Here is a 101,388-nt window from a genome sequence, read left to right on the forward strand (position 1 = left end):
AACAAACTGCAGAGCCCAGAATTCTTTGAGAGAAAGAATGGGCTGTATATGCAGCCTAAGTCCTACTCAGAATAGTACACCCACTGAAACCAATAGACAAATCAGATAAAAGTGTAGTTGTCCACCACAAGGAGTTATGGGTGATATTCACTTATAGTCATCTCAGAAATCAGCGGACTGAAATTAATGGACTCTAGTCTCTGAACAAGACTAAGATTGAATATCACCCCTAATTCTTTGTAGTGAACAACTGCATTATTATATTTTTTAAAGGATTATAGTTAAAGTTAATTAGTTATACACCACTTTTTCCCCTCACGGGAATCAATGTAGTTTACAGCTAAAAATAGGAACTGCTAAAAATATAGAAGAAACAACCATTTAAAAACAATATAGAAGAAACAACCATTTAAAAACAATGTTTCCTACTTGGCAGGGGGTTGGACTCGATGGCCCTTGTGGTCTCTTCCAACTCTATGATTCTCTGATTCTAAACACTGATAACTTATATATATAGCCTATTAAAACCATACCAGTAATTTCAATAAAAACACCACAGTCAGATGGGCAGATTATCTGACCATCTGAATGGAGTGTTGTTGTTGTTAATATTAATAAAGCGAAAGGTACCCCTGCCTGTACAGGCCAGTCGTGTCCGACTCTAGGGTTGCATGCTCATCTCGCTCTAGAGGCCGTGAGCCGGCGCCGTCCGAAGACACTTCCGGGTCACGTGGCCAGCGTGACGAAGCTGCTCTGGCGAGCCAGCACCAGCGCAGCACACGGAAACGCCGTTTACCTTCCCGCTATAAAGCGGTACCTATTTATCTACTTGCACTTAGGGGTGCTTTCGAACTGCTAGGTGGGCAGGAGCTGGGACCGAAAGACGGGAGCTCACCCTGCCGTGGGGATTCGAACCGCCAACCATACGATCAGCAAGTCCTAGGCACTGAGGTTTTACCCACAGCGCCACCTGCGTCCCACGTTAATATTAATATTTATTACTATATTTGCTGCTGTTGTTGTCACTGCTTTTTTCTGGGGGCATACAGGGGTATGCATACCCCTAAACATTTTGTGAATCAGTATTTCAATATGAGTAGGAAAACGAGAGTACCCTTAAACATTTTTTTTTAGAAAAAAAGCACTGGTAGTTGTTATTTTAAGGTGCCCATCTTCTGGGGCTCGGTCTGAAACAGGTTCGACATATCTTAACCTCTCACAACCTGTCTTTGGTGCTTTTCTTTCCTCCGGATCTCAGCCTCTGGGAGTTACAGTACTGTGCTGTGTACGTACTGGGAAAAGAAAACCACGAGCCTCTTTGTTCCGGCACCAGGGGGCGCTGTTTTATCACATGTGCAGGAAGCAGGTTTTCTTTTGCGCAATCCCCATAGAAATGAATGAGCCGGTGCTCCAGAATGCAGAGCCGATGCAATCTCCTGTTCCTTTTAGAAGGGCTTGCGCAAAAATAGGCCCAGTGGTAGATTGTGCTAATTCTTTCTCGTTCTTATCTGTTCAGCCTCATCTCTGCTGCTGGGCACCTCTTGGGTACTTGGTGAGAGGGACTGACTCTCTGGAATGGTTTGGGTGGGAGGGTGGGGTCTTCTACTTTTATAGCTATTTATATGTTTCTTTATTTAAACATTTATATCCTGCCTTTCTAAAACAAGCACACACAACAGACACAATGGTTCTTATCTAGCTGGCAATCTTTCCAAAACCAGAGCCGATTCAAAGAGACGCATTCAAAGCCGTTGTGCTAGCTTCCCAATATGTTATCAGCGCTGCAGAAGAGATTTCAGCTGGTTTGACTGTTCAGTGGTACCTCGGGTTACATACGCTTCTGGTTACATACGCTTCAGGTTACATACGCTTCAGGTTACAGACTCCGCTAACCCAGAAATAGTGCTTCAGGTTAAGAACTTTGCTTCAGGATGAGAACAGAAATCGTGCTCCGGCGGCACAGCGGCAGCAGGAGGCCCCAGTAGCTAAAGTGGTGCTTCAGGTTAAGAACAGTTTCAGGTTAAGAACAGACCTCTGGAATGAATTAAGTACTTAACCTGAGGTATCACTGTATGCTGATTCATAGTCAATCCGCATGATGTTTGGGGCCATGGTTCATATGTGCACATGCCATATATCACTTTGTAATTGAACTGCAAGTCCCAGGTGGCTGTGATTACACTACGTGGTCAAATACAAAGGCCCTTTGCAGTTTGTCCACCTGATTTAATTGCTAGATGATGATGATGATTTATTTATTTATACCCCACCCCTCTGACTGGGTTTCCCCAGCCACTCTGGGTGGCTTCCGACAAAAGATTAAAAATACATGAAAACATCAGTCATTAAAAACTAGGGCTGACTTCAGATGTCTTCTAAACGTCAGATAGTTGTTTATTTCTTTGGCATCTGATGGGAGGGCGTTCCACAGGGTGGGTGCCACTACCAAGAAGGCCCTCTGCCTGGTTCCCTGTAACCTCACTTCTCACAGGGAGGGAACCGCCACAAGGCCCTCGGAGCTGGACCTCAGTGTCCGGGCTGAACGATGGGGGTGGAGATGCTCCTTCAGGTATACTGGGCTGAGGCCGTTTAGGGCTTTAAAGGTCAGCACCAAGACTTTGAATTGTGCTCGGAAATGTACTGGGAGCCAATGTAGGTCTTTCAAGATCGGCGTTATGTGGTCTTGGCAGCCGCTGCCAGTCACCAGTCTAGCTGCCGCATTCTGGATGAAGAATTCTTTGTAACTTCCAGCTGACAGTGAACTGCTCCACAAACATTTTTTCTTTTTAAGAAGAATTTTATTATAAGTTTTAAAACTACATTAACCAGTAAAATTCAAACTCATTTATAAGAAAAGACAAACCACAACTACACAGAAAAGAGAAAAAAATGATAGCGAAAGGATAACTAAGAAGACCCTTTATCACATTTATATTGCGTGTAACGTATCATTTATCCACACACAGAAAGCCAGACTCCATCAGCTCCACCAATAATTCTGTGTGACATAAAAAAAGTGGCATGCTTCTATCTAGAGTAGCAGGTCTTGGGCATTTTTAAAAGCTGCGTCTCACCATCTTTCTTAAGCCATGCTGAGCACATGCACCTATTTGGGTTCTGATGAAGTTTCCGCTTTCCATTTTTTGCTCATGAGCTTTGCAGGTGGCAAGAATCTGCCTTGAGCGTCACACAGATAAATATAGCGTCGCACACGTTTAAGTGCATCATCGCTCTGGATGGAGGACTTTGTTGAGTCACTTCTACCTCTAAAAGTAGTCCGGGGAACCTTTCCTTTAGGCCCTGCCCCAGATAACCTCATTTACTGTGGTTCCCTTCGCTGCCTCCCGTGGAGTTTTTGCTGTGTCACACTGGCAACCTGACCCAGGCCTAGAAATCAGAAGTGGAGCAACGCACCTTTACCCCACAAGGGGGCAGAGTAGCTTTGGCAAGATAGATCGCTGCAATATCTGTGGGCTTCTATAATCACAGCGCTGTGTAGAAAGCTGAAAGTTGGACTCCTTTATTGGCTCCATCTAGCTCATTACAGTGTGTGGTACCTCAGGTTAAGTACTTAATTTGTTCTGGAGGTCCGTACTTAACCTGAAACTGTTCTTAACCTGAAGCACCACTTTAGCTAATGGGGCCTCCCGCTGCTGCTGCTGCTGCTCCTGTGCCGCCAACGCACGATTTCTGTTCTCATCCTGAAGCAAAGTTCTTAACCTGAGGTACTATTTCTGGGTTAATGGAGTCTGTAACCTGAAACGTATGTAACCTGAAGCGTATGTAACCTGAGGTACCACTGTATTGTCTACAGTGATGGACAGCAGCTCTCCAAAGTTTCAGAGAGGGGACAATCATAACCTTACCTGGAGATGCGTGGTATTGATCATGGGACCTCCTGAATGCAAATTAGATGCTCTACCCCTGAGCTACAACATACCCTCCAACATCTCTCCAGTGAAAGTAGGTAAAGGGACCCCTGACCATTAGGTCCAGTCGCGGACGACTCTGGGGTTCAGGCGCTCATCTCGCTTTACTGGCTGAGGGAGCCAGTGTTTGTTCACAGACAGCTTCCGGGTCTTGTGGCCAGCATGACTAAGCCACTTCTGGCGAACCAGAGCAGTACACGGAAACGCCGTTCACCTTCTCGCCGGAGTGGTACCTATTTATCTACTTGCACTTTGATGTGCTTTCGAACTGCTAGGTTGGCAGGAGCTCACCCTGTCGCGGGGATTCGAACCGCCGACCTTCTGATCAGCAAGCCCTAGGCTCTGCGGTTTAGACCACAGCGCCACCCGCGTCCCCAATGAAAATAGGGACATCCTATTTCATGGATATGCAGACTAAGGCACGGGGGCCAAATCTGGCCCAATTGCCTTCTAAATCTGGCCCACGGACGGTCCAGGAATCAGCGTGTTTTTACATGAGTAGAATGTGTGCTTTGATTTGAAATGCATCTCTGGGTTATTTGTGGGGCATAGGAATTCGTTCATGATTTCCCCCCAAAATATAGTCCAGCCCCCCACAAGGTCTGAGGGACAGTGGACCGGCCCGTTGAAAAAGTTTGCTGACACCTGTGACCTATTCCATAACAAATTGTTATTATATTTATACCCTGCCCACCTGACTAGGTTGCCCCAGCCACTCTGAGCGGCTTCCAATATATAAAAACGTAATAAAACATTTAAGAACTTCCCTATACTGGGCTGCCTTCAGATGTCTTCTAAAGGTTGTATAGTTACTTATCTCCTTGGCTCATAACTCTACACCCTCTGACGTTTCTCTGACGAAAACAGGGACATCCGAAGGAGAATTAGGACATTCCAGGATCGAATCAGAAACTGGGAAGGCTTCTGTAAATCCAGGACTGGAAAATAAGGACACTTGGAGGGTCTGCTACAACGGTCTTTCCCTGCAAACTGGATTAAGTGTGAGGAGGCCTGTTCACACTGCCATTTTTGCAGTGCATGATGTCCTCAGCAAATTTCTCTCAAACGGATGCGCACTGTAGTGTGCTGAAAGTGGGATCCTACATGTGCTGGCAGATGTGGCTATGCGCTCCCCTGGTTATTTGAATTAAGCTCTGAGCAAGGGCTTAATGCAGCAAAATCTCATGGATCAGAGTTGCTGAGGATATATTTCAGTGCCGGATTGAAATGGGCCCAGCTTTGTCCAGACTTCGTTACACTTCAAAATGCACCAGTGCCCAGAAGTAATGTGCACTGGCATGAATGGGACATACTCCCAGCAACCTGTGTGTAGGATTGTTGCTGGGGAACAGAGCAATCCCAAGCCCTGACTGGGAACTGCAACACAACAACTGCTGCCATCAAAAGTCTTGCCTGCGCAGGCTGACCAGGAAACAAAAAGGGGTGTTGCGGTTTTCTAATTTTTTGCTATGCCAGCTCCAAGCTAGAAGAAGCTGAGAGGTCTGAGATGGGCCCCTCTCCAGGGATGAAGCACCTTAAGATCCAGCGGATACATGGCTGGCTATGCTCTACCCCATAACATCTAGTTTCACAGCCTTCCACTGGCCAACACCAGTGGGAATGTCGGCGCTGGTAGTGTTCAGCCTGCAGCGCTGCTGGTGCCACTCAGTGGAGGGGCTCCCTGACCATAGCTGTCAACTTTCAGATTTGAAAATAAGGGATCAGCAGCCTCGAATATAAGGGATCAGCAGCCTCACCTGTCCCGGAGACAGTCTACGGAATATCTAACAATATGGGATAGCAGCGGGAAGCAGTGGGAAACGGTGCTGGAATAAGGGAATTTCCTGCCAAAAAAGGGAAGGTTGACAGCTATGTCCCTAACCCTGGCCCACAGAGGCTGATACAGCTCAGAGCATGGGCGTATCTGTTACATCCTAAATCCACCCAACAGCAAGGATCAGGGTGTTAAATTTGCATCTTAAACTCTACTTATTACTGGAATTTGGTTTCCAAACCGCCCTTTGCCCAGTGGTTTCCAGGGCAGTATACGAAAAGCTTAAAAAAGGGGGATTCATATAAAATTCAATTAAAGAACATTCTTCAGAACTAAGAGGCAGCAAAAGCTATAAATATGTTTATTATATATTTATTATTTAGCACAGTAATTATGAGGACCAAAAAGAAAAACAACACAGCCTACTTTAATCATCATCAGCTAAGATAATTGTGCTAAGCGCAGAAACAAGTTAGTTCACTGTTAACTGTCAGACAGCGAAATTAACTTTAATCCTTTAAACGTTTCAGCAATGTCAGGGAAAGTTTCTGTAAACGCAAACTATTCGTGGAACTACTGTTCTTTGTCACATTTGTACTGAAACACCAGGATCAGTCTATAATTTTGTGAAACATGTGAAATTGTAACAGAAATCAAGCAAGGTAAGAAGCAGCAACTATGAAAAAAGGCAGTTGCACACCATTCTTTAAGTATCATCACTTCATGTGATACTGGGCTGTGGTAATTTCCAGACGGCCGGTTTTTCCACGTTCATCTTAATTTGGACAATTTGCAGAGATTTTGTTCCCTTAAACGTTGATAGAATTAAAACGACATACATACATACATAAGCACGAACACAATATTAAATCCATCCAGACATGCATCGGGCACCCCTTCTGCAGAGAGACACTTACAGGAAGCCCTTAAGCATTATCACTAATTTATTATTTGGCAGCGCAAGTTTTCTGAGTACAGAGTTTGGGAGTCCCTAGTTTTGCGGGTGAAGGAGAGGAACTGCAGAGGAGAAAATGCGTGACCCTTGGGGGGGGAGAGGTTTGGGGGGAAGGCTGGGGGGTCCTAGCTTCTGACGTAATCCCAATCCCCCTCCCAGCAGACAATAGACCCCATTCATCCTTCTTCCTCGCCCCCCGCCCCTCACGATCTGTTCACACACAAAGAAACCCATTCAGCGCCCAAGAGGGCCCAGCCGCTCTCCTGCCTCTGGTTGGTGGATTCCCCCGTCACTCATTCCATTCCCCCACCCGAATGGGGGTGTGTCGCTGCCCCCTTTCAGCCTATCTTTGTCTCGCTGTCAGATTTCCCCCCCTCCCCGCCACCACCAGCGGCCCCGCTGCCACTCCCTCTTTTTTGCGATTGGCCGCGGTGGGCGTGGCCACGGCGCCGGGACTCCGCCCACCCTCCCGTGGCTGCTCAGTTGCGGTTGGGCCTTGGAGGTGTCAACATCTCTCTCTCGCTCCTATCTGCTAAGGTACAGTGCAGCCTTGTCCAGGGCCCTCTTCTTCCCTCTGCGCTGCCCTTCTCTCCTTGGTCGAGTCTCTCTGTCTCATTGACGGCGGCTGGCAAGGGGCTCTGCCAAGGTCTGGAGGGTGGGAGGGGCAAGGGGGTCCGCGTGCCTGTGCATTTTTTGCCTTAATCATAGTAGCGTGCTCGAAATTGTTGATCCGGTTCCTTAGAGGGGTTGATCCTTTGTGGGGTGATCTTGACAGAAAATGTTGCACTTAGCATTGCATGATGGGGAGGGGGGTGGGGATTTGTTTAGATTTGTCTTCTGCTCATCCCCAGATGATAAATCAAGTTTCCCCCGCCCCCGTCCACCCCACCCCCCGATCTTTCTGCCTCGGCTTCTGCTGCTTCTGATCATGTTTTCTCTGCGGATCTGTGCACCGGTGTTGCTTCCTGCCCCCTTTCTATGTGTCCAGCGCGAGAGCGATGCGTGGCTTTCCATTCCTCAATCTGTTCTCTTCATTCCCTTCCCTATGTCTCTCTTATACATGACTCCATCTGCCTGCCTGCCTGCCCGTCCCTCCATCCATCTAGCCCTTCATTGGTGGCCAGCCAGAGAATGTCAGCTGCTGAATTTCTGCAGGGTTCCTTCTGATGCTCTCCTCCCTCCTCCATTCCCGCCCACACCCTATTCTGGGCTTTGCTCAGGTAGGAATATGCAGTCCTTTCTTGCCTTTGAGCCTGTGACCCGGTAGCATTAAATTAAAAAAAAAACCTCACCCCAAACCTACTGAGGATGTAAATGGGATGGAGGCAACTATTCCTGCCAAGGAGAAATACCCACAGCACTGTACTGCAAAGGCCTCTGGTAAGGTGTTTTTGCCGAGGCTTGGTGAGTGGAAACAGAACTATTAACGTAAAGAGAAATGGTAGGTTGTAAAGGGGACTTAATCTGAAGAGGTTTGGAATGACAATGGAAGATAGCACTGCAGAAGGATGTGGAATCCATAGTACACCTGGATTTACTGGCAAGAATAGGCCTGTCTTCTGTCTCCCAAGGTGGCTTGGCAATGCAGGCTTCCCACTGCAAAGAGTTCTCTGCAAGAAGTGAAATTCTCAAGGATAATGTGATTCTGTGTGGCCTCTACATTTCTATATACTGTATCTGCCATGCTCTAGTAGCGGGGAGACCGTTGGGTGGTTTCAGCGGCTGAATGTGTCACCCAGTGAACCGAAAGCATGATTGGATGCCTGCATTCATTGCACATTGGGATAAAGGTGCTGGAATCTCTGAGTATTATGCCCAAAATAATATAAAGCATTTCAGGAATGCAGCGGAGTGTTTTCATGCTGAAAAAGTGAGGTATTTGTAGTTTGGGGTTTTGTTTTGTGGTGGGTTTTTTTTGGTGATTTTCTTTTGCATGTGTCTAACCTCTAATTCAAGACAGCTGAAAGCGCCATCTGAATTTAATCAAGCCAATTACAGAGTTTTATCTAAAAGTCCACCAAAATGCTCAGATTTGATCTGCAAATCCGAGGAATGCTTAGCATTTGGAACTTGCTGTGTCAACAGAATGGTGAATTCCAGAGGGGTGTGTGTGGCTGTGTTAGTCTGTTGTAATGAAAACAGCAAAGAGTCATGTGGCTAATGATTTTTAATTTTTTTTTTTTTGGTGGCATAAGCTTTTGTGGACTAGAACCTAATTCATTAAATGAATTGGCAAAATTAGTTGCAACCCTTCCATTGGCTCAGTTTGCATGTAACACTAAGCTAAACCATAGCTTAGTGTGTGTGATCAAATCTTGCAAGAGCCTGGAGAGGAGATACTTGCCCAACCTCTCCTGTTGTTTCGCTGCTGTGCTAAGCCAAGGCATGATTTAGCTCAGTGTGTCATTCAGGTCCAAGCTCATAGTTTAGCTGTTCCAAGCAAACCATAAGCAATAACCAAGGTTTGTCCTAAAGTCTGCAGCCAATGGTTTGCCTAGGAGAGTTAAACCAGGAGCCTGGACTTAGGCAACACAATAAACCATAGCTTAGCTCAAGTGGATATGACCTCGTCTTTCAAGATCCTGTACACTTGATCATTTGCCCTAAACCATGGTTTGGCTTAGTGTAGTGTGTGAATGAGGGCATTGTGTGCTGTGTGTGTTCTAGTGTCCCTCACTCCCTTTAAATGTCTGAAGGGTTTCTTTTGACAGATGATTTGGTTTCTGGATTCTTTGACCCTCAACACCCACCCACCGGGCCTTTCATAAAGTCACATTCATCTGTTCTTAAAACTGAGACATGCAAGTGGGAAAGGCAGACTTACTGAACTAATGAAAAGTTGAGGATGCCTGTTAGGTTGTGGTTTAGTACAGAAAGTTAATATATTTGAGTCTTAAGAACCATCTTTCTTTTATCATGCCTGCCACTCAACAAAATGTGGGATGCGTCGCTCAAAAGGCATTTGCTGGCCATTAGTTAGCAGCCAGGAAGTGCTTTGTGTCCAAAGAGGCTGTCTGTCTGATTTCATAACCCAGGAGAGGTGAATATTTTCAGCTGAAGTGGGCCAGTGGAAATGGTGGCGGCGGTGGGTTTATTTCCTGATCCTTGATGTCACATGTGTTTTTCATATTTCTGTGAACTGTGGCCAGAGATTTAAGGCAGACTTTTTTATGGGGAAGGTGGTAGAAGAGGAGTAGTTTGAGGAGACACATGGCAATTGATGTTGGGATGTTCAGCAGTGGGCCGGACGGTGAGCATTTCATTCCAAATTCTTGAAGGAGAGAGGGCTGCAGGGGTGGATGCGGTGCTGTACGTAATGCTAGACATTACACAAATCAAAGAGGTGTTTTTGCTTTTTTTATTAAAAAAAAAAGAAGTTAATTCCAAGTAATCGTGGTTTCATGTTGAGCTGGGGCTAGAACTGAGAGAGATCTAGTTAATTTCCTTTGCCCTCCCCACACAGCCATGTCTCCTCTGGACTTGAGCACCAAACAGTTATGTTGTCGGCAACCCGGTATTTATAGCTGCAACGGGCGCCTTTACACCGTGGAGGCAGCCTGCTCCCTGCCCCCACCTCCCAACCCTCCCAGCTCAGTCCTAAACTTGGAACAGGGATTTTGGCAGAAAGGTCTGGATACGTTGGGAGTCATATGAGCCGGCCGGCAAAACAATTAGCAGGCGTGTCGTGAGCTCTGCAGAAAGGGGTGGAGGGGGGGGGTTATGTGGGAAGACGCAAAAGTGGCACACACGCCACACATATGTGGGGAGTGACACACATTCAAGTCAGGTTTGTTATTTCACTCTGTGACTGTGATAGTTATAAAGATAGTGGCCGTCACCCCAGAGAGGCCCAGGGTTCTTGGGAGTCCTGGCTCCCAGCCACTTGGCTAGAACCCACATAGCTCCCCATCCTGTTTCCAGATGAATCCAGGAGAGTCCTTTCTCCCTGTCCTCTTGCTCTGATGCAGGCTTCCCCAACCTGGTGCCCTCCGGATATATTGGACGCATCAGCAAGGCAGACAGCTCTGATGCATCTGGTGCCATCTTTCCTGTCACATAGCTCAGGACTAATTTCTACAAACTCTTCTGTGTTCCTTTCCTTACTTGCCTCTTGGACAGGTATGGAGACCCTGCAGCCTTTCAGGTGCTACTGAACTACAACTCCCATCATCCCTAGCTACTGGTGACACTTGCAGGGCTGATGGGAGTTGTAAGTTAGCCGCATCTCAGAGGGGCAAAGGCTCCCCACGCCTCCTCTTGGGGAATCCAGGATGCTGGTCTCCTGATATCTCTTATAGCCTTCCCTCAAGAAAGCCAACTATTCTGACTCCCAGATTCCTCCTGCCTTTAAATCTTGGCTAGCCAAATAATGAATTGAGGTTCATTTTGGAAATTTGGTGGGTGGGGGAAGAAGGTGGAGAAGGGGCTGCTCCTGTACCCCATAAGGAAAAGGGTACAGAATTCCCCAGGGGCCCATATGGTGGAGACCTAGAAGAGGAACTGGTGACCCATCTGCACTACACATTTAAGGCGGTATTATACCACTTTAAGCAGTCATGCTCCCCTAAAGAATCCTGGGTAATTTGTCAAGGCTGCTGAGAGTTGTTAGGAAACTCTATTCCACTCACAGAGCCACAGTTCTCAGAGTCTTTTAACGCTCAATCCCTCTTTCCAGGGAACTCTGGGAATTGTAGTTCTCTGGAGGAGATGGGATCTCCTAATAACTCTCAACACCTCTTAACAAAGTACAGTTCTCGGGATTCTTTTAGGGAATTAGTGACTGTTTAAAGTGGTATAATACCGTTTAAAATTAATAGATCAGATGGAGCCTGGTCAGATGGGGACGCGGGTGGCGCAGTGGTCTAAACCACCGAGTCTCTTCTAGGGCTTGCTGATCGGAAGGTCGGTGGTTGGAATCCGCCCGATGCGGTGAGCTCCCGTTGCTCTTTCCCAGCTTCTGCCAACCTGGCAGTTCGTAAGCACACAAGTGCAAGTAGATAAATAGGTACCGCTGCGGTGGGGAGGTAAACGGTGTTTACACGAGCTCTGGCTTCTGTCACGGTGTCCCGTTGCTCCAGAAGCGGTTTAGTCATGCTGGCCACATGACCCAGAAAGCTGTCTGTGGTCAGACGCCAGCTCCCTCTGCCTGAAGCGAGATGAGCGCCGCACCTCAAAGTCGCCTTTGATTGGACTTAACTGTCCAGGGGTCATTTACCTTTTCTTTTTCTTTTTTAACCTTTATACACTTGAAATGTCATGAGGCCTACCTGGATGTGAAGTGAAATAGCATTTATATAGTATTCATTGACCTTATAGTGGGGGGACGGGGGTCCTTTGGCCCTGCAGATGTTGGACTCTTAAACTCCCATCATCCCTGACCATTAGCTACACTGGGGAGGCCTGATGGGAGGTGGGAATCCAACAACAACAACAGGCCCACAGATTCCCCACCCCTGGTTTAGGTTTTACATAAACCACCCTGCAATCTCAATATATTCAGTTAAACAGAGCAAAAAAAGATAATGTGGAGATGTGTTCCCTGAAAGGGTTGTAGTTAAATGTATGTATTTGAACCAAGTATGTCAGTTTTGCAGATAATTATTGAATGGATGGCCCCCACTTCCTGTTCTGACCAGCTGTTCCTCTTCCCCTCCCTGCAGAGGCAGCTGCCATAGTATTTTACCTCAGAAACACAGCACTGGGGGTAACATGGCTGCTTTCACGGCCTACTCTCCCTCCCTCCGTGCCCATAATCCCTAAAGCAGTCATGGAGCTTTGGGGTGCAGCCACCGTTGCGCAGCCTGAAAGTGCCATGCTATGTCTCTTGTCTCTCTGCTCTTGGTCTTCTAAGTTAGAAAAGCAGAGAGAGGAGGGATCAGCTTGCAGGTTCAACAGAAGCTGCAGTGAGGAATTGGTCCCTGTGTTCCTCTCCCTTCCACACCAAGAGATACCATGGCAGGAATATCTGCTAGGACTCAGCCAAGTACAAGAAGGATTTGCTTTGTTTGCTGTCACTGTTTCCCTTGGGCCCCGAGAGCAGTTGCGGTGACTACGGCTGTGCTGCTGAGTTTGTGTTGCCTCAAAGAGCCTGAGATCCTTGTGGCAGAGGGCAGATGGAGAGAGAGCGTTAGCAGTGCTGAGACAGCTCTCCATAGACGCATCTTCCCTCCTCCTTTTGGTAGCCTTGAAAAGCTAAAACCACTGAGATAGGTGTGGCATACTTTTGTCTGTGGCTCTTCCTTTCCTAGGAGAGTCAGTGAGGTATACTGGTTAGAGTTTTGGACTAAGACTTGAGAGATCGGGGTTCAACTCCCCCTACCCACACACCCCAGCCATCAATCTCACTCGGTGATCTCAGGCTGGTCACAGAGAGGCGGAGATTCATGTATGCCACCTTGAGCTCCTTGGAGAAAAGGAGGGCTACAAATGTAGTGAACAAATAAAAGCAATTTATTTTTTTGTTGCTTGGTTTGTTGGTCGGTTATTCCGCTGCATTATGTGGACGGTGTTAGAAATTAGCCAGGTGCGTTTTACGACTGATGTGGGTCCAGTTGTGACCATGCAGGGATCTCATGGTGCCAAGTTAGTGACTGGGGAAAGCAAAATGTCACTTAGAGAAGGATCTGAAATGTTTTCCTTGAAGCTTGAATTTGTGTTATTCTCGATTGTCTTATACAATATTTTAATATGTTGTAAACCACTTGGATATTTTAAAATATAAAGTGGTATAGAAATGAAATTACAGTGGTATCTCGGGTTAAGAACTTAATTCGTTCTGGAGGTCCGTTCTTAACCTGAAACTGTTCTTAACCTGAGGTACCACTTTAGCTAATAGGGCCTCCCACTGCCATCGCACTGCTGGAGCACGATTTCTGTTCTCATCCTGAAGCAAAGTTCTTAACCTGAGGTACTATTTCTGGGTTAGTGGAGTCTGTAACCCAAGATACCATGATGATTATTATTATTATTAGCAAAAAATGGCACCTAGGTATTCCATTGCGGCAACTGTAACCTAGGTTTAAGGTGCCATTTGGCCATAAGATTATATATCTGCATTTCTAACACTGCATGTGGAATAGAAAACGTTCGCTTGGCTTGTTTTCAGCCAAACGCTGGTCAACTTTGTTTGCTGAACACAAAACTAGTAAGGCCTCTGTGTGTGTGTTTGTGTTTGAGGCGTCTTGGAATTGTAGAGGGTTCCTCACTAGTCAATGCTGGTAACGGGAAACAGGCCTCCTTGGTTTCTTGGGAGGTGGGCTATGATGTTGTGCTAGGAGGAGGTGGGCAGATAGTTCCCATCACTGCTGCCTTTGCTTTTTGGGTTGTTGCCACAACAAGGAAGTTTGACAGGTGAGAAGCAGAAGGTGATGACTCCCAACACAAATAGGTTCGAGCGGGTGGCTGAGAATCAAGCAGAGCGTGCAAGTCAGGCACCGCCTTCTGGGGGTTTAAGGAGCCTCCGAAATTGGGGAAGCAGCCACACCAAAAATATTCCGGCCATCCCAAGCAAAACAAACTCCTGTGGCTATCTTAACTAACAATTATAGGACGATTTCATCCCACGGGATGCTGCTTCCCGCTCTTAACCCACTGGAGCCCGTTTCCCTCTCTCCGCTTTCTGCCCAGGGTTCCTCCCCTGCCCTCCATCTCTGTCTCAGGAGGAGCCCTCCCGGCCTCGAGTGCCCAGGAATCCTGGCTCCCAGCCTCTCCCTCCTGGAGCAGTAGGCATCAACCACTCCCTTCTCGCTTCTCATCTTCAACCAGCTTTGAAGATGAGATACTTCAACTGGCACCTCTGCACAGATCTGCGTTTTCTGCCTCTTTAGCCATGCCGCGCCCCAGAGGGAGACGCATTTGGAACCAATTACCTCTGGGCATGGTGCCACTCAGTGCGGCTTCCTTTTGGAATACCCGGGCCAGATCAAAAACCCACAGGGCCTAAAAGCCCTGCATGTCCCCCTCCGCCCTGAGATTTTTCAGTATGGTGCAAATGTCTAACCCAAATGTCTCTCTATATTTCTTCCATGCATCTCTCTCTCTCTCTCCCTCCCTCTCTCTCTCTGCCTCTCCTAACCCACAGTGCCCGCCCATCAACATTTCTCTCATTGTCCGTTTGGTGCCGGAAAGGCGAGGGCTCGAAGTTGTCCCTGCTCTTCAGGTTGCCGTGCTTGCCAATACCAGCTGGGCTGTGGGTTTTCAAGGGCATTCTTGCGATTCCATTGCGGGTGCTGCCAATCTCAAACCAACAGGCAAGCGCCAGGGGGCATTTGCAGGGCAACCTCCATAAAGCAGAGGGGAGGGAGGAACTTTACCTCCTTTGACCACCCCCCCCCGCCAAAAAAAACCACAACACAAATTTTGGGTCATATCGTCCTTTCCTTGTTTCAGCCCACTGTGTTCCCCCAGTTCCCCCATCTCTGTGGAGGCTTCTTTTACTGTCCCGTTCTTTCTGGCACATCCCTGGGACACAGGACGCAGAAACACCCTTCTATCGTTGCGACTCCTTTCTTCTACACCTCCCTTCAGCAAAGATTGCGTCCCCTTCCTGGGAAAGATGTTGTATTAGCTCACTTGCAAATGTGTTCCCTCACATGGGTTTTAAATAAATAATCTGCTTGCTGCAATCCATGAGGTGTACCATGAAATAAATAAATGATTCACCTACTATTTAAAATGAGTCTTGTGATGATCATAGCTACATTTGGCTCTCTGGAGAATCCAGGCATGTAGGGGTCACAGCAAGACCTCCTGAGCCTTCTCTGCCAGATCCCGCTTCCTTCCCAGAAAACCTCGTGTGTTCAGGTTCCCAGATCTCACTTGCCAACTCCAGAACGGGGTCTCCGCAGTTGTCCTTTTACCATCAGGATAATGTGAAGGCAGCAAAGTCCAGCTCTTTGCCTTGAAAAGTTCCACCTGTTGATTTGTGCATTGCACACCTCTGTTAAGGAACTGGCTGCGTGTGTGCTTTGTTTCTTCGGGGTCTTTGGGCAACCCTAACATCCCCTACTACTCCCTAGTTTGAGTTCTGTTCCACAATAAGGCTCCAACCTCTTTTCTTCTTCCCTGGCCTTCAAATTCATCAAACGACATTTTCCCCATGTTGGGGAAAACCTGGTTAATTTCTGTCTGTCTCAGGCAACTTCTAAAAAGCATAAGAGCTCCACTAAGGGGGGGGGGCGGGGAGAGACAATTATAGCTTGTGTGCTGGAGCTTGAATGAAAAATGCCTCAGTAAGTTCCAAACTTCTCTCTCCCTCCCCTCTTTGACCAGCTTCTTCTTTTTGGAGGGTTTGGAGCCTGTGGGAGATTCTAGGACCAGAGACCGTCATAGGAATCTTTTTGCTCTGTCAAGGCCCCGAGGGGCCTGAGGCAATTGTTTGCCACCACCCTAATGGCCTCACCCTGGGATTGCTCAGCAAATTAATTAGCTAACGAGGGCGCAGCTGGCTCGTTAGTGCCACTTGGCTGGGCACTGTTTGGCAGGACTCGATGTTGCTTGACGCTGCTCTTGCCTCAGACTTGCCTGGTTCGGGTGTTGTCCAATCCCCTCCAGTGGGGTGGGAGTGGGGCCTGGTGGGAGACAGACAGCACGGGATGTGCTGGAAAGCCGGGGCGATGTTCTGCCAGAAATGAAGAGAAAAGAAAAAGTTGCCCGGGGCAGGCGAGGGCTGGAGCCAAGACTCCTGGGTTCCTTTTAGGCAAGGACTGCAGCTCAGTGGTATAGAACAGTGGAACAGTGAGCCCGGACTCCTGGGTTCTTTGGGCATATAGTCGGGTCTAGTGCTGTGGTTGCCTTTCCCTCTGTAGACAGTAGGTGTGGTACTTCGAGGGCTGGGCCTGTGCTGATAATTGTTTCCACGCCTTATTGGTAAACGGGCCTATAAAACAGCCAAAGCTGGGGGTTCCCAAAGTGTATGTTTCAGTAAAGGAGTCAGTAGAGCCAGAAGTCCTCTGGTTATTTTGCAAAGGGGCAGTGGGGCTGGTTACTTTAGTCTGGAGATAGCATGTTTAAGGAAAAATGGCAGTGTAAGAGTAAGAGAGAGAGAAAGATCTGGTTAGCTTAGAAGAGGAGTGATCACCCAGGGCGTTTTAATTTATGTCAGTGTTTAGAATATGGCACCACTGTTGGTTCGAAATTAATTCAGAGTAAACAGGAGTGAGCTTGTTTATGCCTTGTAAAATGTACTAGACATGGATAAATAAGGTATTTCAGGGTTCTCTAGAAGGAGGAGAGAGGGAACATCAGCATTAAAAAGGAAAGGGAAAAAGGAGCAACCTGGGATGTATGGTTTTCTCTGGTGCCAGCGCATTAGTGCTCCTGGGTTCTTGGGCAGGGGTGCGGCAGCTTCGGCAGGTGGTTGCCAGGCACAGGTACACTCAGCAGGCTGCACCTGCCTTGGTTGGCAGCCAAAGGGCGTCACCTACCACCCTTGCTCTTTGTGGGAATATGTGGAGCCGCTTTCCCTCCCCCATCGTAGCACCACACAGACTTTTTTCTCTTTTTCTTTCCCTCTCTTCTGTCCCCCCTCACTTTCCTGCATATCTCTACATCAGAGAGCAAGGTGCCCAACCAACAACCCTTGCCCACCTTTCCTGTTGCACCAAGCCTCTCTCAGTTGCACCCCCCCTTCCTGAAATAATTGAGTTCCTAGCAACTGACAGATCAGAGCGGAGGCAGATCAAAGACCAGGTTGATTTGTGTGTTTATATCCTGCTTTTCTTCTGCCTTGGAACGCCAAGGCCGGGGCTGGTTCCAGGTCTGAGGGGGCTGTCAGGAGTGCCTCTCCCGCTGGGTTATTCTCTCCTACGTTGGTAGGTCTCTCTTGGGCATAAGTGGTAGTGGGCACTCTCATTGGCCCCCTGTGACTCTTGATGGAGGTCCTGGAAGCTGCCATTTTGATTTCCCACAATGCTCAGTGGGCTGCACCTGCTTTTTTGGTCATTCAGAGACCACCCTTTGCTCTGCATGTGAATGGCACCATGTGGTGGGGATGCTATATCAGGAGCATTGTGGGAAATTTCAATGGTAGCTTATAGACCCAGCCACCCAGGGCACAAGGGTCATTAGTGGTCTCTGCCAGGCCGCATATTTCTCCCAGGCCTGCTCAAGACATCATACATAGGGTCTCTCAGCCTGGCACCGACCAGAACCTGAACTCAGGTTACTTAAATTGTGCTGCGCCTCATTTAGAACTAAGTGCTGTGATGTTGACATCCTGAGTGTTTGTTCTGACCTAACGTGAGAGGAAAACGCCGAAGAGCGGAGTTGCTTTGAACATATGCAGAGTGCTCCCCCATTTTTTAATTTTTTTATTTGCAGAGTCAGCACAGAAAGCTCCCGCAAGCCTGGGGTTTGGGCTCTGGGTATGCCGGTCTGAGCACGTGACACCAGACAAGTTTTGGCTCCTTGGATGCTCTGTTTCCATGTACCCAAATCAGGGTTCAGGGAAACCACTGGAGGCCAAGATGAGCAGGGGAAAGGTGATGTAGAGAGTACGGGCGCAAGATGCCAGGACAAGCTCCTTTGAAAGAATAGCAGCGACAGAGCGGTCCTCTAGCGCAGTCTCATTCATGCAAAGCAATGGGCAAAGCCTCTTGTCAGAGAGGAGACCCCGGCGGCCGGCTGTGCGCCTGGAACAAGGACGCGAGTGTCTGGCTCCAGCAGCCCAAGCAAGCGAGGCTGCAGCTTACGCCAGCGAGCCCAGCAGGGGGCTGGTGGGGGTGGGTGGGAGAGAGCTGGAAAATCTAGCTCACCAGCCAGGCGGCTGACTGGGGTCGCTAGGCCGGGAATGAGGGAAGAGAGGCTGGGGGCCTAGATTTTCCAGGAGGAGAAGTTAAACTTGCTTGATGATAGCGGATTGTAGGCAGCCAGGGTTCCTGAGGGGGTTTCCCCCACCTTTGTGACACAATTGAGTTGTTCGGCCACATTTTTGGCTCTGTTTTTCTAGCGTTTTCTCCCCGTGTCTGTTCCTGGCTTCCTTGTTAAGTCCCTTGACTGAGAGCAGCTCTGCTTACTGTGTCTAGAAGGTAACGTCTGTGAGTCCACCGCCATGCAGTTTTTGTAAGTTCATACTAGAAAAGTGTGTGTGAGAGAGAGAGAAGAGAGAAGAGGCAGACAGACAGAGAGGATTGCATACAATGACAGGTTCTGGCAAACCCTGAGTTTTAAAATATTTTCATCCTGATTCATAATATCTTTCATTAATTCATCTGCCAATAATTATAGTTTTATTGTGTATGGGTAAATAGGAATCTATTAGACTCTTCCACACCAACTTCGGAGTACAGGCCTATTTGACGACATATGGTTGTGGGTTTTTTTGTTTTGTTTTGGAAGGGGTTTCCCTAGATTTTGCAACATTTTGTGCATGTATCGAAATGGTGGTTTGGGTTGTATATTGCTTCCCAATCCCATTTTTTTCTCTTTCACATGCCAATCAGATGCCTCGGATCTTGCAAACTGTGCACAGAATCTTTCTTCAGTAAGATTCTATACAAGAGTAATGAAATACGTTAAGTATCTTAGAGAATTCCAACTTTGTAAGGCTTGCATTTTGTGGAAAGTGAGGTGGGCGTGAATGTGTTTGGGTGTGTCAGGCCAGTGATGATGATGATGATGATGGGACCTTACAAAAACCTTTTTTAAACATGGCTATGTCCTCTCGGTCTTAAGGAAAAATCTGAACACATGGTGGGAGGTGGAAAATACATATGAATAAGAATATACTAGAAGGCCAGCCTTTACGTAGCAACTACAGACAGTCCTCGACCCAACTCAACGGCTCTCTTTTTCTCTTGGCTCATTAAAACCACAGTATTCTGGCTGGGGACCCCAGAGTCCTGGTTCCAGTTACTGGTTCCAGTTACTTTTTGCTTTCCCACAATTGACTCCACCCTTGCCAAAACCCAGGCCTTATTTCCCAGTGATTACTTTGTAAACATGAACTGCTCTTTTATTGGCGTGATAATGTTTGTTTAAGACGTTCCAGAGTTCAACGGATTTGGTCAGGTTTTGTATTTGATAGTCAAGTCAATGCTTCAAATATTTCCTTTCCCTGCTCATCCTGCTCCTCAAAGATTCATGCTTGTTTTGTGTTTTCCATTCGAAGAAGTGGGGAATTTCACACTACTTTGTGTGCCCTGAAATTTGCCGCATCTCTGGTTTCTGGAGTGGAGGGAGGAGATAAGAGAAGCAAATGTGTGCAGAAATTCACAGGAGCAGTGAAAAATGTTTAATACCCCACTGGCCTTATCTGAGCATCTTCCAGTCATATGGTACAAAAAGTCACAGGCACCTGGAAGAACTGGGGGGGGGGGCACCAGGGGCAATTATGATTTCCTGGGCATTGGAATTCTGTGCACCCAAAGCTCAGGACTGGGGTGTTCCCTGTCTGATCTTTTCTGGTTTTTCTTCTCTCCTTGCCCGCAGCCATGGCTGTCCGAGCCCCTGCTCCGCGGGGCGACGCCAGCGCTGAGAGATACCTGTTTGTGGATCGGAACCAGGTGGGCAACCCAGCCTCCCAGGCTGACTGGACGGCCAAGCGGCTGGTGTGGGTCCCATCGGAGCGCCATGGCTTTGAGGCGGCCGGTCTGCGCGAAGAGCGGGGGGACGAGGTGCTGGTGGAGCTTGCTGAGAACGGGCGTCAGGTGCTGGTCGCCAAAGATGACATCCAGAAGATGAACCCGCCCAAGTTCACCAAGGTGGAGGACATGGCGGAGCTGACCTGCCTCAACGAAGCCTCTGTGTTGCACAACCTCAAGGACCGCTATTACTCAGGCCTCATCTATGTGAGTTGGCTTGCCGGGGGGGGGGGCGTGTTTGGGAGTCCTGCTTCTCGGCTTCCCCTTTCCCTACCAATTTCAACTTTCCCCAGAGGCCTGGCTGCACCTTCCTGCCCACCCTCCACTTGGTCCCACGTGGGGAGCCATTAGTCCCTTGGGGACCAAGGTCCCATTTCCTGGCACTCCTTGCTGTGAGTAGCCCCTTCCCCTCCACGAGAACCCAGGCACTCCTGGCTTCCAGGCCTGCCTTTCTCAAACCCAGTGCTTCCCAAACTTGGGTCTCCAGCTGTTTTGGATCACAACTCCTATCATCTCTGACCACTGGCCCTGCCGGCTAGGGATGATGGGAGTTGTAGTCCCAAAACAGCCGAAGACCCAAGTTTGGGCCTCTAGACTTGCCACCTTCTTGACTGAACCCAAGAGTTCTGGCTTCCACCACCCCATTCTCTCATCCACCAAAAATACACCTCGGCTGGGAAATCCGAATGATGCAGCTCATACCGTTATTGCCATCATAAAGAGAGAAAATGTGTAGAGTGGCACAGAGCCTGAATTTCTGGCGGGGGGTGGGGATGGCGGTGGCGGTGGTGGAAAAATGTCATTGGGTGCAATTCTTACTGGTGCAGAGAACTGCCACTCTAGGCCTTGTGTTCTCTTTGGAGAAAGCACCAGAAACTTGATATTGGAAATCAGAATGGAAAACAGGCACTTTCTAGATTTTAAACTGGAAGCACACGGCTCTCAGGTTGAGGAGCTTGCTGCTCTCCAACTGGACTACAGCTCCCATCATCCTTGACCACTGGTCCCGCTGGGTGGGGCTGATGGGAGTTTGAGGCCAACCACATCAGGAGGGCCAGCCACATTTGGAGGGGCACAACCCGCATCTGGAGGATCCAGGCCCGCTATAAGTATTTTTTCATTTTTTCATTTCAGTGGTGGCAGCTAGGCCCCACTGGGTAACCTAAGTCAAACTGGAGCCCATGTGCCCCCTACTGGGGAACAGTTCCCGGAGTTTGTGCTCTTGGCCCACGGGTCTGTGCTCCCTTCTGAGTGGAGGTGCGGTTTTGTTCAGACGCTGAGCTGTTCAGTCATAGCAGGCGCTGGTGCCAGGGAGGAGGAAGAGCTGGTTCTGGGGCTTAAAAGTTGGGCTTTTGTTGTTCCCAGTTTGTGGAGCCCGGGTGCGTGGGTGATGACGCCAGAAGGGGGGGAGCTGAATCTCCTCCACCCCAGCAACACACGCAGCTTAGCTACGAAAGGAAGCGGGGAGAGATGCCCCCTTCTCTTCTGCCCTGACTGGCATTGTCAGCTTTGGTTTCCGTGCCACCCAAGCGGGCACAAAAGGCTGCCCTGAGAGGCAGCGTGCCAAGGCATTCTCTCAGCCGCACGTCATTGCTGACTCGCGGACAGCCCAGCAACCCTCCCTTCCCCCGTTCCAGTCCCCACCCCTGCAGCTGGGTATCGGGGCGGGGAACGGACTAGACCTGTTTAGCTAGAACGAGGTGTGAAACAAATTCTCCCGAGGGCGCAGTTGCAAACACACACACTTCATCTTGAGAGTGGAAGGCTCTAGATTGTGGGTCGCCTAGCTCTGCCACCTGCTTTGGGGCAGAGGGCCTCTTCTATGGGAGATCCCAGCAGGGGGCACCTTTTGAGAAAGTGCCGCATGGAAGGGGGTTTCTGCAGCTTCCCTGGGCGGCATCTTTTGCTCAGGTGTCCCCCCCCCTCTGCTGTTTACTCTACACCTGCCTCCCTGCAGTACCAACCTATTGCTTTGTGTTCTGTTCACATTCATCCAGTTTTATGCAGGCTTCCAGCCTCACTTGCCCTGCAGTAAAACTGTACAAGCATAGTCAGGGTAGGTCTTTGGGGCTGGGGCAGAAGCCCGGGGCTCCACTCAGCAGAGCGATTTGCAGGGTCCCCAAATACTGTCGCAGCTCCGGTTTATCTCATTTTGAAGTTGGGTGCAGAAATAGACTGTGCCCTTCCTGTAAGACCGTGAAGTCCAGAGTCTAAAATTATGTAAGCGCACCACTGGATTGCTTTGCTGTGCGTGGAACTCTGCTCTTAGCGTGGTACCATAAACCACCCCAAAATCGGGCCGGTGGTGGTGTGACAAAGACCAATCAACATTCAGCGTAATTACCAGGTTTAAAGAAAACCACGGCCACAGTAGCGTTAAGAACCGGCCCCCGTTGGGTTATGTGTGAACAGTCTGTTTGCCTTCTTAAGCTTGCCCACTGTATTTCCTTCTATAAAAAAAACCCTGGCAGTATGTACCCAGGAATGCCCTTGCAATGAAGCCGCACGAGGCAATTGTTTTGGGGCAGGGGATTTTCTTGTGTCCATCAATCCACATCATTTTTAAAAAAGAGAGTTCCAGTCCAGAACCCAGAGACTTTTCAGAGCTGAAAAAGCTGGGATCGCCTCTTTCTGCCGCATATATATTCTGCCCCCCAACCCCCAATTGCTGCTCATGTAAACCAGGTGCCTGGTCCCTGCTCAGCCTTAAGATACGCTTGATTGATAAATTGGAAGTGGATTAACTTAGCCTGCATCTCTTTTTCTTCCATTTTGCTTCCGCCCGAAGCAGAAGCAATTTTCGAATTTTCAGATGTTGGTTTTGGAAGGAAGCAGGGCAACTTGAGAGCGCTTGTGCGCAGGCATATTTTACCTTGCGGTTGTGTGTGTGTTTTGGGAATGGGGCTTGCGGAGAACTGTTCTGACGTGCTGCTCCCCCTCCCTCACCCCCCTTCCTTCTCCTGCAACGACAGACCTATTCGGGGCTTTTCTGCGTGGTCATCAACCCTTACAAGAACTTGCCCATCTACACGGAGCAGATCGTGGAAATGTACCGGGGCAAGAAGCGCCACGAGATGCCACCCCACATCTATGCCATCTCTGAGGCTGCCTATCGGAGCATGCTGCAGGGTACGAGTTGGAAAGCGAAGGGGGCACACAAGAGTGCCATACATTTCAGGCACTATGATGCCGCTTTAAACAGTCATGGCTTCCCCCCCAAAGAATTCTGGGAGCTGTAGTTTGTTAAGGGTGCTGAGAGTTGTTAGGAGACCCTTATTCTCCTAATTCTTTGGGGGGAAGCCATGAGTGTTTAAAGAGGCATCTCATGGCGCCATAGAAGTTCAGTGTGAATGTGGCCCAAGACTAGGGCAGGGAGGGACCTTGCAGCAGCTTGCTATGGGAGGTGGGGAGGGGTGGAGAAGTTCCAGCCATTCCCTGTTCCAAGCTGAATTGGAGGAGGGAAGAAGTGTGTGGCTTTGGGGTGAGTGCGCAGTGTGGTATGTGTCAGAGAGGTCCTAAAAATCCTGTGGTCGGTGAGCTTTGGGTGGGTGGGCGGGTGGTTGCATGTCTGCCTCTGGTGCCCTCTGGCGGAGGAGACGGCTCCTGCCTCATGTCTCTGAACGGTCTCTCTTCTTCCTTTCCCCCCTCCAGACCGAGAGGATCAGTCGATCTTGTGCACGTGAGTGTCAGCAGGAACGGTTTACCTGCTGGGGAGGGGCTTTCAGCAGCAGGTATGTGGGTGAGCCAAAGGTCATTACACACCCATTGCTTCACGTGCCTGTTTGCCTGCGGCGGTGGAAATCTTTGTGGGCCAAAAGGGCACCGAGCACCAAAACACACAAGGCATGCTAGTTTAAGCAAGAGGATCACTGCAGGCCTGTCAGCTGTCCACAATGTGGGCTGTTGTGCTCACACAACCTTACAAATACCCATCTTGAACCCCTGGCTTCGTTTGCCCAGCTTCCTCCTGTTCTGTTCAAATGCCAGGCTGGGTGGGAAGCACTTCTCTAGCAATGTTCTTCCTTCCTTCTCTCCTCGTGACAAAAATGACTGATCTGGGGCCTAAACCACGAGGCTTGTCTCCCTATTAAGAGGAAAGTGAATAATGACACTTTATCATTTAGATATTGCTTTAGAGACACCTTGGCCCTGGGGACTACAACTCCCACCAGCCCCAAGCCAGCACAACCCCCTATTCCCCTCTCTGAGCTACAGTTCCCAGAATTGCCTGAGAAGAGGGAGGGATGGCTTGCTTGTCAACACCGCTTTTAAAATCGTGGCTCTCTGCGGGGAGCAGGGGACCTCCAAACGACTCTCAGGACTTTAAGCAAAATTCCCAGGATTCTTTGGGAGAAGCCGTGACCGTTTGAAGTGGTCCCATGCCGCTTTAAATGTTCAGTGGAACCTCTCTGTCAATATGCTGCGCCAGCTGAACTGATGTGCGATGCAGACCCAGGAAGCAGGAAGAGAGAATGCTGCGTTTATTTACCTCTTTAGGAGACCACTTAGATGAAGCTGGGGAGGGAGAGGGGGGTGAGTGCCACCCAGGATCGAGCGCCCTCTTTTTCTCACTCCCCGGTGTCTGGTCTCCTTGGCAGGGGTGAGTCAGGTGCTGGGAAGACGGAGAACACGAAGAAAGTGATCCAGTATTTGGCCCACGTGGCTTCATCGCACAAAGCCCGGAAGGACCACAGTGTGCCGGTGAGTGACCTCTGGCCGATGTGTGGTGTTTTAGCTTTTACTCTGCTCTGCCCCCCCCCCCCCCGTTTGAAAATGCCCCCTCCCCAGTAAGTGTACTGGCCTGATCTCTCCGCCAACCCTCGAGCGGAGTTGACAGGCTCTTCCTCTCCCCCCCCCCCCGGTGTGGCCCAACAGCCTCCTAGCATCCAGGGCTCAGCTTTGAGCCAAGGCCAGCCCGGAAGCTTCCCCCAAATGCTGGTGCCCAGACTCCGGAATGCGTGAAGTAGCGGGAAAGTGGAAGCACCCTTCCCCTGAGTGCCTTCCTCTGCCACACCCGGTCTGTGCCTGCTTGGAATGTCTGTGGCATCTGGGCAGAGGCATCCGGGCAGAAGCCAGCACCAAAACGGCCTGCCCGTCCCTCTTGTGTTGTTGTCGAAGGAAACGAGTCGCTGCCTGTACCTGTCGTAGTCATTCCTTTCAACCTGCGTTGCCACGACTGCTCACTCTGTCCTTCCCACCTGCCCTGTGTGCCTCTTGCCCCCCGTGTCCTTCCCCCCCGCCTCCCTCCATCCCTCCCAGTCACTGCCGTTCTGTCTCGACGCCCTCGCAGATCTGCAGGTGCAGGGCTTGTCCTCCCAAGCGCTCCTGCGTCTTGGCGGCAGTAGCACAAGACGAGGCAGTTGGTGCCCGCCCTGTTCTGTAAGTGGCTGAATGCGGGCCTACTGGAGTCAGGATCCCTTCCCTTTCTCTCTCTTGTCCGCAAATATAATAGAGATTTCTCCTCCTCCTCCTCCTCCCGCTTTGGAAGTCCTGGGCACTTGACAAACTGGAGACGAAACCAGGCCTGTAGCCAAACATTTTGCGGTGAGGAGGTCTACGTGGGGGCAAGGAACCACTGCTGAACTGCCAGAACATAAGTACAGGCCACCTGATATGTCAGAGTCAATTGTTCCCTGCGGTAATAAAATAAAAATGAATTAACATTTAGGAATAAGGGTTTGGTGCTCATGCGTTTGTTATCCCAACACTCACTGGCCAGAATGTTGGAAGTGGGGAGGAAGTTTACTCCTAAGTTAAGCAGTTGGGCAGAATAGAACCTGCAGGCCTCCCCCCCTATACAGCCACAAATAAAAGCGTGAAGAAAGTTGACAAAAGAGAAGCTTTCCCTTCCTCTCATAATATTACGACTCAGGGGTCACCCAGTGCAGTGAAGTTGACAGGAGAGCAGATTCAGGACAGGCAAAAGGGAATCACTTCTTCACATAGTAAAATATTGGTGCCTGGTAAAAACATTCTTGCTTAGACAAGCCTATCCAGGTGCTTAGAAAGTTGCAGGTAATTTCAATCTCTTTTGGTATTTCAACTTTTGTATGTTTTAAAGTATGGTTGTGAATTGTTCTTGGGTTTTCTAGTTTTCTCTTTTTGCAAACCGCTTTGAGGCTTTTTTTTTTTTTTTTTACATTCAAGCAGTGTATACATTTTATGAAATAAATCAAATAAATAACGAGTGTTTCAATGTGGAGGGTTCCCTGCCATAGGGACCCGGTGATTAGGCCAGTTTACGTGGAGGGAGATCTGCCCTAACCCAGTCTGTTTTGGGGTCCTAATTTGGCCCCCCTCGGCTGGTTTTATCCGGCCCCTTTATTTATTGGGGTCAAATTCTTTAAAAAGCTCAACTACTTTGGTCGGCCCTCACGCATGTTCACTTCATCAAATCTGGTCCTCTTTGAAAACAGTTTGGGCACCCCTGCCTTAACCGATGTCTGCTGGCCATGACAGCTAAATGGAGCTTTCCACATTGAGAGGCTGCCGTCCTCTGTGGGGGCAGCAGCAGCAGAGGGCCATTGGATCAGGCCCTTCTTGGTTTTTGTTCGTTTTTCATTCTTCACAGTTAAATGAGTTTTACCTAGAAGCGTCTGATTGGCCAGTGAAAGGAAGCAGGAAGTTTGACTAGATGGGCCTTTGGGCTTGCCCTTCACTCTGAGATCCTTTTAAGGAGGAAATGGCAAAGAGTGAATCTGGTCTGGTTGCAGGACTTGGGGGCAGGAGGGGGAAGCTTAGAGGGCTCCCATTTTCTGTCACTGCTAAATGATATTTAATAGCAGCGGTAGTGATTAATATTATTGCAGAAGCCATTCTATTATCTGCAATGCCATCAGCGTACAGGGCATCCTACAGAGTCACAGTAACCAGAGCAAATGCTCCCTGCCCTCTATCTTGACACGGGGCCATTTTCTCAGGCATCTTCTTACCTTTCTTGGGAGCTTACTGAAAAACTGAGAGAAAAGTGGCACCGTCTGTGCAGAGGGGCATTGGCAAGCCTGGCTTCCCTGGCCCCAGCACCCAACTGGATCTGGCCCTGGAGCCCAGTGCCTGCAAAAGTGTGGGTTCAGCTCTGGGCCTTCCCTGTTGAGCTGCCTTCCTGTTGTGCTTCTGTTCACTTCTCGCAGTCTGGATCACATGGGGAGGCGGCGCTGGGCAGGGGGGAGGGAGCTGGTCTTACCTTACTAGATGGGCATTTGGGCCCTGGTTTTGTAATGGGGGCAGCGTGTGTGTGTGTTTGGGAGGAGGGGTGTTCTTGTGGGCCGTTGAGGGGAGCCTGCATTAACCTCCCCTCTATTGTCTTGCTGCCCCAGCTGGAGTACCCGAACGAAGCCAAACAACAGGCAAGAGAGCGCAATGCATGCCGCTGAAATGCCAACTCCCTGCCCCCCCGCCAACCCCCACCACTGCTCCCTCCTCACTTGCCTGCCCTCCAACGCTGATCTCTGGTCACTTACTGGCTGCCGCTCCTGACAATGCCGACTCCTTGGGCTGCGATTCTGGCTTCGAACGCTTTTCTCGTTGGTTTTTTAAACTTTTGTGTTCTGTGTTGAAAGCGGTTCACTGGACTCTCTTCCCTCATCAGAGCCAGGGCGCTGGGCTCTCTTGAGAAAGGAACAGGATTCAAGGGGTGCTGGGAAAGGGAAGTGGGGCGCCTGGGTGCCCTCCCTGCCCCCCACCGACCCTTGCATTGGTTCCCGGCTCATGTTACTGCATCGTCACTGTTGGGTCTTTACTTTTTATTCGTTGTCTGACTTAATCCTTTGGTTGTTGTTCATTTTTGTTTTGTCTTTTGTTTTGTTTTCCCCACCCCACCTCGTCTTGCTCCCTGCTCTCTCCCTCCCCGCCCCCATTTCATGTTTCGTGACGTCATCCCCACCCATAGACCTCCAACCCTGCTTCCTACGTGAGTAGTTTTCCTGTTGTGCTTTGGGAGGGGGGTTCGGGTGGGTATTGCTCCCTGGTGCACATGCTTGTGGGGTTCACATCCCCGCCCCACACTCTGTGGTCAGAAAAATGGAAGATGGAAGTCGCTTGGGAGTGATTCCCTTCCAAGAGGGCAGCCAGCTTTCCTCCTGCCAGGATCTAAATTTCTCAGAGCACTGCATCTGCCCACCCCCTGAAAAAAACACATTTCTAGGGCTAGAGCCTTTGAGAGCTCTTTCTACACGGCTTTATCTTTTGCTGCTTCTGGGTCTGGGCAAACCCCCCACCCCAGCCCACCCCCCACCTGACCTCTTTCTTTTTCTTTCCAGGGTGAACTGGAACGTCAACTGCTACAAGCCAACCCTATCCTGGAGGCCTTCGGCAACGCAAAAACAGTAAAAAACGACAACTCCTCACGATTCGTAAGTCGGTCTTTCCCCGCTAGTTGGTTCTTGCATGTAGAAGGTCCCATATTCAATCCTCGGAGTCTCCAGGCAGAGGGGTACGTGGGGGGTGGTGAAACCGGTCCCCGCCAGGGAGCAAAAATCACCCATCGGACTATGGAGTGTATGATGTGTGTGGCGACATGCTGCCTCTGTCGTGGAGAACTCAGACATGGGAGAAGCTCCCCTACCTTCTTGCAGCGTGGCACAAAGGTGTGAGGATTTTTCTGTCCTTCCGCCTTGCCTCACCCTCACTACGGATGCTTCCAAGTACTAGAGTTGCGTAAAATGTGGTAATTTCTAATGTGGCTACTGTGGCAATGTGAGTTTTTTCAGGGTGGGGTTGCCTATACAGGTCTCTGCCAAAGGACCCTCGGTGTGCCTCTGTCTCCAGGCAGGGCTGGGAGAGACCTTTGCCAGGCGAGCTGCTGCCAGTCAGTGCTGAGCTAGGTTGACCAAGGCAGCTTCTTGCATTCCTATTGTTACGGCATGACACCATAGGGTCTACCGATCTGCCTTGCCTCTATCCGGCAGCTGGTGCGGGGATTCCCTTCCCTGCAAATCCCCAAGTGCGTGGTTTGCAGGAGATTGGCACTGTGATTTCAGAGCTCCAGTCAATGTGTCGAAGTCAAATCAAAAGAACTGGCCACAGAAAATCCTGGAGTGCTGGCTGAGTAGAGTCTGAAGGTGGGAACATTTGACCTCTTTAGAACATCTTGCCTGTGTTTTAGCTCCTTCCCTGAAAGGAGTAAGTTGCCCTTTTGTCTGCTTGAATGGTGGCAATGTTAAGGCCCAGCCACCTTCTGGGGGAGAACTGAAGGGCAAGAAGCAGCACAAGGTAGCATTCATTATGTGGCCTGTTGGAAAAATAAAAAGGAACCAAAATCCCATCTAGCTCAGCATCCTGATCTTGAAAAAGCCTCTCTCCCTCCCCAGCAACGGATATTCAGAGGCTCCTCCACTGCTGCCATCCAGCAACCCCCTGTTTACCTTTCCTGTACTGGTGTTCCCTGCGGACCCATCTACCCATCGTGCAGGATGCAAACCCTTTCAAGAACAGAGTTGTAGAGTTGGAAGGGACCACGAGGGTCATCAGTGTCCAACATGGGGCTGAAGGCCATGACCCTGAGATTCAGAGTCTCATGCTCTGCCGACTGAGCCATCCTGCATCTTCCCTGAGCCATCTTAAAATGCACCTGAACCCACTCTTCAGAAAGGGCAGCTTGTGTACACAACTGTGTTTTTCACACTCCCACCTGCTTTGTTGAACTATGGCAACAAAGCCTCTCCTCAGGAAGAAAAACCAGTTTCTTCCTGTCCTTGCCAAAGATCTGCTTTCAAATCCCCTTTGTTGTTGTTGTTGGGAAATGTCACTTTTCGGTCCCTCCTTAAGAAGCTGAAATAAAGTGTTTTATCTTCCTCCTTGTTGAAAGGAGAGAAGTCAGCTTCACATCACCCAGTAATGCTAAGTTTCTTCCAGTTGGTGCAGAGGCAAGTTTCTACTCCTTCCTGCTGAAGAACGATTGATTAGCTCTGACCTCATCTGCAGTTGACTGGGAGAGGGAAGTCTGCTCTTAGCCTCTGTTAGCCTGTTGCCCTATAGAGGGTTTGGGCTAGAACTCCCATCAGCCCCAGCCAGCAAGGGAATTCTAGTCCAATAGCACCAAGTGGCCCAAGGCTACTCTGTAGTTTGTCAGAATGTTTAAAAGGGCAGGGGGAGCAGGAAGAATCTAATAATTTCAGAGCGTTCTTATTTTAAAATCATGGTGCATTGAGTGACGTCCAGTATTAGTCATACTTAAACTGATAGAAGTCAATGGACTTACATTAACTTACTTCCATATATTTCAGTGGGTCTGCTCTGAGCATCACCTAGCCGAATATCACCCTTCTTTCACTATTATGTTTAAGGCTAGAGAAAGCATTCTACTCTCAATGTGATGTGCACACATCCCCTGATTTGCACGGGGGTTGCATTCCTGGCCCCTGCGCATGTCGGCGGAACACATGTAAACCCACCCCTTTTCTGGGTTGTGGCGGTGATGTGGGCACGCACACGATTGCACGTGCATTGAACAAGCATAAAATGGTTGTTGCCTATATATTGTGTTTTCCAGGGACCTGGGTATGTAAATGAAGCAATTGTCCTTTACAAAGCCGCTGAGCCCTTCTGATGTCTGTCTCATTTCTCTTTCCCCTCCTGCTGTGTTCCTCCAGGGTAAATTTATACGGATTAATTTCGATGTAGCTGGCTACATTGTCGGAGCAAACATAGAAACATGTATCCTTGCTTGTGGAGTTCCATGGATTTAGTTCGAAAACTAGGACTCCCCTGATTTCGGTAGGCGAGAGAGCAAAGCCTGAATTAGAATAAATATGGGATCCTGGATGCGGGGATCCCTGACAGGTTAGAGGTACCTGTGGATCCTAGACCCAGGGATTCCTGATGGTGTTCTTCAGCTTTGGGTCCCCAAATGTCATTGGACTACAACTCCCATCTGACTAATCTGGCTGGGGATGATGGGCTTTGTAGTCAAACGACATAGGCGGGAGCCAAGGTTGAAGAGGTAAGCTAGGGAGTCTCATAGCAGGGACTTCTGCTTCTTGGGGGAGTGAGGCAAGCTGGCTTTGTGGAGGGGGGGGGGATACGTGTTTCCAGATGCAATTGTCCTTCCTCCTTAACCCTGAGCCGCCCAGACCTGCTGGAGAAATCGCGAGCCATTCGCCAAGCCAAGGACGAGCGGACTTTCCACATCTTCTACCAGCTCCTGGTGGGCGCTGGGGAGCACGTGAAAGGTAAACGGATGCTGTGCCAGAGCAACATGAAAAAGGGGGTCCAGTCCTCCTCCTCCCACGCTTTTGGACCTCGGCTTCCTAAAGCAGCAAGCAACAAACTCGAGGGAGAAAGAGAAGGGCAACGCTTTAGCCTTCTTGCCTCTCTGCATAAATCTGGAAGTGGAACTGGCGGGGAAGGCAAGGATGACAGCAGTAGAAAAGCAAAGGTGGTCATTGATGACAGAGCAGCGCGTCTTACAGCACGGGGAGCTCCTGGGTGTGGGAATTGGCTGGCGGAAGTGTGGCACCCTTGCCTCAGAGATGCCTCTTTTTCATCAATGGCGCTACAGGGGAGCTGCTGTTGGAGCCCTTCAATCAGTATCGCTTTGTCTCCAACGGATACCTGCCCATCCCAGGACAGCAGGACAAGGAGATCTTCCACGAGACCATGGAGTCAATGCGAATCATGGGCTTCTCGCACGAGGAGATACATTGTGAGTCGTGTGTGTGTGTGTGTGTGTGTGTGTGTAGGGGGTCAAGAGAACAGCTGTGATCTGTCTAGCTCAGCCTTGGCCACCTTGGTTGCCCTCCAGAGATTCTGGACTCCGACTCCCATCAGTCCCCAGCCAGCACATCCAGTGGCTGATGGGAATTGTAGTCCAGAACTTGTGGAGGGCCCCAGGCTGGCCGAGGCTGAGATAGCTGATCACTATTTGCTGACTGCGTCACACCACATTCCTCTGGGGATGTTCCCAGGCAGGGCGTGATGGCGACACCCGTGACCTCCTTAAGGCGCCTTCAGCATCCGGTGGGCAGAAACTTGCTGCTTTTGAACATGAAACCTGTCATTCTGGCCCATGTGGCTGGTAGTCTCCCCAGTCGCTGTCTCCTCCCATGTATGTCACCTAATCAGAAATTAGTTTAGGTGTTTGTTTGTTTTTTAAAAAAGATGACAAAGTGACTTAAGAACCTGGACTAGGAATCAGGAAGTCTTTGCTTCAGACTGAGACTCTGCTGTGAACTTGCAATTCTAAACTCAGCCCTCCCATGCCGTGCAGAGATATAGAAAATAAACAGTGCAGGGCTGTCACGTTATCTTGTTGCATTTGGAGGACTTCGGATGCTCTCAAGGTGTTGCATGTGCTGCTCTCGCGGCTGAGCTTCACAGGTCCTTGCATTTTCCTTCAACCTGCTCCCTTAGCCTCCTTTGGTGGATGACCTTGGGTGTTTGCATCTGCTCAGAGGGGTGGAAGGCGGAAGCATGCTCACACTAAAGGCCTTTTTTGCCCTCCCCCCCCCCCCAGGTATGCTGCGGATGGTCTCAGCCGTGCTGCAGTTTGGGAACATTGTCTTCCGTAAGGAGAGGAACACAGACCAGGCCTCCATGCCTGACAACACAGGTAGTAGCGGGGGCTCACCAGCTCTGATAGGCAGCCAGCTAGATTTGCGGGGACAGGCTCTAGCGGGAGAATGGCTATTTTGCAGTCAGAGCTCAGCCTGCCTTCCAGAATATATAAACAGTGATGGCTAACCCATGGCCTTTCGGGCAGCTGATACCCCCAAGCAAATTTTTCTGCTCCACACAAGACCCCACTCATTTTGATGGCAGCAGAAAAAGGGGGGATTAAAGTAGACGCAGCATTAGGGTGGGTAGAGAGGGTCATCAACTTCTGGAAGGGCCGCATGTTTCCCCACCCATGATCTAAGTTAAAGAAAACATACATAAGCAACCATGAATAAATGGGGTGGGTGGGAATACCCTTAAAACACTCTTAACAAAGTAAAATGCATGTGGCCTAGAAACGTCTTAAAAAGTAAGGGTTGTGTGGGGAGAAGCTAAAATTATTCAGAATTGAAATTCTGCACATTAGATCCTAACTATCCAGAAGCGCATTGAACTATTGACTCAAGAGGAGTTGGGCCAGCAAAGCTTTGGGCTGACCAGATCGAGGGTGGCCAGTGCGAGCCAGCAGGGGACTGAACTAACAATTGGGTTGTTGCCGGCTTGTTTTGTGCCCTCTGCAGCTGCCCAGAAGCTTTGCCACCTCCTGGGCATGAACGTCACCGAGTTCACCCGCGCCATCCTTACCCCGCGGATCAAAGTCGGACGGGACTATGTGCAGAAGGCGCAGACGAAAGAGCAGGTTGGTGGCAGCAGCTGGGGTTCTGGGGGCGCCAGGGGGCAGGATGGGGTTGCCTGAAACATCATTGTGGAGGCAGGCGGGCAAAGGTTTGAAGTGGTGAAACGAGCCAAGCCTGGAGCCATGCCTCCCTCTGCCCCCCTTTTCCAGGCTGACTTTGCGGTGGAAGCCTTGGCAAAAGCAACCTACGAACGCCTCTTCCGTTGGCTGGTGCATCGGATCAACCGGGCCCTGGACCGCACCAAGCGCCAGGGCGCCTCCTTCATCGGTATTCTGGACATCGCAGGCTTTGAAATATTCCAGGTGAGGACCTGCAGCTGCTGAGCAACCACCTTCCTTTTGGGCTGCATGCAAATCCATCCTTCTTATCCATTCCATTATCCTTTCCCCAAGCCCTTCCTGCTCTCACCTGTCCATTGCCTTTGACCTTCATCCCCGGAAGAAAAAGGGAGGATGCTCCCCCTTGCTTCTCTTCTTTCTGTGCTGCTTGGGGGGGGAGAGAAAGGAAGGGTTAAAGTTCAACAGGTGTACCTGTACCAGCGCCACCCGATGCCCACATGGCACTAGCTAGATTGCTGCCTCTCGCAGCAATCCGAAGGCACAGCGTTTATGCCAGGAATGAAGCCTTTTGATGGTAGTTTCATAACTGGGGTGTGTGGGGAGGAGCACATCCGCTTTGTGCATAGGGCAGGTATAGACATGCTTGGGCCAAAAGCACCTCTAATGGTCTGGTTCCCAGCTGATTGTCTGGGCTTGCATAGCTCGCACATGTGGTATTTGATTCCCTGCATGGTTAATTGATTCCCTGCGTGGGCGAAAAGTCACCTGACAGTGAGGTTAGGTGATCTACAGGTGAGTGTTTGGTGATATACAGGAGACCATTTGGAGTCTCATGTAGAAGCAGAATTCACACACACACACACACACACACACACACACACACACACACACACACACGTGCGTAGATAAACATATATATCTACACACACACATTAAAAATCAAGCAAATGTTCTCACATAAAACCAGCACAAGAATAATGCATCAGCAACAATAAGTCAAAATCCAAAGTTTTTATTGCATTCCAGAGGGAGAGGGAGCTTGGAGGGCCCCTGCAGGAGAGGGCTTCCTCAGTTGTGATGCACCTACCAGTTTTAATGTCCTTGAGCAGAAAAGGCACAAGGAGCAGGGCCCTGTCTGGTTGTGACCCATGGGGAATTTCATGGGGGAGAAGATATTGTGGGGCACCTGAAGTCAGAGGTGTTTGCTCTTTTTGCCAGGAGCTGATCTCCACCTGATTGCTTTTTTCTCTCTCTCTCTTTCCTTCCCTTTCACTGCCCTCGCCCTGCAGCTGAATTCCTTTGAACAGCTCTGCATCAACTACACCAATGAAAAGCTCCAGCAGCTCTTCAACCACACCATGTTTGTGCTGGAGCAGGAAGAGTATCAGCGAGAGGGTATTGAATGGAACTTCATTGACTTTGGCCTGGACCTCCAGCCCTGCATAGACCTCATCGAGAGGCCGGTGAGCAGCCTGGGGATGGGAGAAAGGAGATGAGAGACACACCGTGCTTATTTGAGGAAAGCCTATTCCATTTATAGGGAAGAGGCTTTCTTCCACAAGGTATTGGCCGGGGTGGGAGATTTCGATTGGCACCTCAACAATCTGACGTTTTTGCCCCAGTCTGTGAGGAGGTGCAGTGGAATCTGTGCAAAGGAGCATCACACATGCTTCCTTTTTGCTGTTTGTTTGTTTTGGCACACACAAAAAGAAAGAAATGCAATAGCTGCAAGCTTCCCCCAGCAGGCAGATGCACCGATGGAGAAGGTTGCATTCTGCAAAAAGCAAAACCAAAGAGAAAAACAACTCCATGCATGCAGAAAACTAGCACAACAGAGAGCAGTCTGGGCTAGAACATCCTCTCCCTAGGATTGGCTAGTTGTTGTGTTTTACTTGCAGGGAGGTTTTTGTCCTTTAAAAAAAGCAAGCATGCAGGAACATCCACAAACACTATTTCCCCCCTCCTCCCCAGTGTGTGTTTGGCTGAGTCACCTGGGACTGTTGGCACCCCTTGGCAGTGCACTTGCACCCCGCTAATGACACGGTGTGACCTGGAGTATGTGGATTGATTTTCCTGAGAAAGCTGGTAGGCGGTTAGGAATCTCAGCTCCAGACCTTTTTATCTAGGCTGATCCTAGAACTAGTCATTTAGGGTGTAATCACCGCACCTCTTTCACTCGCATTTTGTGTTCCTCCCATGTTTTCCTATGGAGTCTTCCTGGAGCTAGTGGGGTTCCCTTACCTTGGGAAAGCTAGCTTAAGGAGGGGGGAACCCGCAGCAGTAGCTCTGTGGGTGATCCTTAGTGCTGTTTTCCTGTCCTCTGGGAGGTGCATGGCTTTGACATGTTCATTGACATTTTTGGGGAGGGGGCATGTTTTTCTAACACCTCCTCCCTTCAGTCAGAGCTGTGTCTTGAGCACACCTTTCTGGTCAACACCATTGCCGGGTGGGTTCTCTCACTCCCTGCAAATACAGAATTTCAACAATTGTTTTGCTTTAATAAATGGCTCAAAATCATGGCGCAGGGAATGGCAGTGGAAGTGTAGATGATCCTGATTTTGTTTAAAGGGGTCCAGTATATCTGAAGGAGCGTCTCCACCTCCATCGTTCTACCTGGACACTGAGGTCCAGCGCCGAGGGCCTTCTGGCGGTTCCCTCACTGCGAGAAGCCAAGTTACAGGGAACCAGGCAGAAGGCCTTCTCGGTAGTGGCACCCGCCCTGTGGAACGCCCTCCCATGAGATGTCAAAGAGAACAACAACTACCAAATTTTTAGAAGACATCTGAAGGCAGCCCTGTTTTGGAAAGCTTTTAATGTTTGATGTATTACAGTATTTCAATATTTGGCTGGAAGCCGCCCAGAGTGGCTAGGGAAGCCCAGCCAGATGGACGGGGTATAAATAATAAATTATTATTATATTATATTATAATATAGCATTCCATTTCCCAGCGCCTTGTCACTTGCCTAGAACCTTATACACTTTTCCAGGCACTCAGTACAATTGACTCTTTTCCGGTCTGTTTATCCACACCCACAAACACAACTCTTCCCAGCGAGGCAACTTCAGCTTCTGCCTCGATTTCCTCCTTGGGTTCCCTTGCTTAATGGTTTTGGTTTTCCTCTGTCCCAGGCAAACCCCCCAGGGGTGCTGGCTCTGCTAGATGAAGAGTGCTGGTTCCCCAAAGCCACTGACAAGAGCTTCGTGGAAAAAGTTACCCAGGAGCAAGGAACCCACCCCAAGTTCCAGAAGCCCCGGCAGCTGCGGGACAAAGCTGACTTCTGCATAATCCATTATGCTGGCAAGGCAAGTTACCTCCACCCCACCCCTGTGCTGGGTTTCCCCCTATTTACTGGCACTCCTGGGCTCACTTGCATCTTGTGGTTCTTCCTGCTAGGAGGCAAAAGCCCAGCTGTAACATTCTAGGTCTGCCGGTGTTGCTGGACTACAACTCCCATCATCCCTGACCATTGGCTGGAGCTGATGGGAGTTGTAGTCAGGCATCACCTGTAGGGTATCAGGTTGACAAAGGCCAGTCTCATGACCTAACTGCTGGGTGGGGTGCTGGGGGTCTAAAGGAGGAGGCTCAGAGCTCCGTAGTGGAACTGAGGTCCCAGATTGCATCTCCGTTAACAGGGCTGGGACAGGCCAATTGCCTGAGGGCCTGGATAGCTGCTGGAAGTCAGACTTCGACCCCACCTGTTTGTTTCCGTTTCATTTCACAAAATTTAAATACCGCTTGATTCTAAGAAAACTTCTAAGTGGTTTACAGTGATATAAAATATTAAAAGTATCAGTAAAAAGCATGCATTTAAAAGATTGGTAAAATCAGTGCTTTTTGGGGGGAGCTGCAGGGGGATGCACACCCCTAAACATTTTGTGAATCTTCATGCTTTTGTCCATTTTCTGCATTTATTTTTCCCGATTTGAACCATAAAGTGCTGATTTTCTTGAGTCAAAATGAGAGTACCCCTAAACATTTTCATTTTTTTAAAGAAAAAAAGCACTGGGTAAAAACATGAGTAGCTAAAATAAAAATAAAACACATGTAACTTCTTCATGGCTGGATAGGCTTGCCTAAGCAAAAATGCCTTAAGCAGCTGCTGAAAAGAGCCCAGCGAAGGCTCCTGTCTTACGTCAACAGGCAAGGAGTAGGTGCTGCCACACCAAAAGATTGATTACTTACAAGTGCCAAATGAGTATTATGTGGCACTTATGATCAGTATGAGGCCCCTGACCACTTGCATCCAAATGAATGTGGCCCTTGACCACCCTCCCCCTAAAAAATGTTGTCCACTTCTGGAGTAGACACTATTGGGCTTAGAAATGGACTGAATGGTCTAACTTTGGGATAAGGCCTTTTATCCCTGCACATGGCTGGGTTGTGGCACACCCATAGGTCTGATATTTCTGCTTTTTCTCGTCTTCTCTTTTCTCCTTCGCTCTCCCCCCTTTTCCTTTGAAAGGTTGACTACAAAGCAGATGAGTGGCTCATGAAGAACATGGACCCCTTGAACGACAACGTGGCTACGCTTCTCCACCAGAGCGCAGACAAGTTCACGGCAGAGCTGTGGAAAGATGGTAGGGGGCCTGGAAAGATCTAAGTTGATCCGTTCATAGGCCATCTTCTGTCACCAGTGTCCTCTGGGCGGCTTGCAGGGATTAAAACAAAAAAAGCAATACAGCTGTACCTTTGATCCTGAATGCCTTGGCACTCAGACGTTTTGGTTCCCGAACGCCGCAAACCCAGAAGTGAGTGTTCCGGTTTGCGAATATTATTTGGAACCCAAACGTCTGACGGGGCTTCCGCAGCATCCGATTGGCTGCAGGATCTTCCTGCAGCCAATCAGAAGCCGCGCTTTGGTTTCCGAACGTTTTCAAAGTCGAACGGACTTCCAGAACAGATTCTTTTTGACTTCCAAGGTATGACTGTATTGCAATAGAACAATGAAGATAGTAGGTAGCTTTAAAACAAAGAGTTAATTCAATGATTAATGAGTCACGGGGAGGGAGCAGTTGCCTACGTTGAATCTGAGTCTCCATACTTACACATATTATTAACCTGTTTACATATTTAATTAACCTAGTGGCCTGTAGATCTTAGTAACTGTCAATATAACTTCTCAAAGCTGCTTGAAACTCTCTCTCGTTGCTGCTGGTACTAACCACTTTGCTCTTTGCTCTTTCTGTTTCCTTCTATCCTTGACCCACCTCTCTCTTTCCCCCCTGTAATGGATTGCTTTGCGAAACCTCACCTGCCCCTTTCCCTGCCTGGCCCTGTCCTTTCTCCAGAGATCCAGAACATACAGAAGGTCTATTTCTTTGACAGCTATGCCGTGGCATCTCAGGGTCCAGCAGAAAGTATGTCCCCCCTTCCCACACATGAGCCACCAGCATGTAGGAAGGGAGGGCTATAGGCAGGTTTATGAGGGGGAAGACATGCACCCTCTTCCTCTTAATATCTGGGGTGGGGAACCAGGGGGTCCTCTAGGTGTCACCCAACTCCCATCAGCCTCAAGCCAGCGTGGCCCATGGTCAGGGATGATGGGAGTTGTAGTTCAGTAATGTTTGGAGGGGCACAGGTTCCCCACCCCTGTTTAATATTTTCTAGATCAGCCTTTTCCCCAAACTTGGGGGACTAGAAACAGATGGGACTACATTTCCCATCATCCCCGGCCACAGATGCTGCTAGATAGGAGTGATGGGAGTTGTAGTACAACAGCATCTGGGGACCCAAGGTTGAGATAAGCTGGTTTAGACCACGGGCAGGGAACCTCCGTTGTCAGTCTGCGACACCCACCGTCCCTGACCATTGGCTAAGAGAGCTGGGGGTGTTGGGAGTTATAGTACAACAGCATCTGGGCACCCAAGGTTGTAGAACATTGGTCTAGACCAGCCTTTCTCAACCTTAGGTCCCCAAATGGGACTACAGTTCCCATCACCCCTGACCACTGGTCCTGCTAGCTGGGGGTGATGGGAGTTGTAGTCCGAAAACAACTGGAGAACAACGTTTAGGAAACCCTTGTCTAGACCATGGATGAGGAACCTTTGGCCCCCCCAGTATTGTCGGTATCACAACTCCCATCATCCCTGGCCATTGGCGGAAGCTGGAGTCCATGAATCTGGAGGGCCAGAGGCTTCCTATCTGGGGTCCGGATAATTCAGGTGTGACTTCCTTTACTAACGTTGCACTCCTGCGCATTGTTTTAATAAGTCCCATTCTCTTAAATAGGGCTTAGTCCCTGGCAAGTGTGCTGTGTTTTCAGGAGCGCAGCCTCAAAGCCGCTCGTGGGCTTCAGAATTAAATTGCCGTGGTTTCTTTTCACTCTCTCCGCTCTGCCCCACTTGTCCTCCGGGTGCTACCTGGGCATGACGCTCCCTTTCCTCTCTGCAGTATCTAAACCAACAGCAGCCCAAGAGCACCTGAGGCTTCTCCCTTCAAAGGCCCACTGAGGCAGATGGGAGCAAACAGGCCCTCAGGACTGCTGGGTAACACTCGCCTTGTTTTCTTCTGCACTCCAACGGCAGTCTAAATTGTGTGGATTAAGAAAGTGGAGGTGTGAGGAGGGGCTCATTGAAACTTCTTTCAATGTCCCTTGAGGGCTGGGCTTCCATTGTCCTTCGTCACATCCGCTCTGAAGGTTTTGTGTATCACTTAAGTGGGTTGGGAAAGGCCATTGGCCCCAGGTGGCGTCCGTTCCCTCAGGGAGGGCTCAGAGGGGTTTGGGGCAGTTGCAATGGATGTTATGTGGGGTTGGGAGGGAGGGAGGAAACCCACAGATTCCTGCATTTCCCCTGGGGAGTGGGCTGGAAGTGCTGGACGTGAGCTGAGAAGCCCCTTCCCTTGTTCCACAGTGGACCGAATCGTGGGCCTGGACCAAGTGAGCGGGATGGGAGACCTTGCCTTCGGCTCCTCATACAAGACGAAGAAGGGGATGTTCCGGACGGTGGGGCAGCTGTATAAGGAGTCTCTCTCCAAGCTCATGTCAACCTTGCGCAACACCAACCCCAACTTTGTGCGCTGTATCATCCCCAACCATGAGAAAAGAGTGAGTTGCTCACGCGACGGAGGCCTGTAGTGCATATGGGGAGCAGGATGAGTGTCCTGGCGTTGAAGGGAGCCCATCAGAGAATGTCGCTTCTGATCGGATGCAGGGGAAGGCCTCCTTCTCTGTCAAAAGCAGGCCCAAGCCTTCCTCTGGGTGAAAGGGGAGACTGGTCCTCAAAGGGAGTTTCTTGGCCAAAGGGCTGTGTGGGGAGACCTTCGTTTGAGTGTCTGGAGGCGGTTGGAGGATGCCTGGCAGTCAGTGGATTGAAGCTGAATCCCGACAAGACAGATGCACTGTTTCTGGGGGAGTCAAGGGCGGGCGGGTGTGGGGGACTCCCTGGTCCTGAATGGGGTAACTGTGCCCCTAAAGAACCACATGCGCAGCCTGGGGGTCATTTTGGACTCACAGCTGTCCTTGGAGGCGCAGGTCAATTCTGCGTCCAGGGCAGCTGCCTGCCAGCTTCATCTGGTATGCCAGCTAAGGCCCTACCTGCCTGCACACATTCTCGCCAGAGTGGTACATGCCCTTGTTCTGTCTGACTTTAGAAGACAACTAAAATAGGGAAGTTTTTAATATTTGATGTTTTACTGTGGTTTTATAATTTGTTGGAAGCCGCCCGGCAGTGGCTGGGGGAACCCAGTCCAATGCCCGGCATATAAATAAATAACAATAATAATTAGTAGTAGTAGTAGTAGTACACGTCTCCCATGAGGGATGATGGGGATTACACTTTCGGTAACTTTAGTCGCACCACAGGTCCTTCATCCTTGGCTTGCAGTGGCTAGAATGTTAGACAGGCCAGGGAGACCTGATTCAAATCCTTCTCTGCCATGGTAGCCTTGGGAAACTGGTCCAGTCCCACCTCGCAGGGTTGTTGGGAAGATTAATGAGGGATAGCTCCCCCACATACCACCCTGGGCTTCTTGGAGGGTGGGCAGGGTGCAACTAAGAGAACAAGCAGTCTTACTCTGCTTCCTGAAGTGCCCTCTGACAGGTCCTGCTTCTTCCCGGCTCCTATTACAGGCTGGAAAACTGGAGCCACACCTCGTGTTGGACCAGCTACGCTGCAACGGAGTCCTGGAGGGAATTCGCATTTGTCGCCAGGGCTTTCCCAACCGCATCATCTTCCAGGAATTCCGGCAGAGGTACCCTGAGGACTCGAGGGAGGCCTGGCCTTAGTTAGGAGGGCAACGGGCATGTGCCCAGAGGGGTCTGCCCCTGTTCTCAGCCACTGAGGATCGGATCCACCATGGGCCTAACCCCTCCTTGGTATCTGAGCGTGTTAACGTCAAGCTCAAGCGTGTGTGGTGTCCATGCGATTTCTAACCTCTCTGCTTTCTCCTTATCTTCTGGCAGGTATGAGATCCTGACTCCAAACGCCATTCCTAAAGGTTTCATGGATGGGAAACAGGCCTGCGAACGCATGGTACGTGGGGCTCTCCGGCCAGGGTGATGGGGCAATGTGGGCTAGAATTGGCCCAGATGCAGAAAACCAGAACGTCCTACTGACTAATCTCTCCCACCCCCCAAAAACCCACCTTCTGTTTCTTTTTATCCTCACAGATCAAGGCCTTGGAGCTTGACCCCAACCTCTTCCGCATTGGCCAGAGTAAGATCTTTTTCCGCGCTGGCGTCCTTGCTCACCTGGAGGAGGAGCGGGACCTGAAGATCACAGATATCATTGTCTCCTTCCAGGCAGCTGCCCGCGGATACTTGGCCCGCAAGTGAGCACTGAGCCACTATACTGGGGCGAATTGCCAATGGGCCACTTTAAAGCAGGATGTTGTCAGATTCTGGGGCAGGGAACCCAGAGCTGTGCAGGAGGTGGTGATGGACTCCCAACTCCCATCAGCCCCAGCCAGCATGGCCCATTGGTCAAGGGTGATGGGAGCTGGAGTCCAAAAGCACCTGAGGGAGTCACAGATTTTTCCCTATCCCTGACAACAGATGAGTAGAGAGTCATAGAATTGTAGTGTTGGAAGGGACTCTCAACCCCCTAGAGAGATCTGCCAGTGAGTGTTTGGCCTTTGTGCGCCTCTGGTGAAGCTGTCATGGCTGCCACTACACACACTCACCGCAACCAAGCAGAGGCCGTAACCTGTTCTGTCAGCTGTAGTACAGCCAGTTAGGCTTCTTTCAAGCCTGATTGTACCAGTGGGGAGAAGTGGGGGAAAGGGAAGGGAATGTGTGGGCACCAGGGAAGCAGATGTGCGTGCCATCCCAGGGCCGTGGGTTCAAGCCCCGCGTTGGATGAATGATTCCTGCATTGCAGGGGGGCGGGGGGACAAGAAGACCCTCATGGCCCCTTCCAACTCTACAAGTGTATGATTCTGGATTCTGCCCATGGGGTCCATGTTGGCAGCCTCTGGCTTAGTACGCTTGGGAAGCCAGAACTTCTGGCATTCTCTGGAGAGGGGGTTTCACTTCATCCGCCGCCAGTGATTGGGTGGAAGCTCTGTGACTGGCCATGCCCCCTTCTCAGGAATCTTTTGTGACGGGACCCATGGCACTTCCTCAGAACTCCCCATTGGGCACACAGAGCCCCTGGGCTAGGAGATTGCTCTCCACCTGGCTCCTTGACCGCCCTCGGTAGACCTTCCTCCTTTTGTCTCCTCTGGAGTCAGAAACCTGTATGAACCAAGCCAGTTGCAAACACAACTTCACTGGTGGGATTTGCATGGAGGGTGGAGGGGAGGGTAAGGAATTATACAGCCACAGAAGGCTCCAGCATTGCAGGGGGTTGGGCTGGATGGGGGTCCCAGCTCTATGTTACTATGATACTACAGGTACCTAACCGTGCTTTTCTGACTGTGTACGCTTCCCTCTCCTCCCAGAGCCTTCATGAAAAAGCAGCAGCAGATGAGCGCTCTCAAGGTCATGCAGCGTAACTGCGCCGCCTACCTCAAGTTGCGCCACTGGCAGTGGTGGCGCCTTTTCACCAAGGTGGGTCAGGCGGCGATGCTAAAGACGGGGGTGTCTCATAGGACATCAGGCATGGTTTGGGGAAGAGCAGCCTCACGGGCCAACTTGAGACCTGTCCCAAGTCTCATTAGCCCATGGAGGGCGGAGGTTCTTCCTTCTCAGCCCCCCTCCACCCCAACCTCCCACTTTGGCTCTCTCAACATCTTCCCCTCCTTTTCTTCCTCCTCTCCTTTTCCCCAGGTGAAGCCCCTGTTACAGGTGACCCGTCAGGACGAGGTGATGCAGGCAAAGGCAGTGGAGCTGCAAAAGGTGCAGGAGAAACACGTGAAAACCCAAATGGACCTGAAGGAACTGGAGAACAAATACCAGCAGGTGAGCAGGGAGAGTGGGAGGAGTCAGGAGTCCCCAGTCGTTAAGCCCCACCTCCTCTCCTGACATCTGCAGCGGAAGCCCCGCCCCCTTCTCTTTCAACCATTCACTTGGACTCTCCCTGCATTGCCCTCCATATTGGCCTTCCTGCCTGCCTTCTCCGTGTCCTGAAACAGATTTTATAATAGGTCCGCCTGAACTCCTTTTTCTCTTGGGTCACAGTCACACCATAAGCACTCTTATGACACATTAACAATCATGGCTCCCCACCCCACCCCCCAAAAAAGAATCATGGGAACTGTAGCTTAGCCCTCCCAGCAACCTTAACAAACTACAGTTCCCGGGATTCCACAACTGTGGTGTAAGAGTGCATTAGTTGTGTGACCTTTCATTTGCAAGGACTGCGTCCTCCTGTAGAATTCACACTGGCTGTACATTCCGCATCAAGCTTCTAGTCCCCACTGCTTAAATGCCGGGATTGGGAGGAAAACCTTCCTTAACTAAGGGGGTTTGCCGTACCCTAACATCCTGAGCTAGGCTCCAGGGGGATCTGATGCCTGTCCCTCCCTCCTTGATCCCGTTTCCGTTGCTAGCTCTCAGAGGAGAAGGCCATCCTGGCCGAACAGCTGCAGGCAGAGACGGAGCTGTTTGCCGAAGCCGAGGAGATGCGGGCGCGTCTGGCTGCCCGGAAGCAGGAGCTGGAGGACATCCTGCACGAGCTGGAGTCGCGGGTGGAAGAGGAGGAGGAGCGTTGCCAGCAGCTGCAGGGGGACAAGAAGAAGATGCAGCAGCACATCCAGGTGAGTCGGGAAGAGAGGACCGTCCACCACCACCAGGAGGAGCAAAGGAGGAGGGCAGCTGCCGCCCACTCCCTTGCCGGAAGACGGCTAAATTGATCCGTGCATCTATACGTTAGTTGTGGTGGATGGAACGAAGGAAGAGTTTTGCTTCATCTGCTAACGTTTGTGCAGAAATCGGCCTTTCTCAGGCCGAGTTTCTGGCTTGCACAGAGAGAGAGAAGGTTGGTTGCTACCAGGTTAGTTGTGACACTGAACGAGGCCTTCTCAGTGGTGGTGCCTCAGTTGTGGAATTCCACTCCTACAAAGGCCTACCTGCCCACCCCCCAAATCCCTTTAAAAAGATAAATTTCTTCAGCTCAGCTTTAAAAATAGGTCCTGGTTTTGTTTTGAAATACAGTCAAACCTTGGTTGTCGAACGTAATCTATTCCGGGAGACCGTTCCAACTTCCTAAACGTTCGACAACCGAGGCGCAGCTTCTGATTGGTTTCAAGAGCTTCTTGCACTCAAGTGGAAGCTGTGCCAGACATTCGGGTTCCGAAAAATGTTTGAAAACCAGAGCATTTACTTCCGGGTTTTCGGCGTTCGGGAGCCGAAACGTATAATGGAAGTTTTCGAGAACCGAGGTTTGACTGTAAACGCTTTTGATTATGGCATCTGCAGAGCCCTGAGGGTGACTTGCACGGTCATCCTTGCATCAGTCCTGTGCTGCAGGGTAGACTTGGGGGTGAGCGACTGCCCTGAGGTCGCCCACCGAACTTTGTAGGTGAGCAGGGATTTGAACCTGGATCTCCCTGGTCCCAGTCCAGCCGCTACGCTGCACTTGAATATTCTGCTAACCCTGCTGCTTTGTTGAGGCAGTTCCAGGGCTTGAAATAACCGTTCCGCTTCTTTTATATGGCCTTGGACATTTCTTTACGTATACTCATTGTCCCCTGCTCTCCCTCCTCCCTCGTAGGACATCGAAGAGCAGCTGGAGGAGGAGGAGGCCGCCCGGCAGAAGCTGCAGCTGGAGAAAGTGAGCACGGAAGCCAAGATGAAGAAGATGGAGGAGGATCTGCTGGTGCTCGAAGACCAAAACTCAAAACTGCACAAAGTGAGTTGGGGGCCCTTCCTGCTGCAGCCTCCCCACCTCTGGCCCAAAGCAGAAAAGACGGGCGTGGGGGTGTTTTTTGTGGTGGTGTTCTTTGGCCTGCCTGCCTGCCTGCCTTGTGTTTTGTGGCCCTTCCTTGCTCTGGTGGGCAACCTTTCGGGTGCTTCTCTTCTCTTTATATATATAAAATTTTATTAGTTTTTTAACATATCATTTTCAACAGTAATTAAACATACTTGTACATCTTATTCAATTTTTTTGACTTCCATCAGTCCTGTCTGAAAATTTTCCAGTCTAATCTCTTAGTATGCATTTCTTATTCTCCCTATTGCATTGCAATCTCATAATCAGCATCTCTATCTTTTTCTACTTTGTAACACTTTGTATATTTCTCCTTACAAAACTTCTTGTAGTCCTACTAGCGTGGTTGCTTCTCTTCTCAAGCGCTTCAGCAAGTTACGTTTTATTGTGTTTGTTTAGAGTTGAAAACCGATTATATATATATATATATATATATATATATATATATATATATATATATATATATAAATGCAGAGGAGGAACCTCAGCCTGCTGCTGCTTTGTGAGGAGCAGACTGCCCTCGGTGGGGGGGGGGGGATTTAAACTATTAACCTCCACAGTTGCAGAGATGGAGAGATAGAGGTGAAGGGCTGTTTGGGGGCCCTAGAGACACTTCCAAGCTGCTGCTGGTTTTTTGGGGGGAGTGTTTCACTCACTTACCAGCCAGTTCAGGCAGTGCAACTACAAGCTGGATTGGAGCTCTTGCTCAACAAGCATTGTCCTCCACCCCCCCCCCCAAAAAAAAAGATCAGATGTTTTACAGTAAGGAAAGTTAACAGGGAAATGCAGGATCACCTCTGCTTTGGCATCACGTTGTCTGACCTTTCTGCAAATGAATCGGGGTGGGTGCTCAATAAAGCGGCTTGTCTGGAAGTGAGATCTGGGAGGAGGCAGACGGGTAATGGAAAAGTCGGCTAAGTCGGGACTCTAGGAGCCTGGACTCCTGGGTTTCCTGGAAGTGTTAGGCATGTTTGGGTCCCAACCCCCACCCACCCTGTGTCTTTTTACACCCGCTGGCTTCACCAGGAGAGAAAGCTGATGGAGGAGCGTCTCTCCGAGTTCACCTCCCATATGGCAGAGGAGGAGGAGAAGGTGAAGAGCCTCTCCAAACTGCGCAACAAATACGAAGCCGTCATCGCCGACATGGAAGGTGCGTCTGGGAACAGGGGGGTACACAGAGGTGGGGGGACGGACGGCCTAGATTTCTTCCCTGGGCACTTCAGACCCCAGGAATCGCATTCCTTTGGTGTGGCAATTGAAACCTGGCATAAAACTGGCCTCTTTGGGGAAGTGCTTCTTTGGGGAGGTGTCCGTCCCACCCCCAACTGGCAGCCTCTGGGCTAAAATCCGTGCGCAGAGAACGAGCTGCGCAGGGTGTTGGTGGGGCCACAGCTTGCTAGGCGAGCACATGCTTCTCCCGCAGAGAGTCCCAGGTTTGCTTCTTGGCATCTCAAAAGGAAGAGGACTGGGGAAAGGGAGTCCTGGAGATCCTGTTGGTGCAGGCCAGGGTTTCCCCAAACTTGGGTCTCCAGCTGTTTTTGGACTACAACTCCCATCATCCTTAGCTAGCAGGACCGGTGGTCAGGGATGATGGGAATTGTAGTCCAAAAACAGCTGGAGACCGAAGTTTGGGAAACCCTGGTGTAGACCAAGACCGGGCTTAGCCGATAACATAACAAGAGCCCTCCTGGATCAGGCCAATGGCCCATCTAGTCCAGCATCCTGTTCCCCCAGTGGCCAGGCAGGTGTCCCTACTGGAAGCTCCAAAGCAGCTCCTGAACGCAGCTCCCACGCTCTCCACTTGCGTTTCCCAGTAACTGGCACCCAGAGGCTATATTATACTGCCTCTGACAGCGGAGATGGAACATCAGGGACCAATTCTGGGCTCTGGTTAGGGATGGGGAACATGTGGCCTTTCCAGGCAATTCTAGACTACAACTCCCAACATCCTTGGCCATTGGCCACACAGGCTGTGGCTGATGGGAGCTGGGGTCCAGCTGCATTTGGAGAACCGCGCATTCCCCATCAGCGATGAACAGCCTGCTTCACGTGCTTCTGCGATGGGGGCGTCCTGTTTCCTTGCTTGACCTTTCCCCCATTCTCCCCTCCCTTCACCCTTCTAGATCGGCTAAAGAAGGAGGAAAAGGGGCGCCAGGAGCTGGAGAAGCTGAAGCGCAAGCTGGACGGGGAGGCAGGGGACCTGCAGGAGCAGGTGGTGGAGCTGCAGCAGCAGCTGGAGGAGCTCCGGCAAGCGCTGGCAAGGAAGGAAGCCGAGCTACAGGCAGCGCTGGCCAGGTAAGTGTGCCGGGCTGGAGGCTCCTGCCTGTTTGGCAGTGGAGGCTGATTCAACAGGGCACTGCCCAGCCACCCTCACTCTCCCTTCTGCTGGTAGGCTAGGCTGGCTGCAAGTAGCTTCAAGGTGGAACTCCTCCTTCCCATTCATTGGGATTCTTTTTGAGGGTCTCCAAGAATCAACAAGGGAAGCAGAAGTGTGCAAGAGGGACGTATTGGCTGAAGCGCCCTGCCCTGCAGCCCTAAACAGATGGTTGTTACGGCTTCCTCATAGGGAATCCCTTAGAGCAGGGAATAGGCAGATATGGGGATCTGCTGGAAGATCTCAGGGTGGCTTTGCAGCAGATCTCATCAAGGATGCCTGGCTCTTGGTCGTCCAACGAGAAGCAACGACTTTTCCTTCCCAATTAGGCTTCTGAAACGAAGGAAAGCTTTGGTGGAAACTATGAATGGACTTTTTTGTGTGTGGAAGGACTTTGATCTCCACTCTGGTACTTGGGACACATTCCTGGGCAGCTGAGATGCACTCAGAGGGGCACTTGTCTTTTAATTCTAAGCACATGCCTGCCCCTTTTAAAACCCACTGTTTTGCGCTTTGCTTCAGCTAGTGGACCTCGAGGGTTCTAAGGTGGAAAAAAGCAGATCCCCTGACTTAGGGCAACCGACCACGATCATTAACCTATGACTCCCAAGCATGGCTTAATAAGAAGCATCCTTAAATTTCTGAAGTATAGGTACAACCTTGGGTTAGATTCTGGGGAACACAATTGCTCCTCTGTGCCTCTTTGGCATCCTGCAAAGATCTTCCTCTCTTCCCCCTTTGGGTGCCTGCTGCCTGCCACTAGCTTTCCTCCTCCTCGCCCTCCTCCCCGCTGCCCCCCTTTCCCTCCGGCCCACCCTCAGCCTGGCCCTCTCGCCCCTCTGACCTTTCCCGCCCGCCTTGCAGGGTGGAGGAGGAGTCTGCGCAGAAGAACGCCGTGCTGAAGTCCCTTCGCGAGCTGCAGGCGCAGCTGGCCGAGCTGCAGGAGGACATGGAGTCCGAGAAGGCGGCCCGCGCCAAGGCCGAGAAGCAGCGGCGGGACCTGGGTGAAGAGCTGGAGGCCCTGAAGACAGAGCTCGAGGACACCTTGGACTCGACGGCTGCGCAGCAGGAGCTACGGTAAGGGCCTGGTGGCAGCCGGCACACCTGCCTGGACCCGGAGGTGGCCGCTCCTGGGGATAAGAACCGTATTTTTCGCTCTATAGGACGCACCGGACCATAGGACGCACCTTGTTTTAGAGGGGGAGAACAAGAAAAAAAAAATCTCCCCCTCTCTGCTCAGCGCCCCTTCAGTGAAGCGGCAGGAGAAACGGAGCCCCTTCCATTTCTCCTCCCGCTTGGCTGAAGGGGCGCTGTGCACCTCTCCCTCTCTGCTGGTTCCTCTCAGCGAAAGAAACCTGAAGGGATTCGCACCGACCCTTCACGCTCTCCAGGCTTCAGCGAAAGCAAAGCAAAGCCTCCGGAGCGTGGAGGGAGCGCTCCCTCTGTGCTTTGGAGGCTTCGCGTTGCTCTTGCTGAAGCCAAGGAGCCTGCATTCGCTCCATAGGACGCACACACATTTCCCCTTAATTTTTGGAGGCGAAAAAGTGCGTCCTATAGAGCGAAAAATACGGTAAGCTGACAGGAGGCAGAGATGGCCATTGGCTTGGATGGTTTTGAAGGAGAGGGTTGGACAGACCCATGGAGAACAAGGCTATCCAGTGATTGCTGGCCATAAGGACTGGGTTCTGCTCCACAGCCAGAGGCAGCATTTGTGCCTGAAGGCCAGTTCCTGGAAACCCCAGGAGGGGAGAGTGGGCTCTTGTGCTCAGGTCTTGCTTGTGGGATCTGGCCGGCCACTGTGAGAAAAGGAGGCTCAACTAGATGAGCTTCTGACCTTGATCCAGCAAGGCTCTTATATTCTCCCCATCTCCCTTAGTGGTCTCTCCAGGAAAAGCCCGCCTCACCCTGCTAGCCTCACCCTGATCCCGTCCTTTCCCTTCCCCTGGCAGATCAAAGAGGGAGCAAGAAGTAACTGAGCTGAAGAAGACCATTGAGGACGAGGTCAAGGTGCACGAAGCCCAGGTGCTGGAGATGCGCCAGCGGCACACGTCTGCCCTGGAGGAGCTGTCGGAGCAGCTGGAACAGTCACGCCGGGTATGGGGCTGGGGGGACGTTGCCGGGATGTTTCTGGGGGATTACAGAAAGGCAAGAGGGAGCTGGTAAGAGTGGAGATACAGAGAATCTGTGGGGCCTTCTTGGACTGCAGCAGCTCCCATCATCCATTGGCCATGTCGGCTGGTGATGGAGTTGGAGCCCGACAAGATGTAGAGGCTGGAAGGCTCTGAGAGCCGGAGATTGGGGAGACCTAAGACCAAGGGGGGCTTGGTTTTCAGAGGCAGGGATGGGTTAGGAGAAGCCAACGGCCCAGAAACAAGGGAGGGTCTGCCCCTAGTTATTTATCATTTATTTATCTATTGCATTTATGCCCCATCTTTCCTCCAAGGAGCTCAAGGTGGTATATACATAGTTCTCTTCCTCCCCATTTTATCTCCACAAAAAAACCCTGTGAGGAGGCTGTGACTGGCCCAAGGTTCACCCAAGGACCTTCCTGCCTGAGCAGGGATTTGCACCCTGCTCTCCCCAAGGCCCTAGTCCAAACACTCCAACCGCCACACCACATTGGCTCTTGGAGAACACTCAAGCAGAGAGATTTTTTAAGAAGTCATTCGTCCCCCTGAAATAGGTGTGTTCAGTCCTGCAGCCCAGTTTTAAGCACATCCATTCGGTGAGCCCAGGAGGATTCAACTCGCCTTCGTAAGCCTCCTTAAGGATCATGGAGGGGAGAGAGAGCGAGCAGTGCCCCAGGGCCAGGCCCTCAGCGGGTTCTGATGTCTTTTCTCTCCCCCCCCCCAGTTCAAAGTTACCCTGGAGAAGACCAAGCAGGCCCTGGAAGGGGAGAACGTGGAGCTGCAGAAGGAGGTGAAGGTCCTGCAGGCAGCCAAGCTGGAGTCGGAGCAGCGGCGCAAGAAGCTGGAAAGCCAAGTCCAGGAGCTGCAGCTGAGGGCCACTGATGGTGAAAGAGTCAAAGCTGAGCTTATGGAGAGGCTGGGGAAGCTGCAGGTGTGTGTCTGTGTGTGTGTGTGTGTGCGCGCGCGCGCTCTCTGAAGACAACCATCCTTCAGATTGCCTTCTCCTTCCACCCACTCCCACTCCTCATTTTCCAAATCTTTTTACCCATGTAGCCTCCCAGGCTTATTAAGGCTCTCGCGTCTCTATAGCTGTCCTCTGTACCTTGCAGGATTTGTGCCGAGTCAGCCCACAAATTCTATGTTTAGAATTAATTGCACAAGATATTAAGTGCCCCTATAAGTGCCTGTGTAATTCTGCTGAAGATATTGAGATGTTTAGGGGGGAGGGAAGTTGAGTAGCTGCTGGGGGGTGGGAGATGGCACCAAGATGGTAAGATGGCAAGTAAAAATGGAGGAGGAAGAGTAGGTAACAGCAGCAAGGGGGGCGAGGGAGGCTCCCCATCACCGAAACAGCCTGGCAGCCCAAAATTACACAATGCTATGCCCAGTTGCCAATCCGTTTCCTGAGCCCAACACAGCTTTCATGGTTTATAAAGCTTTTCTGTGCATTCACAAGGACTGGAAATAGGCATTTTTAAAATACGTAAAAGAAAGCTGAACTCAGAATTCCACCTTGTGCACCAAATTCAGAGTGGGTTACTTGCTTGGTTAGTGGATGCATAGAATACACAACCAGATTATTATTTTTAACTTTTGACTTTTGATAGATGGATGTTTTGATTTCCCTTGATGCATTTGTGTTTGTGTCTGTCTCTCCCCGTCTGTCTGCTGCCTTCATCTCCCGGAAACAGAACGAACTCGACGGAGTCTCCGGTACCCTGGGAAGTGCAGAGTCCAGGGCGATAAAGCTTGCCAAAGATCTGGCCAGTGTAGAATCCCACCTGCAAGATTCCCAGGTACATGGCAAAACCTGAGAATGCGAGACAGAGAGAGGCTGAACCCTGGACGATAGAGGGTGGTGGTTTGTGCCGGAAGGTGGGGGCAATACTCAGAGGGCAACAACAGTGAATCCCTTGAGGTTTAGGGACAAGGGGAAAGAATGTGTAAAGGGTAAGAAGCGCAGTTTCAGCTTGTAAAATTTCGCTTTATGTCCCAAGCATAGCCGTGAGTTCACAAAGCAATATTGGACAAGTCACTGTTTCATTTGGCCTCTGTTTTTCTGTTTCTGTAAAAGGGAATGAATGTGTCCTGTCTCACAGGGCGTAGCAAGATGAAAATTTGTAAAGTACCTGCATATTTCACATGCTAAAAGAAAAAGTATTCTCCCTGCTTACAAATACATTTTATCATTAAATATTAGTGGGCTGTGACAAAAATAGGCTGTAAACAGCTAGGAATCCAATGTATCTACTTGTAAAACAACCTCAAAAAGAAGATCTGCCCGGAACTCTCTTAACGTTAGGAGGGGCAGGCACTAATGAGCATTGCTAGATAGCATGTAATGTCATTTGGGGGCCACGAGTAAGAAGGCCATGCTCCATCCTTTCAGGCTTCTGCCACCTGCCATAGAGGCAGGTCTTGTAATGCGTTAGGGCTTAATTGCACCTAGTCCCTCTCTTAAGTTCCCCAGGAGAGCTCTAGTAGGTGCAGAGAGAACAGTGGGCTGAGAGCTGGGGCACCTGATTTCCTGAGAGGGGAAGAAGAGGAGTAGATCTGGACAGGTTTGGTCTCTTAGCACATGTCCTTTTACCCCACCTCTCAATCGCAGGAACTGCTCCAGGAAGAGACGCGGCAGAAACTGAATCTGAGTTCTCGAGTCCGGCAGCTGGAAGAGGAAAAAGCGGGTCTGCTGGAGCAGCTAGAGGAGGAGGAGGCTGCCAAGGGGAACTTCACCCGCCAGATCCAGAGCTTACAGCAGCAGGTGGGAAACAGAAGTGGTTGACAGGCAGTCCTTCACCACCATACACACAGTGTGAGCCAAAAGGAAAAATCTTTGGCTCTCGTGGGTCCACCAGAGAAGGCACGTCGGACAAGCTTTTATCTGAAGTCAATGGCTTTCTCTAAGGAGAAATGGAAAGATCAAGGCTTCCTTGCCCCCTTTCTCCCCTGTGGATTGAACTGGGGAAATGTATATCCTGGCCCAGTTCTGCCAGATCGCTTTCTTTGGACCTGCACACAAAAGGGAAGAGGGACTTGGTTTCTCTGCCACCTCTTTCCTGGCACCAGGGCTTGGAAAAGTGCCCCTGCAAACGTAACTAGTTGGTGCTCCAGCCAAGGTGTGAAGTGGAAAGCGAGTTGCTGCTTTGCTCTCCGTGGGGAGAGGAGCTCAGCTTGCCTTCCCGTTTCAGCCAGAGATTTGCTGGGAAATACGTGAAAAAATTATAACGGGACATGATATCTGGGTAAACACATGCTAATAGAGTTCTTTTTTAAGAAAAGCCATTTTGCATCATCAGCATTTGAAGAAAGGAAGAGAGAGGGCTGATAAGGTCTGGGTGGAATTGGGGCTTTTGCTGCAGAAGCCTCTCATAAACTTGACTTCCAAAGTTCCCAACACCCCTTTGGTTAGCCTGGCGCTGTGTGGACAGTGTGTGACTTCCCCTGTGCCCATTCCGCCAGGTGATGGAGACCAAGAAGAAGCTGGAGGACGATGCTGGGGTAGCCGAAGCAATAGAGGAGGCTCGGCGCCGGGCAGCCAAGGACCTGGAGGCTCTCTCCTTGCGCTACGAGGAGCGGGTCCAGGCCTGCGACAAGCTGGAGAAAGGACGGACCCGGCTGCAGCAGGAGCTGGATGATGTCACCGTCGCCCTGGACCAGCAGCGCCAGGTGGTCTCCGCCCTCGAGAAGAAGCAGAAGAAATTCGACCAGGTGAGGCCTATGTTTCCCCCATCAGGTCTTTCTGCCAATTAGTTGTTCTGCAGTTTGCCCCTCAGTCACTGCAGTTGACTATATAATGCTTCCTGACCAGGGAAATAGATGTCACTTTCCCTGCACACAAACACCCCCCTCTCTAATTCAGTTCTAAAATGGCTTTGTGTACCTGAAAAGCGGTGTCTCAAAAACTACGCCCATGACAAGTCTTTCTTTGGCTCAGAAAAACCGTTAACTTAAACAGGTCTTTCACCTGTGATTTGGAATTATTCCCCTCACAATGGGACCTCTTTATTCCTGTCGTTTGGGATACCATTTTCCCCCACCTTCCCGTCTTTATCTTAATGATAACCTGCATTCCTGCATATCTCTCTCTCTCTCTCTCTCTCTCTCTCTCTCTCTCTCTCTCTCTCTCTGCTGCGTCTGGCCGGGCGCAACATCTGGGGGTTAGGGTTAGGGGGCGCAAATGTACGGGTTAGGGGGTGCAAATCCACGGGTTAGGGGGCAAAAATTACTTGCCTTGCCCCGGGTGCTGACAACCCACGCTACGCCACTGCGTCTGGCATTCCCAAAAACCCTAAGTTGAACCCAATTCTCCACTGCCCAGTCAAGGACAGCTTGGTCACTGTTTCCATTGAGGCCTCTTTGGATCCTTGACAGATGCTGGCCGAGGAAAAGCTGATCTCTGCCCGCTACGCCGAGGAAAGGGACCGAGCGGAAGCAGACTCCCGGGAGAAGGAGACCAAGGTGCTCTCGCTGAGCCGTGCCCTGGAGGAGGCTCTGGAGACACGGGAGGAGCTGGAGAGGCAGAACAAGCAGCTGCGGGCAGAAATGGACGACCTGGTCAGCTCCAAGGACGATGTCGGCAAGAACGTAAGGGAGCCCGGACACCTGGGTCCACGGGAAGGGAAGAGGGGGTGACAGTAGGGCAGAAATGTGCCGAGAGGTCTGGCTCTCTTTCTCTGAAGAAGGAGGCAGGAAGTAAAGTTTTTTCAGGCTGCTACTTCCTTTAAAACAAATTCTTCTCTCCCCACCCCTCCCTTGCAACAGCAAGATCCACAATTATAATTTTTTTTTAGAAAAAGGAACCTTCAGATTTCTAAGATTCCAGCACAGTAGCAAGTTTGGGAAACTCTGCAGCATATGGGATGTCATTCAAACTTGCAGATACCTTGGCAGGAAGCCAGCCTTTCCACTACAATCCCCTCAGTGTGATCACGACTCTCCACCCCTTACATCAGGGGTGTGGGACATGTGGCCCTCCACATGTTGGAGGACTCAAACTCTCTTCAGCCCCAACAAGCATGGTCAATAACCAGGGTTGTTGGAAACTGTAGCCCAGTAATGTTTGTAGGGCCACTGGCCTTCCCCGCTCCTCCTGCTTTTTCTCCCCTGACACCCCACCCCCACTTCTTCCCATCAGGTGCATGAGCTGGAGCGTTCGAAGCGGGCCCTGGAGCAACAGGTGCAGGAAATGCGAGCCCACCTGGAGGAGCTGGAAGACGAGCTTCAGGCCACGGAGGACGGGAAGCTCCGCCTGGAGGTCAACATGCAGGCCCTGAAGGCCCAGCACGAGAGGGAGCTGCAGACCCGCGACGATGCCAACGACGACAAGAAGAAGCTGCTTGGGAAACAGGTGGGGAGGGAGGCTGGGGAGGCTCAGTCCCTGTCAGCCTTTGCCCAAGTGTGCCTAGAACATAAAGTGTCAAGAATAGTGGCGAAAGGGCCCATATTTGCTTAAGAGGACCAGTGTGGTGCCACAGTTAGAGGGTGGCAGACTTTAATGGATGGGTGCAAGTCGTAAGAGGTGGTTGTGAGGCTTCATGGGAGGTGGGTGGGTAAGGTTGGATTAACCATGAAGCAAAAGAAGCATGGGCTTAGGGCATCAAACGGAAGGGGGGCACCACATAATTTTTTCCGTTGCCAGATTTGTAACATTCAAGGTCAGCTGAGCGTTCATTTTCTCAGTTGAAGTATGTTAAAAATCCCAACAGAACAGCGACACAACAATATGGATGCCTTATCTGTGCTAAGCAGAGAGGCAGATGTTTCTCCTCTTGACGTTTTCTTGCTGCTGCATCCCCAGGTGCGGGAGTTGGAGGCTGAACTGGACGCGGAGAGGAAGCAACGGGCCCAAGCGCTTGCAGCCCGGAAGAAGCTGGAGCTTGATCTTCAGGAGGCGCTGGCACAGCTGGATGCGGCCAACAAGGGACGGGACGAAGCAGGGAAGCAGCTGCGAAAATTGCAGGTGTGTGTGTGTGTGTGTGTGTGTGAGAGAGAGAGAGAGAGAGAGAGAGAGAGAGAGAGAGAGAGAGAGAAGGAAGGAAGGAAGGGAGACACTGCCTCGTTTTAATTTTGTAAAAAAATATCCTTACTATATTTTCAAAACTTAATAAAAGCAACCAAAGCGGCTAACAAATGTTTCTCCACAACCAACCAATGCAGCCAAAGCAATGCACATATATAAGAAGGTACATGAAAACTGGTCTGATAAATCTCTCCACGGATAGCTATTACAAAAATGCAACACCACTATTGCATTGTCTCCCGTATTAGGGGTTTTTCATTATTCCAATCAATATTTATATCATAAGGGAGATGTGAAACTTTTTAAATAGTAGCTGCTTGTTTAGAGATAACTAGATGTTGGCATTTCGCAATAAGCGTATCTCTTGATTCTTGATACACTCGATTCTGGACAGTCACTCTGGCAGAAAAACTGAACTGCCAAGTCTGAGCGGCCAGGGGTAAAACAAGCCCATTATCTTTTTATGTCACTTTTATATATGCGGCGTGAGGGCCATATGAGATACTCCCTGATTATATTATTTAGACAGTGCCCTCGATGCACAATCTACACGAATGTACAAAGACAGGATCCTGCTCCAAAGATCTTTCAGTCTAAAAATTCAGCACACAGGAGATGACTGAGAAAGCAGTGGAGGGTGGGATAAAGAGGGGAAGGCTGTGTGACAACCACCCCTCCTTAGGTTTGCCCTACAGGTAGGGTAAGGGTATCCAACATGGGAGTCCTCTGGATGTTGTTGGACTTGCAACTCCCATCAGCCCTGTCCAGCATGGCCAGTAAGCCAGGGCATTGTGGGCATTGTAGTCCAGCTACAACAAGAAGGGTCATAGCTTCCCCTACAGTAGGGTATGGGGACTAGGGCATTGCCTGGCAGGGCGGGTGTAGGTTTGTGTGTGTGTGTGTAATTCCTCAGCCACCCTTATGTTCTTGGCCTAAGGAGTCAAGCTTCTGCTGTTTTTAAGCATCTTTTGCCCCCAATTCCAGGCCCAGATGAAGGAGCTCTGGCGGGAAGTGGAGGAGGCCCGTGCAGCCCGCGAAGAGATCTTCATTCAGTCCCGCGAGAGCGAGAAGAAGCTGAAGAATCTGGAGGCAGAGTTGCTGCAGCTGCAGGAGGTGAGGGGTGAAGCTCCGTGGAGCCTCCTGAAGGAACTGGAGAGGCAGCGGTGGCTGGTGGCAGGCAGATCAACTGTGGACACCCTTCCATTTTGCTGCCAGCTTGAGCCCATCTTGAGCCAGTGGAGTGGAGTCCCCAAGGCAGTTGGATCACGCCTTGCAATCCTCCTTCTGGCAACTCCATAGCCAACCCAGTGCCAAACAGATTGCTTTGCTTTCTTTTGGACCACATCAATGGGACTGGGGGGGGGGGGCTTGTCAACCTCCATATACAATGCCTAGGCTTGCCGTCCTGCAAATGCGGCAAAAACAATGTGGGAGGCAGCAGTTAGGAGTTAGAAACTCAATGTGATGGGCATAAGGAGAGATCATCGTGTCTCACTGGTCAGCTACTGCCTGCTTTAAGCCAGGCAAACCCCGGTCAGTAAAGTGCTGACCCGCCAATGTCCGCCTGCTTGAATGGGGTTTGGACAAGCACTCAGCAAGCAGGCCGAACTTCTGCTCCAAGTCGATAGGTCTCTACAGCCACAACTGTAGTTTGACTTCAGCCAACAGGTTGACCCCCAAAAGCGCACTCCTTCATTGTCTCCCGAGATGGGCGGATGCTAACCAAACCAATGTAGTAGACGGGGGGTTGAAAGTAGGACACCCGAGACCTGGATTCAAATCCTCCCCAGCCATGTAGCTCACTGAATGACATTGGGCAAGTCATCTCTCTTGTCAATGTGACCTACATCACATCTCTCTCATATGCACACATTTATAGTTGCAAGTGCTCTTAAACTGATAAAAGTGCCAGGAGTGTCGGCACAGAATGGCTGCCATTCCTCTGTACCAGTGAGAACATACGTGTATGTGTGTCTTTCTATATAGATCTATTCCACACACACACACACACACACACACAGCTGGAGCCTATTCCAGGCGAATGGGAATAATAATAATAATTATTATAATAATAGTAATAATTTATTATTTATACCCCGCCCATCTGGCTGGGTTTCCCCAGCCACTCTGGGCGGCTTCCAACAAAATATTAAAATACAATAGTGTGTCAAACATTAAGAGCTTCCTTAAACAGGGCTGCCTTCAGATGTCTTCTAAAAGTATGAAATGCTGCTGCTGTTTTTTAATCAGTGGATAATGGGAAGGATACCCTCTTTCCTGTTTTCACCTGTTCCTCCCTATCACCATCCAGCCTGCCTTCTGCTGACCTTTTCCCATCACTTGCAGGAACTGGCAGCGTCAGAGCGAGCCAAGAGGCAGGCGCAACAGGAGCGGGACGACCTGGCGGATGAGCTGGCCAATGGGAACAGCGGCAAGTGAGTGGGGAAGCCCATTTCCCATGCTCCTTTGATTCCATTGAGCATGCACAATGGATGACGGTGTTTTGTGTGAATGGAGTTTTTTCACCCAAGGGACTGCTTAGTTAAGGCACTTAAATCTGCTCAGCAAGCAGCCAGTGTGAACGCAAAATGGTTAGCTTTCGAACGTTGCTCTAGGAGTAATTAATCTGGATCAGGGTTGCCTCTTCTAGGCTTGCCTTTTAATCTGGAATCGGCATGATTTGTTCACAGAGAATCCAGATGACATGGTTTTTTTGGGGGGGGTGTTCTGTGTTGTACTCATGTCCTTTATTTTCAGACCTGACCTGTTGTGGGTTTTTTAAATGTTAAAACACAGTGGTAGCGCCACGTCCAGCATGGATAAGCAAAATATTACTGAGGTTTTCCAGGGCTAGTGTGCCAAAGCTGCCTTTCAAGAAGGGACCTCAATAAGCAATTTTCCTTTTTTTCAGTTTTTAAGTAAAACAGCACTGTTTTTTATAAAATGGAGGCGGGGAGCAAGGAGCGGACATTAGTAATCAAAGACTTTCCCCCTGCCCAGAGGAAGGAACTGACTAAGAATCAATTGTGGGTTGTTCATCAGGTGACGCTGCCGCCGCCATGTTGAACAGGAAGTGATTAGAGGCTGAAGCCCATTTTAATTTTGCTTCCACCCGATTGCAGAAAAGCAGTATCTCAGTGGCGCTAAGGGCTCTAGCCTAAATGGTGGGATGTTCCTTGGGTGGGCTTCCACCAGAGACTTTTCTTTGATCAACTGCTGTGTCACAGCCCTCACTCCCCAAATTACGCCCCCCTCAGGTCTGCTCTCATGGATGAAAAGCGCCACCTCGAGGCCAGGATTGGTCAGCTGGAGGAAGAGCTGGATGAGGAGCAGAGTAACATGGAGCTCATGAACGACCGATACCGCAAGCTCAGCATGCAGGTAAGTTCCCCCACCCTTTTCGGAGCAGGCCCTCTTACAGCATGCGCTCCCTGGCCGTGTGGCTCTGAAACCTCTTCCTGACACACACACACCATCTCCCGTGTCTTCTCTGCAGGTGGAAACGCTCACCACAGAGCTGGCAGCGGAGCGCAGCTTCTCACAGAAGGCCGAGAACGCCCGGCAGCAGCTGGAGCGCCAGAACAAAGACCTGAGGGCCAAGCTGGGAGAGATGGACTCCTCTGTCAAGTCCAAGTACAAGATGGCCATCGCAACCCTGGAGTCCAAGGTGGCCCAGTTGGAGGAGCAGTTGGAGCAGGAGTCCAGGTAGAGCTCTGGGATCCAAGGTGGCAAATACACCCACACAAACACCCAGTGCTTTGAGCTGGTGTGGGACTGAGTGGTTAGAGCACTGGACATAGTGCAAAATGAGACAAGGAGCCTGTATGCTCCACCCCCCCTTACGACAAACAGCTTTAGATTGGACACATTTATTGTTCATTTATTTATTACATTTATATACCACCTTTATATACTCTCCAGGGATGTGGGTGGCGCTGTGGGTTAAACCACAGAACCTAGGGCTTGCTGATCAGAAGGTCAGCGGTTTGAATCCCTGTGACGGGGTGAGCTCCCATTGCTTGGTCCCTGCTCCTGCCAACCTAGCAGTTCGAAAGCACGTCAAAGTGCAAGTAGATAAATAGGTACCGCTCCAGCGGGAAGGTAAACGGCGTTTCCGTGCGCTGCTCTGGTTCGCCAGAAGTGGCTTAGTCATGCTGGCCACATGACCTGGAAGCTGTAGGCCGGCTCCCTCGGCCAATAAAGCGAGATGAGCGCCACAACCCCAGAGTCGTCTGCGACTGGACCTAATGGTCAGGAGTCCCTTTACCTTTTTATATACTCTCCAGGTGGTGTACAGGGTTCTCCCCTCCTCATTTCATCCCCACAATCACCCTGGGGGGGTTAGCCTAAGAGTTAGCGGGCTTCATGTGGGATTCAAACCCTGGTCTCCCAGGTCCTAGTCCGGTACTCTTTTAACTGTTACACCAAACTGACACTAAATAGATTTAGGCTGGATAAGCAGCACGAAAGGGGGTGTTTTAAACTCCCCTTTTGTTCAGCACCACTCTCCTGCGGTCCCAATGAATGACAAACAAGACAAAAAAACGAGTGGGAGATCTCCTGGTGTCTCTTCTAACATGGCTTGCATTGATGTGTCCTGGGTTCAAATCTCCGCCCCACTGCAAAGCTTGCCAAGTCAGCTAATGTGACTCGACTTAATCTCCCTCAAGGGTTGCCGTAAGGATAAAGTTGGGGGAACACCACATTTAACACCACTTTGACCTCTTTGGAAGAAGGATGGAAAAAAAGTGTAGTGTTAATACACACACAAAATGTATTGTGCATATATACAGCTCTCACATGGGCTTCCAGTATTTTCCCACCTAGTTTATTGAATAAAAATTCACCTTGCTTATTTCTAGGGATGGGGCAACATCAGAGGTTCCCAGGCCATTAATTAGGGCTCTCCTCCACATTTTCCATTTTTTTAAAAAATTAAATTCTCTGATTTGCACAAACTGCATATCTTTCTCTATCTTGCTAGCTATGTTGCAGGGAGAGCTATGGGGAAAACTCTTATAGTGAAGACTAGGACCATGAGTGTATTTGCAGTGGGAATGGACAAATAAACATTAAGAATTAATTTCTTAATTTCTTTAAGCATGCTTATCAAAAAGTATGAGCAGACGTTGACATGTAGAACAGCCCTAAGGAAGGTGTTGTCATATCTAATCTCCCCAGGAATGGATACAGCTGGAAAAATATACCTAACCTATATAAAGGCACCCCAGCTTCCCCCTAAGCAATGCTGGGTCCAGGAACATCCCCAGACTAAATAATAACTCTTTCCCACCCACAGCCACCCTGATTCCTTCCTATACTTTCTGTTTTTTTAGGGAGAGGATTCTATCAGGGAAACTTGTGCGGAGGGCAGAGAAGAAACTCAAGGAGGTGATTCTGCAAGTGGATGAAGAGAGGAGGAACGCAGATCAGTACAAAGATCAGGTATGGCCAAGATGTCTGTATTCCCCACCCACCCCACATTTTGGGCCCTGGGGCATATTTTCAGTGCTTGGGACTCATCTATCGGAAATGTTGAAGAAATAGTCAACAAAACCTCTGAGCATGTGCAAAACACCTGCCCTCACCATTTATAAGTTTTCCAGGACAAGGCTTGCAACTTCAGGGCACATTTGAACCCTGCCATCTTTTTCCTTGATGCTGGATGTTCAGGCTGCTCTGCACGGACCTAAATGGTGGCTCAGTAGCCATATTGAACTTAACGCACGTCGAGCTGCCTGGAAGATTTGCATGCCTTGGGGATCCAGTTTTCTGCTCACCTTAGACCTCTCTCTCCCTCCCTCTTTTCTGGCAGGTTGAAAAGTGCCACCTGCGGCTAAAACAACTCAAGCGGCAGCTCGAAGAAGCGGAAGAGGAGGCCTCACGGGCCAACGCCAGCCGCCGCCGCATGCAGCGCGAACTCGAGGACGTCACCGAGTCAGCCGAGTCCATGAATCGCGAGGTGACCAGCCTGCGGAATCGTCTCAGGTGAGCAGGGTTATTATGGACGAGCGGGGGCTTGGCCTGGGTGGGATCCGGGTGCAGGACGCTTCTTCAAGATTCAGACTCTCCGCCATATGCCTTGTGACTAGTTCCTAGCCCTAGGAACGGAGGAGGCCTTAGACCGATGGCCCATCTTGCTCATCATTGCCTTCACTGTTGGCTGTGCCTCTCCAGGTTTTCAGGCCATTAGGATGTCCGGGACTGAATTTGAGACCTTCTGCCTGCAAGGCAGATGCTCTGATCCCAATATAGGGCCCCTGACTCAGCTAGTTGAGAGCAGATTGCCCCTGCCTTGTATGTCCCCCATGTCTTCCTGTCCCCACATGCCCTTGGATGCTCCCCTTTTTGTCTTTTTCCTTTGCTGTTCTCATATCTCCATAATCCCTAGACCTGGATTAAACATGATGCTCAATATGCTACAGAATATAGCTTCAGGTAGGGTTGCCACATGTCAGAAAGTGAAATTTGCCCAAAAAACTACACTACTGACACAGGCTACCATATGTCCAGATTTTTCCCAAACATTTCAGCAATTTCCGCCCGGATTCTGTTTGCAAGGGCTGAATACCGGCTATGCCCAGGAAATTCCAGACGTATGGCAGCCTTGGCTTCAGGTTTATCACAGTAATGACCACAGAGAGACAAAATGGCTAGTGTGGCACTCACACGGCCTGGGAAAATGAGAAGCTGCTGTTGGCCATGGTTGTCTCTTGTGGGGTTGCCCAGTGCATTGTTCCATCCCTTGACATCTCAGCCGAGGTTGCCTTGGAAATTAGAGGAGAAAACTGATGCAGAAAGTCTCCCCTACACACCCACACAAAACAGATCCACACTGAATAACTAGAACCTTTAGAATACACCTGCACTAGAAAAAACATGCAGTTATTTTAAACGGTTCTGGCCTGACTCGCTCCACGCTGCAGGCAGGCTCCTTCTGCTGCTCCCTGGCACAAGAGATGTGGAACTGGAGCCAGACAGTGGCCTGGATCTTTGATTTCCTATAGGCCAGATTTTATACTTGTTTTTTATAATGTTAAATCAATTAGTTGAAATCCTTTTTCTGCTTTGCAGAGACAGCCCAGGTTTTAGTACCACCTCTCTTCCACGGGGGCGGGTAGGCAGGGGGGGGACTCAGAACTCTATTTCAAGGCAGCAGTAGATAGAGAACCTGGAAGCTACAGTTTTGAAGCCTTCGCTCCCCAATATCTCTTAGCATTTTCAACCACCTTGTAACAGTTCGGTTTCCAAGCACAAATCCTAATTAGCCCCCGGTTCTTCAGCCTGGGAACCTAGGGAACCCAACTCGCTTCCCATCCTGTTTATACTTTTTCCTGACTTTCCCGTCTCTTTCCATGTGGAGTTCTTTCCAGATCATCCATTCATGCTTGCACCTCTCTCTCTCTCTCTCTCTCTCTCTCTCTCTCTCTCTCTCTCTCTCTCTCTCTCTTTCCTTTGTCTCTGTTTACATCCCATCTTTTTCTCGGCCCAACAGCAAGTTAGAACGCCGTCAGCGGAAGTACGTTCTCACTCCCCTGTTGTTCTGCATGTGTGTGCTGTGCAGTTTCGGAGTGTGTGTGTGTGTGTCCACGCACGTGCAGTTGCCACACAGAAGCTCCTGGCTTCCCCCCTCCTGGTTAAGGGCTGGAACAGATTTGTCATGGGAGATCCGCATTCTGATTTCCTCCCTTCCACTGTGCACACACCACGTGACTCCCCCCCCCCCCCGAAGAATCCTGGGAACTGTAGGGTTTTTTTAAAAAGGACTGCTGGGAATTGTAGCTCGTCTGAGAGCGAACTAGAGTTCCCAGGATTCGTTGTGGGGAAGCAATGTGCTTTCAATGTGCAGTGTGCATCCTACTCTTGACATTCTGACCACCACACTGTGATTTTTGTGTGTGATGTGGCCCTAATTGCCTTTTTGCCCATCCCTCCAGCAATACTTAATAGCATGTTGTGAGCAGGAGGCGGGGGGGGGGGGAGAGAGCTGTAAAACAGGGGAGAGCTGAGCACCAGCTCTTTCATTGTTGGGAGATCTGAGCCTGGATCTCGCCCTGCCGTGCCTGTTTCTGCCCTGCTGGCTGCTACAGAGAGGAGCGCAGGAGGGCTTGCTGACATCCCTGGCAACTTTTGACTCTCAGTTAAGAGAGCGCTTTTAGCTGGAAGGGGTGTGGGCAGGGGAGTGCTTCTACTGTGAAGGTGCTTGCTATGGATGTGAGCTTCCAGCTGCCCCCCGTCCCAGGAAGAGGGGACAGGAAAAAGCCCCCAGTAAGGCTGGTGCTTCTCTCTTCTCTGTAGGCAAGGTGTGCTTGTTGTAACTTTGGTAGGCTCACTTTTTCTATCCAAAGAACTTCCAGCTACCCAGAGTGATGTAGGTGAGCGAGAGAGCGCGAGCAGACCCTGCGGGCACTTTCTCCCCAAGCAATAGCTGCTCCTCTCTTGGCAATCGTACCATCATCCACATGATTTACAATCGAAAGAGGCTAATCAAAAGGGGAGGGGAGAATCCAGAATTAGACGGTCCATTTAGAAATGCCACAGATGGTTTGCAGAAGGCGGGAACTTAGGGTTGCCCTTGCAGTGATGTCCTGGGCAGCATTTAGCAGGTGACGCTGATGCCAGTAGATTAATTCAGAAAGCCTCTTGGCAGAATGCAAGCACAGTTGCGCCTGCCCAAAAGGGAAGTACCGCCGTTTCTTAGCAAGGATGCTCTGGGGATGCAGGCAGTGGTGAAACGGATGCCCTGTCCCTTGCATCTCTGTGGTGCAAGCTCAGCATGGACCATTTTGAGTGGCAGCTTTGGCACAGATTCCAGTGGGGCAATCGGGGCGGCATTGGGAGTGAGTGCACTAAGCAAGGAGCTTGCCACTTCTGCAGGCTCCAGCAAAATAAACAAGGGTCAGAAGAGGCTTCCGGTTGCTGGAAGGCCACTGTGCAGTGTGGCCGTAGAAATGTTTGCTGGAGGGAGAAGCCTGAGTTGCGCCAGAACAGGAACAGGGGGCAGTGGCCCTCCTGATGTTGTTTGGGCTGCAGCTCCCATCATCCCTGACTATTGGCCATGCCGGCTGGGCCTGGTGGTGCTTGGCAGCTGAATAACATCTCCCAATGCCTGCGCTAGGGGCATTTGCCAATCCCAGCTTAGGGAGTCGAGTACCTGGGAGCATGGCTAGCTTTTGTGGGGAGGGGGTGGGAATTGATACTCAAATGTCCGCTGCGGTGCCAATACGGATTCCCTTTTCCCTCTTCATCGTAGACGCACCCCTCTGAGCTTCACCACCCGAACCGTGCGGCAGGTGTTCCGCCTGGACGGCGTCTCAGACGAGGAGACCGAAGACCCGGAGAGCGACTCTCCGTCTGCAAACCACCAGCCTCCTACGCCCCTGACGCCCTCTCAGGGGCAGCAGCCGGGCCCCCCTGCGGAGCCAGCCCAGACTGAATGAGGCAGGGATGTCAGACCCCAGGGGGTGGGGGGGTGGATCGCAAGACCAGGGGCGGGGAGTAGGAACCCCAACCTTGCTACACTGTCATGTATACAAAAAACAAAAAAAGGAACCCCCTCCCTACACTTGCCCCCACCCTCCGGCTTCTCTTTCAAGGGTCTCCCAGCTCTCCTATCAGGCTGCACTTTAATATCAACCACCCCTGAGGGGTGGGAAATCTGGGAGGAGGGAGGTTCAGGGGTCAGGATTTTAACTATATCCCTTTAAAAAGAAAAAGGAAAATCCAACTCTCAAATAGCCATTGCTTCTCCGGCACCTTCTCTCCCTCCCCCCCATCCAAAACCCTTCTTTCTCTCCTCTCCTCCCAGCTCCAGTACGGATATATATATAAAGAACTCCTTGCCCACTACTAAGGAAAAATATACATATCAAAGTTCGGGCATCGAAGTGGCAAATGTACACAGACTGGGGTGGGGAAGGGATGGCTCTATGCAGCCCTGCTTCTCGGGGTTCATGCAGCGATCGATCCCCTTGCCTGGCACCCGAATGCACCCAAGCCCCGGATGGAGACATCTGCTTTCTTGCAGGGAGACCCTTTGCTCTCAGCGCTGAGGGGCAGCTGTGTCAGGTGTGGGGGCCTTCTGCTCCCTTTGGTTCCAGCCACTCCATCTCGTCTCCTTGCCTTCCCGTTCCCCTTCTTCCCAGGGGGGTGATGGGGGAGCTGGAGGAGTGAGTCCTTGGGATGCCTTCACATGAAGGATACATGTGGAGATTTTTTTATCATCTCTGGAAGGCGGCTTCCCTCCAGCACACCTTAGCCTGCTGGAGTTACTCTCTGGACCTCCTACCTGCCTTTCACACCTGCCCAGACTGTGGGCAGAGGAAGATGCGGAATGAACTGGAAACCATTCATCTCAGCCTGCCTTCTCTCGTTTTTTGGGACTGGGATGTCGCCCTCTCTGCATATCGTTGTCAGCAGCCAAGAGCACTTTGATCTCCTCCTCCTCTTCTCTTGCCACCATCCCTAAACCTGCTGTGGCGGTGGGTTGTGTGAGGAAGCCAGGATTTGCAAACCCTGTAGATTCAATAGCAACGACAGGCCACAAGCTGGCCAGTTTCATCTTGCCTGATTGCACATGTGTGTGGAATTCTGCTATGTATCATGCACAGAATTTGAGTTCTAGGGACTCTCTGCATTCCTTTTTTTTTCTTCTTCCTCCAATCCAATAGAGGGGAAAAGAACAAGCCAAGTTGCTGGTCCATTTGAGCTGTGGATATACATTCAAAAACTTCCAGATGAACGTCTGCAGAAACCTCTGGTGTTCAGAGGCGGCTGCATCTGTGCCCTCTTAGCTACTTGCCAGCCTTTGCTTTTGCACCTGATCATTCTTCCTATTCCTGTATGGCTCCTTACCAGAATTCAAGTTCTGCTAAAAAAAAAAAGAGACCCCAGAAGCTTGAGGCAGGCAGTTGAGTTAACAATGCAAAATAGGCCTACAATACAGAAATCATATTGATTTACTGAAAGGATTTGAACTCTGGTGCAGAAGCTTTGGGTTAGCACAAAGAACGAAGAAAGTGCTAACAGTAATAAGCAGCTGTTTCCAAACTGTCCTCGTTCCTTTTTTGCTGAAACACCAGGATATGCTTTTGGTATTTGGGGGGAGGGGGGTGATCTTCCCCCAAATCCTACTGGGTGCGTCTGTGAGGCTGGGTTCACAAGCAGCTTCTTTGCTTGCAATGAATTCTGATCCTCGCACACCTTCACCTGTTTTAGGAGCGACAACTTTGCTTTTCTCTCTCAAAGTCTTGGCACTGCTTATCACCACTATGCAGGGCCAGTTCATACACAGCCATGCCTGGAAACTGCACGAGTGCTGGTTGCCACGGTTGCAAATCTGGGAGTTTCAACTGCTTCCATGCATGAACATACAGATAGCGTGTGGAGCAGTCCTTATCTCAAGGTGCAACAGGCGAGCTAAGAGTCCCTAATTATCCAGGGGCTCTTTCCTTTTTTTGCTCACTTTGGTTTCTGATTTTAATTCCTTAACAATGGTGCACAAAGGAGGCTCCTCCCCTTATTCAGTTGGGCAAGGCTCTGACAATGAGCTGTCATTTGTTGAGAATGTGCAATCCAATTCTATGCATGTCTACTCAGAAGCAAGGCCCACTGTGTTCAAGGGGGCTTACTCCCAGGCAAGTGCCCGTAGGGTTTCAAGCTTGGTAATATAAAGCACTTTTAAGTATATGCAAAGGGTTTTACATTTGGGCGCTATAACCTTCCAGCAGATTGACTTCACCCCCAAAGGTGTTCTCCTCCATCGTCTCCTGAGGCAGACGGATGCCAACCATTTACATCCATTACTTTGGAATAGATCCATTGTGCACCTTATATAAGCTAACAGCAGATGGGCAGAGTGAGACCAAAAAATAATAATACAGCTTGTTCCTGCACCTAAGACGTGTGGAGAACCTTTAGTGTCCTCCAGATGTTGATATACTACGTTTCCCATCATTCCTGGAAGTTGTACTTAAGCAACATCTGGAGGGGAGGGCAAAGGTTCCCCATGCCTGCCTTGTTAAGGAATTCAAAATGAAGGGTTTGCAAATCCTAGCTTGGACTCAAAATATAAACATCCACTTGTGCCGGGTCCTAAGGCTCCAGGAACTGGCACTGGGGGTGGGGTGGAGTCTGTCTTTCTAAATATATATATATTTGAATAATAATAATTATTTTTTGCATGGTGGTTTCTTGTCTTAATTTGTTCTAATTCTGTATTATTATTATTATTTGTTTCTAACAAAAGCATTTTATTCCAAGCGACTTGATTTTGTTTTTTCTCAAACCCAGGGGGTTTGCATTTTTTTTTTAAAAAAAATATTTTTGTCCCCCCTTCTCCCCACCCTACCATTGCTGACTTGGATCTGTTTGGAGTTTCTTATCCTGATGTAAAGGGCCATAGCAATTATCCTGCTCCTTTTTTTTGTTAAAAAAAAAAGAAAGAGAAAAAAAAGAATACTTTTTAAGAAAAAGTATGTCTTCTATTAAAAGCTCATCTCGAATTACCAGTCTTCTGCGTGAAATATTATTTGTTTTTGTTAATGAATTGTTGGGGGGGCGTTGATACCATGCTGCTACATATTGTCAAAGATCTTGCCTGCAAGGCTGGAATTCTGGAGCTTTGTATTTCTGGGGGTAACTTTCAACTATGCAAATACAGTCAGCTGCCCATTCCTGCAGAATCTGGGTTGCCAGACAGCCAAGCCTGGCAGCAGGGGTGGGAAAGTGGTAATTGTGGTGTGTTTTTGTACAGCAGGTCAGATTATCTAGTCTTTTGGCATCTCTCCAGGGAACTTGGGCTGGGAGAGTATTTCACATCACTGGATCCTTTTAACTATGTGTGTCAAAAACTGAGCCTCAGAAACCATGGGCCAAGGGTCATCCAGTCCAGCCCCCTTTTGTGCTGGTCTCTGTCCCCCCTGGCCATTTCAAAAATATGCCAGGCTGCAACAGTGGGCCTGCTCTGGACTCCACCCCTGGTGGCTCCGTCTCCAGCCTTCCCAGGAACCAGAATTATTTCACTCCCTACCATTGCAGGGCATATCCTCAACCAGCAGCTATTCGCCGTTTGTATTAATTTTGGGAGATCTAATGGTTCTCACTGCTCCCTTTCAGCTATGGTTGATTTTGGCTCTCTTTTTAAGTGGAGAATTAGTGGAACTGAGTGACAAGCCAGAAAATAAATAACCTGCTCTCTCTGACCAAACATCATAGGAACCAGACTCAGTAGAAGTCAGACCCATCTAGCTCATTATCGTTTACAGCGGTGTCCCGTGTCAGTCGTAATCCCACAGTAAACCAGATGAGAGATCTGTGCATGGGGGGGGGGGGCAGCTGCCCCGTTAGATCAAGTAAAACAACAGAAATACTTAACTGACCAATCACGTCGGTTCTGCCCTCCCCAACAAAAGCCCTGCTCCCCAACCAAGTCTTGGCCCCCCAAATCCTGGCTACGCTCATGGATTTCTGGCCCACCAAATGTTGGACCATAATTCACGATCCGTAATCATTGGCTGTGCTGCCTGGTGCTGATGGGAGTCCCGCAGCATCCGGGAGCATGTGCAGAATAACTGCAGTCAGTCCCAGGAAGGGGGCGGGTTGCTGAGCTTCTACCGGCGCACGGGCCCCAGCACCTTTTCAAAAACAAAACACACTCTCGCCAATTCCCAAAGGAGGAGACGCACGTGCTCTTAACGCAGCTCTGAATACGGGACTTTGGAACGCCGAGTTGCATTTTGGCCGCGCGTGGAACGCGAGAGGGAGCGCCGCCATTGGCTGGAAGGGAAAGAGAGTCTTCGGGGACGCCGAAACTTCCCTTCAGCCCGCGCCAGACCATTGGCTCGCAGCTGTTCTACAGGCGGGGCTCCGAGGGTTACAGATCCCGCTTCTGATTGGCTGGCACCTCGAAGTGTCGCAATTGGAGATCAGAGGAGGTGAGTCTTGGGAGAAAGCGTTTTGTGGGCGCCTGGGAAAGGGGGGCAAATGGATTCGGGACTCGCGACGGGCCTGACCCGTGTTCGCAGTTGTGAACGTTCGTGTGAAACGGTGTCTGGAGACTGAGGAGGGTCTGTACCTCTCACCCCTTTCACGAGATTGTGTGAACGGCCTGAGCTGCCATGTCGCTTTCCAACCCTTATAGCTGAAATTCCAGGCACATTTATCTGGGAGTAGGTCCCACTGAAATCAGCAAGGCTTACTAAGGAGTAAACTTGTGTAAGGGCAGATTTGGATGCCTTGCTCTCCAAACCTCACTTTTTGACTCCTCCCGACCCGCTTTCTGTGGTGAAAGAAGGATGCGTGTTTAAAAACAGATTAGGAGTAGCTACTCCTCCACTCAAGAACACGTGTTGCTACTATACACTGTGTAACGAGATGCTAATTTTGTTTTATTTAGAACATTTCTGTGTTGCCTTCCAATTTTTTTTTAAAAAGGCCCCAGTTTACAACATAGCAGCAAACAATAAAACAACAGCAATCCAAACCACAATGAAAGTTGAAGGCTGAACAGCCTCAGCTAAGATCCTTCATAGTGTTGGGAGAAAAGCATAACAGCCTTGGATTAATGCCTAAAAGATTACCGTAATACTGGCAACAGGTGAGCCTCCCTGGAAGTAGTGCAAATGCAAAGGTTTTATCCCAAGATGTCAAGCCTGCTTCCTCAAGATGGCAGGAGTTCCTGGAAGTAAAATGGCAAAAAAGGGGGTCTTATTTTATTGGGAAGCTGATACAAGAGGAAAACTTGGCGGGCAGCTAAGGCTCAGTGGTAGAACAGCTGCCTTGCATGCAGAAGGTGTGCCGAAAATAAGTTCCAGGGTGTATCTGATCACAGACAAACCCACCCACAGGTAAGATGCATCCTGGTCGCTAGGAAAAAAGGAAGGGCAAACTGCAGAGATTCCAAGAATTAGAAAATGAGACAGAAGCAGGAAAAGTTCACTAGCGGGAAGGTGGGAAACAGCAGCTCTCCAGGACCTCAGGAAATTCCTATTGCCTGGTGTCCTAACAACGTCAGTCACAGCTCTGACTTGTTTTGTTGGTTAAATACACAGAAATGCAGGAGCGACCAGGCTGGCTTACCTCATAGAAATCACTTCAATGAGAACCTGCATCTTTTCCTTTGTAACTTACTGTTATGAAGGCTAGAGACTTCCCTAAAACAGTTCACCACCACCTGGAGTTAGGGAAGCGGGTTCTTTTGTGTTTTTCCTCTGCTTGTATCTTTTTATCTTAAGAGAAGTCAAAGGAAGTGATTCACTTGTAGGAGGGGAAAATAAATAAAGCCTGGCATCCCATAGGGTCCTTTTTTCTACTTCTAGAGATGATTTAAAAAGAGAAAAGGGGGGGGAAAAGCTGAGCTACTACACCTAACCCCCAAAGTTATGCTATAAATTACTTTTTGAACTAGCCTAAGAGGATTGCGTTTATTTGAAGTGGTTTATTATTATTATTAGAATTTATATACCACCCTATACCACAGAGTCTCAGGGCGGTTCACAGAATAAAATCAGGATCTCAAACCACAAAATACATAATAAAAATAAAAACAACAACCCAATAGCATTTATTTATTTGAGTGCTGTTTTCCTGAAATTTGAAGCAGCTTATGAAATAAAAACAATACATTACATTCCCTGGTCCCCCCAAAAAACCCCAAACCAATACATTAAAACAGCCAACCCAATTTATACAATGCCAGATAACTAGCAAATTGGCTGTTACTCTGTATTCTCAGTTTCCCATAAGCAGATGTTATTTGCATGATAAGGTCTTTTGGAGCCCTCTATGCAGCCTTTTGAGTTTTTGTTACTGATTCAAGGAGCAAGTCAGGGGCTGAAGAGCATTCACAGTGGGCAACCGCTAGCCAAGATCGGGGGCCCTGGAATCATATAAAACAGCAACGGGAAGCCTGTAGCTTTGCAGGTGTTGTTGGACTACAAATCCCATCACTCTTGGCTGTTGGCCATGCCGGCTGGGGCTGACGGGAGCTGAAGTCTGGCAATCTCTGGAGCTGAGTCCCAGGCTCCGCATTTGTGGCATGAGGTGGTTGTTGCTGGGGAGCGTTCACATTGATGAGCATGCATTGGCCTACTTAGGTGGCAGGTGGCAGTTAGCTAGGGCTTGAGGCAGAAATAATAGGATCAAGGATTGTTATCTAAGGTTTATCGTCCGTCTATGGGAACCCAAAAGGCTACTCCTGTGCTTCACAACCTAAGGCAAGGTTTGATGTTGCAAAGGATTCTGGGACACCGTCTCTGTTTTGTGCAAGGAGTGAGCCATGCTGCAAGCAGCTGGAGCAGAGCTTTTGTTTCCTCCTTTTGATGTCTGGTCCTTGGCAGCTTCCTGTCTGGGTGAGCAAGAGGCAAAGCTTATACAGTATGGGTCATCCTTTCTTGACCAGCAGAGGGCACCCACCTCCCTCCTTCTGCATATGGGAGGGCGGAAATCATAAATTGCAGTGCTTGGACATAGCTAATTTATGAGGTGATTTGGCTGGCCTTCAGTGACCCACTTTCTCTCAGGCTTTAAGCTACGTCACCAGGTTGTTGTGAAGATGCCATGAAAGGTGGATAAACGGAGACCTTAACTGAGCATTTTAAAAATACTGTATGCGATAATTTTGAAGAATAGGGATGTTTTTCAAAACTGCCAAAGGAGCACATTTTTCCTCTCAGATTCGGCATTCCTTCTTTCCTCCTCTCTCTCTCTCTGAAGCAGGAACATCTGCTAATGTTCCCTCTTCCACACAACTGCTAAAAAAAGGGGCGGGGTAGAGCCTTTGCATCCAATTACCCTACTTGGAAGGGTAGGAATTTTGTCTTTGCGTTCAGCCAGCTGCCACAATGGGAAACCCACCAGAAAGACCCAGGCACAGCAATTCTCCCTGCTTTCGATTCCCAGCAATGGGTGTTCAGATGACAGTGGAGGTAGAATATAATTATTGATTTGATGTGTGTGTGTAGATTAGGGATGGAAGGATCTGCCCAGTGCTTTATGTACTTCCAGTACTGAAATTGGATTGTTTTGTGACAAGGAAAGCAATGGAAAAATGCACTGGAAAATGTAGGATAACATACCTTCCAACATTTCTCCACTGAAAATAGGGACATCTTATTACATCATCATCATCATCATCACGGGTGGCGCTGTGGGTTAAACCACAGAGCCTAGGACCTGCCGATCATATGGTCGGCAGTTCGAATCCCCGTGGTGGGGTGAGCTCCCGTCGTTCGGTCCCAGCTCCTGCCTACCTAGCAGTTCGAAAGCACCCCTAAGTGCAAGTAGATAAATAGGTACGGCTTTATAGCGGGTAGGTAAACGGCGTTTCCGTGTGCGGCGCTGGTGCTAGCTCGCCAGATGCAGCTTCGTCATGCTGGCCACGTGACCCGGAAGTGTCTCCGGACAGCGCTGGCCTCCGGCCTCTTGAGCGAGATGAACGCGCAACCCTAGAGTTGGTCACGACTGGCCCGTACGGGCAGGGGGACCTTTACCTTTACCTTACTACATCATCATCATCATATTATTTATACACTGCCCATCTGACTAGGTTGCCCCAGCCACTCTGGGCAGCTTCCAACATATATAAAAACACAATTAAACATTAAAAAACTTGCCTACACAAGGCTGCCTTCAGATGTCTTCTAAAGGTTGTATCTCTTTGGCTTGGGGGGGGTGTCACATAACTCCCTACCCTCTGACATTTCTCCGATGAAAATAAGGACTTCCTAAGGGAAATCTGGACATTTTGGGATCAAATCAGAAACTGGGAAGGTTTCTATAAATCCAGGACTGTCCCTGGAAAATAGGGACACTTGGAGGTTCTGGGTGGGATAACAGTTGCTTGATGTAGCATTGTGTAACCTCACTGCAAGCACATTGGACGAAATGCTGAATAAATAGCCAATATCATCTAACCTCCCTGCAAAGAAACATGGATGAATGCTCCATAAACAAATTGTCTGGAAGCAGCTTCCATCTGCTCTGTTTTCTACACATTGGCCCTTCAGATATTTGGAGACGGCTGTTGTGTTTTCCCCTTCTCTGCTCCAGTCTAAAATTAGCCATTTTCCATTCTACTCTGCAGGATCACTCAAAATTCAGTATATTAGTTTGCTTGGGATTAAGGCAACAAACATTTCCCAGTGGCATGCAAATTCAAAACACATTTTCTGACCTTATTAGACCCATAGCCTGCTTTCGAAAAGGAAAGGGGGTGGGGAGACCATCTTCTCTAAAGAGTACCAGAGTAAAATGTAAAATCCTAAAACACAAGCAAATATTTATATGAAGACATCCAGAACTAACTTCCAGGCTCTTCCCCTTTACTGTCTCTCAGCTCGAAAATGTCAGTGATACGACTCGGAAAAGTGGTCCCCAAAACCAGCATCCTCTTTCTGTGTGACATGCAAGAGAAATTTCGCCCAAATATCAGCTACTTCCCTCAGATTGTATCTGTGGCAGCTCGGATGCTAAAGGTAAAAGTTGTGTAGTGGAGAGGCTTGCTGGGCTGTGAGAAACAGGTGAGGGACGTGGATGGGGAGGGGAGGAGGGAAGGGAAGGCAAGGCAAGGGAGGTTAATTCTATTAACTGGCAGGGTTGGATAACATCGATTAAAAGGAAGAATGTTTTTGGCCTCTTAAGACTAGTTCTGAAATGGCTCTCCGTGCTGGAAGGAGGAGTGTTCTTCTTGTAATTGGCACTCTCCAATAGGTGCCTACAGGAACTGCGCCACAGTCAAAGAACTGTAAAGTTTGAAGGGACCCTGAGAGTCATCTAGTTCAATCCTTCTAAAATGTAGGAATATACAGATGGCCCATACAGGGATTGAACTCGCAACCTTGGTGTTAGCAGCAGCATGCTAAGATTCCTGCATTGCAAGGGGTTTGATTAGATGATCCTTGAGATGCCTTCCAGTTCTATGATTCTATGATACTGTGCTCTAAACAACTGAGCTAACCTATTATGGGACGCGGGTGGTGCAGTGGGTTAAACTGCAGAGCCTAGGACTTGCCGATCAGAAGGTCGGCGGTTCGAATCCCCATGACGGGGTGGGCTCCCGTTGCTCGGTCCCTGCTCCTGCCAACCTAGCAGTTTGAAAGCATGTCAAAGTACAAGTAGATAAATAGGTACCACTCTGGCGGGAAGGTAAACGGCGTTTCCGTGTGCTGCTCTGGTTCACCAGAAGCAGCTTAGTCATGCTGGCCACATGACCCGGAAGCTGTACTCCGGCTCCCTTGGCCAGTAAAGCGAGATGAGCGCCACAACCCCAAAGTCTGCTATGACTGGACCTAATGGTCAGGGGTCCCTTTACCTTAACCTATTATGTATTGGTCGCAGCCGTGTTGATTTGGGTGGTTTGGGTGCTTAGCAAGTACCTTTAGCATTTGCTACAATTTGATTAGAGACCACGGTGAGGCAGAAGAAAAACAAATGTTTGCACCATTGCCATTGACATATTTACTATATATATGGCCTCCAAAGCTGCAGGCTTTGCCACCCTTAAAAGCACTATTAAGCTACCCAGTTGCAGTTACACAGATGGACACATGGGGGCAGCCTAATATCGACTAACACTATCTCATGAGAAGGCCCACTTCCTTCCCAGAGAACCCAGGAGTCCTGCTTTAACCCTCCAACGGCCTCTCCCCTCTCCCTGCAGGTTGCCAAGGCTCTCGAAATCCGGACGGTGGTGACCGAACAATACCCCAAAGGCCTGGGCCCTACGGTGCCAGAGCTGGGTGCTGAAGACTTGCCGAAATATGCCAAGACCTGCTTCAGCATGGTTACCCCAGAGGTGGAGAAGGAGATGGCCGCTGTGCCCGACCTGAAATCTGTGCTTTTGTGTGGGATCGAGACACAGGCCTGCATCATGGTATGAGGCTGAAGGTCTTCTTCCTCTCAGGGATACAGATGTTACTGATTGACCGGGCACAAGATCTGACCTCGGGATAGATGGGCCTGTGTGCTTGAGCGGTGCCAGGACCCCAATAGTGAAGAGAGGCCTGGCAGTCCATTTATCAGCAGGTTTGAGTCTGTTTGTTTAGGGATCGATGGAGACCAGGGTTCTCTTCTCCCCATACAGATAGTGCCACTGTTTCCCTCCTCCCTTTCAGACCTTAATAAATATTTTCAAATCCTTAAAGTAAAGGTAAAGGGACCCCTGACCATTAGGTCCAGTCGTGGCCAACTCTGGGGTTGCGGTGCTCATCTCGCTTTATTGGCCGAGGGAGCCGGAGTTCAGCTTCTGGGTCATGTGGCCAGCATGACTAAGCTGCTTCTGGCGATCATGAGCAGTGCACGTTTACCTTCCCGCTGGAGTGGTACCTATTTGTCTACTTGCACTTTGACGTGCTTTTGAGCTGCTAGGTTGGCAGGAGCAGGGATCAAGCAACGGGAGCTCACCCCATCGCAAGGATTCGAACCACCGACCTGATCGGCAAGCCCTAGGCTCTGTGGTTTAACCCACAGCGCCACCCGCGTCCCTTTGAATCCCTAAGTTCAGAAAAAAGTGCTTGGTATCCCCCCCTCCCTTCCAGTTGAAAGGGAAGGAAGGAATTAAGGCAGTTGCATTTCCCTTGCTCCTAACTGGAGGGGAAACATCTTTCTCGACTAGGATGCCAAGCAGTGTAGAAGCCAGGGATGTCCACAGAGACACAATCCAGGGACAATTGTGGTGCTGGGACACAGCTCCCTTCATCCCTGACCACTGGCCATGCTGACTGGGGCTGGTGTGAGTTGGACCCTTAAAAAAACATCAGGAGGGCACTGCATTGACTATCCCTGGTCTAAGGAGGAGCCTCAGAGCTGGGTGACACATGAATAAGGTCACCACCAATAATGGATGAGTGATCTCTGATAAGGGACACAAATCTAGAATCTTTAACCCTGTTAAAGGAGATGGTGGAATTTTAAGATGTGATTGTATGTAATCATGATCATAAACATTGAGGAAGTTGTTAGTATGAGAGAATAAGGATTTGAACTGTTGAGCGATGAAACGTGACTTTGAACCTTGAAATAAAAGAAATCTGAAAAAGAAAATTGGATGGGTGGGAATGAGGCATGCGGTTGACCCGAGTTTGACGTGTCTTTTCTCTTTGGGTGCAGAGCACAGCATTGGACATCATGGAACGAGGCCTGGATGTTCACGTAGTGGTGGATGCCTGCTCTTCCCGCAGGTGACTGGTGGGATGGTCCCAGTGGGTGGCAGGAAAGGGCTCTTTTCCTCCCCCCTTGTATACTTATTTATGTGGTCTTCTTTTCCCCCTCTGGATTCCAGTCAGCTGGACAGGATTGTGGCTTTGTCCAGGTTACGCCAGAGCGGTGCCTTCCTCACCACCAGCGAAGGGCTCATTCTGCAACTGGTCAGAGATGCTGCACACCCCTATTTCCAAGAGGTAATTTCCCAGCCTCCTTTGCACCCCTCGGCCTGCCACCCTCCTCTACTATATGGCCTTGTTTGAATTATCATACTTATGCTCAGTAAGCTGGAATAGGAACAAGACTCGTATGTTTGCAGACATACTTCTTTGTGCCTCCCTTTGTTGTGGGAGCGAACAAATCAGGAACTTTTCCAGTTAGCTATAGTTTCCTGTGACGTCTGAATCAGGAAACTCTGGTTTAACAGTTTCTGAGCCAGCCAGGATGCTAAGTGAGCCTCAAGGCATGGTTTAATATCCTGGTTTGTGCCAAAGGTATTTACCATAGTTTCCCCCACTTTGGACAAAATGGGAAGTTGCAGTTAATGAAGGAGTTCCAACAAGAGAAGTGAAGGGGCTGCGTGTGCAGGTAAAAGACTCTTTCATATCTCTGCTTACAAAGCCTTTCAGCCCTTGCCAGTTGAGTTTGCAGTTAGAGAGCGTGTTTATCTCCACCAAAGAGGTCTCCCACAAACTCCCAATGATGTATAAATGACTCCCAATGGTTACCTGTGCAGTTTGGAAGAAGCCTAGAATTCCTTCCCTATGGAGGAGATGGGTTGAAAATACAGGAATAGCAATTCTGTCTCCCCTAATCCAAAGAGGGCAATCGCTTTGAATAATCCCTCACATCTGCTGCCAAACTCTGATTGGTTAACTTACTGAGAAACTGCAGAGTGTTTGGAAAAAACATAGGGCCCCTGACAAGATATGGGGCTCTTGCCGCCTCCTCTTTTCCTACATCTGCTCCTTATCCCTTTCCTAAATAAGTGAATCCCAAGAACGAGAGCAGAACTAGGAACAATTCCTGCTCCAGAATTAGCAGCAAGTTTGATTTGATACATTTCAGGCTTAGTCGAGACCAGGGTTCTCTTTCCCCAGCGCAGGTGGCGAAATCAGCACAGCAACGCTAGGAATATTATTGCCGCTTACTGCTGTTGCAAGTGATCTCTGTGCTTTTGCATAGAAATGTCACTGATGGTATCTGCAGCTGTGGCCTTTTGGCCCATTTGCTCACCGTTCCTCCCTGCCCCCCCCCCAATATTCAGACTCGCGTGAGAAATATAAATGAAACAGCAATCGAAAGAAGATAACACTTCATGTATCTGATGATGGTTTGGCCCCAGACCATGAAAGCTTATGTCACAATAAATCACAAGGCTTCTTTTCGACAGAGCAAGCGTTGCTTCCTTCGGGGAGGCAGAGTTCACAGTCCCAGAGAGGTGGCCTATGGATGACCCAAGATATTCTGCAAGGCTTTTCTCATGCATATAGGAAGGAGTTATTTCAGGATAGTAACAATAAATAATGTTTATTATTTATTCCTTTTGACAACCAAGGTACGACTTTAATAAGTAATTTTAATAGTAATGAATTGCCGTCATCATCGTTTTCAAGGGGAAAAGGGACAGTTCCCTGACTTAGGAGCTTACCATTACAATTTCAACCATGCAGGGAGGAAATAATAGATAGACAAAGTAAGCAGGCAGAGAGGAGCCTGTCACCTTCCAGATGTTGCCAGGATACAGCGTCCCATCATCTCCAGCCAACATGAACATTTAGTTTATTGCATTTATATCCTACTTTTTATCCAAGGGGATGCACACGATTCTCTCCCCCCCATCTCATTTAATCCCCACCAAGAAACCTGTGAGGAGCGTGAGAAGCTGCCTTAGTATAAGTCAGTATGAGTCACACCATTGGTCCATCTAACTCCATACCATTCACACTGGCTGGCAGCAGCTCTCCGGGGTTTCAGGCAGGGGTCACTGCCAGCCCTACCTGGAGATGCCTTTTGGGATTGAGCCTGAGACCTTCTGCTTGCGAGGCAGAGATTGCCCAAGGTCACCCAGTGAGCTACATGGCTGAGGGAGGATTTGAACCCTGGTCTTCCAGGTCATCATCAGACATTCTAACCACTACAGCAGCCTGGCTCCCATCGATCAAGGACGATAGGAGCTGGAACCCAACAAGATTTGGAGGACCACGGGTTCCGCATTAGTGTGCCACCCCAGTGCTTGTGCCAACAAGCTGTGAAACAAACTCAGGCAAGCCCTGATTTTGTGAGTAAGACCCAATCTTGGGGCAGCAGCTTGCCAGGCCATGAGGGCATGGAGAAGATAGGCAGCCAAGGACTGCCTTATTTAGGAGGGGTGAGCATGTATTGCTTCTGCTGTATTTCCTTGTTTTCTTTCTTCTTAGGGCTTTCTCTAATCTGGAGCTTGCCAGATATTGTTGGACTACAACTCCCATCATCCTTGACCAGTGTCCATGCCAACTGGGGTTTATAGGAGTTGGAGTCACAGCTTCTGAAAGGCAACCAGATTTGTGGGGCCGGGGGGTGGGGTAGCTGCCTCGGAAGAAGGTTCTGAAAGAAAGCATAGTTGGTAGCCCCTGGAAGATTTCACATCTGCATCTCCTTTTCTCTCTTTTCAGATCCTGAAGTTGATTAAGGACCCTGCCCCAGACAGCGGCCTTCTCCCCCTCCTGAAAGAACCAGGCCCCCTTTTCAGCTAGGCCAGCTGCTCCGTTGATCCTCCTCCTCGCTTTAAAACATCTCCAACTGCTTAGGTCTGCCATTGCCACACATTGGGTAGGAGAAGTGGAATCAAGATGTGCAAATATAATTTTTATGCAGGAAATTATGGGGTTGTAGCCTATGCTGGAAAACTGATACCCTAATTCCCAATTTACAGCTTTCTCGTGATTATTCAGTGGGATGGAAGTGTTTCCATTTTGTGCACAGGTTTGGGGGCATGGGCCCAGGTTCAAATTTAGGACCCATCTGCACTATACATTTTAAGCAGTATCATACCACTTTAGACAACTATGGCTTCCCCGAAGGAAGACCCCCCATGTCCCCTCACAGAGCTACAATTCTGAAGAGACTGCACCAAAAGATTTGTGGCATCTTCTCACTGATAGGCACATTTTGTATGGCATTCAAGGTACATGAGGAGGATTTTGAATTCTGCACTTGTAAAAATGCCAGATCCCCCCCCCAACCATAATCTGCAGTTAGAATAAATGATGCTGCAGAAAAGCCATAATCTGCAGTTAGAATAAACGATGTTCATTTATTTTTGCACATATTAATTTGATTTGCGCATTTCCTTATTGGTCATGTTCTTGAAAGTGTGTCTGCACATGCAGAATTTGAAATTGTTTTTCCTTCTGTGCATTTTGTCGCAGCTTTGGGAAATTTGTTTAAGAATGTTGAGATCTTAGGGAGAGAGGCAAGGGAGATATTAAAAGCAGAAAGATGAAGAGCTGGGTTTGGGGAAGGGGAAACACCTTGATCTAAAGATACCTCACCCCCCACACAACACACCTAGTGCTACTTACATAATTTCTTGTTCAGCCCACAATTATGAGGTTATTTGGTTATGTTCAAGGACAGATCCTGATGATTCAATACAGTGGTGCCTTGGGTTAAGTACTTAATTTGTTCCAGAGGTCCGTTCTTAACCTGAAACTGTTCTTAACCTGAAGCACCACTTTAGCTAATGGGGCCTCCTGTTGCCACGCCGCCACCAGAGCACGATTTCTGTTCTTATCCTGAAGCAAAGTTTTTAACCTGAAGCACTATTTTTGGGTTAGCGGAGTGTGTAACCTGAAGCGTATGTAACCCGAGGTACCACTGTAATGCTTGTCAAGTTCTGACTTTTTAGTGTCCTCTTCTACATACTCTCTGGTAAGTGTGTATTCCTCGGCCTCAAGAGGGTTGCCAACTTTGTAGCTGTGCCTTTTTGATGGTTGCTTTACATGCAGCTATGCACCAATGAGAGCAGCCTCTCTCTGCAGTAAAGAGAAGGCTCCTAGGCTTTGAAGCTTTGCATCGGATAGTCTCAGTTCCACAAAATGTAGCTTCCTCTCCCTCCCACCCCTCCAAACTCTGCAGCACCACTATAGGAAAAGCCACATGTGCATTATTGGGGGGGCGTGTTTGCAGAAATGTTTGCTATGAAACCTGGCAGCTCCACATGGGGCATATTTGGAGCAGAAAGGCTGAGCTCACCACTTTTGTACAGCTGTGAAGTGAGCTCTCTGCCTTTCCAGAATGCCAGCTCCGGCGAGAGCCTGCTTTAGTTCCGCACATCTCACTGCTGTTAGGCTGCCAGTGAAAGAGTAGACCTGCTGGAAACCAACTCTGGATCAACTCTGAGTAGAGTAAGGCACTGCACGCGACAACTATACTTTTATATAGAGATTTGTAGCGTGTTGGCATTAAGGATTTAATCCTTTGGATTCCTATGCTCTGCAAAGGGTAAGCTGCTTTGATGAGATGTTTCACTCCCCTCCTCCCCGCCCTAATTGTGTTTCTGAGCAGCAGAGGCAAGAAGCCTGCAAGGAGGAAAGCGCAGAGGTCCCCGGCTCCTGGTTGAGCCTGTGATCGCTTTAGGCAGGGATCACCCACCTTCCCGTGTCCTCCTCGCTGCCCCTTTAAGACCCAACTTTCTCCCTGCTCCGCTCCCTCATCACAACACCAGCAACACGTGCCTGCTCACGTGCTCCCAATCCCGAGCAGTCTCCTGCTCCCCCTCCCGCCGCTTTGCCATTGGCCAAAACTGGGTCAGGCTCCTCCCATCTGCTGCTCTGCTATTGGCCAAATCTAGGTCAGAGCCCCACCTGCCCCATGGCAGGCGCACATGACAGAACGGGAAGGGCGCGGGACGGGGGAGCTGTGTTTGCAAATCTCGGGCTGCTGGGCTGCCGATTGGAAGAGAAGGGCGCCCTTAGCTCCGCCCATTGGGCCCTCGCGGCTCCTCCCACTTCGAATGTTGCAAAAGGAGGGGGGGAAAGACCCGAAGACAGTTGCAAAGTGCTTAGAGGAAAGTAACTGGAGCAATTTTTATTTATATGTAATTTTTTTTATAAAAAGAAAAATTGGTTGTAGATTCGCATTTGGGGGAAAGCCGGAGCCAAGGATTCTGGAAAGCGGCAGGATCTGCTTTCGGTTTCCCTTTATTTTTATTATTATAATATAATAATACTGATTAATAAAAGGAAGGTGCGAAGAGGTTCCCCCACACTCGGATTCCCTCACTGCCTGCTGAGAAGACGGGGTCTCCCCTCCCCATTTATAGATCACGGACATCCCTCTTCCAGCCTATTTAGGATCTGACTGGAAGAAAAAGCAGCGGAGATCACCCGTCGCTGCCGCTGCTGCAACTGCGAGATCCTTAGCAAAGGGATCGCCTGGGCATTTTGGATTTGCTGACTTTTCCGTTTTCCTTTGGCGCCTTAAATCTGCTAAAGCTCGCCGAAAGCTGGTGACTTTTAATTCTAGGGGAAATAATTTTGTTCTAGCAAGATTGGAAATACAACCCTCCCGTTCCCTAGGGAAATCTCGTTGGATCTTAGGAACTCTTTACTCCACCCCGCTCCACATTTTCCAATAACTTCATCGCAAATATATATATATATTTCTTTGCCCATCTTTTGGGGAGATCTTCCTCAGAGCCGGTTGGCTGCTAAATTTGGATCGGAGTGAGGCAAGGTGGGGGCCATCGCCTGCCCCTCCGGAGGCTTGTTTCCAGGCTGGTAGCAGAAGAGAGAGAGAGAGAAGACAGCCGCCTCCTTTAAAATAAAATAGAAAATCCCACCCCAAAACCTACACCTCAACTTCCTTTTCCAGTCGAGCATCGAATCGGTGAATCTCCCTCGGGGGTATCTGCTGCTGTTTTCTACAAGGACCTTTTGTTTTTATTCGCTGTCCCCTGCTCGACACCATAGAAGAAGGGCGAAAAAAGCAATTTTCAGCGGTGGGACCTCCTGGATCTTCCTGCTGCTGCCGCTTTCGCTATGGCCCGCCCAGCTACCCAAAGTAGCCCGGCTCCTAGCCCCATGCTCGCCTCTCCTCCTTTGGGACTAGCCACCCCGAGCTCCGCGATGGTCAGTCTCAAGAGCCTCCTTCAGGGACCGGTCAAAAGTCCCGACCGCCGAGGGGCCAAGGACCTGGGCTCATGTGAGTGATACCCCTTCGATCCTCCCTTGCAATCATTCCTCCACCTGGTTCCTCCTTTGCCTGCCTGTCCATCTCTCCCTAAGTGTAGATATTCATGTACTTAGCTTCGTATTTCCTCTATACATGCATCCATTTTCTTGCTGCTGGAGGTGTTTTTTGTATTAATCTTCAGGGCACTGCAGAATCTTCCCTAGAGTTTGCCCTTGGAATGGCTGGGTCACTCTTATTCCCATTTCACAGATAGGGAAGCTACTGTCATCCTTAGCAGAGGCCAGATTTGCATATTTGCATACAAGCCTGCCTAGCCAATCATGTCTCCCCTGGGCTACCATAGAGGCTATCCTTCTATTCCATACACCTTCTACTCCCAGGCATCCCATAATATTAGTCCTGGCCTCTCTGTCGTTTTTGTGCCATTTCATTTCATAAATGTCTGCCTTCAGTGGAAAAAAAAGAGTTTTGAGGCAGTCTAAAGACAAGCAGAATTATTGGCACATAAGCTTTGGTCTGCTCAGTCTTTAAATACAGCCTATAAATGTCCCTCCACCTGCCACCCCATCCATCTCCCCACCCCATAGTTTATCTCTCAACCTGTATTCGCCCCCTTTATAGCTGCCTCCTTGTCCACCTGGCTTTTCACACCATCCACCTGCCTTATATCTGTCTATAGGTCCCAACCTGCACACACTTGTCCAATGCTCTTATATATAAAAAATATCGAGCCATTCGTTCCCTCTTTTTTAAAAAACAAAAAACCCCATAACAAAATCTGTGAGTTGCAAAGACCTGCTCAGACTCAGGGCCCCTGGAAAGGGAAGTCCTTCCTATGAATGATATGCAGTGATATTTATATACTCTTGTCCTCCCTCCCCTTCTATGCAGATGGCCTTCAGAGCCTGAACATTCAACTTGCTTTCATTTTGGGCTTTTCCATCTCGATTGGGGGGGGGGAGGTAACTGTTGTTTGCTTTCAATGCGGCATTGTTAATTCTTTCCATCCGTGAAATGTTCCTTCTCCTGGGTTGTGAGTTCCAATCAAAATGCATTCATTCTAAATTGGGAAGGCCCCATGCAATGGGTTCATGTAGGCCCCACATATGCATAGGGACAGACCCATGTTTACTTCTGGATGGGATGCCACGGAAGATCTGGAAGGAGGTCGAAATCTGGTTATTGCAGGAAGGGCCTGGGACCTAGGCGTTCTGGAGAAAGAAGGTAAATGCCTTTGGTGGCGTAAGATTTAGGAGGAGCCACGGAGCCTGAACTCCTGGCATGTTTGGGAGAGGAGGAGGGGCATTAGGGGCAAGACAAGTTTGGGGGCCAGGACTTCTAGATATATGAGGCAGGGGACATCTATAGGTGGGATAGCTCGGTCGGTAGAGCATGAGACTCATGATCCCAGGGTTGTGGATTCAAGCCTCATGGTTGGGCAAAAGAATATTGCGTTGCACGGGGTTGGGCTAGATGACCCTTGGAACCCATTCCAACTTTACAATTCTATTATAATTCAATTGCCCCTACCGTTGCGGTGCGTGTGCATTTCAATCCCGGATCGCTTTTCTGCCCCTTGGGTGTTTGGCAAGATGGGCAGCCGGTTTTGATAGATCTAAGCAAAACAATGACAGAGAGAGCGGGCTGGGGAGGGGACGGATAGGGCCTGTCAGGTTTTCTGGGAGGGGAAGCTGTTGGAAAGGGAGGGGGCGGACAGAGAGACTCCTGGGTTCTGTCGGGCAGTGCGGTGCCGAGTGCGAAGGCTGCGTGCGTCCCGGATTCCGAGGATCGGGAGGGGAGGGGGAGCTTTGGGGAGCCCGGACGCCTGGGTTCGCTCGCTGCTGCTGCTGCTGCTGGAGAGGTGCCAACTCGCTAGGGTTTTCCAGGGTGATCCACCAAGCGGTGTCTCTGGACATGCGCACAACCTCCCGTGCGCGTACACACACTCACCCAAACACACACACTCGCATCTGCTGGCTGGCAGCAGTAAATCCCTTAAAGCTGCACACAGCCTGGCCACGGGACGCAGCAGGAGGGAGCGAAACGTGCGCGCGGGCGCTGCTGTGGCGCTTCGCCCCGGGAAACACTCTCGCAAGACTTTTTCGCACGAGCGAGCGAGCGAGCGGGCAGCGAAGGGCAAGGCGGGAGGAGGAGGCGGCGGCGGCTAGGACATCGCAGGGGCACCCAGGGTGTCACCCGGGGTCAACGCCCCACGGAGGGAGAGGGGAAGAGGGAGGTGCACCAGGGTGGCGAGGAAGCTGCCAGCCACAAGCTGGCATTTGGGTTCTGGCCGGCGGACAAGATGGGAGGCGGACACACCGACACGGACGGTGGGTATCTTTGCGGGCACTTTTTGCGCGCGCTGGGGCGGGGGGGGGGTGATTGGCACCCTGCGGCCGGGGTGGGTTTCCTGTGAATTCAGGCATAGCAGGTGGGCATCTCGGAATGCCAGAGACTTGTTTCAGGTTTTTTTAATTTCAGTTTGATTATATTGGTGCCCGTCATTAAGATGGGCAAAGTGTATATATCTTTGGGGGGGGTCTTGCATCTTGGGCATCCTGCCACCCGTCCTGCAAGGGTTGCATTCGCACAAACACATAAACAAACGTGTTTGTGCACAGGCACTCTTGATAGATTTGTTTGGGTGCTGACTAGTCTTGGCCGCCCCAGTGTTATTGTTGTGCCCCCCACCCACCCAAAAGAAGGACCGAGTTTTGCTTCTCCTCCTAGTGCTGAATGTCAATCATTCCTCTTCGGAACAGAAAGTAAACTGATGTCCTGCTTGAATAGGCTCCTGCTGGCTCCAGCCATTGAGAAACTCGCCTGACCCTGGTTACTTTGAGGTTATTGTTGTTGTTGTTAATGACCACTCTCCAATGCTTTGGGCGGCTCGATCCTGAGCACGTTTTACTTGGAAGCAATTCGTTTCCAGAAGGGTTAGTAGTCTGTGGCACCTTTTAAAAAGTTTATTGTGGATATCAGTTTTATCGGATACACAGAAATGGACTCTGCTCGGCAAAAGCTTATGGGCACAACAAATGTCTTATCTTTTCAGGTGTCAGGGGACCCTTGGTTGTTTATACATGGAAGTAAGCTTTATAAATGCCCGTTGGCTTTACACCTGAGTAAACATGCCACTGGCCACAGACTGATAGAGATGCAATTTCATTATATTATTCCTGGTGCGTTTTGCAACTTTTGCAGGTGGCTTTCCTTTTCACAACAGCCTCCACAAAGCTGAGTGTTGTTGTTCCCATTTCACAGTTGAGGAAAACTGAGACTTCAGTTTGGGTAGCCTCTTTGATTGGTCCCTAAACTGATTTTATATGTTTTTGATTGTAATCATATTTTGGAATGCTTTTATCTGTTTTGGATTTAAAAAAAAAGTTTTTATCTTGTTTTGCCACCCTTGGAGAGGAGGGGTGGGATATAAATTAAATTTAATTAATTAATTAATTAATTAAACGACCCAGGCTTTGAATATTGGACTCATAACTCCAAATATAGCTTTATATCATTTGGATAATATTGACTGTGGCGGGAGGAGGGCATTCAAAGATTACGGGGGGGGGCGGGCAGGGCAATACTAGGAAGTGGTGAGGAGTACTTTGGACCACGTTTGTGAAGCTAATACAACTGAAGGGCAAAGTTAAGAGTGGTGACAAAATGCATACAGTTCAATTCATTTACTACATTGTTCTGCATATTTTAATGTATAATTTCAACAGTTGTATTTCTGCCTGTGTCATGTTCCTCGCAACTCATAATCCTCATGAATAATATCTCCCCCTCCTCCACTACTTCCTTTATCTTTGCAATAGACCTGACAAGGTAGTTAATAATATTCCCATTTTACAGATGAGGATAACTGAGGATTAAGAACTTGCCCAAGGCCGCCCCGGTGACTCCAATGGCTGAGCCAGGATTTGAACCTGAATCTCGGATAGCCTATCGTCTGAGTCGCTCCGACTCTTTGGTGATAGTTGTTTGGGGGGTGGGGTTCATTGGAAGAAAAGTGGAAGAGGGTTGTGGGGTGGATTTGGAGTGGATCAGCTGCCAGGGTTGGGGAGCTGCGCAGTAGGCAGCCGCAGTAGGCTTCGCTTGATCTGTGGGGCGTTGTGGGTGACTCGCCCAGTTTCGGGGTGCCAGGCTGGTGTCACCGCAGGAGGTGTCAGCTGGGCCCGGACTTCTCTCCCACGTGTCCAGGCAGAGTCAGGGCTCAGGTATGGCGTGCCACTCCCAAGCCTGCCTGAGCCTCGTGCAGGGGGGTGGGGCGTCTTCAGGAGAATCCTGGCCTGTAAACCACAAGAGCCCTCAAGCCTTCAGAGACCTGGTGAGGGGTGGAGGGGGTGATGGTGGCAGTGGGTTCTTCCCAAGTGCATGGGAAAGAGGGTGACCTTGGTTAAAGAATGGAGGCAACCCGCTGGAACAAATAGTTCCTGGCTGAAGACCTCTGGAATTGTGGGACGAAAGGAAATCGGCAAGTCTGTCCCCTGATTCCTGCGCGCTCACTCCCAACCTTAGCTAAATCTCCCTCTACCTTGATCTTCTATAAGATTTGATGCCTTATTTTGCTTTTATATTTGTTGGAAGGCACCCAAAGTGGCTCAGGCAACCCAGTCAGATGGGCAGGGTACAAATATTATTATTATTATTATATTTATTAACAATTATTATTATTAACAATTATTATTGTTGTTGTTGTTATATAATGATAATGGTTGTTAACAACAACAATAATAATAATATATTGCAATCTTCTGTAATCTGAGCACTGTGGGGGAGCGAATCTAATGATATGACCCCGAACTCCTGGGTCCTTTAGTATGGGAGCACAACCTAGTGAGCTTAGAATGAGGGGAGCTCTAGCAACCGGGGTCCTTGTGGCATCCCCTGGGTGGTGGTGATGGGCACCTTCTCAACACCAGCGCAGAAGATGCCAGTCAGATCTGCCCCCCCAGAGAGCACCAAATGTTCCCTCCCCAAACTGATGCCCACACCAGGATCACCCGGCGGCTGCTGCCGCCGCCCCACCTAGACCAAAGAGGAGCGAGCTGGAGGGATTCAGGCAGGCAGATGGGCTGAGTGAGCTTTGAGGGCACAGGAGAGCAAGAGCCCAATCAAGCGTGGCTGAGCATGGGGTCATCTGGGGTGAGGCAAGCGCTCACGTTTTTTTTTTTGCTGGTGAACGGCATGCAGGCCTCCAGGGCTGGAGAGATAGGGATGGGGCCCAGGCAGGTTTCGGCAGCCTCCGCGGTTCAAAGATGCGGACTGTCGCATGCTGCAGCCACCCATCCCCACAACACGCATCTCTCCCAGCCATCTGGCCCTCTCATTGGCAGCCTGTCCTTTTTCTTTGCCCACCCACCTGCACAGCCTGCCTGCGCCCATAGAGGAGGACCGTGCACAGTTTATGTTTGAGCAGAACTGTTTTGTTTGCTTTGGGCCCTTGGGCTGTGAGAATGTAAGGAAGTGATCCACACACCTGGGAGTCCCGTGCAGGAACACCCACCCACCACACATGTAAGGCATACGACTTCACCCGAAGAATCCTAGGAACTGTGATTGAAGGTCGCTGGGAATTGCAGCTCTGCGAGAGATAAGCTAGAGTTCCCCGGGTTAATGGGGGGAAGTGGTGTGCTTTAAACGTGTGTTGTGTACGCAGCCACCCCCACACTCAAGTGCCAAACTCTGTCCTAGGTTGCCTGGGGATGTCTGGATTCAGAAGGTGGCCAAGCCCAGAGACTAGAAGCAACTGCCTCGACACTCTGGCCTTTTGCACTTTGCACCCGTGCACGTGCCCAACACGCCAGCAGTGCTGGGTGTTGTATTCCACGTGCACACAGCTATGTACATAAACATTAAGTTTTGCTGATCTCTCATCCTTCCTTGTGCAGTGGAATCTATTGCTGTTCACCTTGCAAAACCCTTAGAATTGCAAAGTTACGGCAATCACAGGCTTCAGAATGATGATTTTCCTCCTTTTGTCCATCTTCCCAATCCATCTCCCCAGTCCACTTCCATGTCAACAGTGTAACATTGTTCGGTTTCCTTTATTCCGCTGGCCCTGTGCTGTGGAAAACCTGCACACACACAGAAGACTCGTAGATTTCCGCTTTCTTGGCTTCCGGCCTCTAGGTTTCTGCCCCTAGATGCTTCTCAACCTATAACCTTCTTCCTTAACCTGACCTTCTCCTCCTGCCCCCTTTTCTGCAGGTGTCATCAAAGACAAGGAACGCAAAATGGAGGACGACCTGAGCATTTCGCGCCCTGGCCAATGCGCCTACCTGGGCTCCCTTTTGTGGGAACGCACATTGCCCTACAACGAGATTGAGTATGTTGACTTGGACGAGTTTTTGCTGGAAAACGGGCTGCCCCCCAGCCCAGCTCACCAGCCCTTCTCGCCAGGGAGCCAGCCCACGGCCTCGCCTTCCAGCGGGGTGGTGGTGGACCTTAGCCGCCCGGCCTCTTGTGCGTCGTCCTCTTCTATCTGCTCCTCGTCTGGCGAAGGCCTAGTGGGTAGCGATTACGACCATCACGGCAGCAGCCAGACAGGTAAACTGTGCTGTACTTTGGGTGTGAGGGTGGTGCTGGGGGAATGGGAGTCAAAGTTATTGCTGGCATTTGTCGTCCCTCCCCTTGGAAGGAGCTGTGAGAATATCAACTCACCCTTCCCCTGTTTCATATAACTTTGTTTACGCTCCAAGCTCCCCACGTTTCTGAGCTGCACACCTATTAAGTTTTAGCTGTATGTTTGCAAAGAGAGTCTTGATGGGAACTGGAGCTCCCATTCTGAAGACACTCAGTTGACTCTGCAAAATAGCTCTTGGGTTTCAAGGCTAAAAGGTGTTTTTACAGTCCAATAGTGGCTGCAGTGGAACAAGGGTTATATTGTAGTACCCCATTCACTTCAAGGTCAAGGGCAAACTACATGTTACACAGAAGTGCACGGAACAAAATGAAAAGCAGACCTGGGAGGTTGAGATTTTGAGTGGAGAGGCAGGAGAGAAATGTGTGATTCTCTCCCTTCCAGCCTTTTCCCTGTCCTTCCCACCCCCTGCTACCTGCTTTCAAGTTACGTGCACCAGTCTCTCCTTCTATTTGTCTGACAAAAGTACCGGTAGTTATTCTTATGCCTTGGAATAAATTATGCAAAGCATGCAGTGTTTACTCCAAGTGCAAAATTTAGCCTACCTATTTGGATATATTTTTATAAGGGGGGGTAACTCTGAGCACACACCACTTTGGATAGGAGGAGTGAGCAGTTTCTAGAGCCCTCCCAGTTTGGGAGGGCAGTTTCATGTTCCCTCCCTGGTTGCAGAGAAAATTGAGTTTCTAATCTCCTCCCTGATTGCAAATAGTTTTTCAATCCCAGCCTCTCTGGGTTGCAGTGGCAATACCAGTGGCCCCCTTCAGGCTGCTGCAAGAATTGCGCTGCCCTTCTCCTTCCTAGTCCCCTGTTGTCTGATGTCCCCATTAAATTTTGGTTAAATAGCTATGTTTGCAGCAGATGTTTAATACACAAACACACCATTGCAGAAAATAAAAGCAAATTTTGCTCTGTTTGGATTTAGTCCCTTCCTAGTTTGCAGAAGCAGATCAGATGGTTTCTACCCAGTTTAGATCACAAGTATTAAGAATTTCAATAGGGTCCTCCATGCATTTTTTGTTGCAGAGTGCAGAAGGAAGGTGGCAGCAGTTCTGAAGCTATACCAGGTGTGGACCTAGTTGTTTGCCTTGGATGAGAGCTTCATGGGTACGCTAGGATATTAAAGAGAAAACTTTGGGGTGCAATTTTATACTATTTATAAGAGTTATAGGGACGCGGGCGGCACTGTGGTGTAAACCACTGAGCCTTGGACTTGCCGATCAGGTCGGTGGTTCGAATCCCTGCGACGGGGTGAGCTCCCGTTGCTCGGTCCCAGCTCCTGCCAACCTAGCAGTTCAAAAGCACGTTGAAGTGCAAGTAGATAAATAGGTACCGCTCTGGCGGGAAGGTAAATGGCATTTCCGTGCGCTGCTCTGGTTTCACCAGAAGCGGCTTAGTCATGCTGGCCACATGACCCGGAAGCTGTCTGCAGACAAACGTCGGCTCCCTTGGCCAGTAAAGCGAGATGAGTGCCTCCACCCCAGAGTCATTCGCGACTGGACTTAACTGTCAGGGGTCCTTTATATGTTATAAAGATTTGCAATTTAATGCTTATGTTTAAATAAGGTGTGGGGAGTCTTTGGCCCTCCAGACATTACTGAACTACAACTCCCATCAGGCCCAGCAAGCACAGCCAGTCATGATGGGAGTTGTAGTTCAGCAATATCTGCAGGGCCAAAAGGTCCTGCACCTGGTTACTTTCATTATTTCATGTGTTAACTTTAACATCTCATGTGTTTTAGAAACCTGGACTTTGTGAGATGGTTGGGTGGGAAGGGAATTGTGTTTTCGTTTTGGGAGGGGGCTCCCCACCTTCTAAAGTTGCCAAGCGCTCCTAAAACTAAATTTTCCACTTCTTGAAAATACTGGATGCTGAAATACTATATTTCCAAACTGTCCCTTTGATTTGCAGTAATTACTGATATTGTTTGGATTACCGCCTCCAATGTGGGCATTGGATTTCGGTGGGGAGGTCAGGCTAACGTGGGTTTAAGCTTGAGAACAAAATAGACAGTGCTCTGAAAGTTACCTGCTACCATTTAATACTTACTGTCACTTTTCTGCTTTCATTTACAGTTGTGGTTTTTGGTGCGATTTGGGAAATCGCAAGAGAGGAGGGTGGATATCATGAGATGTTTGGGTTTTGTTTGAAACGCAGAGTTGGGAGACTAGTGCTTGTGGTTTGTGGAGAGAAATATCGGGAAAACAAGGTAGTGGGACGACTTTGACGCCATCCTTAGTGAAGTACAGCGGGACGCTTGGGATCCGTGCCCTCGTGGCCCCAGTGAGCACTCCAGAGAAGGTATTCTTACCTCTTCCTTCGCAATGGTACCTCCTCGAGCTAGCAGTGGGCAGCGTAGACTTTGCTGGTGGCAAAAGGTGACGTAAAATGCAAAGGAATTATGTTTTTTCACAGATGTAAGTTGGGTAAATTTGGGTGCCCCCCCCTTGAAACATAAAGCTTTACAGGGTATTAACAGAGGGCCACCCACCTATGTCCCCATACTTCTCCCCAACTTTTTCCTCCCACCCTACTCTACACAGTACAGTGTTTGCCACTGATCTAATCCAGGCATCTGGACACTCAATACTTTCCCCCCACTCCACCCCACTAACTGCTGCACCCTGCCCAGAGAACCCAGGAGTCCTAGAGACCTCTGCTAAAAGAACTGCACCCTCTTTTCTTCCAAATCATTTCTTCTCTTCCCTGGCTCCCTCAACCTTCTGTTCCAGAGAACCCAGGAATCCTGAATACCCATAGCCCCCCCTCCTCATATCTCCCCACAGGAGGTCACCAACACCCATCCAAGTTCACTAGACGCCCCCCTTTCCCTTCTGGAGAACCCAGGAGCCCCGGACACTCGCCTGTACACCCCCTTCCCCCACATACGGATCCTGGATGTCAGCGCCTCGAAGCTCCCCCATGAGAACCCAGGAGTCCTGGACAGTATCTTCTGCCCACGTACACCGATCCCCTCCCCCCCACTGGATCGCTCCTCCTCCTCCTCGTTCCTAGCAATCCTGAATACCAACAGCCTCAGGTTCCCTCCTCCTCCTCCTTCTCCTCCTTAGACACGCAGAAGAATTCCAAATAACAACAGCTTTCTCCACCCCCCTTGCATTAAAAAAAAAAAAAAAGAACTCAGGAATTCTGGATTCCCTCCTCCCCCTTTCCAACAATTCCGGGCGGGGGGTATTGGATGCCCACCCCCGAGGCGCGCCCTCGTGTGCCTGTGCGCGTGCACACGCGCGCTCCTTGCCCGCCCGGCGCGGCGGCAGGGAATCCCGTGTCTGCTGCTGGGCGCGGAAATCCTGTGCTGCTGGCTCCCGCCTGGGAAGCCCGGTCTCGTGTCTGCTGCACGGAGCCTCCTGCTCCCGCTCACGTGCCTCGCCCTGCTTCTGCGAACACATGTCGCGGCTCGGCTCCTCTCGCTGCCAGCTGGCAGGCGGCCCCCTTCCTCGGCGCAGGGCGGGGTCAGCGGGCACGTGGGGATGCGGTGTGAGAGGCGGCGCTGCTGCTGCAGCAGCCCGGGAGGAGGAGGAGGAGGAGGAGGTGGAAGCGGGTGCTGCTGCTGCTTCGGGGCCTCTCGCGGAACGGGGGCGGCAGGGGGCGTGGGCCTGTGGGTGGCCGCCTATCCCGGCTGGGCAGGTTGGGCCGGAGGGAGGCGCGGCCACGCAGGACGCCTGGGTTCTGCGAGGAGGCAGGAGTAGCACTCCTGGGTTCCCCCTGGAGGGGTGGGGGTCCAGCGAAGGGGATCAGATTCCGGCTTCCTTCAAGGAGAGGTGGGAGTGGAGATCAGGATTCCCGGGTTTTTCCCCATAAAGAAGGGATTCCGGGGGGCGGGGGGTGTAGGACCCCGGGTGGGGGTTCTCTCTGGGGAGTTGTGGGGTACCCCAAGGACGGGGTGTGTGTGTGGACTCCAGGGTGTTTCAGGGAAGTCGAAACCCCTGTTTTTTTCCGGGGTGCGTGTGTGGCGCCTAGTGGGTGGAGCGTTGGGCTCTGGAGTTTCTTGGTTTTCCAAGGAAAGAAATATGGGGGGGGGGCACAGGACTCTTGGGTTCTTCAAGAGGAGAAAGGGGGGGCAGAGGGAACCAGGATTGTGGGTTTCTTCAAAAGGAGAGTGCTGTAGTAATGGGAACAGGAGTACGAGGTTATCCGAGGAAAGAGGGGGTTTAGTGTTGCCTAAAGGGAGCGGGGATTCTGGGGTCCCGTGCGGGTGGTTTTTTTATTGGGGGGGAGACTGGTGGTAAGTGTATAGGAGTTAGAGAGATCTAGCTGAGGGTGGGATGTATGACTCCTGGCTTTTCTGAGGGGGCAGGTGGGGGTGGATGACATTGGGAGAAGGTGTTCGATATCCCAGGTTTTCTGAGGGTGGGGGTATGAGAGCCAAGGGATCCGGAGGGTGTAGCTTAAGTGATGGGGGGGGGATGATGGGAAGGCAGACAGCTGAGTTGAGGGGAGATGTGGGGACCCTGGTCGCTGAGAAGAGTTGCAAAGTTTCTTTTATTGGTCTAGATCAGGGTTTCCCCAGCTTGGGTCGCTGGCTGTTTTTAGACTACAATTCCCATCATCCCTAACTAGTGGGTCAGGGATGATGGGAATTGTAGTCCCAAAACAGCTGGAGGCTCAAGTTGGGGAAACCCTGGGATAGAGCTTTCTGGGCTCGCTCTTGTGTACTTGTCTGCTTTGCCCCAGCAACCCCAAGCGGCTTAGAGGGACGGCCATTTGCCTCCTCAGAGTTGCCTTGCCTCCCAGTTCCACGATGAGCTTTTTCAAAGCGGTTGTCACTTGTGAAATGGTTGTCTGGATCCACTCTCTCTTATGCCTCATTCCCCCATCTGTTAGGCATTTAAACAGATCGGCGGGGCCCACGTGGCTAGCTGGACACCGCATACTGCATAGTGCTGTTCCCAAAACGGCCTTGCAGTGCCGTTTAATCCTCAGAAATTTGCCAGCCCCTCTGCGTGTCTCTAATCCCCATCATGTGTACAGCTGCAGCTGCCTGAGCAGCAGCGAAGCCCTGTGTCCCCAATTCACCGTTCCACTTCTCAAGAAGACACACAACCCTACAGCCCTCCTCCTGAAAGACTCTGCAGAGAAAATAAAAACAATGGGGGTGGATATGTACATAATGCAATGTCTATAACATATGGATGTGCATGTGTGTTTGTGTACAAAGGACTCCGTAGAGGTTACAGTGGAAGTGTGGGGTGGACCAGCCTGCAGATAGCCAGTTGTGGGTGCTACTGCCCTCTTGCGGGTTCTCTTTATTTGTGAAGCTCACCTGGATTTTTCCTTCCTCCACACCCATTCCAGGTCCCGTAACACCTGTGTCCCGGAGCACGCCCAGCCCTGTGGACCCCGAGGGCGTGGAGGTCCTCATGAACTTTGACCCTGACCCTGCCGACTTGGCGCTGTCGAGCATCCCGGGGCACGAGACCTTCGACCCCCGCAAGCATCGGTTCTCCGAGGAAGAGCTCAAGCCACAGCCCATCATGAAAAAGGCACGGAAAATACAGGTCCCAGATGATCAGAAGGTGAGAGAGGCGCAAAACGCACTGATCTTAGAACAGTATTTTAAGAGATTTTCCTTGGATAATATCAAATGCACAGGGGAGCCTGTGTTGCATCAAATACTATTGGACTACAGCTCCTGTCATCCCTGACCCTGACCATTGGTCCTGCTGGCTGGTGGGAGTTGGGAGGCCAGGAACATCTGGAGGGCCACAGGTTCCCAAGCCTTTGTGTGCAAGCTCCTCCCTACATTCCCCAATGTAGCTGAAAAAAGCTTGGGTGCAGGTGGTGGTTTTTAATTTGGCCGTTTATATCCAAATTCAGCAAACAGAAAGTTTAAAAAAATCACAACAAAAAATAACTAAACTTAGCAATGAAAACAAAACAGTGTCATAATTGCAGCTCGTTAAATTAATACCCCGCCTTTCTTTCAAGGTGCTCAAGGCAGCACTCCTGGTTCTTTTCCCCTTCCACTCAACTCTTTTATTCTCACAGCAACCTTGTGAGGAAGGAGGCCTGAACCTGGCTCTTCCTTGCCCAGTGTTGTAGCCCAGGGACAGCCAGTGTGGTTTCACTCCAGGGCTTGTTGAACTACAACTCCCATAATATCTCACCACTGGTGGTTATTCCGCAGCACGTTAACTTCACAACAGGGGACAGGTTGCTTTCTTAATTTTCTTTTTAAAAGGTTGGGCCGTTTTAAGTAAGTTCGAAAAGTTTGGGGAATTGACATTTGTTATTATATTACTTGTTTAAACTACTTAGCATTATTATTTAACATTTTCTAAGCTCTTTCCTGTCGACTGATACCCGATAGCCAAGGTTACGGTGTACCAGCTGTGACCCTGCCCACTGTGGCATGTGTCGCTCGACAAGATTTGGGTGGAATCCGCTGGCGTGAGTGGGCAGAGCTAGGCTTGCTGCCCAAACCCTCCCATTTTTGACTCCATGCTCTACACCAGTTTTCCCAACCTTGGGTCTCCAGCTGTTTTTGGACTACAACTCCCATCATCCCTAGCTAGCAAGACCAGTGGTCAGGGATGATGGGAACTGTAGTCCAAAAACAGCTGGAGACCCAAGGTTGGGAAATACTGCTCTACACAGAGCTGCAATCTCCAGAGATTGTTAAACCAATCAGTCCCTGCTCACAGGGGACTCTAGGAATAAGAGTCTTCTAATAGCTCTCTGCACCCTCAACAAACTACAGCTCCCAGAATTCCTTTTTTGGGGGTGGGGTGAACCATGACTGTTTAAAGTGGTATCACAACATTTTTTTATTTTCTGAAATAAAGTAGCGTTTTAAACACATAACGTGAATGTGGCCTGAGAAAACAGGCTAGGCAAAACATTCCTGTTCCCCCAGCACCTGTTGGCCATCTGCGCCAACCGAGTGTGCGCAGTGACTGGGGTGATGGAATAAAAGCTTGCCCGCAATATCTTTGCTCATCTTTGTTTTTAAAGAATAATCAAACCGCTGCAAAACACCCCTTCTCACCACCTTTCCTCAATAGTACTCAACAGCATTCCCTAACAGTATTCTATAACTGTACGCACTTGATCAACTTAAATACAGTTTTCAAATAATCACTTTACCCTACCACAGCACTGCATTCGGTGCAGTAGGTAAACTCTCCCTGCTAATTAGTTAAATTGTTTAAGATACCTCAGGTGTGCTGAATTGTCGAAAGCTCACAGATGTGCTGCCATGCAGGTTATAATTACACACACCTCTGAGTAGCACCATTGACCACATTAATATCAAGAAAACCCAACAACACCATGGTCCCAGCCGCTGCTTTTTAGGAGACAGGCAGACAGATGTGACACCCCAGTGTAATGCCTTGGATCCAAAATGCCTGCCTGAAGGGTAGTTTCCACCACCAGGGGTTTTGGTGGCAGGGCTAGGACAGTGAATTTCTCTCTGGGGTTTAGCGTTTTTTCACGTGCCGGCTGCAGGGCGACAATGTTATGGGCGGGAGCAAGGCTATCTGGGAAATGCACTGCTGGGTACAAACCTGTTTTCTGAGCTGGCAGGCATGGATGATTGTCTGGCATTGTGTGTCTCAAAGGCAAGTAGCGTGTCCATACGTATTTTGTCAAGCGGTGACAGGAAAGGGTGTGTCCGCGCATGCATGACCGTGCACGTGCTCTTTCAAGAAGTATGTGTGTACTTTTGGGGAACGTCAATCTCTGTCCGAGATTCCAGAACGATGTGTTGCCACCAGTATACAAAGATATGCTAGAAAGAGGCACAGAAATGCAGTTTGCCAAGAGACAGAAGCTGGCCTAAAGTCACTAACTGAGTGTTGTGGCTGTGGGTGGATTCGAACCCAGTCCTCTTTGTGCTACATCACCACACTGGGAGAAGTAGTCATACTTACTGGGGAGGGGAGAGTTGTAGTTCAGCTGCATCTGATGGGGCAGAGGTTCCCAACGCCTGACCTATAGCATTTGCATCTCTCTCTTTAGCCAATAAGCCCCCCCCCAAGTGCCTTACTCTTTTTTTTTAGTATTAAAAAAAGAGAAGGCATTTCCTGTCCTCAGTTTAACATCTAAAAAATAAGACACAAAAGGAAAAATGGAAGGGGAGGGGAAAGTAAGCATACTCAGGCACCAAATCTCAAAGAGTTCTTACTAAGACTAGTTGGGATGCAAACAGTTCCAAGATGCTGGGGTAGAATGGGCGCGAGTAGGTGACAGATTATTAATATTTATTTGTATACAAGGTTCATGTGGAGAAATGCAGGAGAAAGAGCCAGAAGCAGCTTGAAATACCTCTGCTGCTCTTTTCTCTTGATTTTAGCAAGGCCTGCAAGCATGTCATCAAAGTTAGCAGCTTTCCTGCCCCTTCTTGCTTATATTATAAGTCCAGAACAGCGTATGAAGGCAAGTAGTACAGCCGCCCTGCTGGAACTAAGCAGGCCTGCCCCGTTCACTGCCCAGGTGGACTATCGCCTGGGAATCATGCAATAATAATAATAATAATAATAATAATAATACTTTTACTTACACCCTGCCCATCTGGCCGGGCCTCCCCAGCCACTCTGGGTGGCTTCCAACAGAATATTAAAAACACGATAAAACATAAAACATTAAAAACTTCCCCTAAGCAGAGCTGCCTTCGTATGTCGTCTAAAAGTCAGATAGTTGTTTATTTCCTTGACACCCAATGTGAAGCGTTCCACAGGGTGGGCGCCACTACCGAGAAGGCCCTCTGCCTGGTTCCCTGTAGCTTCACTTCTCACAGTGAGGGAACCTCCAGAAGGCCCTCGGAGATGGACCTCTGTGTCCTGGCTGAACAACGGGGGTGGAGAGCTTTGAGCTCCCTGGACAAAAAGTAGATTTATTAAAATAATAAACAGCAATTTGTGGCCTCCAAAAGAGAGCCAACTCTTCACAAGCCCACACTGACCTGTTTCGTTTTGTTTCTCCTACCCAGGACGAGAAATACTGGAACAGGCGGTACAAGAACAACGAAGCAGCCAAACGCTCGCGGGACGCCCGCCGCCTGAAGGAGAACCAGATCACGGTCCGGGCAGCCTTCCTGGAGAAGGAGAACGCCGTCCTGCGCCAGGAAGTGGCCAACATCCGCCAGGAACTGACCCGTTACCGTAGCATCCTCTCCAAGTACGAATCGCAGCACGGCACGTTGTAAGGCCCGCGGCAGCAGGCGGCTGCGCTCTTCTCCACCGCTCCACCGCTCTGACGCGGTGGGGCCACCCTGGTTTTTCAACCCTGACCCCCGTCTTCCCGAACCGGGCAAACAAATAATCAAACAACAGATGTTTGGAATAAGGGGAAAGGTCCCGAGACGGACGATTCCCCACGTGCGGGGACTGCCGTGCTCCAGGTACTCGACAGAAGGGATAAGACTTCCTGGGTTTGGCCTGAGCTGACCCTCGCCAAGAAAAAGGGCAGTGACTTGGGAGACGTTGAACTGGGCATCGTAGGCACACGAGACACACCGCGAACACACAAGGGCTCTGTAGCACACTGGAAGATGTATTACACACACACACATGTGCACACAGTACCCATTCTCTCTCTCTCCACGTACATGCTAGAGTTTGGTTCGTTGGCAGACTTTTCTCTCCAAACGGCAGAATTCAGCCCCAGATTGCTGCAGCTACTCACCTCTGCTTGCCCTGTTGTGGCATTTGGCTCAGTGGCACAGTTGGCCCAAGGAGGCATCAGGGTGCCCGTGCTTGCTTGCTTTTTTCTTCCGACAGCATCGCTTTTCAGTGGACATTTCTTCTTCTTCTTTTGCACACAATTTCTTCGACTCCTTTCTCCCGTCGACTCTTTTGTCAGGGTTGGTGGGGAAGGACACGAGAAGGCTGCAAAAGTGGACCCCCACCCCCGAGCCGTTCTGGGCTCCCATCTCGCAGCGGGTATTGAACCACTACGCCCTCCTCCCGCTGCACCCTTTGCAAAGAGAACTTAGAGGAGGCCTGGCACCCTGAGAAAAAAGAGGACACAGGAGCGTTGTTTTTCTCTCTCTTCCTTTTGATACCAGTAAACGTCAAGACTTCTGCCTGCGAAATGCCAAATTAGAAAAACGAAAAGAAAAAAACGGGTTGTGCACTCAATATTTTTTCCTCACAATTGGACAAAAGGGGCTTTGTGTCAGAGGGCAGGTGTGTGGGCTGTTAGTTGAATGATTACGATTATCTTATTCTTACTATTATACCTGTTTTTAGTTAAAAGGCAAGTGATGGTTTCTGTTATTTTCCCCCCTTCCACCACACCACACTTTTCCTCATGTTTTGTGTCCAACACTGTCTGATGTACGTCATATGTATAGAAACTAAAAGAAAAACGAAAAACACAGAACCTCATTGGTGACCCTCCATAAATATGAACATATATATAAATATATATATAATTTTCTCTTTTTTTGTAAGGCAAAAAGTATATATAGAGGCTCCAGGAGAGACTTGAGAGATTATGTTCTTCTTAATTGGGGAAAGGATGGTTCTTTCATACAGAAAGTGAATGGGGGGGGTATAAGGGGGAGGGGGGAATACGGTATTTTTATCTCCTTTGGGGAGGTTCCTAGTCTTTTTAATTTTCCATGTAACAGTGTTGCTGAAGACTTTGGGGGATGAAACCACCGGACTTGACGGAAGGCTTTTATTTCGAAAGGATGTTTACACAGTTGTATACCATGAGCAAACTAGGAATAAAGAAAGACAGGATTTTAAAAAAAAGAACGAACGAAACCTGATAATCTTTTGTGTCGTTTGTATTAACCTTTCCGTGCACGGCTCAGATTTTACCAACCTGGTGCCTTCCTCTTGCTGTACTACAAGTCCCATCAGCCTCAGCCATTTCTGGGGTTCTTTGGTCCACTCCTTCACAGAAAGGTGTCATTTCCCTATCATTTGCTAATGTCCTGCTGTAACAGGTAAAAGGAGACTTAAAGGAAAAC

The 101,388-nt window shown here is 49.8% G+C and overlaps 3 protein-coding genes across 6 annotated transcripts; all 3 read left to right on the forward strand.

The window, feature by feature from the left end:
• The first annotated feature begins 7,962 nt into the window (after positions 1 to 7,962).
• Positions 7,963 to 68,927, forward strand: LOC309354650 (uncharacterized protein). Of its 2 annotated transcripts, XM_081884907.1 has the most exons (45): positions 7,963 to 8,038; positions 20,087 to 20,445; positions 23,211 to 23,367; positions 23,890 to 23,917; positions 24,837 to 24,939; positions 27,555 to 27,584; positions 28,127 to 28,147; positions 28,497 to 28,589; positions 30,828 to 30,891; positions 31,308 to 31,406; positions 31,736 to 31,879; positions 32,690 to 32,785; positions 33,411 to 33,529; positions 33,677 to 33,829; positions 34,876 to 35,049; positions 36,717 to 36,890; positions 38,051 to 38,165; positions 38,877 to 38,945; positions 40,440 to 40,633; positions 41,657 to 41,778; positions 41,990 to 42,059; positions 42,197 to 42,357; positions 43,468 to 43,576; positions 43,796 to 43,927; positions 44,518 to 44,724; positions 45,681 to 45,818; positions 46,923 to 47,046; positions 48,020 to 48,191; positions 49,135 to 49,347; positions 50,220 to 50,364; positions 51,124 to 51,330; positions 52,091 to 52,195; positions 53,008 to 53,160; positions 53,859 to 54,107; positions 54,771 to 54,983; positions 55,534 to 55,746; positions 56,197 to 56,358; positions 57,403 to 57,531; positions 58,765 to 58,853; positions 59,676 to 59,799; positions 59,915 to 60,123; positions 61,755 to 61,863; positions 62,234 to 62,406; positions 63,914 to 63,937; positions 65,672 to 68,927. In XM_081884907.1, exons 1-45 carry the CDS (start codon positions 7,978 to 7,980, stop codon positions 65,856 to 65,858), a joined length of 6,192 nt encoding a protein of 2,063 aa, XP_081741033.1. In that variant the 5' UTR covers positions 7,963 to 7,977; the 3' UTR covers positions 65,859 to 68,927. The 2 variants fall into 2 exon arrangements, with proteins under 2 accessions (XP_081741033.1, XP_081741032.1); XM_081884906.1 differs by lacking the exon at positions 27,555 to 27,584.
• A 1,291-nt stretch (positions 68,928 to 70,218) lies between these two features.
• Positions 70,219 to 80,930, forward strand: ISOC2 (isochorismatase domain containing 2). 2 transcript variants are annotated; one of them, XM_081884905.1, is made up of 6 exons: positions 70,219 to 70,352; positions 74,753 to 74,891; positions 76,076 to 76,288; positions 77,524 to 77,594; positions 77,696 to 77,813; positions 80,271 to 80,930. In XM_081884905.1, the coding sequence occupies exons 2-6, from the start codon at positions 74,760 to 74,762 to the stop codon at positions 80,349 to 80,351; spliced, it is 615 nt and encodes a 204-aa protein (XP_081741031.1). In that variant the 5' UTR covers positions 70,219 to 70,352; positions 74,753 to 74,759; the 3' UTR covers positions 80,352 to 80,930. The 2 variants fall into 2 exon arrangements, with proteins under 2 accessions (XP_081741031.1, XP_081741030.1); XM_081884904.1 differs by lacking the exon at positions 70,219 to 70,352 and adding an exon at positions 70,363 to 70,484.
• A 1,653-nt stretch (positions 80,931 to 82,583) lies between these two features.
• Positions 82,584 to 101,166, forward strand: DBP (D-box binding PAR bZIP transcription factor). 2 transcript variants are annotated; one of them, XM_081884902.1, is made up of 4 exons: positions 82,584 to 83,802; positions 90,010 to 90,348; positions 95,760 to 95,980; positions 99,397 to 101,166. In XM_081884902.1, exons 1-4 carry the CDS (start codon positions 83,640 to 83,642, stop codon positions 99,610 to 99,612), a joined length of 939 nt encoding a protein of 312 aa, XP_081741028.1. In that variant the 5' UTR covers positions 82,584 to 83,639; the 3' UTR covers positions 99,613 to 101,166. The 2 variants fall into 2 exon arrangements, with proteins under 2 accessions (XP_081741028.1, XP_081741029.1); XM_081884903.1 differs by lacking the exon at positions 82,584 to 83,802 and adding an exon at positions 85,697 to 86,123.
• The last annotated feature ends 222 nt before the right edge of the window (positions 101,167 to 101,388 follow it).

This window comes from Podarcis melisellensis, assembly GCF_964234715.1.
Source record: "Podarcis melisellensis genome assembly, chromosome: 13".
Taxonomy (NCBI): Eukaryota; Metazoa; Chordata; class Lepidosauria; order Squamata; family Lacertidae; genus Podarcis; species Podarcis melisellensis.

Bases quoted from the DNA above. Each gene is read 5' to 3' on its own strand.
- LOC309354650 (XM_081884907.1), top strand. From the start codon at position 7,978: ATGGAGGCAACTATTCCTGCCAAGGAGAAATACCCACAGCACTGTACT. The intron at 23,918-24,836 runs GTGAGTGTCAGC...TCTCCTTGGCAG, and splicing joins GATCAGTCGATCTTGTGCAC to GGGTGAGTCAGGTGCTGGGA. The intron at 27,585-28,126 runs GCAAGAGAGCGC...CCCCACCCATAG, and splicing joins CGAACGAAGCCAAACAACAG to ACCTCCAACCCTGCTTCCTA.
- ISOC2 (XM_081884905.1), top strand. From the start codon at position 74,760: ATGTCAGTGATACGACTCGGAAAAGTGGTCCCCAAAACCAGCATCCTC. The intron at 74,892-76,075 runs GTAAAAGTTGTG...CTCTCCCTGCAG, and splicing joins TGGCAGCTCGGATGCTAAAG to GTTGCCAAGGCTCTCGAAAT. The intron at 77,814-80,270 runs GTAATTTCCCAG...CTCTCTTTTCAG, and splicing joins CACACCCCTATTTCCAAGAG to ATCCTGAAGTTGATTAAGGA.
- DBP (XM_081884902.1), top strand. From the start codon at position 83,640: ATGGCCCGCCCAGCTACCCAAAGTAGCCCGGCTCCTAGCCCCATGCTC. The intron at 83,803-90,009 runs GTGAGTGATACC...CCTTTTCTGCAG, and splicing joins GGCCAAGGACCTGGGCTCAT to GTGTCATCAAAGACAAGGAA. The intron at 90,349-95,759 runs GTAAACTGTGCT...CACCCATTCCAG, and splicing joins TCACGGCAGCAGCCAGACAG to GTCCCGTAACACCTGTGTCC.